The sequence below is a fragment of the Amphibalanus amphitrite genome, unplaced genomic scaffold (genome assembly GCF_019059575.1).
Source record: "Amphibalanus amphitrite isolate SeventyFive unplaced genomic scaffold, NRLGWU_Aamphi_draft 000225F_arrow, whole genome shotgun sequence".
NCBI classification, from domain to species: domain Eukaryota; kingdom Metazoa; phylum Arthropoda; class Thecostraca; order Balanomorpha; family Balanidae; genus Amphibalanus; species Amphibalanus amphitrite.
In genome coordinates this window covers 1-144,179 of record NW_024881720.1, presented here as the reverse complement: position 1 = coordinate 144,179, position 144,179 = coordinate 1, and the positions used below count along the sequence as shown (strand labels likewise).

The 144,179-nt window shown below is 47.7% G+C and overlaps 1 protein-coding gene and 4 long non-coding RNA genes across 7 annotated transcripts; 2 read left to right on the top strand and 3 right to left on the bottom strand.

Annotated features, from left to right (window-relative positions):
* Nucleotides 1–24,044: 24,044 nt before the first annotated feature.
* LOC122385614 lies at nucleotides 24,045–25,220 on the bottom strand. The gene is made up of 4 exons (XR_006257223.1): nucleotides 25,143–25,220; nucleotides 24,766–24,948; nucleotides 24,477–24,650; nucleotides 24,045–24,266 (listed from the first exon to the last, which is right to left on the bottom strand). It is a non-coding gene; the product is annotated as an uncharacterized LOC122385614 (long non-coding RNA).
* Nucleotides 25,221–71,990: 46,770 nt separating this feature from the next.
* LOC122385628 lies at nucleotides 71,991–77,720 on the bottom strand. Its single transcript, XR_006257229.1, has 2 exons — nucleotides 77,482–77,720; nucleotides 71,991–72,237 (listed from the first exon to the last, which is right to left on the bottom strand). It is a non-coding gene; the product is annotated as an uncharacterized LOC122385628 (long non-coding RNA).
* A 20,317-nt stretch (nucleotides 77,721–98,037) lies between these two features.
* On the bottom strand, nucleotides 98,038–104,876 carry LOC122385622. 2 transcript variants are annotated; one of them, XR_006257226.1, is made up of 2 exons: nucleotides 104,826–104,876; nucleotides 98,038–99,407 (listed from the first exon to the last, which is right to left on the bottom strand). It is a non-coding gene; the product is annotated as an uncharacterized LOC122385622 (long non-coding RNA). The 2 variants fall into 2 exon arrangements; XR_006257225.1 differs by lacking the exon at nucleotides 104,826–104,876 and adding an exon at nucleotides 101,803–102,232.
* A 10,254-nt stretch (nucleotides 104,877–115,130) lies between these two features.
* Nucleotides 115,131–130,177, top strand: LOC122385621 (zinc finger CCCH-type antiviral protein 1-like). 2 transcript variants are annotated; one of them, XM_043374002.1, is made up of 6 exons: nucleotides 115,131–115,382; nucleotides 115,974–116,081; nucleotides 116,145–116,442; nucleotides 123,107–123,294; nucleotides 126,743–126,908; nucleotides 127,814–130,177. In XM_043374002.1, the coding sequence occupies exons 1-6, from the start codon at nucleotides 115,297–115,299 to the stop codon at nucleotides 128,153–128,155; spliced, it is 1,188 nt and encodes a 395-aa protein (XP_043229937.1). In that variant the 5' UTR covers nucleotides 115,131–115,296; the 3' UTR covers nucleotides 128,156–130,177. The 2 variants fall into 2 exon arrangements, with proteins under 2 accessions (XP_043229937.1, XP_043229936.1); XM_043374001.1 differs by having other exon boundaries at nucleotides 115,974–116,442.
* A 10,544-nt stretch (nucleotides 130,178–140,721) lies between these two features.
* Nucleotides 140,722–144,179, top strand: LOC122385620. The gene is made up of 4 exons (XR_006257224.1): nucleotides 140,722–141,034; nucleotides 141,774–141,916; nucleotides 142,635–142,943; nucleotides 143,390–144,179. It is a non-coding gene; the product is annotated as an uncharacterized LOC122385620 (long non-coding RNA).

Here is a 144,179-nt window from a genome sequence, read left to right as displayed (position 1 = left end):
AGTCCAAAGAAATTTGAAGAGCTGACAATTGACATTAATTCTTTTCCCGCAAGGTTTCCATAGGAGATCACACCATGAGGAAATATTTTTGATGTTAACAGTTGAAAGGTGATTGATCTTCCAGTTTTGACGAAAGACGCTGCTGACTGTCTTTGGAAAAGGATGTCGGCATGAGGTGCTATTGTGCTTGTGAAGTGGTTATAACTGGTCTTTTCACAGTGTTAAATTAAATGTGCCATTGCAGCCAAGTGTGTTATCATGTAAGGTAAAATCAAAACTACAATGTTGGTTTTACGAGCATTGAGAAGGCTGGTAGGTAACACCTGCCTGTGCTCGTAAATCATGCTGCCAAAGTATTCTAAATTAATTTTATCATACACTTTTGTTGTCCAGAATGGTTGCACTATTGTTTGGTATCATATTATTCCATGTACATATGGTAGTGTTAAGTCCGACCAACATGTTACCAGATTTGAAGCTGTTACGTTACCTAAGTACCTACCTGTTTTTTATTACTGGCGTGGTGAATGTCACCTGGATTTTGTTTTGAGGTGCAGACCTAGTAACTCTGACTACATGGGTTTGAAGCTATTATCTATTCTGTTTTTACTGGCCTGGTGAATGGCGACTGATGTTGTCCGTGGATGGCACTGAAACAAATTTTGAGTGTCAACTGCCATGTACAGTGTTTTAATACAATGCTGAGGGCTGAAAGTTGTCTTGTTGAGTTGTCTTGTTGAGTTGTCTTGAGTGGTGAAAGTTCAGGATATGCCAGCCACCATGGTGGGTCAGAGTTAATGTGTTGCAGTCAGTTCGGCTTCGGCAAGCACACGGATGGGCATACGCATCAAGACCTGCTCTGCCATACTTTCAGCCAATTTTACCTAGGCAAGTCTTTTCTTTTTTCTGCCAAAAGCTATGACATTGTGAATTTCAGTGCTATGGCCTGTGTGTAGCTTTCAGGAAAGCAATTCTAAATAAAGCTCTGATAAAGTGCATGAAATCAGCAATGCAGCCCTCTATTACATTTTCTACAACATCTTACTTGTTCCTTGCATGGAGAGAAAAATGCAATGTTATGAATTCGTTTATTCACATAATTTGACAAGCATGCAGTTACCTGCTACTATCACTGCACAAAACAGAGCAGAAAACATCAGTTGATCAAACACAAGACACAACAGAAGTTTACAACATAGGCCTGCCGAACCTGCTTCCTCCCACCACAGTTGATGCCATTTCCTAGACTGGCTTGATGTGAGCACTGAATAGCTGCTTTGTCTAATAACAGCTCACTACCATTCAACTTAAACTACTCTCTTTAAAGTAAGAGTGAGAGCGTTCAGTGTTCATAGCAGCTCGACAGACGACAGACGACAGACGACAGACATCTTGACAAACCAACCAGTATTTGATTTGGCTAATGATTTATGTGCCTGTTGTATCATGGCCAAACTACTTTAACAGCAATAATCCCTGTTTCATCTTGATCTTGCTTTTAATTCCATTTGAACTCAGATCTTGAAACAATCATCTGAAGTGATATCAGATACTGGCTTCTGTTTCTCTTGAAAGCAAGTTAAAACAACAATGATAAACTAAGGCAGGAGATGTGAGTTGTGACAGTAAATTTTTTGATTCAACATATGTCAACCTTATATTGCTTGAGACCTCTGTGACAGACAAACAAATATTTATAGTTTTTTGATAGTTTGGATTCTTGGCTTGATTTAGCAGATCAGCTGTGAACCTTGACTTTGAAATCACATCATGGTACCCGAACGAATCCTCGCATGACATTTCTTCGTCCGCATTTCTTCGTCTACAAATCTTCGTCGGTGCATTTATTTGTCCATCAATGCTTACTCTTGCATATATTTGCGTTGAAGAAGAAATGCGAGCCGATTTTCATATACCTTGATGCGAGACAAAGTAATGCGATACGAATAAATGCCCTGACGAAGATTTGCAGACGAAGAATTGCGATACGAAAAAATGCCATAAGAAGAATTGTCCTGGAATCCTTTGTTGGCCATCATATATTGACCTTGATGAGATAAACGCATCATTCGCGCAATATTTGTCGCACTTTGATACCAAATTATTGCTTCCAAATGCCGACGTAAAGAAAACCTTTATGTGACGTCATAGAAACAGCGGAGTTCCCAAAAAGTAAACAAAAATAAAAGTCTTATATCTCGAAAACGGTTGAATATTTTCCGGTAAAATTTGGTAATGTTCATTTTCGCTCTTTGTGATTCACGCTACATCACTTTTATGCCAATTCATTAACTTTTTTGAAGGTGGGAGGGTCCCTTTAACTAGAGTGCTGACTCAGGGGGTGTCAAAGAGGGGCGTTGAGCCATGGTCCCGTGTCCCCTCACCCTTTTTAACACGGCGACTATGGCAGTGCATGGAAAGCACTTGACACCCGACCATCGTTGTCCCCTCCCCTTTCAGCCCCGTCTGGAATCAGCAGTAAAAGTCACACTTACTGGCGAACGTCTACGGCGATCATCCTTTGGACACTCGGCTGCAGCGTCGCAAACTCCTCTGGGTGTTCCACGTACGGTTGGAGCAGGTGTTTCGCCTCCACTATGCTGTTTTTGTATACAAAAACGGCGTCATATAGTGGTCTGGGTCGTTTTTGTGGCGCTGCCGGGCTTGTTCGAAGTTCTCGACCACTGAAAATCAAAGCAATAAATTACAGTCAGTCGTTTTTGACAGCCGTCATACGTAGGTACACGCAGTTGTAGCTATCATTCACCGTAGACAGACAGTGTTTGACTTCATCAGACAGTGTCAACGAGTTGCGCAAAAATGAAGTCCCTTCCCAATTTTAACGGAATAGTCTTGTCATGAACGGTCGAGCAAAGCAAGATGTGTTTTTGGAATGCTTGCCTTTCTTGTACTTCCGTTTGACAAACAATCTTTTGTGCCGGGAAGCTCCCATCCCTTCTTCCTTTAACTACTATTGGTGCATATTCTGGGTGACCGTCAAGGTGCGTGGCTTGTGCCAAATTGTCAAATCAGGTGTCAAAACTGTTTCGCGTACGATAACACAGCAATGACGGGGCCGATGGCGCTTGAACTTGCCTTATGGTGGAGCACCCACCGGCCGAGGCCGTTTCATCTCCGACGCGTCATGGTTGGGGTGCTGCACCGCACGTATGGACGTGCAAGGGCCGTTCACACTTAAACCGATTAAGCTCAAAGTTTGTACGCTGTTAGGGACAGGCTTGATGAATAATGTGTGACCCGCGCTATTAGTCAGTTGCCTAGACAGCAAAGAGAATACGAATCTTGTACCCTATGTCAGTTGTCGGCTATCAGTTGCCAGTTGGGGTCTCATTTTGCACGTGCACCCGTGCATGACAGACTTTTCGGGCCCACTTTTGCGCTCTGTAAGTGTTCAACGTGTTGACAATAAAAGATATTTAGATGATATTGAGTTATTATTGAGTTATTGAGTTGTTATATTAATCGTACGGACCTCTCTTGAATGATTTCGTGATGGCCTGCACGCCGTCCCGCATGCCACGGAATCTTCCCAGCAGCACCATGTCAGTGCTGTATTCCGCGCTGGCGCCGGAACAGGCGCGCAGCCACGAACTGAGCGCGGCGCAGAGCAGAGAGGATCTTCTCCCCTCTGAACCCCTCACGGAGCTGGTTGAACACCTGTAAAGCAAACATTTGTCAGCTCCAATAGCTGACATGTGTATTTTTCATGTGTAATTTCCTAAGTTACCGGAGGATTTTCAAAGTTCAAACAGTGTATGATAGGCCTAATTACGATCTACCTGATCCTGTGTCAGAAAACTGTGACCTTTATTTTTTTTTAATTATGATTTTTTTTTTTGCTTCACTTGGCTGGAATATAAATTTTACATGGTCAGTCAACAGCACTAAGGTAGGAGTTATTTATATTTTTAATATTTTAGGAATTGAGGAAAAAATTTCTCGCATAAAAATTTACTAATTTGGTAAGTTTCCGACCAATTTGAAAAACTCAAACAGCTTCTACTGATCTTCAAACTAACTTCAAACGAACATCTTACTACATTACGAGTATGCCTTTCACGCGTACTTTGCTGTCCTACCTTTTTTTCCTATGACATGAATGCGAAAGCAGGGTATATTGAATTAGGGGGTAGGACCAAGTTAAGTAGGCATGATCTCAGCGATTATTTTGTTTTTTGACTTGATTTTTATTGTCACATAATGATTTTTGAAGTAAAGAAGTTTGTATATCTTAGTTTGTCAAACAAATGTTAAAAGAAACATATTTTTTTCCGCGAAATTTCGGTACTAGTCGAAAATAGTATTTCTGGATGAATCTATAGTACTGAATTGAATATGGTGACACTCTGGTAGGCTTCATAAGCTGCGCATCTGATACAAAATAAAGTTGTTTACAGTTTTGCTTCGCGTTGCTACGTGGTTGCTATGGCCCAGGCATATTAGTTTGAAGTAGCGGTAGCCGATTTTCCGCGTGTGATGCAAACTGATGAATTTTTTATCATGGTGAGGTTATAGTTTTTGTAATCTGTTTTATTTTTGCCTGTTGTGATGCTTGAGAGTCTCGTTAAACTTTTGTTATTCATCGTATCGTCCTTGTTTTTTGTTGAAATGCCTGCCTGTGCCGTTCCGGGCTGTGGTAACGGCACAGCTTTACGAAAGCACAGCCCAGGCATAAGGTACTTTTCCTTTCCAAGGGACCGTGCGACTGCTCTCAAGTGGTGGGATGCCATTGGATGTAGTGATTCAGAACTTCAAGATCATGTAGATCGTCGTGTGTGTTCGGCCCATTTCTTTCCCTCGGACTTCACTGATGCACAAACGAAACTTCGCCAAAGAGGCCTACATCTTTGTTAAATAGACAGAATGTAGGTTGCTGGGTAGGGGATGCGAAAATCAATCATCTGATGTACGCAGATGATGTGGTATTGTTATCACCGTCGGTTGCAGGGTTGAGCAAACTGATTTCATTGTGTGGAGAATTCGGAAAAACTTGCAATATTTTGTACAATGCAAAGAAAAGTGTTGTACTGGCTTGTCGCTCTAAACACATGAAAGATTTGATATTGCCAAGGCTGTTCATTGAAGGTGTTCCTCTAAAGGAGGTTGATCATGTAAAGTACTTAGGGCATATCATCAGTAATCATGCTTACTCAGATGACCTTGACATAGATCCGCAGTGTAAACAAATGTACAAACAGGGGAATGTGCTGATTCGTCGTTTTCACATGTGCTCGGTAGCAGCAAAGGCGCGTCTCTTTACAGCGTTTTGTTCATCTATGTACACTGCACACTTGTGGTCAAATTATCGCCAGTGTATGTTGCGCCGGCTGATGGTGGCTTACCATACGGTATTGAAAACTATGCTAGGCATTTCTAGGTACGAGAGTTCTTCTCACACATGTGTCGTGCACCGTGTTCCTCATTGTGCCGTTCTCATCAGACAGCGCATCTATAACTTCATGTGCAGGCTGAGTACATGTGATAGTGAGCTGGTAAAAAAGACTGAAAATTCGAGTGTGAAATACCGTTCTCGCCTGAGGCGCCACTGGCAACAGCAACTGTACGTTCATTTTAGCACATAGCTCTGCGCGAGTGCTGAAACAGGCCCGAATGATTGTTTGTGTGACATTTGGTTGTCTTGCCACTGCACTGACTGAAATCATCAGTATTTAAGAGTATGGACCCAGAGTCTGAAATAAAGCTTATCTATCTATCTATCTCTACCTCCGCAAGCCATTCCCTCGCTCATGGCCATGCCGAAGCCCAGGTGATAAGAAACAAATACCTAGTATATGTTTTTATTTTTACAGTTGTTTTTTATTGTATTTTACAATACCCTATATCATTTGGATAAAGGTTGTCAGGCGAATGAATGAATAAATGAATGAATGAGCCCGCGCCCCACTGGGGCTTATGGATTTCCACGCCCTGCGTGGGGGGGGGGCGTTTGAACACCCCGCACTGATCGAAAGAGCGTCAAAATAATGAAAAATTACTTCAGTCATTTTTTTTTGGATAAGCTCAAAGTTCAGGTCGCCAGAGGTCATTGAAGGAAAAGTTTCGCAAATTTCCAGGTCAAACTTGGGACAGTTTTCAACAAACCTGCGCGTAGCTCAGAAACAAATAGAGCTACAGCACCATGGAAAAGCGCATTTGATAGTCCTATTAACGTTCTTTCGATACCGTACCCTCAGATTTGACCTAAGGTAAACGGTTCAGCCTGTAGGTTGCAAGGGTAAAAACTACCAAAATAAACGTAAACGCATCAAATTAACTATGATTTGACCTCAAAAGGTTAACTTGAAAATTTGACCTTGGGTCAAGGTCATGACCTGACTGGAAAAGCTTGTGTTGCAAATCATTCAGTTTCGTCGAGGTGATCATATCTAAGGTGCTTTCGTCGCTCTAAGCATGTCTATCAAAAGTTGTTAGCGGAAAACTGTTGCATACCTTTAACTCAGTCGCATACCTTTCGTGGCCTCAGATGACCTCAAGGGCATAAGGAGGGGTCATGGGTGCCATTTTCCGGTTCGGTGTGTCATGTTTACTTTTTACTCGGTGCTTGGGGGTGTTCAGAATGATGTTCGTAAAAAAAAAACACCTTTAAAATTTCTCCCATTGACTTATTATAATGGAGAGGCCGCAAAATTAGCATGACCTTAGGTCACCGATACCGAAGTTATGTGACGTTAAGTTTGTACATGCTGTTGTCTTTATCAATTGCTGAAAGTTTCGAAGTGCTCGGTCACTCGGTATGTCTATGACAGACATTGAAGTTTTTATGAGGTGAGGTTACTTGACGTGACCTGGCGACCTGACCTTGAGACCTTGGCTTTGAAATTTTAGACATGTGTAAAAATAGGTATGATAAGGTGTGCCAAAAAACTGCGCTCCGACCCGCCGAGTTTTAAATTATTAGCGGACAACCCCAGGGGGTGTTACAACATCCCCCCAAGCAGGGCGCGGGTCAATGAGTGAAGGAATGAGTCAGTTAATCAACCAATCAACCCTTTAATCCATGGAAGATTACAAATGTAAGATGGGCAATAAATACAATGTCTACTACATATTTACCTTGTTTGAATAACAACGCGATAAATACAATGCAATACTTGCTAGAAATTATGTAGATGGCCTTATCATTGTCTTGTTTACTGTCATTCGATGCTTTTACAACGCTGTTTTTAATCTTATAATGCAGTTTCCATACGTTTGATTCCAGCGTCATGCAATGTGATTGCTGCACAAAGCTGAAGGCTGAGAAGGAGATACTAGAACACGATAAAAAGATCTTGCTGGAGGAGAAGAACAGGTTGGAGCAACAGCTGCTTGCCCTACGAGAGAAGCTGCGCACCCTTACAATGACTCAACAGACTGCTCATGCAGCTGTAAAAAGGGGACTTTTCACGACGCAACAGGTGAGCTTAGGTGTGGGCGAAAATATTGCATCTAAGGCGTGTGGTAGTGTGTACGTGTGTCGTGTGTCAAAGTCTAACGTGTGTATTGGTGCATTTTTGTCGAGATTGACATGTTTCCAGGGTAGTTTTTGGAGCTGATTTCGAATTTACCACCCAATTGAACATTTACGAAGGAGTTTTGGTGCCTTCGTAACGTTAGGCGGCACGGGTGGACATTGATAGCAGCGCCTCTATCGGTCACTAGGGAAAGCTGGGCTGTAGGCGACGAAATACCGGCTGAGTTGTCACACGTTGAATAGGTTTATAAACATCTGTCTTGTGAAAAAGTTGAACTTTTGCCTTCAATATTTCCACAGGCAATTCTAGAAGGGATATTCACATCTTGCAAGGCAGTTAGAATTATTGTATTCACTTCAAGCCTTCCTTATTGTTCTTGACGATGGTGCTGGAACTATTTATAATTAGTGTTTCTAGCTTAGTAAAAGAATATATTGTGCAAACGATGGAAACACTTAAAAGGAAGATTTTAAATGCAATTTTATCTAACAATTCATGGCTCTTGGGGCCAGATGATTTCTTCTTTTCTTACGTCGCCCCAATGGCCGCGAATACACTTGTGATAACGCCTATCGACGTTACGAAACTGTCATTGGTGCTTGACACCTACTATGGGGGGTAGCCGGCAGGTCGTCTACTGATTGACCTGACCTGGTCTGACCCAGGTCCGTTGGTCCGTTGGACCCCCCCCCCCCCCCATACGTTAGACGCTGGCAAAACACCAATAAGGACAAGTGTTAATTCATAGCCGGTTCATAAGGTATGTTATATGGCACTCCTGTTTCTTTTTTTACAGGCGGAACAGCTCATCCTGGGAACAAGACCCTGCCCGTGGACCGCTGACTCTCTACATGAGGCGCTTCGGCAGAGTCAACTTGTCCCGTCGACAATATGAATGGCTCCGTGGCATTGGCTACCCTTTGCCAGCTCTGACAACTTTGCAACGGTACTTGGCCAACTTCATACTCCATCCTGACCGGCCCCCGCCGAAGTTAGTTGGTAGCACTGCTGCTCCACGGCGTACATTTCCTACCAGCCCATAGGGTCTACACGTTAAATGGCCTGTTTTCGGCGAGCGATATCTCGGTCAACCTTTGAAGGAATCAAAGGTTCTTAGTCTCAAATGATAGATCGATGAATTTTCTTTCGACAATTCCTCTACCATTTTTCACGAAACCCAGCCGATCTTCTACGGCGTACAGGGTAAAGATTTCTCTGCACGCCAGCACCCGCGATCCGCCTCTCCGATCGTCGGTGCGCGGTCCTCGGTAGCGCAGTCGGTAGCGTATCGGGCTACGGATCCGAGGGTCGTGAGTTCGAATCCTAGGAGCGCCGTGTGATTTCGGCTAGAATTGAATGATGTAGAATCTTGAATGTTTGCGTAATGAATTATTAATAGCTAATTGAATGTATCTGCGCACTAATCGGCCCCTAAAACCTGTTATTTAAGAAATTTAAGAAATGAATGTCACGTGCGCGTCACGACTGCCAACCATAAGCGCTACCATATTCTAGTTTGAACTAACTTTTTGCTAGTCCCGACCACATATAGTAGGTTTTCTAGTAGTTATACTAGAAATTCCTACCAAAGTTCGTCCTACCCTTCACTCAATATACCCTGATCCTGACAGCCCTGCAACCCAACTAGAGCTGTTGGCCGAAATGGTGAAGAACATGTCGGAGCAGGAGCGACAGTGCGTCATCATGTATGACGAAATGGACATATGAAGAGTAGCCACATATGATCAGCAACTAGACCAGATTCTGGGACCACACCGTCGCTTGCAGCAATTCCTGGTGGCAGGCATTTTCTCTAAGTGGCAGGTGCCCGTACTTTTCCAGTTTGATACTGCAGTGACAGTTGCCACGCTGTTCAGCCTCATCAAGGGCATCGAGACTACAGGTGCTCAAGTAGTGGCCACCGTCAGTGACATGGGTGGCTCCAACCTGGGGGTGTGGAAAGTGTGAAAAGCTCAATTTGACTCAAAATGACCTCGAATGACACAGACGACATCAAATTCGAAATGTTTGGCCTAAATGGACCATAAAACATGTGTCACGTGACCGACGGATGACATAATATTTTCGTGACCTGTGATGACCTGACCTTGACCTGAAAATCAAAGTACAAGTTTGGTACCCTCAGAGTATCTAGAGCATCTGTTCACGAGTGTGTGAACCAAAAATGAGCCTGATCTGACTTGTAAGACGGCGGCCAGAGCCCAAAACGTGAAGAAGCCAAAATGCTAATAATTTTTACTTTGACCTGACCTGTGACGTCATCGGTGACCTCGAGGTCAATGAAATTAGGTTTCGCTCGACAGTTTTTCCGGGGCTATCAGACGCCGTTTGAATTTTGACGATCGGCCCAGTAGTTTCGGAGTTAGGAGGGGGGGCTATGAATAGCCCCCCCCCCCCCAGTAGGGCGTGTTATACGCAGACCCCAGTGGGGCGCGGGTTAATAAATGAATGTCACGTGCGCGTCACGACTGCCAACCATAAGCGCTACCATATTCTAGTTTGAACTTAATTTTTGTTAGTCCCGACCAAATATAGTAGGTTTTCTAGTAGTTATGCTAGAAATTCCTACCAAAGTTCGTCCTACCCTTCACTCAATATACCCTGGGTCAATCCTGGTTCCTGAACCCGGCAGACTCAAGCAGGTAACTGTTTCATTCTCGCACATTATGTTTAGGCTAAGCAATAAGCATGCTATGTGAAAGAGGAATAGCAATTTGCCTGGGGCAGTTATTAGGACACTTGATATTCACAAGAGGCAGTGCATCTGATACTTCTCAGCAGGGCTGCGGAGTCGGAGTCGGTCGGAGCCGACAGTTGTGACCGGAGTCGGAGTCGGAGTCGGAGTCACCGAAAATTTGTCGACTCCGCAGCCCTGCTAGGTCTGCTGAGTCGGAGTCGGGAGTTGGAGTCGGTCGGAGTCGACAATTCTGCCCGGAGTCGGAGTCGGAGCTGGTTTTTGAAAGCCGGAGTCGGAGTCGGAGTCGCCGAAAATCCATCGACTCCGCAGCCCTGCTTCTCAGAGCAATTATCAATACCGATAAGATCATTCACCTGTTTTAGGTGCACAGTAGCGGTGCCGCGCTTGAGCATGAAACCATTCACTTATATGCTGTCATCTGTTATAACCTGGGAGCAAATGTATAAGGATTTTTTAATTTCCAGGCGAGTATGGGTGATCGCAGACCCGCCACACATCATGAAGAGGCTACGGAATAACCTCTTAGATCATGGCATCCGCACCAGTCAAGGAGGGCTCCTCAACAGATCCTTGATGGAAGAGATGGTGGCCATAAATGGCGCGTCAACTGAATATCGCGTCGCTCACAAAGTTCATCTGGCAACGCACGTTCAGGTTAGGAAATATGCGTACTCTAAACTGAAGATTGATGCGGACGACGTAAAATTTTTACCATTTGGCTCACTTTCGCTATAAGGTATATATTTGTCTCGCATGACCTCTCGTAAATGAACTTCAGAAACAGATGATCGCACATTCAGATGATGGTCAGCTGAAGGCAGTGTCAATTTTTTTACTTGACACTCTCAGGAACATTTGCTATATATTGTATGATAAGAAAATAAAAATAATATAGAACGATAGTAATTACGCGTGCAATGGCTAGAACGCGCCAAAGTAGATTTTGATACGCCGCTAAATGAGGTTGCACTTGTCTAAGCATATCGCATTTTTAACCCGTGCCCCGCTGAGGGTCCTGGATTTCTACGCCCTGCTGGGGTGGGGGTGTTTGAAGTTTGAACACCACCACCCCCTTCTAACTCGGCTCCTGGGCCACGTAGCGACACGCCGTTATAGGCGGCGCTCGAAAGAGCGTCAAAAATAATGAAGAAATTACCTCTGTCACTTACCAGGTCAGGTCAATTGTCACGTCACTGGAGGTCACCGAATGCAAAATTCGCCACTCTCCCGGTCACACCGAGCTAATTTTCGACAAACCGGCGCTTAGCTCAGCCATCCCCCCCCCCCCCCCCCAGCAGAGCGCGGGTTTAAATGCGTAACGTTTGAAAGTCAATAAGGAAAATGAACGGAAGAGAAATAAGACTATAGCAATTAACAATTGAAAATTTCATTATATTTTACTTTGGCAGGTGAAGAACATGGCCAGACAGAAGGTGCGCCCGGCCATGGTGCTCCTTAGCGCCACAGTCGCCCTCGCCATCGAAAGGCATCTTGGACGGAAGGAGGAGGTGCGCACCCTGCGCATCTTCGACTCAGGAATGGATGTCCTCAACGCAATTCACCCCAAGGGCGTGAAACCTCTCCGACGAGGCTACCGCGCCACCCCTGATCAAGAAGCAGCCCTTTCTGCCTTGGTGGTCGAAACCAAATCGATGCGTGTGTGTCCGCGGAAGGACGCCCTTCTCCCCATGATCATCCCCAGAAAGGCATGATCATCCCCGTCGCCTCTGTTCGTGGCCTGTTCCAGGACATGAGGGCCAAGTTCGGTGAGGGGACATAATTTCTCACCCGTCGACTCAGCCAAGACCGCCTAGAAGGCTTCTTTGGTATGGTACGCGGCGGCGGCGGCTCCAATATGAATCCCAAGGCCCTAAATACAAGGTTGCACGGACTTATTTCTACTAAACCTACCAGAATATAGTTTCACGGTTGATTATTAAAATAATTATTCAACCAAAATTTCTTTATTGTTATCTCGTGATCATTTATAAGCAATTTTATAAATCAACTTTCAATTTGCTTGCCTTTTACTAGCAAAATAACTTTTCTAGTATTGGGTCAACATAGTGGCGTAGCAGTAGGAACCACATCTGGCAAAACCCCAATACCTACATACAGCAGAAAAGCAGCCACCAGGCGTCGCTACAGTCGCAGCACAGATGTCGCGCGCGTCGCCAATCGCCAAACTACCGATTTCCATAAGGATGCATGTGTACGGATTTGTAACGGAAAGTCGCCCTTAAGGATTACGCTTACATCCTTTGCTTATCAGGTCGATGGTTGGAAATTGGGAGGGTCTCAGCTATTTTCGACCACGGATATGCCTTTATCACATGATGAACATGCTGATAAGCGTTTTGTGTGTCATAACAGCACAAAAGTATTTTTAACCATTTTTCAAAAATAGCCGTTCTGCCGTATCTTTCAGTGCAAGGTGACGTCTGTCATCCCCGACGTGACGTCACGCCGGGGATTTCCAGACGCTGCAGGCTGCGCCTCCTCACGCTCCTGTTTGCTATTCAGCGCGGGGTGCGGCCTCTTACGTGTATAGGATCGTCTACGTCCAACGAGAGTACAGTGACCAGCAGGGAAGACGTGTCCGAGCTAAACTTGCAGGATCAGCTGGAGCCGCTCGAGCAGGAGTACCTAGCCACTCTCGATGATGAAGTGTCCTCTGACCTGCATAAGTTCACCCCCAGCCAGTACGAGACGGTGCCAGGGGACCATAACGCTGACACAAACAAACGACGAGCTGGCGGAGATGAACGACCTTCTCAGGTTGGTGCCCCCGCCAAGAGCCCCACCACCAACTCGTGGACCAGCTGCAGGTGCCTACGACCTGGAGACAGGTGTTTCGGCTGGAGACAGTGCAATGGCGTATGTCGCCGGCTACGTCTCTCGTAATCGTAAGCGGCGAGCCAATGGAAGAGAGAAAACGGCGGATGCCGGAATGGCAGACGGGGACGAGCCACTTGACGCTCTGTGGACGCGGCTTTTGAGCATGGGTGGGCTAACGGTGCCGACTACCGAGTTCCTCTCAATTTTTAAGCAAATGGATATGACCTTCCGCATCCACCACTGGCTGGAACCGGACTTTTTAAGCCGGAAGCCTGGGGTGATCAGGGACTTTCAGTCCGTTCTAGAGACAAAGTTCGGTTCGGTGACATCGCCTGAGATTCGTCGCACATTCGCCCGTGTGCGCACCTTCATTCAGCTGCAGAAGCTGGATACACAGCAGCGGACCTCTGTGGACTCCGAAGCGCAACGGGAGAGCCGGAAGCGAAAACAATACACACCTTGCTAGCGCCACAGCTGAGTGTCTGCCTGGCGTCTCCCCTGGCCACTGCACTGTGCCTTAGCTGTGGGTTTGCGGGGCACGACCTGACAGGCATGCGTGCGAACGCGTAACCAGTTGTTTGAGCTGATTATGTCACCTTCGACCCTGAAGGCTGTTGTTTAATGTGTACCTGCTCCGGTACTGTGAATCGTTCATGTCATGTGATGCATTATGCGACTTGATACTTTCAGCGTTTCTCAAACAATTATGGCGTTGTTTTCCCAAAGTTGGTTGACGCGTCGCATCTGTCGACGTCATCGTGGTTATCGGTTTGGCAGTGGCGCACAATATGAATATATGTATAAAACTATTTCGCTTGGACCAACAGAGACGAGCACTGCACATACGTCATAAAGATGCATGTATTTATATTGCACATTGGTCGTATCAATTGATGAGACGGTGTATTCAATACATTATACCGGATGGCCCAGAAAAAACGTTCCCAACTTTAAAGCAGTATTTCTCAGAAAGTGATAAAGATACAATATTAAAACTTCGAATAGTCGATGCGGCACACATTTTCAGTCAATGGTGTGATTTTCATGGTGTTCGGTAAATTATTTTTTAAACGGTTCGTGTTTCAAGCATGCCATGTAAAATTTACTTTTTTGCACCGATGTTTACTAAATAATGTGAGTGAACGGGTCACTTTCACCCCGCGGCACCGCGGCCTAGAGCCATGACTTCTACTGGCAGCTAGTCTCATTGATGGTTCGAGTCTCAGGATGACACATTCCCTCAGGCAACCACGATGGCTCTGTGCCAGCGGCACCGGAGGAAGTTTCCAATTTTCTAACCATCTTATGGCTAAAATGCTTTCCTGGCTGACATTCCTGGGAAAAGGTAGCCTTTCAAACAGTTTTTTTTTTGTCATCTGCTGGCAATGTTTCATAAGCTATTCTGCGGTATTCTGGCACAGGAACCAGTCTGCTGAAGTTTGTTTTCCTTATCCGGTCGATTTACTGTTTGATCTACTGAAAGGAGGGTAATCAGCAGTAGGTAATCCATGCACCGTGCCACTCCTGCTTTAAACATGATTTGGTGTTCAATGGCATCCATGAGCACCAATTTGGCTCAGTATTTAAATATTTGGCACATAAGTGAGCCAAAAATATTTAAAATAAGAACATACGTGTTGGTTTCGTTCACGTGCTCTATTTTTTTTTTTTTATAACATGGGACGTCTAACCCAATCGTCACTATCGTTTGACCTTGGCAAAAAAAGCCAAAACGTCTTGCTTAATTCAACTCAAGATTACCAGCTTGAAAATGATAGTATAGTGTTATAATTTGGCATGCCAATGCGCAAAGAAATGACGCAAACTTGATGAAAATTTTGGCTCGTTATTTGTACTCGAATTTGATATATAGGCCTCCAAAGTTCGGAACGTTTTTTCTGGGCCACCCGGTATGTTTGCGATGGTTTTCTTTTTGAGAACACCTTGCATAATTAAGACTAAAATGAAAATATATGTCAGTGAAAGTGCGGTACCACTTGGAGACTAACATCTCATTTGTAGTAATACTAGTAACCAGGGCTGCGGAGTCGATGGATTTTCGGCGACTCCGACTCCGACTCCGGCTTTCAAAAACCAGCTCCGACTCCGACTCCGACTCCGGGCAGAATTGTCGACTCCGACCGACTCCAACTCCCGACTCCGACTCCGCAGACCTAGCAGGGCTGCGGAGTCGACAGATTTTCGGTGACTCCGACTCCGACTCCGGCTCGGGTTTCTAAAATCGACTCCGACTTCGACTCCGACTCCGGTCACAACTGTCGACTCCGACCGACTCCGACTCCGACTCCGCAGCCCTGCTAGTAACGATCTTAACTTTTCACCAAAGAAAATTACGTCAATGCCTAAAGGAACGCATTATACAATCAGCACTGCAATGAGTACCTATATGCACATTGCACATATTCGTGTCTCTAATCTCAAACGATTTTTTAACCCTCGCCGGCACAGGCCATTTTGCATCTTTCGACGGCACGAGGGAATCGACCCCCCTCGCGTTTGGCCCCTGACGAGCTAGAGCTTCGCAGAAAAACGAGCGTGTTGCCCGTTGCAAGAGGAAGCCGATGATATCCAATTTTAAGGTCCTAGGTCATCGGGTGACCTTCCAGGTCAGGTCAATGACCCGAAAATCGGGAAAATCGGGACATGTTAGAAAGTCGTAAAGTGTGGCTGCTAAGGGGTTTTCCGGGGTGCTGATCACGAATATCGTGTTAGTTTTGATCAGAGATGATATCGTTAAGCGTTTAGAACAGGTCAGGTCAGGTCAACCGGTAGGGGTCGTGACGGGTAATCGTAATACGTGTCAACCGCCTCTGACAGCTTTGTAACATGTTACGAAGGCACCAAAACTACTTCGTAAATGTTTAAATGGCTGCTAAATTCGAAATCAGCTCCAAAAACTAGCCTAGAAACATGTAAAACTCGAAAAAGTGAACCGATGTCACCAAAGGTCAATGACCTGACCTGACCTTCAGGTGACCTTGACATCCACCCTAATGCATGGGAGCAACATCAAATCACATGTTCGAACGTTTGAAACCACGAAAAGCTTGCAAACGCGCGGCTAATGCGAGCTGACATACGCCGAATCGCTATTCCGGCCAAACATGGTCTCGGAAAGTAGGTCACAGGTCAAAGGTCATTTGAGTCAGGGTCATGAAATTTTCAGGGTAGGGGTAAAATTGATCAATGCGAGGGCACTGAAAGTTTTGTCGCAATCGGCCGCTTTTACGCGAGTTATTCGCGAAAAGCCTTAGGGGGGTTGCATCCCCCCCCTGTGCCGGCGAGGGTTAAATATCACATGGTCAGGTAATTGTGTACATAGTAACCAGTAAAACGCATTTTGGGCGAAGAACGAGCGAGCGAGATAGTGAGCCCTGCACGTGCGCAAGGGCGAGAGAGTACTTCCAACGGGCTTGTGCAAAGCACCCTTCTAACCGGTCTCAGAGGTCAAAAAAACTTATTTTGTGTCGCCTACAAAATTTTTCCACCCCCTTTGTGTCCCCTGCCCCTGGAGGCCGGATAAGTGTTGCACTAGGTTGGTCAATCTAGGATTTATTAGGCCAATGTTAATGTTAGTGTTGTCAATGTTAGTGTGACCCTAAACCTGGATTATGTATTATTACAGTGTCCCAAAATTTGTTGATTTGGGTGGGAAATACTGAGATTCATTTGCCACTCCCACCACCAATTTCTAAGAGCAATTAACCACTCTCAGCCAAGAACACCTTGTTACCTCAAAAGGCAGTTCAGGTGTGGTGGACTTGGACAGGTGGACAGGTGTGGTGGACTGAGTTGTGTGGATACTTGGAGTTGGTTTGTGATCATAGATACTTATGGATAAAAATAAATGCTATTGATCTTTTCTCACTCTTTTTGTATCTTATCTAACCAGCAGTTTCCACCCTCTACCCCTTTTTGGTGGATAATATCCCCCTCTGACACCCCATGCAGGGGAATAAATATTTTTTTTGGTTGCAGCCAAAACTCAACTTTGGGACACTGAATGCATGTGTAACTAATTTTGTGCAGATGCATTTAAGAATTGCTGACATTCTATTTTACATTTTTCCATAATACATTTAGATTTGTGTTCTATATCCCGCGCCCCGCTGGGCTATTCAGCCATACGCGCCCTGCTGGGGGGGGGGGGGGGCAGATTCTGCCCCCCCTGTCTAACTTCCGAACCGATGGTCGTAGAAAGACGGGGAAAACGGCAATCGAAAGCTCTCAACAAGGCGGATCTTAAGAGCCAAATTTTTTTGCTTAAGTAGGTCAGAGGTCAGGTCAAGGTCAGGTCAAGGGTACAAAATGCAAGTTTCTACAGTATCGGCCTTGCACCGTAGTTGCCGAAGAATGGACTGAGACTGATTGCCCAAAACGTGTTCTTAGACTACCAAGACAATATTCGTTGCACACAATGTCATTCAAAGGTCAAGGTCAAGGTCAGGTCAGGTCAGGTCAGGTCACCAAAAACAAAATATAGAAAAGGGCATGTGCGACACATGTTTTATGGGTCATTTTACTCATGGAATGCAATAGGCACACTCAATAAGTGATATGGACCACCTCTGGATGAATTTCAGGTCGAGGTCAGGTCAAGGTCAGGTCAAGTGAGGTCAAATTTTGAAGTTGGTTGTTAAGACCTAAAAAGGTGTCTATCCGATGCAGTTTCTCACGGCGAATCGAATGGTGCTATTTTTGTTTCCGTACGAGGTCTAGAACTTCCAAAAAAATCATTTTTCAAAAAAAATGTGTGTCGTGACGTCATATAATTTTGAATAACTCCCACATTTTTGAACCAATTCTTCTAAAAATTGGTATGTAGGTGCACATAGACCACTTCTTTGACATATATTCCGTTTTTTCGATAAACTCAAAATTTTGGATTTTATAAATATTTTCCCAAAAAAGTCATTTTTTTTGAAAAAATTTGGCCAAAATCCAAAATTTTCAAAAAACCAAGACAGCTATTTGATAGACAAAGTAGAATCACGTATAACCTTTTTTGTTACGTCTTGATTCCTTTAAAAATGAAGACGTTAGCGGCGTTTGAAATTTTGCCGTTTTTGAGGCGAAAATGGCGAACATGACGTCACTAAAACGTCAATTTCTCAAAAATTTTCCGACGGATTTCGCTCAAATTTTCAGGGAACGTGTCAAATTGATGTATGATAAGGTACTGAAAGTTTGACGTCGCTGGCGTAACGCGTTTAGAAGTTATTGGCGAAAAACGGGAGGGGGGGCAGATTCTGCCCCCCCCCCCAGCGGGGCGCGGGATATGGTGAGATTTCACACCTGTTATGACATAACAAATAATATGTGCCTACTGCCTACCTATGTATAATACAATATACCTACCTATGCAACATGTTGCAAAAGATTCCTTTTCTACACCAAGGCCACTAATACTGTTAAACCAAAATTCTAATCATAAGATTTTTGGTACTAGTATATAATAAGTCAAAATAGAATAGGTGTAGGTGCTATGTAGGTGGGTTGTATCATGTATGCTTCGGAGCTTGTCGGTTGGCAGGTTAAGGTAGCGAGGGAAGGGGAAGTTGTAACTTATAGGTACAGGTAGGTAGAAGGTAGATAGGCTGTAGGCTGGTAGGTAATAGGTGGTAGGGTAGAAAGTAAGATTATGTTAGGTACTGATTATGTTTTTCTTTCATTCAGACTTCTTAAACACTTTACGCAAGAGAAGTCGGAATGAAGAAAAAAAAACAATTAGGCCTGAACCAAACTTACATACCTACTTACCTACAACCTACCTACAAATTCTGTATGCCTTTACAGGCAAGTCTAGGATGCTGAAAATTGATATTGTATTGGTTAAAGGGACCCTCCCACCTTCAAAAAAGTTTATGAATTGGCATGAAAGTGATGTCGCTCGGTACAGAAAGAGTGAAAACGAATATCTACTAAATTTCACCGAAAAATATCCACCGGTTTTCAAGAGATTAGACTTACTTTTTACTTTTTGGGATCTCTGCTGTTCCTAGCGACTTTATTTGGAAGCAATAGTTTGGCAGCTGAAAGTGCGGCACTTAAAGCAGCATATACCACCGCGTGCTACAAAACGTTTTAGTCAAACATTTAAAAATCGTTAGAAATCTGCGCTGACGTCACACATTCAGAGGGGTATTCCTATGCATTAACCCATCTGAATCAAAATGCTGCAATTTTGGAATTCAATATTTCCGATTTAAGGCATTTCTCGATGTTGTGAGTGCCGAAACCGGTAATTGTGAGCCAGGGACCCCATTTTGGCTATCTCAACTCAAATCTAATGTTAAGGTGGGAGGGTCCCTTTATGCACAGGGCTCATGATACAAAATGGCATTAAAGGGACTAGCCCAAGATACCTATAAGAAACAGGTAGATCCGATGTTTGAAAGTAAAGCCCCAGTCACAAATTTGACGCACCTGTGACATTTCCTGACACCCACGTGACTATTGTATTAACTTTTGTGTTTTGCGATGTTTTGACCTTATTTAAAGTACTGAAAGCTCAAAATGTATGATTAATGTTGTTTAAAGCAGCATATTAATAATTATGTTTGTAAATTATCGATAAGCTGCTTAAAGCCGGTCACGTGATTGCTACCAGATTATGTGCTCAGGAAGCATCTTTTCAACTTCGATTTTGAACAGTTTTTACCTCCTTTGAGGCCAAATGATGGACGGTTTGAGGCACACGATGAAATGCTGAATCTATTGATGCCAAAATTTGTTCGTTTTTTGCATTTTTAGACTAGTATATCCTGGCTCAAACTTTGACCAGTTTGTGTGTAAACCCTATGGTGAAGGGAAAACTTCACGCCCAGCAGGCGTCCTTACAGTGCTGCCAAATCGTGTTTGGTGGGGGTCGGACTAGCCCACCTAAAAGTACCGTTTAGGATTCGGAAATGCTACTCATGATATAGTGACGAATTCTGCAAGTTTTTACGCGTTTTAATCTTATACTTTTTTAGATATTGCGACTTTTATATTTCATTGTGACGTCATTTAGATCGGATCTGTGACGTAATGAAGGATTTACTTCATGTCAATGTGGAGGGAAATTTGGCAGCTAATATATTTGCTCTCAAATATGACGCGGCTTATACAATAGCAAAAGTATCTCTGATTGGCTTATTCGTAAATCAAGTGATACTTCACTTGATTGCGTGACAGGCGTTCAAAAGGCAAATGACGTCATCAGATTGCCGTTAATGGTTAAGAGATTGGGACTTCTACAGGGAACATTTTCAAATGAAGGGAACGAATTTCTTCAACACCACGAGGCTGCGGGGGTTGCGACCAAGATAGATAGTGGTTTCTGAACCTCGCCGCAAACTTGGCTATCTCAAGTCAAACCAAATGTACAGGTGGGATAGTCCCTTTAACCCGGCAGTTGCTGGGGTATTTCGCCACCCACCGTTTGCTGGGGGGGGGGCGTTAAACGCCCCCAGCCGATAACTCGAGAACCAATAGGCGCAGCGAAACGCACGAGGCGGCAAACGAAAGAACGCGACGAGACGCTTCAGATGAGTACTTTAAAGTTGAATTTTGAGGTCACAGGTCAGGTCAAGGTCAGGTCAAACACCTGAAATCGGGCTTTCAGTAGCATGGACTTCAGGACTTCGCAATGGGCGCCTCTCGTCATAAACTCTGTCAAAACGGTGCACAATCCATCATATAAGGCCTACAAGAGTGTCAGCTCCATGTAGGGGTCAGTCAAGCATAGGTCAGGGTCAAGGTCAGGTCAACCGGGCAGGCACATATTCCCGAAAATCAAAACTAATATTCGCAGCCTGTGACACATGTTCCATGTTATGACTGACTCATTCAGGTCTTATTTAACTTTTGAGTGATGTATGGTCAATTGGTGGCGTCCCTGAGAGCAAGTCTTCTAATTCAGAGATAGGACCTTTCCAATTCCCTAGTTCAATGAAAGGGACCGAATCATAGGCGGCGGAACGGGGAGGGCACCGGGGCACCGTGCCCCCCTTTGATTTTGTTATAGCTGAGCTTGTTGCGTTGACCCTGCCCTCTACCCTCCGATCAAGCAATTCCTGGTTTATGGCAGAATTTGTAGTCCAAATTTTAACGTGTGCACACACTACACAGCGGCGAACGACCAGTCCCCTCACTGACTTCGCCGGGCAGCGGCCTGCCACCAACCATAACCATACCCGTCAGGAAGCTCCAAAGCGTTTCGAACCCGAACTTTTACAACCGGGACGTGCGCTCTCACCACACGGAGTCCAACGCTCTACCGACCAAGCTACCGGAACGGACGTTTACCTTGGGGTTTCGCCTTGTGACATTGACAGACGTCAGACACTTTGGCCGAACTTTAGCCCAAACTTTGAGCAAGCTGCGCTGGGTAGGTGCTCGTAGCGTTGAGGTTGGGTAACCTGTGAGCTGAATGCGATGTCGTGAGTTCGAAGCCCCACTCCCGGGTGTGGTTTTATCTAGACACGAACCAAAACCTTTCCTTCTACTGCAACACAGACAAGCACGACATCTTTCCCCAATATCCTCTAAAAGAAGTAAAAATTATCGCTTATAAATGTTTAGCTAAGTTTCATTTTAAAGAAAATATTTTTGGTCATTTTTTGTGTCGTTTCCACTCTTTTCTTTTCTGATTCTTTCGACCCGATAAAACCCACCAAAACTGAACGTGTCAAATGAAAAAAATATCAAACTCAAATAACAGTTTAGAAAAGCCTTAGGCATCATGCAAATATCGACTGAATAGTTGCATGCTATGAATACGCCCTAGATTTCAATTATCATTGTTCAACATTTTGGCTGAAACTGGCGCTGCCTCTCGCTTGCCCGTTTGTTTGAGGTAATGACTCCCTTCAGTCGCATTCTTGCTCGTACATACAACATGAACAGGATACCACCATACCGGAGTGAACGCACCCGCAACTATCATGCCCCTCCCCTCAGCCTCGACGCAGTGGCGAGCGGCCCACTCCCGGCGCTACGCACGCCCCTTGCGCCGTGATACCGCGACACTCTCCCTCCCTCCTTCCCCCACAATGACCGGTGACCTCACTTCCCTCGGGATTTGGACTCGCCCTACCCCGACCGTAGCGCCACGTGGTGGCTCTGGAGATTATAAATAGACCCACTGTGCCTAAACCACAAGCGACACCTTCGTAGCAAGTTGCATTGGCACCACAACTATACGTACTTCTCAAATGTCTCAACTAATGCTGGATTCGAAATAAGGCTGAAACGGACTCTTTTCGCAGTCAGGAAATCGCATGCGAGAGCCTGTTCAAATATATGAAAGCACGCTCGCATCAATCGCACGCACCTCCCGGATGCGACTGCTGCGGGTAGAATTGTAATGTATTTGAATAGGCTCTCGCATGCGATTTCCTGAATGCGGAAAGAGTCTGTTTCAGCCTAAATAAATTCCCTTTAAATCGTAAAATTGGAAACAGTCACGCAAAGTCACCAAACGTCAATGACCTTGACCTGACCGACAACTGACAAGTCAACTTGAAACCCATCATGATGCATGGGACAACCATCAGTTCACGTGTTGGCACGTTTAGGTATATGTTATCACAATAGAAGTCTGGAAACGCAATTTTATGTGCGCTGACATAAACGGCAAATCATTTCGGTCTGCCATGGTCTCAGAAATCAGATCAAAGGTCAAGGGTCATTGGTTTCAGGATCATGAACTGTACATATAGGGAATGTGTAACCAGTAGCGTAGATAAGTTCGTGAGGACACTCAGTTTCGTCACGATCGGCCGTTCTTAGCGCGAGATAATCGCAAAAAACGAGGGGTTTTATCCGACCTGCACCCCTAAAAGTGTGAGGGATAATCCGCACACGGATAGCGACGGATATCCATCACACCTACCCCAGTAACTATATTTTCTACATGTAAACATATGCTGGCGATATAATGCAGCCAAAATTATCACAGTTACGTGCTTTGTCCCGGGCACCACATATACTCCTGAGCTGAATGTTCAATTTTTGTTCTCCTTTTCTTTTAAACTGAACTAGATTGAGCAGGATTTTTATTGGACAAGATTGTTGACGGCCCTCCTGTGAAACGAGACTCGATGAATTCTTAAACTCCCTAGTTATTTTGTAACAAACCTAGATTCGTTGCATACTAACTAGGGAGGTTGCAACGACCCTAGTTTCGTTACAACGTCCCGGAACGAGCAGTTATTTTGTAACGTCCCTAGGGTCGTTGCAAACAAACTGATCGTTCAGGGAGGTTACATTCACCCTAGGGTCGTTGCAAACTAACTGAAATCGCATACTCCCTGTAACATATACAACGATCAAGGACAACATAACAAACTTAGACGCAAAGAAAAGGCATATTTTAACATAAGAGTTCATAAGATTTAACATAAAATTGGACGCTTCCGCCTGGACAAGGACGACTTCCCGCCCGCCCCGAGTATACGCTACGCACCCGCGGCCACCGACTGAAGGTCCTCAAGCAAAGAAGCCAGCGGCCAGCCGCGTCCGGCGCAACGGGTAATCCTAGTGCCTTCAATGTATAGATCAGGTATAAGATCTGGTCACGGACTTTTGTGTCGCACTTATTTTACATAGCGTCGGCGCATATACTTCGCCTTGTCGTGGATTTGCTGAGGTGTGAAGCGGCCCAGCACTGCACTGACATCTTTTGAGATGTCACGAGCGTCGTAGCGCCGCTTTTCGCCGGTTATGAATTCTCGGCATGCAGACGCTAGGGCTTGCGACTCTGCTGATGACCAAATCGTTCCTTCCTGTCTTGTGCCACCACTTGGGCCCTGTCGCCGTCCACGTGGCGCAGAGGCGGCGGCAGCAGACCACCGGCTGATGTACCGGCGGTGGCGGTGACGCCACCAGCTGATGGAGTGGCTGCGGCGTCCGGAGTGGTGGCGGCAGCAGCATCGTCTTCACCTTCGGTAGAGGGGCCGACGCGGTTTGAGACGCAGTGGAAGAATCAGCGGCAGCGGAGGAATCGGCGGTGGTGGCGTGTTCGGGCTGCTCCCATTCGGAACTCGGAGTCACTGCTGCTGCCGCTGCTGTCTCCAGCGACGAGCCGCTGCCGCTTTCTTATGATGGCGTCGTGCCCTCGCAGCCTCGCAGACACGCCGACCCCGCCGTGCACATCGTACACGTATAGTTGGGTGTCTCGGGAGTGCGCCATCGACGCCGCTACGTACCTACAACAAAAGAGAAATAAGTTAGTATTATCTAACGGCACCAAAGTTTTGATAGTTTTAGACAATTATGTGGTTTTAATTAAATGTAGCTAGTGCACGGGGTTGTATAATAAAGGTCCTCACATTTTAAGGAACGTAAGTTAATAGGAAAGTCGAAAGGACATTTTATTTTGTTAAACGCTTTATTTCGTCAACAAACACTGAGCTTACATACTCCTGGTTCTCTGACGTCGGCGCAAGGCCGATCACAGTTCCGTAGCGGATGCCGCGAGACGTCAGGGCTGGCACGTCGGCATTCTCCCCCATGGCCTCCAGCCACACCGTTCTGAAGATCTTAGCCGCATTGCTCGAGTCAATGGCTGAGCCTCCCTGATTGATGAACAGCTAAAACACACAGGGACGAAAAAAAGGTCAGATGTGCGCCGTCTGCTCTCTGAACGATCATGAAATATATACAATCGAAACCGGACTTAATAATATATATGCACTTTTCACTTACTCGGCCGCTGTCCTCAGAAGGGGCGCCACTGCCGACCGCCAGCAGGAGAGGCCTCTCCTGGTCGCGGTAATAGCGCAGCCGGTGCCAGGCCTTCAGGAGGCATGGCGCTTCGTGGCGGTGTTGTCTGGCCGTCTTGAAAGTCCAGTTTCTGATCAGCTTGTGGCTTTTGCCGAGTTCTGCGTCCTGAAATAAACAAAGGAAAACGCAATTAAACACTTTCATTTCAGTTACGCACAAAGGAGAAGGCATTATAGTCAAAATTGATGTGACGATTAAAAACTAACGATTAAAAACTATTCAAAGGAGAAGGATCATGGTCACAAAGGAGAAGGATCATGGTAAGTACATCATGGTTACTACCAATGCCAAAGGCTTACCCGTCATCAGCAGAATGGTCATCAGACGGTTTCTGGCGGTCCTGGCCGTGTGTAGCGTCGGGAGATCTCCCGGCCCGGGGAGCGTATTCGCCAATTGTATTACACGAATCGGCCCATCAACTAGCGACATCTGTAGTGCGACGTCATAGCCATCCGCCGCGACAATGCATGCATTGAGGCTAGATTTGAGTTGAGACTATTTTTGCATTGTATATGGCTATGAGACATGTATGTGTCGCCGTAGCCGAGTGGTTAGAGTCTCGGTGTGATGGACGACAGGTCGGTGGATCGATTCTTGCTTCAGCGGTTCTTTTCTCTTAAAAAGAAGTCGGTCGTAGACGCGCATTTTTGGCCCCTACGTTCGCACGCCAATATCGTACGCCCAATAAATCTCTGACAAGTGTTCATCTGATTAAGGAATAAGTTGCAAAAGAACTGCAGTTGCAGTCTATACCTGAACTACCAATTTTGTTACGGCACTGTCGATATTCGTCAAAGTCGGAAGAGCTATTATGAAACACACTCGAATGCGGAATGACAACGGATTCCTGTATTATTTCATCGATCAGATAAGACATGTATAGATATAAATTGATGACAGCCCGCCGTGAGCATGCAACTTAAAGGGATTATCAGGGTTTAAAAATTGAAAGGAATCGGCATAAATTTCCAATCAATGAACTCCCCAGACTCTGCCGATTCTAAAGATATGCATAAAATGTAAATCGGTACCGAAATTTGCGAGATATAGCCGTTTCAAAATTGACAAAATTGTACTTACTCACGCAAAACAAGTACTTGGGCGGCCAAGTTGGCCCATCGCTAAAATGTAAACAAAGAGCAGCCTTGGGAAATTTCGCCAAGGCCGCCGCACCGCACTGGCGATTTCCACAAGACTGTTTTGTTTTTGTCTGTTGTTTTTAGGGCCTTGCAACAAGATTTCAGTGCTTGGCATTGGATTTGGATATGAACAAATTGAAGATTTGCTTTTCAATAAGACAGCAAGAGTTATCAACATTGCCAAAGTTATTATATGGGTGTGATTTGAATAGCTTGTTTGCTGATCATCAAAATCTTGATGTTAATATCATTTAAATGTCAACAATTTTCAAGGGTAAATTTGAGTGTTTTATTTCAATAAATTGAAATGTAAGTGCATCAGGCACAAGAGCTAAGTTTCAATCTGATTATTTTGTCAAGAGTGGTGAATCTAATGTAACGTCTTGCGAGAAAGCTTACCTAAGTGACTGAAGAAAGCGCTACAGTTTTTTTTTCAAAATCAATGTTGATCTGTTTTTCGAACAACAGGTTGTACAACATGATGTGACATGACCTTTGTGCCCTGTACGTCACCCCTGCTGCTGCAGCAGAGCCCCGGCTTCAACTATAGTTTGTTATGGGTGGGCTCTCCGTGAACGTCTTGGTGCGTTTCTACATATTGTTGCTGTGAAAGGACGGTACATGAAAAAATATGTAACTTGTATGTTTTTTATTGCCCTGGTACCTACTTAATGTATATTTTTGTTGTTTATGAGTGATAAATGAATATATTTTGAGGAAAATTGAGTTATTTCAGTTTTAGTTTGTGGAACAGAACAGAAGAAGCTGCTGAGTGCGGATCATGCTTCAATTGAGAGAATCATCCTCAGTTATCTACATATAAGCATGCTTGTAAGCTCCTTGCATTTTGCCAGCTTCTACTTGCTAGTCAAAGTTGTAAGAAGGGTTAGGGAGAACAATTGGTACACATGCCACCATGTGCAATCACCAAACGAATGAACGTGAGGGCCAAGTCCTTCACACAGCATGGATACTTATAGGTACTGCACTAATGTATAATGTTCATTATGTTCATATTAGCAACTCACCCAGGCAGCCTGCCTTGTGGTATTTCTGAGAAGATTTTGCAAGACTCACACTAATCAATAAGGTAAATTATATTGATATGTATGGATGAACAATGTGCAAAGGGGTCGCACGTGCCTGCTCAGTGCTCAGCCATGGATGCACGTGCCTTCTCAACAATGGTCGTGCTTGCAGACATCTCCATGGACGAACAATGTGCAAGGGGGGCGGGGGGGGGGGGGCGTGCCTCCGCGGCCGCCTGTTGGCTCAGCCTCTGCTGCTGCTTGGCGCCGCTGCTGAGCGCTGCCGGAGACGCCGCTCGCTGCCGGAGCTGCCGGAACAGTCACCGGAGCTGCCGCCCGCTGCCGGAGCTGCGGGAGCCGGGCCCGCCGCCCATCTGTCAGGACCGCCGACGGCAGCACGCCCGTCTGTCAGGGTCTGTCAGTGCCGGCAGTGGACGCGCGCGGGTGCGGGCCGGGTACGGACGCGCGCGGGTGCGCGCCGGCTATGGACGCGCGCGCGCTTGCGTGCCGACGATGGGCGCGCGCGCGCGCTTGCGTACCGACGATGGGCGCGCGCGCGTGTATGCCGACCATAGCTGCCGCCCGCTGCCGGAGCTGCGGGAGCCGGGCCCGCCGCCCATCTGTCAGGACCGCCGACGGCAGCACGCCCGTCGGTCAGGGTCTGTCAGTGCCGGCTGTGGACGCGCGCGGGTGCGCGCCGGGTACGGACGCGGCGTTCTCGCCGGGTAAGGACGCGGCGCGCGCGCCGGCTATGGACGCGCGCGCGCTTGCGTGCCGACGATGGGCGCGCGCGCGTGCATGCCGGCCATGGCCGCGCGCGTGCGCCCCAGCCATGGACGCGCGCTAATGCGCGCCGGCGATGGGCACGCACGTGCCTGCTCGACAATGGATGAGCGACGAGCGTGCCTTCTCGGAAATGAGTATACATGCAGACATCTTCATGGATGGACGCTTTCAATATGTTCAATGTGTTGAGACGGATCTGAGTAAATTGGAGAGAAACTAGGATAGTTTTAGTCCTGCTCAACTGGTTCTGCCAATAAGTACAAACACCACCTTGCTGCCAACTGCTTACCAAATACCGCATCTGTTGTACCCTTGCATGATGCATATGTACATACAGAAACAATTACAGTCTGTTGAAATCTGAAAACATGCACTGCTGAGCACTGTGGATGAATCTGTATGAACCGTGTGGCCCAGCGAAACCTTCTGGACCAGGTTATAATTGACAGTGAATTAGTAATCAATCCTTGCGAAGAGAAAATAGATGATTGTGCCTTAGATGAGCATAATGAAGAAGCGTTCCTGAAGTTGAGCTAGTGGCTTTCCATCATCCATGCCAGATGGCCAAAACACACCATTTCAATACTGTCCCAAAAATATATTTCAAAACACTTATTGCATGGCTATACGCACCAGCTTACTCGGTCACCACACTCAAACCAAGGCCATATAAGGGTAGTAGTATAGAAGGCGTCACACTCGTTTTTTTTTTGCAACCATGAACGAACGAAGAGAGGCGCTGTAGGTTAGGTTGTAGGTAAGGTTAGGTTTGGTTCGGTAAGGTTGGATGACAAAGCAACTCTGGCTATATAGCGCTTCTCCTTGGTTGCAAAAAGAAGTGTGACGCCTGCTTTATGACTACCCATATAAGTAGACTCAAACACAGTCTACTGATACAAACGTCACTGGTCTCAAGTCTGTGCTCAATGCACCAGTTGTACACTACTCACAATACGTAAGGACTCAACGTCAGCCACCAATTTTCTACATCAAATTCACATCAGGTTTTCAAAGTAACAATGTATGTGCCACTTCTGTACTTTGTGCTACAAACACAGAATAAATGATATCAGTCAGCAATGCATTGCTCATTGTCAGCCAGTCTGCAAAGTCAGTCTGCAGGCTTTGCAAGTAAGTGCAAAGTCTGCGGATATCAGTTGCTTTACACACCACCAATATCATGCTGCAATGTGCTCAAAATATGCCCATACACCAACAACAAAGCACAACCATGAAGTTGTGATAACACTTAACCTCAAAGCACACAACATGATAATTTATTTATTTTGAGTACCTACAGAAACAGAATGTCTCAAGGCCACTCTTGATCACTCCGAAATCTGCCAGTCGCTCAGCCTTGAACATTGACATTATTTCATCTGAAATCTATTTTCTTCACTTAATCAAAGTTGATCTGCGTCATACATCTTACAACGGATGTCTCGAATTATTGGTAACGTTCAGCACTTAGCATTAACATTACAAATGATTGGTAACTTTGATTCAACGTTCCATCCAAGCTTCTTCATTGCTAGAGCTATATCACTTTCAAGTTTAATTGCTTGAACTAAGACATTCTTGAACTACACTCGGGATGAGCTTAGTTTGAAAGCACACAACATAATTTTTTAATTATTTTGATAACCCACAGGATATCCAGAAGCTACACGCACTGGCTACAAAGCCCACATGTCTTGAACATTCAAATATGAATAGGAACAGCTTTGTTTCGCACAGATTTCGCACATGGCGGGATGGCGCCATTCCGTCCAACTCATACAGCCTCAGAAATTACAACAACACACTCAACTTACGGAATATCCGTCAAACAAATCTTATTTACGACGACACGAGCCAATGCTAACAACGCTTGCCAGTTGCGCTAGAGATATTGGAGTGGAGACGTCAGAGAAAAAAAGTCTTTAGATTTCTCCCATTTCCCCACGTAACGTTGAACGGCCGTTGCGGCCTTATCTGGTATGCGACGGCCTTATCTGGCATAAAAAATATCTCTAGAAGTCTCTAGCTCGTGTTAAGCCTATGGACTTATAGGGAAATGTATCCGAGTACTTGGTACTGCCTCCTCCAGGTACTGGCTGGCAGACGGATCAACTTTGGAGGCCCACCATTTGGAAATTAGGCAACTTTGAGACGAATGACTTTGGATTGGGGCCTCAGCCACCTTCTTCTACACGTTTCACTGAGTAACTCCGAAATTTCGGAAAAAACCCTGATAATACCTTTAACAACCAGTCCCAAGTTATCTTCATAAACGTCTTATATAAATCTTTTGACTTTAACTAGATTCCAAGTAAGAGGACTTAGGTATCCTCCTGGCGGCTGAAATGTAAAAGTTATAGTTAGGGCATAGCTCCTATAGATGACGCTCTGACGGCTGGAAACTGATTATCTCGTCCCGTGATTACGCTAACAGCTATGCCGAACTTTTTTTGTGCATGGTGATTCTTACACGAAAAGCTATCTAATAGCCTGCTTACCAGCGTGCGATTTTTACTTTTCATCTTAGGTTTCGCTACTTTTAGGTACTTTACCTTGCCAAGTGCCCACCTACTTTCAAAAGGTCAGCGCCGCCCCTGTCAATGGCGCTGCGTGCTATCACCCATTGGCAGTGAGAAATATTGATCAATGAATGGCCATCGCCCAGCACCATTTGTCTTTCCATTGGCTACGTTCGCATAGTATGCACTATGCATTAGTGATGTCAATCACAGAAAATCAGAACACCGCTACCAAACCAAATACAAACAAAGACCATTGGAAAATACCGAAACCGAACCAATCGGTTGGACTGCAAATATCTATCTTATGCAACATATTCATTAGAAGAATGCCTACGTCTGATTTCTTAGGTGCACGCCGTTACAAATGTATAAAAAACGCACAATGACAGATGACACGAAAATCGAAGTCGCCGAGTGGATTCGAACCACCTACCTCTGAATCACCAGTCCGATACTCTAACCACTTCGCCACAGCGATAATGTACCCCATGAAGCTTAAATGTCAATAAGTTAAAACCTAGCTTCAATAGACGCCACCAGGGCGAGGACCGAAAGTATGACGCCACGCTGACGTCACTCAGGAGGCAAGCTATTGGTTGGCCGATTCGTGTAATACAATTGGCGAATACGCGCCCGGGGATGACCTCCATCGCCTTTGCCAGGTCCGGCTGAAAAGAGAAAAGCATAGCCAAGTTTGCTGAATCTGTAATTTGTTTCCATAACATCAAACCTTGTTCAAAATTTCTCCCATATAACTCTGTTATAGATTTTATCACGAAATTAATGCGATCATATTAAAATAGTTGCAAAGGTAAATGTATTTATTTTATTTTTTACCCTCAGAAAGCGCTCCTGCGCCTCAAGGCTTAAAATGCGTTCCGCTTGGCCCCTGTAGTGTTGCTCTGCGTCTCGCTCGGTTGTTTTCAGTGCTCGGCGCCAGCCACCGAGACGTTCCTTCATGGTCTGTAAATACGGGAAATAGTCGTGTTGTATGTTATCACCAAAAATACCATCCATCTGGAGATTATGTGTACACTCAGCCCTCTGCAAACTGCGTGGTAGGTATTCTTTTTTCGACAAAACCGAGAATAACGCGAATATTATGCCATCGGTCACTCGGAAATCGTAACAGTATGACGCGCGAGACTTCGCACCTTAGATTGGCATTATCATCGTGTTCATTTTCTATCCAGTTTGGCAACAAAATCCAAAAGTTTATTTTTGCCCCCAAAACAGACTTTTGCATTTTGTTGCCACACAAGGCGTATACTTTGTCTAGTGATGGACCTAATCGAAGAAGTGGAGCATGACGCATCTATTTGCAGTGAGTTCCGACCGACTGATAACATAGCCTTTGACAGGGGTGTCGTTTTCCGAAAATGATTGGTAGGGCCCAAAGGCGGCGGCCGGCCATATGTGACGGGGCTTAAAAGGTAGGGTACCCCCCAAATCTGCCTTTCTCATCGGATTTCGGCCACTTATTTTTTCGCCCTGGTCATTGACAAGACAAACCAAAATCTAAAAAAAAAAACATTTTGGAAGTCTAGGTCCTCACCGAGCTCCATGCACAAACGTGCAGTTAAATAGGCAGTTATAATAGTGTCGGAGGAATGCACGCCATTCTGAAAGAGGCCCACGGCACGGCTGTGCTGCAAGGGGCCAGGAACGGTTTTGATGGCCCAAGCCGAATGAAAAAGTCTGCTGCGGGGCCAGGAGCGGCTTTGAAGGCCCGCGCCAATTGCAATTTGCAGGGTTCGACAACTAACGAGGTCTCGAAACACCACGATAGTTAGAAAGGCCTGCTTGCCAAAATAAAAGGATGACAGTACGAGCCGGCATTCAGAAAGTTACCTGCCCGACCATGAAGAAGTAGAGAGATACATCATCGACTTATTAGACCAAAAAGTTCATTTATTCAAATAACCACCGCTAAGACAAACACATTTCGCACAGCGCTTCGGGAGAGCCCTCAAAGTCTCCATAATCAAGTGGGTTTCGGAATTCGGACCCATCCCACGTCCTCACTGATCGTCATCCCGCGCATGTACGCAAGTGCGTGGACGTGGATCAGGTGCACACTTAATCAGCTTCCCTATAGCCTCTCCTCGATGTCTATCGAATGGACGCACGTCATCAATTGTGCGCCCCTGTTTTAGAAAGTTCAAAGTTGACAAGCAGAGCCCCGTCGGCATTCCAAAATGCAACCACTATCACCTTGCCGACTAACTTCAACTCGTAACACTCATTTGGTAGCCGTTACTCGGTGTGCTTCCACTTGCGCAACTCGGCACGGTGTCCCTTAGTGACACCCACGTGACACCCACAATTCCTTTACGGTGACAAGTCAATGACATCTTCTAGATATTCGAAAATGTTTATATTACTTGTATACCGCTGACGAAGTGACAATAATACAGTCACGAAACTGTCCGGAAAAGCCGAGTACTTTAATTCTAGATATTCGATAAAGGGGCCAAAAACACCGCGCTACGCCTCCTTTCGAGCTTGCCTTTTCTCTGCAGAGTCCGCAAACGGGGGATACATCTTGCAGAGATCTTAAACATAACATGATAGATTCCAGTGGCGTAGCCAAGTGAGGGGGGGGCGGGCACAGGGGGCACGTGCCCCTCCCATCGGGTCCAGGGGGCCCTTCGGGTCCCTGCGGCGCCAATCGGCCGCTGAGGGTCCACGCTGGCCATATTTCGTCTCAAAGGGACCCCACAGGGCTCGTCAGAGCTCAGCAGCTCTAAGCGGTCCCACGTGTTGTGTTGTTGTCTCCGACGCCAACAGTCCTCAGACTTGCACTCTCCTTTATTGCGTCCGCTCCCGGTCACCGACTCCAACACACTGACCGCCTCTCGGCGGCGACCCAGCACCGCGCCGGCCGCGCAGGGCCACGCCCCTGACATTCGGGGCCGCGCCATAAACCACGGGCGTCGCGGTTCCTACGCCGCTATAACTAAACTACGCCACACTCCTCCCCCCTAAAGAAATTGCCCCTACAGAATGGTCCTCCTGAGTAACATTAACGGTACACTTTCAAAACAACACAAAACGAGGCAACCACACATCATGTCAACATGAACACTCTCGCTGCGCTGAGCAGTCACCGAACAGCAAACATGACAATGTCTCCCAACGTTACCGCCGCTGCTGCGCTGCTGCTGCCGCTGCTATTGCTGGTGCCGCTACTGCCGCTGATGCCGCTCGTGGAGTGATGCCCCGTATTCTTAACCACTTCCAAGGTATCCCCGTGGGAGCAGGTCACTGATCTTCCGGCAGCCCTCTGGGATCAGATGGACCCCATCTGGGAGGTATACCATGGGATGCTGCCTCCGCCGCCTGTGAGTTAGCCTGTGGCCGGGCTTGCCCTCCTTTAAACAGATTCGCAGAATCGAACAGCTAGCGCCTGGAATCGCTCTGGTGGTCTTACTACCCTGCCCGACCGGGTTTTGTAATAGCTGTTGCCCTCTACCTGCTCTGTCCGCGCAGCTCCACTTTCCTGTGCCCTCGGCTGAAGGAGTTCCCTTTCTTCCACCTCTGCCTCCAGGCTGTCATCATCCCGAGACTCGTAAAATGACAGCTGACTGCTTCGACGCCACGGTGTCCCCCGTTTGGCATGTTCATTCCGTTTACTATTTGCCGATGCTGACCCATCAGCCATCCCCTGAGGTGGTCGAGCGTCCTTCGTCCCAGCTCTTGTTATCTGGCGACCTCGCCTGCGGAAAATCCTGCTCGAGAAGGCTGGTTTCAACCGGTTGTGGTGCACATTCGTCATTCTTCCTCCTGGTCCTTGCACCTTGTGCACCACACTCTGCTCTCCGTACGATTTAACGATGGTGGCCGGCCCCTTGTATGGGAGGCCAAGCTTTGGCTTACCTCCCGCTGCCGCCGTAGGGTCTGTCACCCACACCTTGTCTCCCGCCTTGTAACCAGTAAGGTGCGCTTTCTTATCGCATCGTCCTTTCATCTTCCTGGCTGCTTCTTCTGATTTGGTTCGAGCGTCCTGGAATGCCTTTTGCAGGGTTCGTGATCGGTCTTCCAAGAAACTTTGGACCTGCACCAGTGGTTCAGGTGGACGGAACTTTGCATCCGCGGGAAGACGGGCTTCCTGTCCATGGACCAGGAAGTAAGGAGTGTATTGTGTTGTTTCGTGTTTCGATGAGTTGTACGCCATAGCCGCTGCTCTGACTTTAAATCCCAGTCGGAGCCCTGTGGCTCGATAAACTTTGAGACGACGTCCTTGAGCGTCCTCATAAACCGCTCCACCATCCCATCGCTCTCTGGGTGGTACGGTGTTGTTCTTGTCTTTTCGATACCAAGCCTTCTGCATAGTTCCTGGAAAACGGCCGACTCAAACTGCCGCCCTTGGTCTGAATGAAGCCGCTCCGGAACTCCAAAGTCGTACACCCACAACAGCAGGCAGTCTGCCACCGTCTCAGCCTTTTGGTTTTGCATGGGGTAGACTTTTACCATTTTGGAAAAGTAATCCATTATTACCAGGGCGTAGCGGTTCCCTCTGCTAGAGCAGGGCATTTCAGTGATGTCCATTGCCACACGTTCAAACGGTCGGCTCACAAGTTCAGTTTGTAGCGGTGCTCTCGCTGTGGTAGACGACCGGTTCCTGCGCTGACACAATACGCAGGATTTGCAGTAGTCCCGGACCTCTCCGTACGCACCAGGCCAGTAGAACCTCTCCATCACTCGGTCTAGAGTCCTCCGGAAACCCATGTGGCCCGCTGTTTCATCATCATGCAGACTCTGAAGAACTTCTTCCTTCTTGCTCTGTGGGACCAGGATCCTGAAGCTGGTTTCTTCATTGTGTTTCCTCACGATGCCCAAAACATGGTCTCTGATTTCCAGGTTTTCAAAATTTCTGGCAAAAATCCGTCGCTTCCAAGCTCCTTTTGCCTTCGAATCAAACCGATGCACCTCGCCATCCTGCACCCATCGAATGACCTCAGACAGCACCTCGTCTTCTTCCTGGACCGTCCGCCAGTCTGTTTTCGCGAAGCCCTGTCCGCTGTTGGTAGACCTGGACATCTGGCTCGCCTGGTCCTCGGCTTCTCGACAGACGGCTGTCGTTCCGGTTTGGTGCTGACTCTGTTCTGACGTGTCATCTCCATTGCGATTCAGTGAATTTGGCACCTCACCGCTGTCCTGTTCCTTCGCACCCGCGAACGGAACGGAATGGACCGGGGGTATGAGCGACCCTGCTGTTGACTGGACGTCAGGCGCCACCTCTTGCGTCACCTCGCCTCTTGCAGGTCTTCGTGAGAGTGCATCAGCGTTGCCGTGACTCTCGCCCGGTCTGATCTCGACCTCGAACTCATAGGAGCTGAGCTCGACTGCCCAGCGACCTCTTCTGCCGGTAGCGTCGTTTTCAATCACAATCGACTTTGGTAAATTTCTCAAAGGTTTGTGGTCTGTGCACACCGTAAACGGCGAGCCAACCAGATATTGGCGGAAGTGGCGTATCGACCACACAATTGCCCAAAGCTCCTTGTCGTAAGTTGGCCATCTTTTTTCCGACTTAGACAGCACTTTACTGGCGTAGGCGACCACATGATCCTCACCATCGACTGTCTCGGTGAGGACTGCGCCTATCGACGCGTTGCACGCATCGGTGTCCAGCCTGAATTTGCCTCGGAACGTGGGCAGTCGTAGCACCGGTGCGGAGGTCAGCACGTATTTCATCCTTTCAAAGGCGTTCAACAGCTCGGGTGACCAATCGAGCGGGCCCTTTCGCGCTGCAGCCTCTCGTAACAGTCTAGTTTCCTCGGAATACTCTTTGACGAACTTGCTGTAGTAGCCACACAAGCCCAGGAAGCTCAATAGCTCATCAGCGTTTTGAGGTTGTGGCCACTGAGCCACCTTTTCCACGTTTCTCGGGTCTGGAAGTATTCCTCCCGACATGACCTTGTGTCCCAAGAAGGTCACTTCCTGCCTCCCCAGGAGACACTTGCTCGGCTTCAGCTTCATGCCAGCTCCGCGGATCCTGTTGAACATCTCAGTCAGTGTCTCGAGATGGCCCTTTTCAGTGCCGTTGAAGACAATGATGTCATCAATGTAGACCAGGCACGTTTTGTTGTCCATTCCTGCCAAAATGAGTTCCATGAGCTTCTGGAATGTTGGTCCAGCGTTTTTGAGGCCAAAGGCCATGACCTTGAAGTGATGAAGACCCTTGCCTGTTGTAAAAGCGGTCTTTTCTCTGTCCTCTGGAGCTATTTCGACTTGCCAGTATCCTGACGCCATGTCCAGCGAAGAAAAATATTTCGCTCCTGCCAGTGTGTCCAGTGCATCGTCCACTCGGGGAAGGGGATGGGACATCCCCTGAGTGACGCTGTTCACAGCTCGCAGATCCACACGAAATCGGTAGCTTCCATCTTTTTTCCTTACCATCACAATCGGTGAGCACCACGGACTGGTGCTTTCTTCTATGACGCCGTCTCTGAGCATCTCGACCTTTTGTTGTTCCACTTGATCTCGCAGCTTCAGTGGTATTCGGCGAGGCCTCTGCTTGATCGGAGCGGCATCTCCCGTCTTGATTTCATGTTGAGTGAGATGAGTCCTTCCGATATCATCGGCGCCCTTGCTGAATATGTCAGAGAACTCACGCACCAGCGCTTCTAGCTCTCGTTTACCTTCTTCTGACAAGTCACAATTCTCCAAATCCAGACCTGGAACAGTCGTGACTGAAAGCTGTGCTGCATCGTTTGACGCATCTGCCTGCTCGCAGATATCGTACAAGTCCTTTTCTCCTTCCGAGATGGTGAACAACGTTCCTACGTCTGTGTGCTTCATGATTTTAGCCTCGGTCGTGCCGGTATTGACCACTTTGATCGGGATAACCCGATTGTCTCGGACGATCGCCACTGAGCGTGGCACCCATAGATGTTCCGCGTTCTTCTTCTCACATGGCTCTAAGACTCCCTGGAAGCTCTGGCCTGGGTCCATTTGCGACCCACCGTTCAAAGGTTCGACTTTTGCCAGTACGAACGCTTCTGAACGTGGAGGAATGATCGATGTCTGCAGAATGCGTACCCTTGATCTGCTCAGTTGGACTTCACTGTAAGACGGCAGCGGAATCCTCAATTTCCCAATGCGGCACTCGCCTGCCTCATCGTCCAGAACCGAGCGATACCGACACGCGAAATCTCGCCCCAGTACCAGGTCTACAATGAGGCCTCGTGTCACCGCCACTTTGCAGGTGAATGTTTCCTCTTGGATCCTGAATCCAATCTGTCTACATCCCAGGATGTCAATGTGTTCTCCAGAAGCCCCGAGAACAGAGGAGGCTGACCGTTGATCCATCAACCGGTCGCCCTGCTCCTCCAATGAGTTGGCCAGCTCTTCATTGATCAGTGAGAAGTCCGCTCCAGAGTCCAATAAGGCCCAAATCTGCCTCCCTTCCAACATCACCTTGATCATTGCTGCCGTCTTCCGAGGCTCCTCGCTTTTCCCAGCTGCTTCCCGCCTCCCGGTCGCAGCTGCGCTTAGTTTTCCGACAGATGCTGGCTCTGACGGCTGAGCTCGGGTCGCTTCCGACAGGTAGCCATCCAGTGACCCGCCTTTCCACAGCACAGACAAAATGCTTCCGGTCTCTCGGTCACCTTTTGTCTTCTCGGTGAGGCATGCGGACAGTTTCTTCTAAAGTGACCCGGCTCCCCACAGCCGAAGCACCTTGCTTCTCTTCTCTTTCTTTGGCGGTCCATTTCGTCCTTTGAACTCTGCGCCTCTCCGATCGCAGCGACGACGCCCAGTACCTCGTCCAGCTTCTCCTGCAGCCTATTAACTTTTTGTTCGAGCTGGTCTGCTGAGCTTGGCGCTTTTGCTACAAGCACCTTATCGGACGGCCTTTCCTCTGCGTCGTTCGAGCCACCGATGGCTCCGATCGCGGCCAGAGCATCCCGAGTCCGACGGAGACATCGCACCTCTTTTACGGCCTCGTCTAGAGTGCTCAAGGGCTTGTCCATCAATTTTGTCTGTAGCCAAGGCTCCTTCAACCCACACAAAAATTGACTCACTATAGCCGACTGTAGGTCTGAGAAAGATTTCTCGGGGTAGGCCCTCTTGGCCAACTCCTGGATTCTGTCGCCGAAATCCTCGAATGATTCTCCTGTTTGTCTGATAGCCTGGTTGAGGTCCGAATATGCGTGAATAGTGTTCACGTCTTTCCCAAAGCGTGCGCTTAAAGCTTTCTTGACCTCGGCGTATTGTCTTCGCAGCTCTTCTGGCATTGACGCGCACACGTCCAATGCCTTACCATCTAGGCATATAAATAACGTTTCGAGCCATTCGCTTTTGTCCCCCAGGCCTGCCAATAGCTCAAACCGCTGGATCCAAACATCCCAGCCTTCATCATTACCTCCGTCAAATTTCCTGATCCGGGATGTAAAGCGCAGAAGTTTATCCGACTGGAATTTCTGGCCTGTCTTCTCTTTCTCATCCATTTCTGTTTTGTGCACCGAGTGACAAGCAGAGTACACCTCTCGCTGCCCCCGCCTCCAGGTGAGCTATCGAGTGAGCAGTGGAGTGCACCTCTCACTGACCTCGGCACAAATAAGAATACCAAATAGTCCGGAGCGACGGGTGCCCTAACCGGGATAAGATACTCGGTAGAAGAAGGCAAACGTAGGCTTCTTACCTTCGACCGCGCCAATGTTGTGTTGTTGTCTCCGACGCCAACAGTCCTCAGACTTGCACTCTCCTTTATTGCGTCCGCTCCCGGTCACCGACTCCAACACACTGACCGCCTCTCGGCGGCGACCCAGCACCGCGCCGGCCGCGCAGGGCCACGCCCCTGACATTCGGGGCCGCGCCATAAACCACGGGCGTCGCGGTTCCTACGCCGCTATAACTAAACTACGCCACACACGCATATCTGTGATGGCCATAAACCAGTGTATCTGAGGACCCCGAAACGGCGCTTAAGAGGGCCCTCACCGGCGACTGTGCAGGTCCCACACCGGCGCCTCTGAAAGCCCCACACATGTGCATCTGACGGACACCCACCGGTGACTTTTGCGTGGCCCACACCGGCTATTCTGAGGATCCCACCTGAGTCTGAGAGTACCGTGCCGTTCTCTAAGGACCCCACTGAACTTCTGAAGGTGCTGCCGGCCTCTGAAGACCCTTTGCCGGTCTGAGGAGTGAGGACCCCTTGCCGTTCCCTGAGAACCCCCTGCCGGCTTGCGAAGGGTTCGCGACAGCAGCTCCTACGGCCCAGCAGGTCACACACATCTGTGACGACTGTACAAATATGCTTATTTGCTTATCTGTTTATTTTGATTTTTTGCCAACTGATAAGTGACAAAAGATTGGTAGGGCTCAGCGAACATTGGTAGGGCCCAAATAAACATTGGTAGGGCTCGGGCCCTACCAGGCCTATACAAAACGACGCCCCTGGCCTTTGAGTTATCACCGGTTTTGTCGAAAAAAGAATACCTACCACGCTGTCTGCTGAGGGCTGTACATTGACAGAATATGACACCCCAAGTACAAAGCAAAACAATGACTTACGCCCAGCATAGGCGACCAGCGCCTCGCGTCCACGCCGAGAGCCACGGCGTCCGAGAATGAATGCATAGTCCAGGAAGTCGGCGATGGACCGGACCTGAGCTCTCCACGTGGACGTGCGCAGGTCCCCGTAGCGTTTTTGTGTCAGAAGGTCAGAATCCAGCCGTCGTTCTTTTCACAGTCCAGCATTGGACCGCTGAGGGCCCTGAACAGGTCCTCCGTTGTTTGACGCTCCAGCGGTAGGCTGGTAATGTTAGGCAGCCAAAGGCGAAGCTGCAAACAAGAAAACATTATGGTCAATATAACACCATATCATTGCCATCACATTTAAAGGGACTGTCCCACCTTTGCATTAGTTCTGAGTTGAGATAGCCAAGTTGGCGGCCAGGTTCAGAAACCACTATATATCCTGGTCGCAATATCCTCAGTTTCGTGGCATTAAAGAAATTTGTTCCCTTCATTTAAAAAGTGGGCCTTAGCTAAGGCCCTATCTCTTAACCCTCGCCGGCCGAGGGGGGGGGGGGGCGGGTGCCGCCCCCCCAAAGGGTTTTTTTCGCGATAGCTCCGAACACGCTGGCGATAGAGAGCTGAAACTTTGCATACCTGACCTTTGATCCAAGCCGCATCTTTTGACACCAACCGCATTTTTGGGTCAGGTCAGGTCACTGACCTATGACGTCATAAGCGAACCTCTGCACGGTCTTCAGATGTCGCAACTTCGCAACGCCCTCACTGCCAGAGGAGATGTCACATGGAAATGAAACTTGCAGGATCTAGTATCCATTATGAGTTTCACAACTTGTATACCTCGGATTTTTCATAAAGGTCATATGAGGTCAGGTCATTTTCGTGACCTCACCATTATAAGTCAACGGGGAAAAATGAAAACTGCTATTCTGGCGCCGGGAACGATCTCCAACTATCTTAAGCACACAGAATCGTGATTTGATGCACTCCTTGCAAGGTTAGATGCGTCACTTTTGCAATGTTGACCTTGCGTGACGTCATTTGACGTCATCCAGTCATATTAGTTTTTCGTCAATTACTCCCGATCAAATTTAGCTAGCGAGTCGAGAAAGCCACCAATGGACTCAGGAAGACCTGCCGAATCGAATGATATGCAACATGACCTCTTTCGACCAACTTCGTGACCTGGGGGTGCTGACCTGACCTTGACCTGAGGTCAACACCCTGAGTTGACCTGACCCGAACAAAAAGTATATCATTCGACGCGCCTGAGCGAGGCGAACACGATGCTGCCAAAATCGCGGCTCTGCGGCCGTTTTTTGCGAAGTTATTCATTAAAAACTGAACCGTACCCTGGGGCACTTGACCTGACCTCAGAGGTCACCGGTTGACCTAGGACCTTAAAATCGGGCACCAATCTCTGGGTCTCGTAACGGCGCACACGCTCGTTTTTTCCGCGGCGCGCTAGCTCCACCAGGGGCGAAACGGCGAGGGGGGGGGGGTCGTACCCGCCCCCCCCCCCCCCTCGGCCGGCGCGTATGTAGAAAACCAAGGTCCGGCGAGGGTTAAAGGTAGTGTGCCACCTTTGAAAGATTTCCCATTTTATTTTTCCTAGGATAAGAAGCTTCTGTCTTTACCTAATATCGCAAAAAAAAATCAAAAATGGGCCTGGAATAGTGCCTTTTTCGCCTAAAAGTTTATCGGTTTTTCGATATGTACAGGGTGTCTCAAAAGTTCGGATACACATTTCCCATGCCCATAAAGCATATAAGAACCGGCCATAAATCTAAGGTTTTTGTGTCTGTGTGCACACTAGACAAATATGCATGCTTTGACAACTGATTCGGGAGGTTGGAAATCAAACCATTTGCTGTATCTCCAAAAATATTTGCCCGTACCGATTTTCGTCACTCCGTCACCTGCCGGAGGCTGATAAAAGGTTACCAGCTTTCAAGCTCTTGTAAGGGAATCCCCTGCAGTTTCTGCGTCGGAATTAGGTTTGACGAGCTCCCCGGCAACATCCGCTTCTCCCTGAAAGCCGACAGCGTGCATCGACACCATCCGTGAGTATTTTGTAGGTCTTCTCTGGCGCTAACTCCTTCATGAATGACTGGCGCCGAACTCCCAAGCACCATTTTCCTTTTCAAAGCAACCCCATTCCTGAACAAATGGGAAGTGCCAGGGGAAAAATTTTCGCAGCATATCGTAGAAGAATGTGTCGGCCATCTGTTTCTTAGACACATTGTGCAAATTTTGCAAATCCCAAACGCTCGTCATTCCCCATGCCAAGACCTTCGCTGGGTTGCGGAGTGTTTTCCTCAGGAGAGGTTCTGCTTTGTAAACGGCCAAAACCTGTCCATCGTGTGGTTTTGTCGGGATTTTGTGTCTAAAAGAAGGCTATTCGCTCCAGATCTGCCTCTTGAAACTTCGTAAGATAAAACTTTACATTAATTGACACTTTTGGAGGGTCAGTTGTCCTTGGTATTGATGATTTTCGTGTTATTTTCCCCAAAAATTTAGCGTTCTAGATATTATAAACAATTTCAAATGATACTTTGTCTTTATTTTACGATGACCTGCAATTTTTGAAACTGGGTAACCTCTGTCTGTGAGCTTCTTGTCAGTTTTCAATAGTTATGCCTTCATTTTCAGCTGCTTTCCGGAGCACGAGTCTGCTGCCGTACGAGGGTCGTTCAAAACGCTGTTAGTCTCGCATGGTTTTGTCCTTCAAAAATTTTAGCCACCGTTTTTATTAGATGATCATCATGCTGTACTCATCCTCACCGACACTTTGCCATGTGTTATTTCCGACTTAACCATTCCCATTACTCCTGAAACAGAGAGTTTCTCAGCCGACCCGATTTTCCGACCTCCATTTTCATGCTTGACCCATGGTCAGAGATGAAACCTTTTTGTGGGCTCATGAAGGGTCGAATGCGTTTGAAAACAATGAGACTGCTTGAGGAAGGTTGTTACCAATGCCCATGCAAAATTTCTACTGTTTATTTATTGTTGATTCAGAATTATTGACAAAAAATCATGACTGGTACCTGTCAACGAACTTTTGAGACACCCTGTATAACAACTGTAGTGGGCTCACCTGCAAACAGGCGTCGGCAACAATCGCGAATGCGGCGCACATGTGACAATAAGCAAAGGTCATTATAGTGTTACGACCATACGACGTACGGGAATGAGTTATCAGCTGTCTAATCGTAGACAACACAATGTCGAGCCTTAAACTGTAAGCCTGTATTGGTATTGTTTCTTTTATTTGGCTGTCGAACATTATTTATGGTTTGAAATATGATTTTATGTAAAATAATTGATATGAAAAAGCCGTCTCTTAAAGGGACTATCCCACCTTCTAAAATGTTGTTAATACCAGTTAAATTGTGCCCGACTTTATAGATTGGATGACCAGGAACACGGTTCTGGCATTTACTTTTCATTAAACATCTTAGGCTTCCCATATTCCAAACACAAACTTTCAAATATGTGACGTCACAGCCCAAAATTACCTCCTTCCCCAGGCCACATTACTGTCATAAAGCTGATTCTTTTTACTCTGTAGGCACCACAACAAAGTTCAGACCAAGTTTTAAGCGATTTTTCAACGAACAAACCCATTTAAATCAGAATGACTAAACGAGGTGACGTCACACTAACGGTCGCTCCATGTTGAAGATAGGGCCTTGTACAAGGCCCATTTTCAAATGAAGAGAACGAATTTCTTCAACACCAAGAGGCCGCGGGGGTTGCAACCTAGATAGATAGTGGTTTCTGAACCTCGCCGCAAACTTGGCTATCTCAACTCAAACCCCATGTTTAAGGTGGGATAGTCCCTTTAATTGGTGGTTCTTGCGTCTGATCCTGTTGCTTCATGTTCCATCACATCACATCAAATTTCTAATGGAACAGACACTTCTACCTTTTATTTCACTATCAGTCGACTTGCTTTTACCCCTGTGGCCTGCTCGCCCTTTTATTTCCACGCTGGAATCTATCAATTATTGAAAAAGCCTCGGATAAAAAAGCAAGAAAACTATGTCAAGTTAAATAATTGAGACGGTCCTAGAAAACCAGAAAAAAAATCAAAAAGCCTGTCCATATCACTTCCCTCACTTCATAACAAAAAACAGGCAGCAAAACATGCGAAAGAGTCCTTAGCAACGCCCTAGCAACGCATTTGTCTAAAGTGCGCAATATGTGTCACATCTGGAAAATTTAGTAGCTACTTGACTATTCAACTAGAGTTGGACTATATCAGCTAGGCTTTTATATGAAAAATAAGTGTTTGCTTATCGAATTTATAGCAACTGGCTGCTTAACTTCGAAATAATGATTTATTACAGAAAAAGCTTGTTTGCGACATATTTGTAAAGAAACAACGGGAAAAGCTTTGACTCGTGCGCTATTCTAGTACATTTTTGGTAGAAAACTTCTGTAGCGGGGCTCGGCTGCAAGATATTTTATTTGTTGAGATTTGCGAGGCTGGTCAGTCACTGGGGCACATAGGCCGCTACACTGTACGGTGATGGGTCATTGGGTTATGGGCATTCAAAGAGGATAATTTACTCAGGTTGACTGCCCGAGGCTCTCTCTCAACCCGGTTGGGACCCCCATTAAACATATTTTTTTTAGGTGTGATATCCGAAAACACTTGACATCACGGCAACTGCACGGAGGCGGATAACTCCCACTGGATATAACACATTCATGCTTCCACACGATCATCCTTCACCCATGCGCTCATTCACGTCCCTTGCATACAGATAAAATGTCAGATTTCCAGTCTGATCCCTCCCTATTTTCCTAACTTCCCCCAGTGGTGTACAGAAGCTCGTTAAATGTAAGCATACTAAATGTTTAAGTTTAAAGCCATGACATTGTCGAACAAGATCCTACTTGAAATGACTAATGCGCGCCGATGGCTACGTGGCTGCCAACGACATGGCCAGTGTCGGTTGGCAGCACTCACGTGTTCCGCACGCGTGGTATTTAATGTTACCTGGTCGGCCCCGGAACTCAAGCCGGTTCCCCGCACCCTCATGGCGTTCCCCGCGCCCTCATGGCGTTCCCCGCGCCCTCATGGCGTTCCCCGCGCCCTCATGGCGTTCCCCGCGCCCTCATGGCGTCCCCAGCGCCCTCATGGCGTTCCCCGCGCCCTCATGGCGTCCCCAGCGCCCTCATGGCGTTCCCCGCGCCCTCATGGCGTTCCCCCTCGCCCTCATGGCGTTCCCCGCGCCCTCATGGCGTTCCCTGCGCCCTCATGGCGTTCCCCGCGCCCTCATGGCGTTCCCTGCGCCCTCATGGCGTTCCCCGCGCCTTCATGGCGTTCCCCGCGCCCTCATGGCGTCCCCAGCGCCCTCATGGCGTCCCCAGCGCCCTCATGGCGTTCCCCCGCGCCCTCATGGCGTCCCCAGCGCCCTCATGGCGTTCCCCCTCGCCCTCATGGCGTTCCCCGCGCCCTCATGACGTTCCCTGCGCCCTCATGGCGTTCCCCGAACCGACCTCCATACATGCTTATTTCCCTTGCCACTTATTTACCGCATCAGATCAGTTTCCAGGTCACCAGATCACACATCGCAAGATTCTTCTCTGACCAAACCTATTCAGAAAGCGGTAATTCCTCTGTAACTCAGCCGTTTTAACCTATCATTCCGGAACAAACCAATCGCTAAAATTAAGCAACTCTAAATCACCAACGTTAACCCGCGCGGGGCTGGGGTCTCCAGCCGAACGCGCGGGGCTGGGGGGGGGGGGGTAAATTTTACCCCCCCCCCCTGTTATCTCCCGAACTAATGGTCCGATTTGGAAAATTCAAACGCCAATCGAAAGCTCTCATCACGAACTACTAAAAACATGTACTTAATTTAAAGTTTGAGGTCAAGGTCAAGGTCAGGTCAAGGGTACAAATTGCAAGTTTCTACAGTATCGGCCTTGCACCGCAGTTGCCGAAGAATGGAGTCATGGACTGAGACTGATCGCCCAAAACGTGTTCTTAGGCTACCAAGACAATATTCGTTGCATACAATATCATTCAGAGGTCAAGGTCAAGGTCAGGTCAGGTCAGGTCAGGTCACCAAAAAACAAAATATAGAAAAGGGCATGTGCGACACATGTTTTATGGGTCATTTTACTCATAGAATTCAATAGGCACACTCAATAAGTGATATGGACCACCTCTGGATGAATTTCAGGTCGAGGTCAGGTCAAGGTCAGGTCAAGTGAGGTCAAATTTTGAAGTTGGTTGCTAAGGTCTAAAAAGGTGTCTATCTGATGCAGTGTTTCACGGCGAATCGAATGGTGCTATTTTTGTTTCCGTACGAGGTCTAGAACTTCCAAAAAAGTCATTTTTCAAAAATTTTGTTGGTCGTGACGTCATAAAATTTTGAATAACTCCCACATTTTTGAACCGATTCTTCTAAAATTTGGTATGTAGGTGCACATAGACCACTTCTCTGACATATATTCCGGTTTTTTCGATAGACTCAAAATTTTGGATTTTATAATGATTTTCCCAAAAAAGTCAGTTTTTTTTAAAAAATTTAGGCCAAAATCCAAAATTTTCAAAAAACCGAGAGAGCCATTTGATAGACAACGTAAAATTACGTATAACCTTTTTTGTTACGTCTTGATTCCTTTAAAAATGAAGATGTTAGCGGCGTTTGAACTTTTGCCGTTTTTGAGGCGAAAATGACGAACATGACGTCACTAAAACGTCAATTTCTCAAAAATTTTCCGACGGATTTCGCTCAAATTTTCAGGGAACGTGTCAAATTGATGTAAGAAAAGGTACTGAAAGTTTGGCGGCGCTGCGCGCCGACGTTTTTGAGATATCGCAAAAATTCGCGAGGGGGGGTAAAATTTACCCCCCCCCCAGCCCCGCGCGGGTTAAACGTCCCCTACCATTGATGCCTTAGCCAATAATCCTACTTGCACGTTTAAAATGAGCTTAGACCCGAATACCATCAGATCAAAAATAATTGCATATTCAATCGTGCAACCCAAACCCGTCCCTGTTTCCCATCACCCGCAAGTGTAGACAACCGTGTCGGTGAGCTTATCACACACAGGGGTGTCACATGCATAGACAGCCTCGCAGCCCCTAAAACTTGCGCCAACCATTGTACGCCATATCGGTATCACTCGTTTCATACTCGGCTCGTAATCCATCCTAAAGTAACCTGTCCAAAAAAAAAAAAAAAATTGCGGCCATGTTAGCGCGCACATCGGACGCTGAACCGGATTTTCGAACTGTACCCAATGACGTCATCAAAGGGTCGGGATAAGACTTTAACTATCCTCAGACGCGAGCGCGTACGAATGGTGCACTCTGCGCCGGCATGTCAAGAGTCCTGTGTCTATGACGTCACTTATCGATGGTCAAGGCAGGAGTGGATCCGATGACGTCATCAAATGTTCCGAACGAGTCCTTTTCCTACTCTCCAAGGTAAATGAATATGAATGGCATGACCAGCCCGACGTACCGAGGGCTCCGGGCCTATGACGTCACTCATCTGAGGGCGCTGTTGGCATTAGGCCCATGACGTCACGAGGATGATCACCATGTGTTTCTCAGTCACCCTGAATAGTGGGCGCGGTCCGGGTGAGCCTACGTGGACCGGGGCTATAGCACCCGTCAAGTGCACAATTGGAGCGGCCTGCATGGCCCCGGAGGGCACCGATCGACAAGATCTCCTTTCACATTGCCTGAGGGCAGATGTCACGCCCCTGACAGCGATTGGCCAGTTCTGCAGTGAGCTTTGTAGCCCTTTACTGGGATAGAACCAGTAGCTGCCCATAACCGCCCCTCTGGGACGGGCTCTACTCCCCGCTGGCAGTTAATCCCCCTTAATGACCGCTCGCTGGGGTCGGGCGGCTGCCTTCTGCTTGAGAATGGCGCGGGGCGTCATGCCAGTCTGTAGAGGATGGCCCTCTGGACCGTCTTCAGGAAGGAGTGATGCTCATTACGCCAGGGGTGGCGCGCAGAGCATATTTGGGGACGACCGGTGGTGCCGTGCGCCGTCCAGGCCATGGTGACGTCATGCAGGGGTGACCGTCGCACTGAACCACCCGTCAACTCGGTCGGCCAGCTCGGCAGCGAGCTCGGCAGCGGGCTAACTGGACTGGAGGCACTAGCCGTCCATACGGCACGGCCGTCCGCTGTTCCCCTCTTGGGGTCTCCCCGACCAGACGGCGGTGTACCCTGTCCCGGCGCCGGTCGGCTGGTATGCGCTAATGACCCTGACCCCGCCGCGAACCGAGCGGACGGTGAGGATTATCGGGGCGGGCGCCGGCCCGGCGCGGTTTCTGCTCGACTGCGGGGACCGCTTCCGTCTACTGCGGCGACATGCTATTATGAGTGCGGCGCGCTGGGCACCTATCGTACTGATCGTTTACAATTGTGATTCCTCCCGTGTTATATAAACAATCGACACCACCCGCAATGGGGGAACCTTTCCGGGCAAAATGAATGGGAAGACGAAAGATAAAGGAGAGAGAGAGAGAGAGAGAGAGAGAGAGAGAGAGAGAGAGAGAGAGAGAGAGAGAGAGAGAGAAAGAGAAAGAGAGAGAGAGAGAGAGAGAGAGGAGAGAGAGAGAGAGAGAGAGAGAGAGAGAGAGAGAGAGAGAGAGAGAGAGAGAGAGAGAGAGAGAGAGAGAGATAGAGAGAGAGAAACGAGGGAAGTGGATGATGTGAGCGTTTTTTGGGAAGGGCTAACTACAGGGAAGGGGAGCCAGACAACCAGACATTCCTGGACGGTCGCCAGACGCACCGACCGACATTTTTGACAAATCCACGGACCGACAATCTAACCCATTTGACAGAAGGACGTGCAGACAATTGGACCGACAAACCGACGGAGTGGCTAGCGAGACAGGTCGACTCTCTCACCGACTGGATGGCGTGCAATCTGACGAGTAAACAGACGAACGGGCTGACAGAGAGACAGACAGACAGGCAGACAGACAGACAGGCCGACGACTTATCGATCGACTTGACGAGGACCACAGTTGGGAAGGTGGCGGTGTCGATTATTTACACGCATACTTGAATGCACTGTAAAAATGGATCAACTTTAGTGTCCGTTAAATGCTAGATGACTCGAATGATCCTCGGGTTTAATCGGATCATCCAGACCATTCTCAACTAATATAATGCCCTAATAAGACAACTAACCGCATTGATCTCCTTCTTTACAAACAAAGGTCCATGTTCAATCGTTCTTTGACAGCGTAATTAATTGCTTGTCACTGACCTGGCTCGGCCCAGACACGCTCCCGACGCGCGCCCGGCCGGCCGTCCCGCTCCGACTCGCTAATCCGCTGCTCCGCCCGGCCCGTCTGATCCCTTCCCATGCGGCAGACCGCCCCCCGCATTCCTTCCGAGAGCCCAGCTGACCGACACCGTACGGCCGCGGGGTGAGTGATTAATGGCACGCGATTGTTCCTATTCTTTCCTTGGATAATGTAACAATCAACAGGACAGCTAATGATCTAAATGTGTAGCGTACTACTGCATTTTGCCGTGTCGTAAGGAATCTGAGCGCAAAGCAACTCTGTAAGTCAATTGAGGTGATATCGAGCTATTTATGAATTATAAGAATAAGTTGGATTGCTTCCCATCAAACGTTCTACTTTACTTTGGAGACCGAACTATAATTACAGCTTAAAGTTACCCATAAGCACGTCTTTTTCACTTACATTACTCCATACGACGAAATGACACGGCAAATACCAAGTATAGCGTGATGGCACGTAGAATATTTCAGACTACTTGAAAATAAGGACCTAACACTCAGATGCTGTATAAAAATTATTAGCCGATCAGATAAATCTGAGGTGTGAGCTACCGATTCTAAACCGAAATTAAACTGAGATATCCAAAATGAGGGCCGGTAAATGACGATAATGGACTGACGATATTTCGCAACGAGGTATAGAATTAACTGGAAACCGAACAAAATAAACAGAACAAGAAACATTTTAATGCTGGGAAACTTAGCTACGGAACTACCATCACCAAACTATACGCCATCAGTGATCAGCCGGCCGGCCGGCCGGTTCAGCCGCACCGCTAGCACAGACGCTGATGTGAGACAAATCATTTGCGCCGCCGGCATCCTCGTGATTAGTGGACCCATCGTGACCCACACGATATCCCCCCAGTCTTGTCACCTGCAAAGCCCACTGAAGTGTCCCGGCCCCGCCGTAAACGTGTTTAAACTTCCCGATCGCTCCCCATTTGTGATCTCATTTCCCAACTAACTCTGAAAGAATCGTTCCTCTATCCCCGGTTTATTCACAAAAGCGGAGAGATCAAATTAGCCAAAGACTTTACACCGACCAATTCTAAAAAAAGAAATTGATATCAACTTTAAGATAACAGCGCTAATAACCTATTTCCCCTAAGAGCTAGTGGCACGAATGGCAAACCAAGGTAACAAAGTGCAATCAAACCCGGAAGCCGGACGATAGGCCAGTCAGATAATTAACATGCGCAGGCAGAAAGCATTCTTCCCCCCCCCCCCTCAGAGATTAACCCGGGGAGCACCTCTGATGAGCGGAGCAGAGCCCGACCACGACGCCACGCCACAGTGCCAGGTGTCAGGGCACGCCTCCCCTGTGACTCTGCTAATGACCCCATCGTTTATCCCCACACACCACACTCACATACACCCACAACTATTCTACTGTCCCCTCTAATCAGATCCATCAGTAACCAATAAGGCCGGATTAATCACCTCAGGGAGAGAGAGAGACCAGGGCGGCAAACAGGGCACATGATAAGGAAAAGATGGGCTGAGCAGACTTGTGCCACCAGTGCTAACCTTTTGGTGCTGGGTGCCAAATCTGATACAATGGCTGGCTGGGTGGCGCTGAGCTGACCGTTGAATGACGAGAGATTGAGACGAGCAGACGAGGCGTGGTACCGGCGCAGACTGCGAATGTAACCGGCGAGCAGGTCTTGGCTCCCGTGCAGTGACTTACTTGTTTACTGGCGTCAGCCCTCTGGGTCGTCGAGCCGGCGGCGGGAAGCTGGCCATGACCGGAGAGATAGAGATGAGGGCAGGCGCCAGACGGCGCCGACCCGTCCACCTCTTGCGTCACCACCGACTGGACTGTCCTCCACTGTCTCTGTCCGTCCTTCTCGTGAGTCCTCCTCTCTCTTTTCTGCCCTTTTTGTGTCCCTCTCGCCGCCTCCTCGGGCCATCTTCTGAATCCTCAACTTCGCTCCGCCCCTCTTCTTCCGATATTGGTTGTATTCCTTGCCAAAAAGGTTCATGTTTCCATCAGTTTGACCCTGGATTTGAGCTCTGAATCGTCCAACTTTTGCAGCGTGCCCTCCGGCGGGCCGTAGTCATGGTGATATTTTGTCTTCGATGGTGCTCCTCCTATTTCGAATTTCCCTTGCTCTGATAGGTGGGAACTCATAAGCTCCCACCCCTTCCCACGAAAATGTAACCTCAGGGCCAGCTGCCATGGTGTCGTGGCTCCGCCCACATTTCCATCTTCCATTCGAGCCTCAGACGCACTCCTGATGCCGGTCGCTGAGGATGGGGAGAGGCGGAGCGGCGGTCCAGCTGCATATGGGTCACCGTATAATGGTGCTCCATGTCCCGGAATTCGGCGAAGTCCTTGATCAATTCCGAGCTGCCTGAAATAGCAATATTTTTCTTCCCTTACCTCCCCCTTTCCCCCGATGTCCGCCCTGCCAGACGTGCCCTCCACGCCGATGGTGATGGCAGGCTGACGCCGGCCGTCTGGTGGGGGGGGGGGGGGGGAGGTGTGGGAGCCGAGAGATGACCCATTTCGCACGGCGGCCGGTGCCGAAAACAGCTGCGCCCTGCTTGCCCGGTGAAGGTTCCTGGTGTTATGCTCCTGCCACTGCGTGCCTTCCAGGTGATCGCGTGTTTTTGAATGGCACGCGTGTCCGGGTCAACTGAAGCCGACGCCGGCCGTCTGGTGGGGTGCGGGTAGGCACTGGCGGATCCAGGGGGGGGGGGCCACCGGGGCCATGCCCCCCCCCAAAAGCCTGAAAGGGGGGGCCAACATATCTTTTGGCCCCCCCCAAACGCTTGGAGAAAAATTAATGTGAGAAGGTTGCGTAGTAGATACCTACTAGAATCAGCAGCGTGATTCAATAGCGTAGAGAAAGTCAGGGGCGCGGGAACTACTTTCAGACTGGGGGAGCACACCATAATAGAGATCAACCTAGGGTCCCCCCAAATCTAGTTTTCTCACCGGTTTTAGGCCACTTATTTTTCATCCCTTGGCTTTTTCAACAAAAAAAGAAACAGTTGCAAAAAAGGACGGTATTCCGTTTGAAAGTTGTGGGGGCACCGCCCCCACTGGCGGATTCAAGGGGGCCACCGGGGCCATGGGCCCAAAAAGGGGGCCAACATATCTTTTGGCCCCCCAAAACGCTCGAAGAAAAATTAATGTGAGAAGGTTGTGTAGTAGATACTTACTAGAATCAGCAGCGTGATTCAATAGCGTAGAGAAACCCAGGGGCGCGGGAACTACTTTTAGACGGGGGGGGGGGGGGGGGAGGTCACACCATGATAGAGATCAACCTAGGATCCCCCAAATATAGTTTTCTCGCCGGTTTTAGGCCACTTATTTTTCATCCCTTGGCTTTTTCAACAAAAAAAGAAAACATTTGCAAAAAGGAGCGGTATTCTGTCTGAAAGTTGTGGGGGCACCGCCCGCACGGCCCCAGAGTTGGGGGGGGGGCAAGCTGCCACCACTGCCCCCTCCCCCCGGTTCCCGCGCCTATGGAGAAACTACCGGGTTTACTAGCTTCCTTCATAAAGTGTCGTCATGTCTTATCGTCACCCGAGAAGGTCTTATTGCATAAATATCGATTGAGCTGTCAAGTTAACAAACTTGCTGTGGCAGCCTGACCTGACATGACCCGGCAACTTTTCATTCACGGAATATGCGCAATAGGGTGGCACTTAGCAATAGGGTGAATTTTATGTCATCCGATTTTTATGCGTGCGGGTAGTTTTCTGGTTCCATTCCCGTAAAAAATAATGTGTGGCAAATGATTTGGAAAAATATTGATATTTAGGGGTCGCGAATTGAGGTCAAAGTTGATATTTTTGGGGAAAAATCCAACTTTTTGGAAACTACTTTAAACCTTTTTGGAATGACATATGTGGTCATTAAGCGTCATTTCCGACGTATTTTGACCTGTAGTTATTTGTTTAACAATTGTTTATCCCATCACTTCCGGCCGATCGTAGCCAGTCCAGGTCAGGCCAAGACGGGTCTGATCTGGGCTGATTTACCCATGTCAGGCCTGTTTTGGCCTGCGACCGGTGCCTTCTCACAGTGGAGGTCATATCCTCTGAATAGTGTGAGGAGTGACCGGTCTCTCCTGTTCCAAAGGGAGGACGAGCCCCACGGTTCTATCGGTTCTTGAGACATGCTTCTTTCTTCTGTCAAAGAGAATGTTAAGAAGTCGGAGTCAGTCTATCGCCGGCGGGCGAAAGCAGAGGCGAGAGTGTGCATTGAGCTGCACTGGTTTATTGTGCTTTCGGGATGTTCTTCCGTGGGCGCTTCTTCCGACTTTAGTGCCAGTGCCAGCAACAGACTTACCTGGACGCTGCGGCGCGCACACGGAGGGAACGTCTTTGACGATGGCGACCATGAGAGAAACGTCGTCTCACACTCCCAAGCGCATGTGGGCGAGCGGACGTCCCCAACAGTGAACTGGCCTCGACCGGGCCAAACTGCCCAACCGTAATGTGTGAAGAACACGTGAGCCTGTTATCAACTGCAGCATGGAACTTAGGATACGACTCCGGCTGAACCGCGAATCCTGAATCGCGAGAGAAGGAGCGTCGACCGATTCTAGGTCCTGGTGATGGGGAGGGGGAGGGATTGGGGTGGCCAAGCTCCTCGCCGTTCCCAACCTCCCCTCCATCCAAGCACAGGAGGCCATGCTCACAGCGCTGGGGGACTAAGAACTGGAGAAGCGGAACTGCGGCCTTTTCCTTCGACGCCACGACGGCAAACAGCATGCTGGTGAACGGTACTTTAGCCCTTATCGAGCAGAAGCTGGATCGGCCCGTCCTCCAGCTGGCCTGCCGGCACCACGTGTAAGAACTGGTCCTAGAGAAGGCCCACCTGCCCTAGAATCTCGAGCGGCCTCTACATCCGGCTGTTTAAGAGGTTCAAAGGCGGGTGGGAGTTCATATTTCATTGACAGGATCACACCGATGGCGTTCGCCGTCGACGACCTTCCGGAGTGGGACGAGCTGCTGGTCGGCTTCCATCGCTTCCATCGCTGGACTATGCCTAGCTCCGGGAACTGGGGAGACTACCGAAAACTTCTGGAGCTCTCCGTAATTGCTCTCGATGGAGTTGTTCCAAGCACGGCATCCGTTTCTCCGCCTCAGAGTACTCCACTGAGTTACCTAGGTGGATGGGAAAGACCATCCGCACTGTGGATGCCTTCCTCTTCAGGGAGCGGCTCCGGCTGACGGCGGCCGAGGCCCAGGTCATCAGACGCTGTGCGCTGTCCGTCGCCTGCAAGTTTGCCGCCGCCGCCGCCGCCTGGTTTGGGACTCTACTGCCACTGCGCCGGCTCTGGACCTGACCTTCGTGAACTCGTTCTGCACCTACCCCGACAAGGAGCTGTCGAAGGCGACAGTCCCGGTCTTCGACCGTCACCTGTAGTACTTGAGCGATCGGCTGGTGACTCTGGAGCTTTTAGACCCCGACCCTCGGGCTCAATCAAGACATGGTGCGGGCAATAGACTTGTAGGAAAGGGAGGACGAGGACCCGCCCCATAAGTCCTTAGTGGACACTATGAACGCCGCTCTCGCGACCGAGACGTTGGCGAGCTTCCTCACACCATCGTTCAAAAAGCTCTCAAGGATCTACAACCTGGACGTGGGGCTAATAATCAATGACCAAGGCCACTGGGAGGACAGCAGCTACCAAACCGCAGCTCGTGTAGTCCGGGAGCTGCGGGTGGTGAATGACTTCACCAGGCGCGGTATGGCGCTGATGTAGGACTGGCACTCATGAAAGACAAAGATTAGCGCCAGTTCTTCCTCCATGTCGTTTAAAAAATCACAGAAAACGCTAACCTGACACCCGAAGATCGACTGCAAATTGCTAACCAGGCTACACACAAAGTGATCTGGGTGCCCGTTGCTCATGATACCCCTCCCTTCAATGAGGCGCCAATAATCTATCTACTAAAGAGGAGGAACTAGAGTAGTGGAGCACTTAGACGAGCGTTTTGGTGTGACCGAAGCTGCATGAAATATCAATAAACAATATGAAAATTACTAAGAAATGCCTTATTATCATCCGATTACAGCGTAATAGGAAAGTCAGAAACGATTTTAATGATATTGAAATATGCTACCAAAATCTCAATTTTGACCTTGATTCGCGACCTCTAAACATCAATATTTTTCAATAAAAATTTGCATCCCTTATTTTTTACGGGAATGGAACCGGAAAACCACCCGCACGCATTAAAAATCAAAAATTGATTTTTAAGTGCCACCCTAATGCGCAATAAATTTTTTAGGAAAACTCACTGAGTTTTCGTTGAAAAAAAACTTGTTTTGTTTCGTAATTGTACAAGAAGCATATGAGGGACCTTTTTGTCCCTTCCTGCGAAACGGTAAAAGACTTATTTCGGTCACAGCTCAGGCCAATCTCTAAGGGTCAGTCGGGTCACTTATTTCTTAAAAGGGTCCTTACGGCATCCAAGGACCAATTCCGACTTTTGAGTGCGCCACATCAGCATTTGATGCTACGACAGATGTCGAAATCTGAATATATGTTACAGGCCGTATGAAAATTGGTCCGTTTGCAAACGGCCTGGCCCAGTCAGGCCATATGAAACTACCTGAAAACACCGGCCGTTTGCAAACTATGACCTGAAATATCAGACCGTTTGAAAACGACCTAGTTAGTTTCGGCCTAGCGGATCCAGGGGGGCCACGGGGTCATGCCCCCAAGCCTGAAAGGGGAACAGAAAATACCGTATCATTAAAAATCTTTCAACAAAGTTTGGCAGTGCATCAGGTCAGTGGTAGCCGCGAAGAAGGACGGCCCAGACGTCCAGCCCGATCTATCTGCCGATGATTTAAATTCATTTTTTGTATCTGTCGGTCCTCGTGTCGCTGACGAGATCCGAGCCCAAAACACTCCCACCGATTTGGATGTGCGTCTCACCCGTGTCGGCGCATGCAGTTTTCAACTTCGTGAGATAACACTGGGGGAGCTCGAGCGGATTATTTTCAGCATGCGTAACTCGAGTGCCTGCGGCTCCGATAACGTCTGTGTCCGCATGCTGAAATTCGGATTCCCCGCTATTGGTGGTGTCATCCTGCATATTATCAATACCTGCTTAATCCAATCTGACATCCCCAATTCATGGAAACATTCCATAGTTCACCCTCTGTTCAAGTCTGGTAACCCTTCAGACCCCGCAAACTTCCGACCCATTTCCCTAGTTCCTGTAATCATGAAAGTAGTTGAACGCATTGTCCATCAGCAGCTCTACGCCTACCTCTCCCATAATCACCTTCTGGCATCCTCCCAGCACGGCTTCCGCCCCCGGCACTCCACGGAAACCGCGTTGCTGTCTGTCACTGAACACATCCTGGCCGCCACTGATAGGGGGGATTTGTCAATGCTATGCCTTCTCGATCTCAGTAAATGTTTCGACGTGATTGACCACGATCTTCTGATGCAAAAACTGATGTTACACGGCATTGAAATTTCCTGGTTCGCCGCGTATCTACATGGACACACTCAGAGCGTGTCTTTGAAAGATGTATCCGGACGTAGAGTGCTGTCTAGTAGGGTGTGTCACTAATCGCAATGCAAGGTGCTCCATCGATTTTATTGTGCTCCACTCATGTGGAAAGGGCGTGGCATTGTTAATTTCCCGCAAATTTTAACCCCCAGGCGGCGCCGAGCGAGAGAAGTTTGCCCTATCTCACAACATAGGCGACCCTAGCGCCCCTGGCGGCTGTTTACGAAACTAACAGGCCGTTGACTGTATGGGCTTATCCCTGCTCTCTGTAAGCGCGTCTAGGGACAAATAATAGTATGGGCAGATTGCAGAGAGTGCAAGCTAATGACGAATACCTATAATGAATACAATATATTGTCACAGGGGCCCAGGAACATTCTTCAAGTTGGGGTGCAAGCCCAAAATACCTGACATGACGCATATGAAATAGTAGCGTAGTCAGGGGATCCCAGGAGGCACGTGCCATCTATTCCCCCCCCCCTATCGCATTCAGAGGACCCCTCGGGTCGGAGGGGCTCTGTGGCACCAGTTTACCGCTCAAGGTCTATGCTGGCCATATTTCGATTCAGAGAGAATAGGGCTCGTAACAGCACCCCGTGAGTCCAAAGAAGCCTCACTAAATTGTCCATGAGGGTTACACGCCGGCTTCTGAAGGCTACTGGCGGCCTCTGAGGGCCCTTTACCGGCCTCTTATGGCCGCTAGCGTGCCTCTGAGAGTCCTTGCCAGCCCAAGAGGGGCCATATCTAGGGCCTTACGCCAACCTGTAATCAGTAATGGCCTCACACCAATGTCTCTGACGGCCCCATTACGACGACTGTGAGACTGAGGGCCCTCACTGGTGCTTCTGAGAGCTCACCCGGCCATAAAGACCCCTGCGGTACCAACTGACCTCTGAGGGTCCACGCTGACTATATTTCAGCTGAGAAAGACCTCACAGGTCTCGTAAGAGCACCTCATGAGCCCCTAAGTAGCCACACTAAGATCTCAGTCAGGGTCTACGCCGGCTTCTGAGGATCCCATAACGGAGACCGTGGCAGGGCCTCTGAGGGTTCACAACCAGCACCTCCGAGAGACCCACACCAGTGGTTCTAAGGGCCCATAAGGACACCACTGAGGGTCCCCCAAGCCAGTGCCACACCATTTATGCAACCCTATATTGGTGGCTCTGAGGTACCCACACCTGCGCCTGTGAGGGTTCGGCAAAAGCATATCTGACGGCCACCTACCTGCAACTCTGAGGGCCCTACACCAGAGACTGAGGGCCGCACTGGCGTCTCAGAGTACCTTGTCGGTATCTAAGGACCCCACAGGGCTTCTGAAAATGCCGCCGGCCTCTGTGGGCCCCTTGCCGGTCTGAGGTCCCCCTCCCCGGTCGTTGAGGGCCCCCTGCCGACTTTTAAAAGGTTCGCACCAGCAGCTCTAAGGGCCACACACCCACATGTAACGGACCCACACCAGTGTCTCTGAGGGTCCACAACGGCGTCTGTATTCTGTGAGGACCCTCACCGGCGCTTATGAGGGATTCACACTAGCACCTCTGAGGGGCCACACGGGCGTCTGTGAGGACCCCACACCAGTGCCTCTAAAGGCCCCTAATTGGAGGCTCTGAAGGCCCTGCATCGGTGATACTGAGGGTCCTACCAAAGGCACAACACAAGCCATAAGTCTCCTTCTGAGTCCCACACGCCGCCCTCCCACCATAGGCGGCGGAACGGGGAGGGCACCGGGGCACCGTGCCCCCTCTGATTTGGGCATTTTAACATTAGCCCTATGGGCGTTGCATGGAAAGAATGGGACCAAAAGTCGGCAGTGTCCCCCCCCCCCCTCCACTTAATTGAAGGTGTTCCGCCGCTACTGCCTCCCACCGGAGCGAGTAAACCTGTATCAATCAACGACTTTACCACCGTTGTACCTCATAATGTTCTCATCACGCCAAATCAAATACCATCCGGAACCAAAATGGTCCAGTATAAAATCTGACCTACCAAAGTTATGATCAAGTTCAGATAAAATCAAAGTGGGATGACAATAGCAGGTGTTCTTAAATCGATGCCGAATCAGCAGAAACCATTCACATGCAAGAGAAATACCTTGTGCTGATGTTTATATAAAAACAGACATGTAGGTCCATAAAAGGGAGCAGAGATCCTCCATCGTTGCATCAATGTTGAGGGGGCGGCGCCCACTCGGCTCTCAAGTTGGAGGGGGGGGGGGGTAAGCGCCCCCACTGCCCCCCTGTTCCCCGGGGTCTATGCAGTGAACGACGCTACAAAAAAAAAACATGTGACACCTAATAGCAGGCACTATAAACATGCGCTCGTACGTATCCCGTCAGACCAGGACGGGGATCTGGGGTAGTACTATGCAATATACATTAACACAGAACTATTTCGTGCTTTAAGATGCATAACATCACATTTTCACCAACATTCTGAGTGCCAGACAAGCCAACAGCAAGGCGTCATTTCGGTAAAATGCATTTAATGATGATCGTAAGCTCACAAAGCATAGCGAGCGTGTTAGTTCAAAACATTGCCGCTAGGGGCGCTGAGGTCGCTAATGCTGAGAGATAGGCCAAAGTGTCGGCGGTCGGCGCCGCATGGGTGTTAATATTTGGGGGAAATAAAAAATGTCACACGGTTTCTACGTGTCTGGGGCACGATAAAATCAGTGGAGCACCATGTTTTGCGAAAAAAGTGCCCAAAATGACACACCCTACTGTCTAGGCCTCTTTCTAATGCCATGGGTGTCTTCCAGGGCTCTGCGTTAGGGCCGCTTCTTTTCACCATTTTCTCTAACAACTTATCGCTATACGCGGGCGACGCAAAAGTGTTTCAGTATGCCGATGACACTCAAGTATTGGTTAGCGGTCCAGCTCGGGACCTCGAAGTTCTCATCTCGCGCATGGAGGACTCGCTCGCGTCTCTCAACGACTGGTTTTGCGCTAACGTCCTCAAAGTGAACGCAAGTAAAACACAGCTTATTGTATTTGGCACTCGTCAAAATCTTCGTAAATTACCAGACTTTAGAGTACCATTCCGCAACGCAGCGTTGCAACCGTGCGCACAAGTCGGGAACCTTGGCGTCACTTTTGACAGCACTATGTCATGGGACGCACACGTCTCTGAACTCTGCCGCCGGTGTACGGGACTGTTGATTAGTCTTTCACATGCGCGCCACTGTCTCCCAGATGGCATCATTCGAACGCTCGTGACGGCACTCGTTGTATCGCGTATCCAGTACTGCCTTTCAGTTTATGGTAATGGGTCCCAAAAAAATTTCGATCGACTCCAAAAAATTCTTAACTTCGCCGCTAGAGTTATTTTCGGCCGCCGTAAATTTGACCATGTCTCCGACCTGCGAACAAAACTCGGGTGGTTGTCCCCGCGCGGTATGTCCGATTTCCACACCCTTGTCATCGCACACAAGGTCATACAGCGCCGTGAACCTGAGCAACTAGCAGCCCTGTTCGTCGCTAATAGCGCTATCCGCGAGAGACCATCCAGACAAGATCACTTCTTCCATCTTCCCCGTCCACGGCTGGAAACGGGCAAGCGGCGGTTTGGCTATCGAGCTGCAGCTCTGCTGAACAGCCTGCCACCTCACCTGTCGCAGCTGCCTCCCGCCCGCGCTGTTAAAGCCGCAATCGTGGACGATGAATCAGCACATCGTCGCTGACCAATAGGATAGGGGTGGGTAAAAGCGATGAGGCTGTCCTGAGAGTGTTTTATCCTTGTTTTGACGTGAGTGAATGTGCAACTGTTTTGAATGATTAGATTAGCAACCGCGGATACGGATTCTGAGCAGTAATCGCCACGCACTTTGTATGTGGATCGCTCTTAAATGTAAATACAATACAATACAATACAATCTGTGAGCTTGATAAAAGTGTTGGTCTTGTCTTCACCCAAGAAGTTCTTATTGCACACTTTAACCATGGATGAAAGAACCTTCATCCCCTGGTTCTCCTTCATCCATGCTTTAAAGGGACTATCCCACCTTCTAAAATGTTGTTAAAACCAGTTAAATTGTGCCCGACTTTATAGATTGGATGACCAGGAACACGGTTCTGGCATTTATTTTTCATTAAACATCTTAAGCTTCCCATATTCCAAACACAAACTTTCAAATATGTGACGTCACAGCCCAAAATTACCTCCTTCCCCAGGCCACATTACTGTCATAAAGCTGATTCTTTTTACTCTGTAGGCACCACAACAAAGTTCAGACCAGGTTTTAAGCGATTTGTCAACGAACAAACCCATTTAAATCAGAATGACTAAACGAGGTGACGTCACACTAACGGTCGCTCCATGTTGAAGATAGGGCCTTGTACAAGGCCCATTTTCAAATGAAGGGAACGAATTTCTTCAACACCAAGAGGCCGCGGGGGTTGCAACCTAGATAGATAGTGGTTTCTGAACCTCGCCGCAAACTTGGCTATCTCAACCCAAACCCCATGTTAAAGGTGGGATAGTCCCTTTAACTCTCGATCGACGTGTGAAGTTATCGTGTAAGGTATCATGAAGCCGATCGCGACGAAACTTTAGTACCCTCATGGTGACAAAGTCTGAAAATTTCATGACCCTGACCCAAGTGAACTTTGACTTGTGGCCTATTTCTCGAGACTGTTTGGCCATGTTGGAGGCCATGTTTGGCCGGAATAGCGATTCGGCGTATGTCGGCTCACATTATCCGCGCTTTTATAGTCTTTTCGTGGTTTAAAACGCTCAAACATGTGATATGATGTTGCTCCCACACATTAGGGCGGATGCCAATGTCACCTTACGGTCAAGTCAGGTCATTGACCTTTGATGACCTCGGTGCACTTTTCCGAGTTTAACATGTTTCTAGGATAGTTTCGTTTAGCTGATTTTGAATTTAGCATTTTGCAACCATTTTAACATTTACGAAGTAGTTTTGATGCCTTCGTATCATGTTACGTAGCTGCCAGTGGTAGTGGACACCTGCTATACGGACGCCCATAAGTACTCCTACTGGTTGATCTGACCTGACCTGCCCCGACATGGTCTAAACGCATGAAGACATTATCTATGATCCAAACTAACATGAAATTTGTGATCAGCACAAAAAAAACGTATTACAGCCTTACTTTAGGAGGTTCTGACAGGTCCTGATTTTCCCGTCTTTTGGGTCTGTGACCTGACCTGGGCGGTGTTTCACGGCACGCTGCCAGCCGCTGCCAGCGCTGATGGCACTTTTGGTTTCAATGGAGACATCAACAAGCCTATACCCACAACACTACCGAAGGCTGACCTTAGCTCGCGGAATGCGCTGTCAGCGGCTGTCAGCACGACCGTGAAACACCGCCCTGGAAGGTCAACCAATGACCAAGGACCTTAAAATCGGGTATCATCGGCTTCGTCTCGTCACTCACGGGCAACACGCCTGTTTTTTTTTCCGCGAGCTCTAGCTTAATCAGGGGCCGAACGGCAGGGGGTCCAACCGACACCTCCCAGCCCGCGAAGGCTGCGCCACGCACCGACCCGGAGCGGGCTAATTGGTCGACAAAAGCAATTTGAAGTGTTTTCAAAGTAATATTTAGGCTCGGGTTGGGTGGGCTACCATTTCTATTTTTTTATTTTTAGTTAAAAAAAATATCGTTTCAGGGCTGTGACGAAAAAATAAGTGGCCTAAATCCGATGAGAAAACAGGATTTGGGGGTACCCTAGGTTTGGTTACTTGCAGGAGTTGGCCCCCCCCCCCCCAGTGGCGCGGGAACCGGGGGGGCTAGGGGGGGCTGAGCCCCCCCAGCTTTTCGGCTGGGGGGGCTCGTAATGTATTTGAGCCCCCCCAGCTGGAGGAATCGAAATCGGAAATCTACCAACATAATTTCATAGATTCATACATAGGCGTGGGAACCGGGGGAGGGGGCAGTGGGGGAAGCTTGCCCCCACAACTCTGCGGCCGTGGGGGCGGTGCCCCACAACGTTTCATGAGGCCAGGAACCGTCGGGCAGCTTGTCCTCCCCAAATTAGGGGTTGTGGGTCACAAAGGAAGAAAGCATGTAAGTAAAAAATCCACCTATTTCACTGGCTCGGCAACTCATTTGGCAGATTAAAACCTTTACTCCAGGTTGCCAAAACGGTAGTTTCTTCACTCAGCTGAGACGGAATACCTCACTTTTTGAAAATATTTTCGTTTTTTTTTTTTTTTGTTGTTGAAAAGGCCAAGGTCTGAAAAATAAGTGGCCTAAAACCGGTGAGAAAACTAGATTTGGGGGTACCCTAGGTTGATTTCTATTATGGTTCAGCCCCCCCAGTCTGGAAGAAGTTCCCGCGCCACTGGCCCCCCCCCCCAAAACGCAAGTCTGGATCCGCCAGTGCGGGTAGGGGGCCGAAAGATGACCTCTTTCCCATGGCGAGCGTCGTCTAAGCAGGTCTCCCTTCTTTCAGTGATGGCCCGGCGGATCAATTGAACGTAGCGCTGTCGTGTGCTACCCTTTCAGAATGTTGTTCTGTTGAGTCCGGTCGGAATTTTCTCATGATCGTCGGACGGTCATCGGTGGAATTGCCAGTTATTTTTGGATGTCAGCTGCCGTGAGCGAGCCGGGCCTGGACAGATGCTGATCCTCTGTGCACTGTGTGCGCGTCGTGCGGCGCACGCAGGTGGCTGGGGTCGGCCGCCGGACGACTGATGATCCTGTTTATGAAAAGGGTCAGGCGCCAGACGGCATGGCCGGCCGCTCACGCTTCGGAGATTAGAGTGGGAGCAGTGGCCCGCTCCCCTTCCATGGCCTAAATAGTTGTGTCTTTGCAGCTGCCCTCCTTTGCGCCTGGCCCCGTCCCCGGCTGAAATTGTTGGTCGGAGAGGAGCCGTCCTCGCTGCTAGTGTATATCTTGGTTTGGCCATCTTTGGGTTGATGTGCCGCGGCCGGAAGCCGGTGCTCGCTTGGAAAATAAACGCTTCAGCGTTACACTTCGTCCAACCTTATGTTTTAGGGCCTTGACTCAGACGTATAAAGAGTTACATCCGTTCTACCACGGGGCAAGGCCGGCTGAATGCCGCCATGCTGTGCGCGACACACAGGCAGCGCGTGGATGAACTGAACGTCGACTTGATCGCAACTGAGTTCTTTGGTGCAAACGATCGGCGCCGGTCGTTCTTCGGACGCTAAGGCACAGGGCACAGACCAAGACTAGTAGAACGTAGGGTTAGGCTGAGGCAGATCATCTTTGGTGACAGCTCACCGCCTGAGAGTTAACAGACATGTGATGGGGGCTGCCACATCGCACAGACGACGACCGTAGAGTTGTGGCAGCGTCAGCACCTCGCTGATCATCCTTGTGAAGTGAGTAGTGGTGATCAACTTCCAGTTCTGTTACCGCCCCAGTCAAAGATGTGTGGTACAGGTCTCGCGGGTTTTAGCGGTAGGTGGCTCGGCGAGCGGGAGGGCAACCAGTTCCGCCTCTGTATCGGTGACCATTTGCTCCGCCCAGTTACTCGCGAGTGCGTACTACGGCACATAGTAAAGTGGGGAGGGGAGGGTTAGAGTGGCAGCCTGCGTTGAGGCTAGAACCGGTTTCTATCGTCTGGGCCGGCGACACGGCATGCGGTCAGGGGACGGGGAAAGGTCAGAGGTCACTCACAATGTGCAGTACCGCGTCCCGTCCTCTCTGCGTGCTGACCAGCGCATGACCTCGGCCGTTGGCCAATCGGCATTGAACGGTCAAGGCCACCAGTAGCCAGTGGGCGGGGTGATCCGGCAGCGTGCCGATCCATAGTCGTCCAAAGTTTTAGCCGCTTACCATGGAGGTTGGGAGACGACTGTAATGCTATTGCCTATTTCATGGGAACAGTTCTGTCATTTAAACGTGATCTGCTGAGGCTGGAGGTCGTTTCACACCTCCAGCTGCTTGTTTTCTGATGCACTGTATTTCCAAAACTTTGTCACAAAATTGACCAAGAAATATGTTGCATGAATGAAATTACATCACTTTCAAAAGGAAACTAGGCGTAAAAGTTTGAGTCAGCACATCACCGTTATCTGTTGTTTTTTTTTTCGTTATTTTTAGAATAAAATCAATGTGAGCCGCTATAAAAGCAAAAAATAAAATGGTATGTATAGCAATATTCCATAACTCGCACTCATATCGGTGTTTTCGCAGGCGCTAACGTATGGACGGGGTGGATCAGACCTCACAGTTGATCGGCATCTGATCAAACTAGAGCTTCTTGAAAAGAAGGAACAAGTTGCACATGAGGACAGGAAGCCGATGATACCCAATTTTTAGATGATACGTCAATCGTTACCCATAGGTCATACGTTGACCTTCCAATTCAGGTTAATGACCCAAAAGTCGGAAGGATCGAGACCTGCCTAGAAGTTTTTGTTGTGAGCTTTAATGGTGCTTTCGGTATAAGAGAGAGAGAGAGAGAGAGAGAGAGAGAGAGAGAGAGAGAGAGAGAGAGAGAGAGAGAGAGAGAGAGAGAGAGAGCGAGAGAGAGAGAGGGCTATCACATATATTCCGTTTTTTCGAAAATCGAAAACTTTTTGGATTTTTTGGCAATTATATTCAAAGAAATATTGTTTTGATTGGGGGGGGGTGCAACGTTCACAAATCAAAATTCCGAAATAACAGTTTTGTAGCCCTGCTAGTTCTACACCTTTTATGTTTTAAACGTTTTTCTGTATCTTCAAAGCGATAGGCCTGACAGCTCTTCCCGCGAAACCTTTTTTTTTGTTGGAAACGGCAGAACATGACGTTACTCTGACGTCATTTGCGGCCAACCTACCATGGCCTTTGGAAAAAAAATGATCACAATGTGTAAAATTGATGCCCGGGAGGGTATTGAAAGTTTGGTGACGATTGGCGCAGCGGTTCTGGAGATATATCGAAAAGTTTGGAGGGGGGGGGCAAAAAATAGCTCCCCCCCACCACCAGGGCGCGGGTTGATGTTTATTAGGTAAAACATAATTTATGTTGACCATGGCACGACATTTCCAATCTGTTTTAAACGTAAACCACCATCCCGTTCGTTCTAGCCCCTCCCGTCTGCCCCCCCCCCCGCTACCACCACCACCACACCGGCTGAGTTACAAGGCTGAGGCGAGCGCCTCCCCTTCATGTGCGCCAAATAGCGCCGGGCTCTCGTGACCTCTGTCCTCACCGCCCGAGGGCTCGGCCGCTGTCCAAGGACGCCTTGCGCGGCGGGCCGCAGTGACAGCCTCTGCCGAGTCCCGTCTCTATCCACCGTTCACCACGCGCTGGATTCATTCATGCCTCTATGTTTCAGCGTCCTTCTCGTTGGGTGGCACCACTGTAGTCATAGGCGACTGCAGGGAAGCCGCGGTCAGAATGCCCCAAACGGTAGATTTTGATGTTTTCTTTAAATTTCTCCGAAACTAGCCGGCATATGATCAAACCTTTTTCCGTGATCATGGTAGGGAGCTATACGAATAAATCAGTTTACGATAGTTTATGAAGGCCAAAGGGACCACCTGGCAACCGCTGTTGTTCAAATCCAGTCATTTGCCCGTGTTATACGCGGAATCCGGCCTCCAAAATAGTGGGTCAAATACGCATATTTTTAGTTTTGGGTCCCATGACGTATCTGCCCCCCCCCCCACTCTTGAAAACGTTCCTACGCCTATGGTTTGAGATATTCGCTTCACAAGAGTTGTTCTCATATACCTGCCGCACCCTGTATAGTCAATTTAGCGAAGTTGAGATTGTAGCTCTGGTAGAAGTTGACCAATCCGAAAAAAAACTCAACTCGATGCTCGAAAAACTCACTCGGTTTGAAATACAAAGTAGCTTTCAAAGTGTGCCTTCCGTAGACTGATAAGATATTTCCTGACCTGGCCCACCTTACCTTGCCCTGTAATGCCGTGTACGGATCACCACTGCTCGTGTTAATTAATTCATCCTTCTTTTTAGGCGATGCTGAGGCCACGGCACAGGACGTGCAGAGCTCTATATACATCAGCAGAACTGGTAAACGGAACAGCTGTCTATACTGCATGAAAAAGGTAGCCGTTCTGTGGCGCCATATCAAAGTGGCTCACATCGACGAAAGCGAAGTACAGGAGATCATGCAGTGTACAGATGATAAGGAAAAGGCGAAGAAACTCAAAATGCTTCGCTACCGGGGCAACTACAAAAACAACATGAAAGTCCGCAAACGGGGCCACGGTGAGCTTATCGTGGGCAGGAGGCCGCCTAGTGGATGTTACCGAACAGCAGACTTTGTACCGTGCCCTCACTGCCTGGTATTCGTGTTGAGGTCCGATCTAAAGCAGCACCGAATCAGGAGCTGTGTCGCTCCAGGCGCGAAGGACGGTGATGTTGGTACAAAAGACTTGGTGTATGACAGTATGCTGATGATGGGGGAGGTGGGGCAGTCGCCTTACGCAGAGTTTGAGTCAGAAGTTTTGGCAAGGATGACGGACGGGGAAGTTAAGGATATAATATCAAGGGATCCTCTGATCATGAAATTTGGAGCTATTCAGCATGAAAAACTGGGAAAAAGAGGGTTCAGCAACATCAGCCAGCGTCTTCGTGCGATCGCATCCTTCCTTCAAGCGTCCAAACATGCCAGCATGCTGGAGTTTATCGCTCCGGAGAATATTGACGAGGCCATACGCTGTGGCAAACTCATGGGCGGACTGGACGACACAAAAAAGAACTCCCACACTGAGTTGCCTGAGTATGCAAAGCCCAGCAAAGCCATGCGGCTTGGCGGAGAGCTCCGCCAGCTCGCCCTCCTCAAGAAAGGCATGTCACTGGAACGCAGAGACGTAAACGCGGCCAAAGATGCCGAAGACTTCCTGGCGCTGGTCGACCTATACTGGAACCCACGCGTCGCTCATGTAGCCTTGAAAACAAGAGATGCGAAAAAGTATTATGATAAAGTAAATGTACTGCCCCTGACCGACGACCTGAAGAAGTTCACCGAAGAAACGAAGGCTATCCTTCAAGCGAAAGGTGAAAGATAAATCACAACCAGAGAGGATTATGTGGCTGTCACAAGGACCGTCCTTGCTCGACTGCTCGTCTTTAACAAACGTAGGCCGACGGAAGTCTCCAGGGTCTTGTTGGCTTCCTGGGAGCACAAAGATCGCTACAAGACTGAGACCATCACCGAGATCAAAGAAAACATGGGGACACTAGAGCGGCAGCTTTATGACAAGCTAGATGTTCTAATGGCCCGTGGCAAACGCGGCAACAAAGTGCCGGTGCTGGTACCGCAGGATGCGGCGCAGGCTATAATGGGGTTGCTGCGGGTCCGTGATAAGTACATCCCAGCTGGGAACAGGTATCTATTGGCCTCGCCGAGCAATAAGAGTGGGCACTACAACGGAGGCCTAGTCCTCAAGGCTGTTGTTGAGGCATTGCACCTTGATCAGCCCAAGCTCTTCACGGCCACGCGCCTCAGAAAATACTGTGGCACAACATCGCAGATGCTGGCTCTGTCGGACTCAGACTTTGAAGTTTTGACGAAGCACATGGGTCATGATAAAAACGTGCATAGAGGATACTACCGCTTGCCAGACACGACACTGGAGCTCACCAAAGCTGCAGTTTTGATGATGACCCTGGACTCGGGCAAGGTGTCTAAGTATTCTGGAAAGGACCTGGGAACTATCCTCGAGCTGGATGCCAAAGATGATGATGATGATGACGAAGAAGAAGGCGGAGAAGACGAAGAAGCATCCGGGCTCGGGAATGATGAGCGGCAGCCAGAGCCAGAAGGAGAAGGGCAAAAGAAACGACCTCACCGTCGATTCACATTGAGTCAGACGAACCTCCTTGTCCGCCTGCTGGAGGCGCGCCAGGGGGTCCCGAAGGCGAGCGAGCTTCGTGCGTGGGTGGCTCGGCAGGAAGGGGCATTCGGGGACAGAAAAATCAGTCAGATAAGGGCGAAACTGCATAACATGGCGCGCGCGCGTAGCCTGAAGGCCCCGTGAACACTGCCTGTCTCGGCCCCCGCCGAAGTTAGTTGGTAGCACTGCTGCTCCACGGCGTACATTTCCTACCAGCCCATAGGGTTTACATGTTAAATGGCCTGTTTTCGGCGAGCGATATCTCGGTCAACCTTTGAAGGAATCAATGGTTCTTAGTCTCAAATGATAGATCGATGAATTTTCTTTCGACAATTCCTCTACCATTTTTCACGAAACCCAGCCGATCTTCTACGGCGTACAGGGTAAAGATTTCTCTGCACGCCAGCACCCGCGATCCGGCTCTCCGATCGTCGGCGCGCGGTCCTTGGTAGCGCAGTCGGTAGCGTATCGGGCTACGGATCCGAGGGTCGTGAGTTCGAATCCTGGGAGCGCCGCGTGATTTCGGCTAGAATTGAATGATGTAGATTCTTGAATGTTTGCATAATCAATTATTAATAGCTAATTGAATGTATCTGCCCACTTATCGGCCCCTAAAACCTGTTATTTAAGAAATTTAATAAATGAATGTCACGTGCGCGTCACGACTGCCAACCATAAGCGCTACCATATTCTATGAACTAAGTTTTTGCTAGTGCCGACCACATATAGTAGGTTTTCTAGTAGTTATACTAGAAATTCCTACCAAAGTTTGTCCTACCCTTCACTCAATATACCCTGGCCTGTCTCCTGTCAATGTCTCCCGAGTCTGTCTGTCAGAGATTCTTTGTTTGTTATGGAATTCCAAGAGTGAAAAGAGAATTCCAAGAGAACAACATCTAACATGGCGCGCGATCGTAGCCTGAAGGCCCGTGAACACTGTCTGTCTCCTGTCCATGTCTCCCGAGTCTATCGTCAGAGATTCTTTGTTAAGGAATTAATTCCAAGAGTGAAAAGGGAATTCCAAGAGAATGCCAGAGTGTTTGGAGTGTTCCATTAAAATAAATGGTGCCAACCGTTTCATTATGTTTAACCGATTAAAAACGGTGGGTATATTGTTGAGCGGATGGTTTATCCATACCGAAGCTGTTGTAGTGTGTGTGGGAGAGGGGAGGGGGTCAGCTATTGGACTTGTGTTAATCGACTCATGCCGTTCTAGTCTCTCAGATTTCCCGCCACCCACTTACACATTTTCCCATCTTTTTTTTTTACTGAAAAGCGGCAATGTCAAACCATTTGACAACTTAATAGGTGGAAGTGTTTTGCGAAGAACAGACATTTCCGCCAGTGCGCCATTTTTACGTTTATGGATTCTGCAACATAAATGCTTTACCGATGTTTAGATCGTTTCACTGAACGCACACATTCTAGGTATTAGAGGTTCTTTTTCAGAAATTGGCATGTGGACCTGCGAACTTCCCCAACTCATCTCAACACAACTCGCCCTGGTTTCACCAAATCATCATCATCATCATCATAACCAAGTTTATTAAACAAAAAATACGGGCTGAACTTGTACAAAATATAAGACAGGCGCAAAAGCAAAAGCTTAACTCAAAGCGCCTTGTCTGAATGTCATACATAAACAAATGTAAAACACGGCTGCGGCCGCCGCCACGGCACAGCTCACCAGCAGTTGAAGTCGCCGCTCGCCCGCCGTTCCTCTCCGGAGATCGAAACAGAAGCTACAGGCCGAGGAAAAGGTGAAAGGTGAAAATGGTAAAAGGGTGAAAAAAGAAAAAGGTGAAAAATTTACACTGGAGTGAATCTCTTTGATGCAATTAAGGAGTTTTGAAAATTTAGGGCCACTGCCATACCGTCACTGCTGTTGAGATCGCTGCCGTAAATTATAATGTCATGTTGCTGCTTTGCGGAGAGTCGTCTAAAGTCTGTTTTTAATGTTTGTGATAGATTGTTAAAAAGATCGTTACGTTCGGATGTGTATTTTGAGCAATGGAAGATGAAATGATCGGTGTTTTCATTGTCATTCCCGCAATCACATTTTGGTGAGTCCACTTTTTGAATTGTGAAGAGATGGGCATTTAAGTGAGACATATTCATACGAAGCCTGGAGTGGAGAGTGTTGCCTGCTTTGGAACCAATTCTGTAAAATTTCGGTGGATCTGGAGCCCCCAGCTGCTGACGTATGTCCTTTTTGAAGTGGTTGTGTGAGAGTTGCTGGATGTCATGTCTTAATATGTTCCATTGTCTAGTTGTGGTTGGCAAAAATGACCTTTTACAGGATGAAGTGTGGATGGGAGATGTGGTGTGCGCAGTTGCGTTTCTGAGACTTCTGTCCGTGTCTTGAGCTCTGGTGTTTGGAAGTAAAGCTGCAATGTAGTCCGGAAGGTTTTCTGTTGTGCTGATTTTGTGGTAGAGTGTGTGTATCTGTCGTCTTGTTGTCAGTCTGTCCCATCCTAATTCTCCCAAGAGTTTGTCGTTTGGTGTTCTAAAAAGTCCTCCTGTAACAAGTCTGGCAGCCCTATTCTGTAGCGTCTCTAATTTTGTCGAGTCCTGTATAGTAATGTGTCCATCGTAAATCGTGTCGCAATAGTCAAAGTGCGGTCGTATGTAGGTTTTGTATATTTTGTCCAATATTGTTCTTGGTATGAATTTTGCAATCGGGTACAGGGGACTGTGGGCCGGCCATTTCGGCCGCCCTCGTCGGAGCCGGGGTCCGCGGATGGTGTTGGCGTCACAGTCGGTAGAGGAGAAGTGAGTGAGTGTATTTAGAGAACATAGGTTTTATGGTGGGTGTCGGGACGCAAGCACGTGAACGGACGGGCAGCCGGCCAGCGAGCCGGCTGTCCCGTGTCGCTATGCGCCCCAGACACCCAGACAGGTACAAAAAATAGGGACAGACATTTGGGGCCTCCATCGGGAGTGGGAGGTATGATTTCCTTCTCCACATATCTTTCCTCCCCCAACAAGCCGACAAAAGGAGGCGACCAATAAGCAATCACGATCCTAACTGCATAGATCCACGTATGGCACCGCGCATGGAACGCCAGGTACGACTGCTGCTGCTGCTGCAGGTACGGCTGCTGCTGCTACTGGTACGACTGCTGTTGCTACTACTGCTGCTGCTGTTGTCGCTGCTCTCCGAGTTGGTTGTCTCGTCATTGTAGTCGTCGCTGTTATCGTCGCCGCGATGGCGTTCCGTTGTCGATGCGTGGGACCAGACACCTCTGCTTGTTGGGTGCTGACGTCTGAGCTGGTTGTGAAGGGGCAGCGGCCATGGTGCGCCGTCACGGTGTGGCCTTTACCGTTCACGGGGCGTTGGCTGCCGCCGCACAGCACTGATACCGGAAGACATCAGCATACCAGAACTTGGTGTTGTTAGCGAGGGTGCCGGTAGCCGTGTTGTTCATCGACAGCGGGCGGGCGACGAGTTGTGCTCAGCCATGGTGATGGCGACTGGCACGGGCGACGAGAGTGCCGGACGAACGGACGGAGAACAGCGAAGCACGATGAGCAGATGAGGTAGCAGCGACGGCAGGCGGCCATGTGGGTCAGCCAGGCGTTGGCTTTGGACCTAGGCCACCTGCTGGTTGCAGTTGCAGCCGTTGCAGTCGGTGATGGCGTCCGCAGTTGCAGTGTGTGATTCGTGGACCAGATGCAGAGCGACTGAGACAGCCAGACGGGTCGGCGATGAGCGTCCGATCCCATCATGACTATGATCAGCCAGCTTTTGCAGACCGTGTTGCGTATCGGCGTTTCTCCGTAGTCGATGCTCGGGGAGTCAGATAGTGGCCACTCCCAGATGGGTAACAGAAACGCAAGGTCTGTAATAGAAAAAGAACCGAATTAAAATGTGCCGAAACAATGCCCCAACATATACATCATACACTATACAAAACAGTCATTCATATTTACAGCTGTACAGTACAACATTTGTACAAAAGGCACGTAGCACTGGGCGACACAAGTGTCGTAATGCTTCCCCAGGCGTGCCACGGAACCCATGGACTTTCAAAGGCCAAAACATTCGGGTCCGTAGGACATTCGAATTTGTTTCCGTGTCCAAGTATTCAAACATGCATCCACATACACTTTTGGTTATAATGTTGTGCTATCGCTGTGCCGGTCAGTGATACATTTTCCCTGGTGTGTGATAACAATTGTGTGATAAAACGGCAGTATGAACTTTGTGAAGGCTGAACATTCATTGGAAGACATCATTATATAAATGACACGGAAGACATGTTTTTGACACAGCGGATAGCAAAACATTGAATGATTGTTAAAAACGGGCAGTACCGCCGGTCAGTCGATCGAGAGATCGTTTACGTCGCAAAGTGAGTAGTAAGGAGAACAAAAAATGGGGCTAATGAGCCAATGATCAGCAAAAGACCGGTTTTAATAGTACTGCCAAGTGACTTACTTTAACGAATAAATTGAAGAGGCCAATGTGTTTAGTGGGTTAAAGTGTTATTGGAATATCTAACTATTGTGTTAGAACTTACTTAGTTGTTTAATAAAAAAAATATACGGTTGAAAAAAATGAAGTCCTTTTAAAGAGTGGCGTCTTCTGAACGAGTGCATCTATGTGTATTACGTCATACCCGTGAAATCGTTTGGGAAGGCATGCAAACAGCAATACTTCTAATGTAGTTATATCGCTGGTAAATTGTTGAATTGGCAAACTTTCTGTGGACAATTTTTATTGCCACTTATTACTTTCGCTGGTGTAAATTGGTCATAATAGCCAAAAGTTATTGGTCAATGTTATAGAAGTCGTTTTTTTTTACCAGATGACCAAATTTAAAGCTAATCAGTAGTTAGTTCGATAAAGTTAAATGTTAATTAATTGGGAATATCGAGAAGCATGCATGTCCTTTGGGTATTATTGGACGCTGCACTCGTTCCGCCACAAGAAGCACGAACCTGAAAAAGAAACAGGGCTAATGTGTCAGTATCAAGACATTTTTGACATTGCAACATATGTAAAGAAATGAAAGATGGCAACAGCAAGCGACAACATAGGTTTTGGCAATCATACAAATGAGAATCATTCACCTCTCATACTAGCATATATATCGTGGATGCTTTATTTACAATGAATTGAGCTCAATGAAATTGCAATTGCTCTCTTCCGTTTACATTGAGTAAACCTTTTGCTCAGCCTTTGGCTGGCGGTGTGCGCGAGGGACGTAATCATCAACCTTCGTTCGCATCACGTGAAATGGGATCTCTGTCACCATTTTTGGCCGTACGTCGGCTATTTACATGCGCGGGAGGGACCTCGTCGACCTCATTGTAACGCAGCATGTCTTCTGCAGGCAAATAATATATTTGAGCGCTAAATGGGCGCTATGTGAGCGCTATGTTCCTTCTTGACAGTCTGGGGGGCGTATATTTTTGCGAGACCAGAGGTTATACCGCAGGTGATCAGCCTGACTAACCTCTCGGCCTGCTCGACAATTTCGCCAATCTTCCTCCAGCCGTGTAAGATCACTCTGGTCGATCCCATTCTCTTCAGAAGGAGTCACCAACGTCCCTGGCTTTGCCGGCAGTGTAACAGGTGAACGTGCACCGTTGTTGCTGCTCTCTGAGGCATTACCCACGGAACGAATGGTAGAGTCATTGCTGAGAGACTGTGAATCGACGCAGGTGTCGATTTGATCGTCTTCTTGACGATTGATATTACGGTGCTCTTGTGTACTTGTGCACTGCCTTGGTGCACATTTCCAAAATCTGTGAGCACTTTGGTTCATGTGAAAACGACAGGAGTCTACATACCTTTTGACATCGGAGTATATGTTCCTCCAGTAAAATTGAACTCGAATTTTGGAAAGAATGTTTCTAAATAACTTTTTTCCTGACGAAAAAGTGTCATGGACTTTCTCAAGCATCAGTTTTTTCATTGAATTTGGAACTACAAGTTGTTTCATAAACTGACGAATCTTCGAATTTTGTTTGGCTACATGGTAAAGTAAGCCATCTGAACCTAAGAAAAAATTGGAAAGAGATTCACTCAGCTTCAGATCAGGGCCTTTAGCTTTCGGTTTCACGAGGCGATCAATGATTGGCATCAAATCTGGGTCTTTTCGCTGTTCAGCTTTGATTTTCTCTTTTGTCCATCCTGCGGTTTCTGCACAGACATGGCCAAGAAAGTCTGCTTTGTTTTGTGTATCTAATTCGGCACTAGACGAATGATCAGTTGTAACATTCAAAATACCTGGTAGATAAGTGACATCAAAATCATACTCTGACAGTTTTACTAACCATTTCTTTAAACGACCGCTAAGATGAGTTGACTTGAAGATACATTTTAATGGTGAATGATCTGTCACGACGTGAGTGACATGACCTAAAAGATAAGATCGCAAATGATCAAAAGACCATGAAATTGCAAGGCATTTCTTTTCTGAAGTAGAATAATTTCGTTCAGCTTTGCTAAGCTGTCGACTAATAAAAGCGATTGGGTGAAATTCATCACCATATTTTTGTTCAAGTACGCCACTAATGGCGAAATCACTTGTATGTGTAAATAGGTAGAAGTCTTTTTCGAAATTTGGAAATTTTAATAAAGCGCATTTTCGAAGTGACCTTTTTATCGATGAGAATGCTTTTTCGCACTCTTTTGACCAAATAAAATCAACATTTTTCTTTGTCAATTGAATTAACGAAGCAGTAAGCTCAGCCAGTTTTGGAATGTGTCTGCGATAATAGTTCGCAAACCGAAGGAAAATACGAACATCTTTCGCTGTTTCTGGTACAGGAAAATCTTGTACCGCTTGTAATTTGGATGCATCTGGACGAATTCCATGTTTGTCAAGTATGAAACCCAGATACTTTACCTGAGATTTCATAAATTCACACTTTTCGGGGTTGATCACAAGATGAATTTCTTCTAAACGAGAACATATATTGTCGAGTTTTTCTAAATGCTCGTCGTATGTTTTGCTACCGATAAGAATATTGTCAATATATAGAAATGCATCTATGCCTTGTAGACTACTGAGTACAATTTGCAACCCTCTGTTGAGAACGGAGGAACTTGAACGAAGACCCATTGGTTTATCGTTCATAAGATATTTGTCGTCATCATTTGCAAAATCCGTAGAATGACTTGAAGCTTCATTCAAAGAAATTTGGTGGAATGAACTAAGCAAATCCAAGGTAGAGAAAACTTCACAGTCAGAAAGTTGATCTTTGACCTGTGATGTAAATGAACGAGAAAACTTGTCATCCTTGATTTTGGAGTTGAGAAGTCGCAAATCTGAAACGAGGCGATATTGACCATTTGATTTCTTGATAAGAATGATTGGAGAGTTATATGGTGAAACTAATTGTTTGATAACTCTGGCTGTTACCATGCGTTTTATATCTTCCTTAGTTATCTCCCGATTAGCAAATGGGGGACTTGTTCGTTGATCAGCCGGAGTGTGGTCTGTGAATCCATTGTGATTTTTGTAAACATCTGTCTGTTGTATGTCAGAAATATCATTTCCAAAGACATGTCGATGTTTGTCTAAGAATTCACGGAGTTTAAAACGAAAGTGTATTGGGATGTGTTTCAAATCAATGTCACTGACAGACCTGTGCCCTGACGTCCTCGGGATAGAGGTCGTCGGTCTGTTTGTTTCTGTCATGCGTCCGGTGTCTGACGCAGCCAAGTCCGGCCCAGCGACCGTTTTTTGTTGTGGCGAGACGCTGGCGGAATTGGGAACAGACGGCGCTGTTTGACAGGCACTGACTGACCCATGGTACTGAGCAAGGTCAGCGTCCTGTCTGATGGGATGGGGTCGGTCTGTGACCTGACTGAAGGGGTACTTTTTGGTCGGATGGGCTTGTGCGATTCTCTGATTTTTTCTCAAAATGACTGGGCTACTTGAAGCATTAATCACGCGTACAAGCGTGCCTGAATTTTCCAAGAAATTGATAGAACGGGCTACCTGAATGTCTCGAATACTTTGATCACAATGCGTTTGAATTAGGTATGGAAATTCATTTGGTTGTAGGAATTGTGGTAATTTTACGCGTACAAATTTTTCGCCGTAACCAAAAATTTCTACTGTTTGTTTCACGAATAATGGATATGACTTTTCGTCATCAATAGTCAATGCATGTTTTTCTGCAGTTGTGAACATGTCTACCGTTTTATCAGGATAAACGATTTGATCGACACATTTTTCATTGTCCTTTGTTGATAAAAGAAAACGTACTCTTTTACGTCTTTTGGGACTCAGACGTTTTGAGCGTCTTTCGACTACATTGGAAGAAAGAATTGGTTTTAGAAAGTGCACCGTACGACTCGATGGATTGAAAATCAATTTGTGAGCAATGATAAAATCGATTCCGAGAATGATATCGCATTTGAATGGCAAACTTTTTGCTGTAATGAAAAATTTGTGTTGAACTGTTTGACCAAGAATGCTAATGTTCAGATTGACTTCACCTACAACGTCAATAGGGTTTCCAGTAACATCAAGAATAGAGACACTGGGAGGTTCGTAAGCTATTTTCAAACCAGATTTTTGCAGACATTTTTCTGAAACTAAAGAGACACTACTTCCACTATCATAAAGAGCTGAACAAGCTTGACCCGAAATTTTGACGTCACGTAAAACCGGGGGATGTGCTGAACGGTCCCTGTCATCTGAAGCGACGCTCACGCACTCATCCCCTAGTGCAGTGAGCGGATCCCGTTTGGGCTCTGATAACGAGAGTGTCTAAATGGCGAAAAGTTCCGGTGACAACATGTCGAAAAACATTTTGTTTGATTTTGTTTGGGACGAGATTGACGATCACGTCCTCGGCTCTGAGATTTTGATGGATTTTGATCTTGTTGAGCAATAAGCTCTTCTGCTACAGCTAATTCTAAATGAGCAATTCGCCTTAAAATATCGTTCATCTGGGTATTGTACTCAATACTAAAATTTCTGGTAGCATCTTCCATGGTAAGTCTAGCAAATAATAAAAAATCACATGTAGATAAACGAATGGAACTAAATATCAAATCTCAAATCTCAAATTTCAAACATTACAAAAAGCAAATAAAATTAATTTAAAAGAGAACTCACCTGAAGCCAAAAATCCTCCACCGACAACCAACCACCACCGCTGGCACCAATTGTGGGCCGGCCATTTCGGCCGCCCTCGTCGGAGCCGGGGTCCGCGGATGGTGTTGGCGTCACAGTCGGTAGAGGAGAAGTGAGTGAGTGTATTTAGAGAACATAGGTTTTATGGTGGGTGTCGGGACGCAAGCACGTGACCGGACGGGCAGCCGGCCAGCGAGCCGGCTGTCCCGTGTCGCTATGCGCCCCAGACACCCAAACAGGTACAAAAAATAGGGACAGACATTTGGGGCCTCCATCGGGAGTGGGAGGCATGATTTCCTTCTCCACAGGACTAAGAGAAACATTTACCTTGCGACAGATCGTTTTAATGTGTTGTTTGAACCGGAGATCTTTTGATAAGGTTATTCCAAGGTGTGTGTGACTATCGTGGACAGGGATAGGGTCGTCTCCAAATTTGAGGATGGGTTGCTGGTAATTGGATATGTGAGAGAAAGTTTGCTGGACCGTTTTTGTAGTGTTGAAAGTTATTGCCCATTTATTACCATATTCGAAAACCTTATTTAAGTCGTTTTGAAGTGAAAGTTGCGCTGCCTGAAAATTATCATTTTTGTATGATGCGTATATAGAGGTATCATCTGCAAAAAGTAATATGTTTTGTTGAGTTTGAGTTGATAATTGATTTAGATACATGAGCGCAAGCAATGGCCCCAAAACGGATCCCTGAGGGCAGCCGGAATTGATTGTCGAAGTGGTCGAAAATGTATTGCCTATCTTAACGCGTTGCTTCCTGTCTTTTAAATATGATGTAAACCATTCCAAAAGTGTTCCCGTGATACCGAATTCATGTTTACATTTGAAAAGTAGTCCTTTATGCCAAATTTTATCGAAATACTTTGATATGTCAAGATATATTGCAGTAAAGTCTTCTTTTTGGTCTAATGCTTTGTACAGGTTATGTGTCAGGTAAAGAAGTTGATGTTGAGTGCTGTGGTGTTGTCTGTAGCCGCTTTGTTTGTCTGATAGCATTGCGTTTTCTGTGATGTGTTTATATACGTTTTTGTGCACGATTTTTTTCGAACACTTTAGAAAGAACCGAAAGTATGCTAATTGGCCGGTAACATTTATAGTCTGAAGGTGTGCCCTTGTTTTTGAAAATTGGCTTTATATTGGCTTCTTTAAATTTACTTGGGTAACGTCCTTCCACTAGAGATTTATTGAAGAGGTCTGCCAATGGTTTGGCGATCAATAATGCGATAAGTTTAATTAATTTTACCGGGATTTCATCTGGGCCTGTCGATTTGTTTTCATTGAGTGAGTTCAAAATTTTCAGCACTTCTTGTTCTGACGTGACTATGTTTTCTAGTGTTGGCCTCGGGACATTCGATGGCTCATATTGTGGAGGTTCCTGTGTGTCGGGAATGTCAAGTGTCGATTGTGTGGCAAAGTATTTATTTAACAGTGTTGCTTTTTCCTTGTCGTCGTTTACTATTTCTCCGTGTCCTGATTCTATTGGCGGAATTTCGTCGTCGCGAGTTCGTCCTAATGTGCTGCGTAGTATTGAATGGTATTTATGAGGGTTCAGCTGATGAGTCAACAGTTTATTCAGCTGATTTTGTAAGTGTTCGTTTTTAAGCTTTCTGTTTAATGATGTAACCAGGTTTCTTTGGTACTTCCATCTGTCCCAATTGAATGTTGTCTGTGTGGTTTTTGCAACCTTGAAAAGTCTGTTCCGTTTTCTTATGTTTTGTTTTAGTGCTGAGGTCATCCATGGTTTTTCTCGTTGATAGATTGTTTTGTGCTTTTTCGGGATCGAGGCGTTGGCAGCATTTTGTATTGTTGATATGAACAAATTTGTCGCCGTGTCAATGTCATTACTGAGGATTGCCTCCCAGTCGGTGTCCAATAGGAGTCTTGTGAGAAGTGGGGCATCTAATTTCGAGTAATCCCAGATAAGTGTTTGTAAAGGTTTTTTTGTCTACGGATGGTGGTGCTGTGTCAATTCTTACATATATTGGAAAGTGATCGAGATTTGAGAAAGACGATAATATGCCACTTTTTATGATTGAATTACTATTTGTGAAGATTAAGTCCCGCAAATTTTCCCGTCTGTCCATTATTCTGGTAGGTTCGGTGATCAATTGTCTTAGATTTGTCATGTCTGCAACGTCTTTGAGTGTTTGGTCGAAGGGTGTAACGCCACTGTGATTGATTAATTTTGAATCAAGAAAGATATTACCTGTGTTGAAATCCCCTAAGATAAAGGTCTCTGCCGCATTTATAGAACTAGCTTGGCATATCGATTCAGTGAAGTTGCTTGAAAATGATCGTTATCTGTCAGCGGTCAAATTCGGTGGCAAGTATATACAACCGGCCTCCGGTCGACAGACATGGTAGCCCAAATCTAGTCGGATATGAAGATTCTTCCAAATCCATAGACTTTAATGTTAAATTGACTATATTTGAGAGGGTTTTATGAAGATACCTGACCAGATACAGGAAAACCCACCATTTTGTTAGGGTTTTCATGGGATTTCATATAATACCCATATTGGGGGGATGCGTGCGATACTCTTGCCAGAAATGCGTGGGTAAAACTTTACAAGGGCGTTTTTACCCCATAGATTTCAATGCCCATAGGGGTTTCTTCAGCCAGATTGGTCATCTGGGCCTGTAGTATCACCATGCCGATTTTGAAGAAAATCGTAGGGGCCGCCCCATTGACCGAAAATTTTCATCTTGGGTAAACTTTACCCTGGATGGGGTAATGGGTAAATTTTACCCCACCATTTTGTTTGGGTTTTCATGGGCTTTCATATGATAACCATATTGGGGGGATGCGTGCGATAGTCTTGCCAGAAATGCGTGGGTAAATTTTTCCATGGGCGTTTTTACCCCATAGATTTCAATGCCCATAGGGGTTTCTTCAGCCAGATTGGTCATCTGGGCCTGTAGTATCACCATGCCGATTTTAAAGAAAATCGTAGGGGCCGCCCCATTGACCGAAAATTTTCATCTTGGGTAACTTTTTGGGTAACAAACTTTACCCTGGATGGGGTAATGGGTAAATTTTACCCCACCATTTTGTTTGGGTTTTCATGGGCTTTCATATGATACTCATATTGGAAGGATGCGTGCGATAGTCTTATCAGAAATGCGTGAGTAAAACTTTCCAAGGGCGTTTTTACCCCATAGATTTCAATGCCCATAGGGGTTTCTTCAGCCAGATTAGTCATCTTGGCCTGTAGTATCACCATGCCGATTTTGAAGAAAATCGTAGGGGCCGCCCTTTTGACCGAAAATGTTCATCTTGGGTAAACTTTACGCTGGATGGGGTAATGGGTAAATTTTACCCCACCATTTTGTTTGGGTTTTCATGGGCTTTAATATGATACCCATATTGGGGGATGCGTGCGATAGTCTTGCCAGAAATGCGTGGGTAAAACTTTCGAAGGGCGTTTTTACCCCATAGATTTCAATGCCCATAGGGGTTTCTTCAGCCAGATTGGTCATCTGGGCCTGTAGTATCACCATGCCGATTTTGAAGAAAATCGTAGGGGCCGCCCCATTGAGCGAAAATTTTCATCCTGGTTAAATCATGCTGTTGGTTAAATTGATCCGGTATTTAACCATATCATTAGGTCCGGGGTGAAGAGATCTTTCAAATGGTGGTCTTATTTTTCAGTTTCGTCCAGCCGTTTAGGCGTAAAACGGTTTTTAGATTTTTCCCTAGATTTTTAGATTTTTCCCTAGATTTGGCAGCCCCAATCTGGGCTGGGCCGAATGTGGGCTGAATGTGGGCTAACTTCCGTTACATGTCAATCATACATGAGCCGATCGGGCCGCCGTATACGGGTTCGGTCCCGCAGACGATATCGCGGCGACACGACGACGGCGCGGCTGGGGTCCCGGCTCACCGACGAATCACCGCAGCCGGCCCCAGACGGCCGGCTCGGCAGATCAGCAGCCGGCAGCGGAACGACTGGTGACCGGCTAGCGTCATGCGCCTCCTGGTCATGACCCGCACACACTATGTCGTCTAAAAACAGGCCGACCCCGGGAATGCCAGCCAACACTGACTCTATGGTGCGTTGGAACAAAGACACAGCGCTAGCATATCCAAAACCCAACCGACAAGGTCGCAGCAAGCATGGGCTCGCCACCGGGGGACGTGCCCCCCAAATATTTTACATTTTTAACATTATGCCTGTGGGTGCTGCATGGAAAGAATCGACTTCAAGCGGCCTTCGCCCAACCCCCCCCCCCCCCCCCTCCAACCATCGGGTCGTACTCGTGACGGAACCCTTGGCAGCAAGCCCTTCGGTGTGTTCACCGTGAGGTATTCATGTGAGCGTTGGTTGAGCACCAGCTGGTTATACCTATGCACTTTTCAAGTCTTACTTAGAAAAAAAAAAACTGTGCAGCCTGCCATTTTAGAACACAGCTCCTCGATACGGGGCGGGTAGGGGGGGGGGAGGGTTCTGCTAAACTTCTGCTTTGTTTATTGTGAGACGATATTCGCCACAAATCCGCACAGATTTCCCCCCATCCTTGGGCACTACTACTAGAGGTGCCGCCCACTTACTGTGTCGAACAGGTTCCCAGAGACCGTCTCTGATCCCCTGCTCCAGCTGGGCGTCGACCTCATCCCGGTAGGCCAGAGGAACGGTGCGCGGCTTAACCCTCGCCCGCACATGCCATTTTACCATCCTGGAACGCACATGGGGGGGGGGGGGTTGCCACCCCCCCCGCGCCATTTCGTTCCTGTTGAAGATAGAGCTTAGCGGTAAAGACCAAAAAGATTCTTTGGGAAGAGACGAATCCAATGATACCCAGTTTTACCTTCTCAGGTCAGTCATTGACCTTCCAGGTCAGGTCAAACTAAAAAATGTTGCTGTTTTGTTTGGGTCACCGTTGGATATCAAGTGCGCTGCTTATCATATACCGATGACGATGCCTTTTTCTGGACCCAAGCCAGCTAGAACCTCTTTGTCACACTATCCGACCAGGTTTTTGCTGCTGAGGTCATTTCAGGTCAAGTTAGGTCAAGGTCAGTGATGTGTTTGTATGTCTGTGTGTGTCTGTTTGTATACTGATGTGTGCACCGATTGTTTATGTGTCCATACCTATTACATGAAATCATGATCTGAGAAGCTTTTACCAAAAATGCAGTAAAAAAAAAAACAAAGTAAATTCAGCTTGCCTAACACGCAATTATCTTAGATGACCTAGGTTGACCTTGACCCTGACCTTGACATCTGTACATCGTCGAACAACATGTTCCATGATAGGTGGGAGGTTCAGGTAAGACTGGCAAAAAAGGCCGAAATCAAGGTGTCAAAAGCTCACAAGGCCCATAGCCAACGCAAGATGTTGAGAATTGGCCATTTGGGTTATGACATGACCTGAAAAAACAAGGTCATATCTCCGAAACCAAAAATCACAGAAATTTGAAATTTTCAGTGGACATCAAATAAGGATAGAGGAACAGCTATACGAAAAATCAGCCTTCTAGCTTTAAAAATGTAGAGTGCAGAGCAGACAGACTACCTGGGGGGGGGGGCAACTCCCTCCCCCCCATGTGCGGGCGAGGATTAAAGAAGCGCGGCTGGACGTCAGGGTCGACCTCGATGTTGACCTCGCCTCCGGTGTAGCACCCCAGTACATCTTGGAAAACTTCCGGGAACTCCTCCTAGGGGCCCCCCTTCGCTACGCCACTGCCCCCTTGGCGAAATCCTAGGTACGTGCCAGTGTAAAATCAACTCATTTCGTTAAAGTCATTGCAAGAAATAATTTCGATTTATACGACCACCATATCCCCACTCTCTGTCATGGCGAAGTGGCTTCCCGGTCAAGCTACCCACTTACTGCGTCCTAGCCAACCTAGGCGTCAGGTCCGCGCCGGCGCAGTAAACATAAGTTTGGCGCGCGTCGGCCGTGCCTGAAGTGTTCCTTTCCCTTTTCCCCTGCCAACCATGAAAGAAACGCCGTTTTCCCGTCATGTCAGGATGTGCTGGCATAAGCTGACACGTTAATTAAACGATCGAAAATGTCAGCTTAAAAATGTCACCCTTAAATAGACGCCGTTTATTTGTGTCAGCCTATGCTGGAAATTCGACTATGGATGTTTTGCAACCCACCGGACGCCACATGAGCCGGTCTAACGTAAAGTTTGTCTTTGCTTTGCCTCTTGGGCCGGAATAAAATAGCCGGCAATTAACTTAACGTAAAACAAAAGATCTGGCTAATTGCCAGCAAGTAACTTCCCTCCCCCTGCTATAGCCTTGTGCTAGCGGGGATGCTAAATTAAAAAAAAAATGATAGGCGTCCCTTTCGTGTATGGCTGCTGCCGAGGACGCTACGTTGCAGCACTACCGCTCCTTGACAGCTGAGTCGTTTCACGACCGGTTAGTTTTTATCGCTTTGTCGTTTAGCGTTTGTTTAACCCGCGCCCCACTGGGGTCTGTGTATAACACGCCCTACTGGGGGGGGGGGGGGGCTATTCATAGCCCCCCCTCCTAACTCCGAAACTACTGGGCCGATCGTCAAAATTCAAACGGCGTCTGATAGCCCCGGAAAAACTGTCGAGCGAAACCTAATTTCATTGACCTCGAGGTCACCGATGACGTCACAGGTCAGGTCAAAGTAAAAATTATTAGCACTTTGGCTTGTTCACATTTTGGGCTCTGGCCGCCGTCTTACAAGTCAGATCAGGCTCATTTTTGGTTTGCACACTCGTGAACATGTGCTCTAGATACCTTGAGGGTACCAAACTTGTACTTTGATTTTCAGGTCAGGGTCAGGTCATCACAGGTCACGAAAATATTATGTCATGCGTCGGTCAGGTGACACATGTTTTATGGTCCATTTAGGCCATAGATTTCGAATTTGATGTCGTCTGTGCCATTCAAGGTCATTTTGAGTCGAAATTAGCTTAGGTCAGGTCACTTCAGGTCAAAAAAGGTCAAATTTTGAAGTTGACATTTTTCAACAAAAAAGGTGTCTATTGGATGCAGTTTGAGCTCAGGAACACGATGGTGCCATTTATATTGGTGTACGATGCCAAATACGTACTGAAAAATTGATTTGAAAAATTAATAATTGTGAATTTTTTGCAATAATGCGTATAACTTGGCCATTTTTGAAGATATTTAGCTAAAACTTGCTAGAGTTAGTCATAATCATGCGTTCTGTCACATATATTCCGGTTTTTTCGAAAAGTCAAAAACTTTTTGAAAAAAATATAAAAATATAAATTTTGAACATTATTATATAACATTTTCGAAATTTTCAAAAATTTGAAAATCCGAGATAGCAGTTTGATAGCGCGGTCAATTCTGAGTCCTTTCATGCAAAGAAATTGGATCTAGCTTAAAAACTGAGCTCTTGGGAGCGATTGCCGTGGTTCAATGTTTTGCGTCGAAATCGGACGAACATGACGTCACTCTGACGTCATTTCCGGCCGACCTATGGTAGCTACGAAGTTCAAATTTTGACACAAGGTGTCAAATTGATGCAGCCGAAGGTACTGAAAGTTTGGCGTCGATTCGTCAAGCGGTTTGGAAGTTATTGCAGAAAAACGGGAGGGGGGCTATAAATAGCCCCCCCCAGTGGGGCGCGGGTTATATATCACGTATTGAACGCGCTTTTGTGACGTTCATTAATTTGTACATTTCTGTGCCTTGTATAGTTAACTTTTGAACTGAAGAAGGAACGTTTCCGAAATATATTTATTCATTTTAGGCTAATTTTGGATTGTTAAAAGATAGTGAGCATACGGTTATTCTTCTACGATATTCAATCATGCTGCTCATTCTAGTACTTCGCCACCTTTTTACGATATCACGTCTCAGTTAAATCGTTTTTTTTCGCTTTAGTTTCACCTTAATCGTAAAGGCCTGGCTACACTATGTGTTTTCTGCGTGTTTTTGTTTTTGGGGGTTCGCGGGTTTTGTGTTATCTCGTTCTAGAAATATAAGCGATATTATGTTTTTGTGATGTTTTGTACCTTAAATTTAAGTTAAAATAAGAGTTATATTAACCCTCGCCCATGTAGCGGTTGGTGCAACCTTCCCCCCCCCCCCCTGAGGTTTTTCTTAGCTACACGCCGAACCGTTTCAGATAGCGTGCTCAAATTTCAAGTACCCTCTGGGCCATCCTTTGCGCAACTTTTGGTATTTTTTTCAAGGTCATGTCAGGTCACGGAGTTATGACGTCATAAAGGGAACAGCCTCCGGCCAGATTTACGCTAAATTGGAGATTGCTTCACATTGGTATAAATGCCGACTGACCTAACACACTGATGGATTGTTTTAGAATCACAACTGGCTGATTTGACATTGGCACAATGTCCGTTGACATTTTGAAGGTTATTTAAGGTCAAAGTAAGGTCAGTGACCTCGGTTGACCTGTAATGACTTCTTGCACTTGTATACCTTTTCGGGGTATTTTGATGCCCTGAATTCGAATTTGCTATCCATTTCAGGCATCGTCGGTTGTTTCTTGTAGTTTATTTTGGGTCAGGGTCAGGTCATTGACGTCACACGCCTGACGTAACCCAATGCACAAATGACCTTGCAGACTTCCGATGCTCCCAACGCATCATTTTTAGAGTTATGACATCGAAATACTCACCAAACGATAGAGAATTGATCAAGGATCACGATAGTGAAGGTTTAAAGTCGATATCTCTTACCGTTGTGCTGCAATCGGCGCGGAAATATGAAAAGTTAGATTTTTTTCCCGAAAATTTGACCTTTGACCGGTCATAAGTAGGTCAAATGTTGACCTAGGACCAAAAATATACCACCAATCGCGAGATATCGTTGAGAGCAATCCGTTGGTCTTTTCCGCTAAGCTCTACGACGCTCCGTTTTCAAACGCCAGGGGGGTCGCACCAACCCCCCTCCTGCATGGGCGAAGGTGGCAAAACACCGTTTACGGGCGAGGGTTAAGTTTTGCATTAAACTTATGCAAAAATTGTACAATTTAAACCTTTTTTCTAGAACGATATTACGCAAAAAACGCAAAACCGCAAAAAACGCACGCCGAAAACGCATAGTGTAGCCAGGCCTTAAGTCGTTTCTCGTTTCTTTTCTTCCAGTGAGATAGCAACATGTCCCGACTCGCTTCTTTCTACGGTGATCCCCCCCAAGGGCGATCCAGAAGTGGAGCATGACACCGAACATGACAACAGCCCACACAGAGAGTCCACGAATTCCATACAACACGACGCGTACTTCTCCGTCCAAGACTCCACCGATTCTTCCATTGACATGGCACCGAAAAAAGCGTCCCCCTGGTTGATAATTCCGAGAGTGACGAAGAGGCGGCAGAGCCCTGGTTGGCGGGCTCCGGCTCCGCTGACTCGGCGGTGGCCGGCGCCTCCGCCTCTGTGTCTGAAAATGCCTCCTTGCTGTCACATTTTCTGGAGGAGATGGCGGACTTCACCCCCACCCAGACCTGCCACCTGGCCTACTACAGGCGGCACTCCTCACAGGTCGCCGAAAAGTGCTACGAACAGCGAAGTCGGCGCCAACTTGACAGCACCTCCCAGCTGCTCGCTCTGGCTGCGAAGCACATCCGTTCCCCCCTGGAGGAGTCGCCAGCCGCGGAGGAGCCGGTGATCACGTCCGTCTCTAAGCGGTAAGTTAAAAACCACCTTATGGTCTGTTTTGTTTGATTTAATTGTTGCTTCCCAACGACGCCAGCTTAATTCTCCAATTAACGTCCCTGTTGTTTTACAGACCCCTTTCTGCCGGTGACAAGGACGATGAGGGTGGTAAAGGCCTCTGCGGCTTCTCGCGGCTGCGGTAAGTCAACAGGCATCGGATAGTTATCTGTTGATTTATACTGTCATAGTGTTTCACCAATTAATTCATTCTGACCTTGATTTTTCTTGCTTTGTTTCTTTATTCTTATCGCATTTTAACCTTGCATATTTTTTCACAGACGCTGCGGCGCTCTCTCGAGCGTATCCGACACAGATACCGAGGCCGACCCGGTACCGTCCGGACCTGCCACCGAAGAGTACGATTTTGACTTGATCTTGTCCGCGACCGGGACTGACCTGGAGCCCTCCAGTGCTGGCGATGACGGCGTCGGCGTCTCCGAGCCCGAGACCGCCGCCGGACCGACTGCCGAGTCCTCGAGCTCTGACGAGCTGCCGTGAGCATTTAATTTATTCAACTCATTAAATGATTTGTTGTTTTTTAATGTGATGCTTGCTACAAATGTTTGTAACATTTTTTCTTTTTTTGACATAATCGTTCTGGTCTTTTTCAGCAACTTGATCTTGTCCGCGACCGGGACTGACCCGGAGCCCTCCAGTGCTGGCGATGACGGCGTCGGCGTCTCCGAGCCCGAGACCGCCGCCGGACCGACTGCCGAGTCCTCGAGCTCTGACGAGCTGCCGTGAGTATAACTGTTTAACATGACCGGTGTAGAACTGGAGCCGCACCTGGCTGCAGTGTTAGAAAAGGGCCCGAAATTTGCGATCACCCAACGTATCACCAAGCAAACTCTCAAAGATGTAGAGGTGGGTGTTGAGAGGGCGATGTATGCTTTCCGCTGGAAAGTGGACATTGATCGGAGGCGGGCCAGCGCTCCTCATGTCGGTAGTGATCGTCCTCTAAGGCCTCACTTCGCTGATAATGATGCTTCCGTTCCACGCCTTGCCCCTATAGAGACAGAGCGAGCTATGGCCAAACTGAAACGTAAAGTCATGGGCTTATATCGTAACCACCGACTCCCAGCAGTTAATGTAACGCCTGAAGAAGAAGAAGCTGTTAGTAACTTAGAAGTTAGTAACTTAGAAGCCAGCGACCGCAGCATCATTGTCAAACCATCAGACAGATGCAAAGGCCTCGTTTTGATGAACAAAGACACTTACATGGCAAAGGCGAGGGATATACTTGATCAGTACGATCAGGTACCTAGTAACCCTACTCCTAGATTAGAAGCCTCAACCAAAAGAACTATTAAATCGGTTATGGACAACAAGGTAGATCCAGGGGGGCGACACGGCTATTCGCGCAATGTATTAGTTGGAAATGTTGGTTAATCACACCGCACAGCAGTGCGCAAGGAATCGAAATCCGAGTTTTTTAAATAAATTCCGAGAAACCTTTTTGGGGTAAGCCCCCGCAGTGTCCAATACCGCTTCCTGGATCCGCCAGTTGTGAATAAGTCACGGTCGATATCGAGCTTCGGCGCGACCAGGCGCTGTACACGTTGTTCTTTCAATGAAGAGGTGGACAGACACCTAGCCCCACATCCTACTGCTATGCCCGTGCTTCTGTGGGCAGGGGCCCGGGAACGATTTTCAAATTGGGAGGGCGAGCCTAAAATATCTGATATGATGCATATGAAACAGTGGCGTAGCTAGGGGCCTAAGGGGACACGTACCCCCCCCCCCCCATCGGGTTCAAAGGGACCCTCGGGTCTGAGAAGCCCTGCGGCGCCATTTGACCGCTGAGGGTTAACGATGGCCATATTTCTACTCAGAAGGGCCCCATGGGGCTCGTTAGAGCACCTCATGGGCCCCAAATAGCCACACTAAGGTCTCCATAAGGGCCCCACGCCGGCTTCTGAGGGCCTCTTGCGGCTTTTAAGGACACCTGGGTGGTCTCCAAAGGCCCGTTACTGGCCTCTGAGAGGTCTTACCGGCCTGAGGGGACAGTTCTAGGGGCATTTCCGGCCTGTGATGGTCCCACACTTATTTTTCTGAGGGCCCCATAACGGCAACTATGGGGCCCTCGTCGGCGCCTATGAGGGCCCACACCGGTGTCTCTGAGGATTTCACACCCCCAACTCCGAGAACCTACACCAGTACCTATTAAAGCCCTATATCGGCGGCTCTGAGGACCCATCCAACACCTGCGCATCTAAAGGCCACCCAATGGTGACTTTTGAGGGCCCCGCACCGGTGACTCTGAGGGCCCCACCGGCGTCTGACAGTACTATGCCAGTCTTTATGTAAGGACCCCGCAGGACTTCTTCTGCCGGCCTAAGGACCCCTTGCCGGTCACTGAGACCCCCTGCCGGCTTGTAGACAGTTCGCGTCAGCAGCTCTAAAGGCCCCACACCCGTCTGTAACGGCTCTACACCAGCGTCTATGAGGGCCCGGAGCAACGCCTGTAAGGACCCTCATCGGCGCCTCTGAGAGAATCACACTAGCACCTCTGATCGCCCACACCGGCACGGTGTGGCTGCCCCACACCGGTGCCTCTAAAGGCCCCTTACCGGCGGCTCTGAGGGCCCTACGCCGGTGATTCTGAGGGTGCCACCGATAACTGAAGGCACCACACAAGCCCTTAGTGTCGCTGAGCTTAAATCCCATACCGGCCCTCCGAGGGCGCCACGTCAGTGCACTCATTGCCCCACACCCCTCCCTCACACCCGGAGCGGGTAAACTGTGTTATACCTATAGGCTATAGCAACGATTTTACCACCGTTGTACGTTATGTATTTCTCAAAGTTGACTCAAAATGGTCCAGAACAAAATCTGACCTGCTAAACTTATGGCCAAGGTCAGGCCCAAATCAAAGCGGGATGACAATAGCAGATGTTGTCAAATCGATACTGTACCAGCAGAAACCATTCAGATGGCAAGGAAAATGCCGCGTGTTGATGTTTAGACTTTAGATGTATGAAGGAAACAAGAAGGAACGAAGTAACGGCGGTAAACAAACGACTAAGACAAACCCACATACAAAGCCAAGTTCAGAAACTCTTAGAGCACAAACAAGACCCGCACAAGTACCACCAAACACTTCGCAAATTAACAGGCAGGACAGTTGACAACATCATTCCACCGCTAGAAACGACTGACGGAAAAGTACTGACAGACGACTACGAAAAGGCGACATTGTTAAACGACTACTTTGCCAGTCAGGCAAAGCTCGACATTCCAAATTCGCACACCGTACCAATGGACAACATAAGACACACGCCGATTCCTACCCTCGGTACAATTGAGACAACTGAGAGAGAAGTCCTACGAATCTTAAACTCCCTTGACTCTAATAAATCCACGGGCCCGGACAAAATGCCAGTAAGAATATTAAAACAAAACTATCTGCACTCATCATAGCAGGTCCACTTTCGAAATTGTTTAACAAGTCTCTCGCTTCTGGAATTTATCCTTCAACGTTTAAACAGGCTAATGTAAAACCTATATATAAAAATAATTGATCACCATCTGATTATACCTGCTACCGACCCATCAGTCTTTTATCTTCACTCTCAAAAGTTTTTGAAAAAATTGTCCACAAACGCATTTATGATCATTTAACAGAACATTCCTTATTGACTGACAAACAGAGTGGATACCGGAGAAAGCATAGCACAGAACAACAGTTACTTTATTTGACCCATAACATGCACAAATCACTCGACTCAGGACATGACTTCACAGTAATTTATCTGGACATATCAAAATATTTCGACAAGATCTGGCATCGAGGACTATTACACAAATGCAAACACGACTTTGGCATAACTGACTCACTGTTAAATTGGTTGACTTCCTACCTAAGTGACAGACGACAACGGGTACAAATAAATAACACCTTTTCGAACCAACAAATTGTTAATGCTGGCTGTCCTCAAGGTTCTGTACTCGGACCCCTCTTAGCCTTAATGTATCTTGACGGACTTCAACAAAACATTGACAATGACATTCTACTCTTTGCAGACGACACATCTCTTCACGCACCGCACTCAACGACAGACATTCACGATGTAGAACTTTCACTTCAACGCGATCTTAACAAAATATATGAATATGGTCGAGAATGGGCAATCACATTCAACACAACAAAAACAGTCCAGCAAACATTTTCACGTAAAAATAATTTCATAACACCACGTCTCACATTTGGTGGGAATCCCATACCCATTCATGAAAATCACACCCACCTGGGATTGACATTCTCCAACGACCTACATTTTCACCATCACATCAACAAAATTTGCAAAAAGGTCAACAAAGCATTAAGCCCACTATATCCAATGGCACAATACGTACCCAGGCCCATTCTCGACCAAATTTATAAGACATATATCAGACCACACTTCGACTATTGCGACACAGTATACGACGGACATATCACGACACACGACGCCATGCGACTCGAGAGACTACAAAACAGAGCGGCAAGACTTGTGACAGCAACCTTATTTAGGACACCAACGGACAAGCTTTTACTCGACTTAGGGTGGGATAGACTATCGACAAGAAGACGCATGCATAAAATAACACTTTATCACACATTTAACGGTCACGACGAGCATATACCACACTATATAAAAATGATAATGCCACACACACGCGCTGAAAATACCGGACGAATCTTAAGAAACGCCAGTGCACACACAACGACGCCTAGCCGCACCACTTCTTACTACAGTTCATTTTTTCCATCGACAGCTAAATACTGGAATGATCTCCCTGAGTCCATCCGATCCCTGACACGAACATCCTTCAAAAAGACGATTTCTGAGCGGCTGGGGGTGACCAAGCCTCCAAAATTTTACATAACTGGGTCTAAATTAGGAAATACTCTGCACACAAGACTAAGAACCGGAATGAGTCGCCTTAACTCCCATCTCTTCCAAATTCAAAAAAGTGAAACGTCTGTGTGTGCTTGTGGCTTTCCAAACGAGAACGTTCGGCATTACATTCTAGACTGTCCATTATTTGAACCACTAAGGCTTGATTTGTTTCAAACTATATACGATCAATTAGGTATTGAGTTCAATGTAATTTCTCCAAAACAAAAACTTGACATTCTGATTTACGGTGAGACTCTGGACGATGAGAGCGGCAGCGTAGTCGCACATCTCTTTCAAAAATTCATTTTAAAATCGAACCGATTTACAGCTCACTGAACAGTACGACATTGACCTAGGGGATCAGGCCGCGGTTGGTCGTGGCGCTCCGGGCTGACCGTGCTGTGGCTCGCGCACGCTGCTCTACTGCTCGGTGTCTGTCGTGGCGGCGACAGCCAACTCGTATTTTTTATGTTACGCCTGTCAATGTTTTTCTTTAGCTCATGCTTAGAATCTCATCTGGCTGGAGTTTTTTTCGTTTGTTTGCATTTTCTTTCAGAGTGATGCTTAAACTCAAGCGCTCTGCGCTTTTGCATCCCTCTGCCTCATTCTTCCGGAATCTTTCTGTCTCTGCTAATAAACATTGTGTGTGTGTGTGTGTGTGTGTGTGTGTGTGTGTGTGTGTGTGTGTGTGTGTGTGTGTGTGTGTGTGTGTGTGTGTGTGTGTGAAGTCCGGAAATGGGAGGAAAGATCTTTTCTCGCTGCATCAATGTTGAGGGGGCGCCGCCCCCTCGGCTCTCAAGTTGGGGGGGGGGGCAAGCGCCCCCGCTGCCCCCCCCCCCCGTTCCCGGGTCTATGTCTGTGGGTGAAGCACTAAAGCATCAAGGAATCCCAGAGGACCTGCGAGTCGACGAGGTGGCCGCTTTGGCCGCCAGGTACTGCAGCTTCCTGGAGTTGCCTGGGACCGATGGCAAAACAACAGCTCCGGCGGTGCCCCTATGGGCCGTAGTAATTAGTGAATTCCCGTAATGTGTAGAGATCATATCCTCAATGATCTCCATTACCATTTTATATTCCTAAACAATATGACAGACCAATTATGCTTGCCTACGCTCAGGCATTACCTCTGATGGTCATATGCCCAGTACAACATGTGTTGTCTGGCAAACAACAATCGACGACGGGATCCCTTCTCATCATCTCTTAAGCCATCGGTTGTCAATTCACCCACCCAGTTTCCCTAAAAATAGACGGTCAGATTCGGCCTGGGTCCTTACGACCCCTCTAGATTCGCCAGAGATGGGATTGGATCGCCGTTATTGCACCCATCTTAGTGTCTTAAATACTATGACAGCTTCGACCACGGACGTCGGACGGGGTGATCGTTCCACGAATGTACGCACCATCCAGGCCTTGGATGCATCGAGGTTTAAAAGGATGCAGTCTGTAGATCAATCAACAAACAATGGTGGTATGCAACCACTTTAAAATATCTCCCTGGCTCCTGCAACGTTCCAACGCCCCTCCGTTATGCATTCGCCCTGTGTGTCCGCCGAGCCGGCTTGCCTCCGATGACGTCATCGGCCGGCCGGCGGCGTTTAAGGTCAAACGGCTGGTGTCCTTACCTGGAGTTCTATAGCCTTGGGTAGATCAGTCACTTATGCAAGCCCTCCTGCCACAGGGGTCGCGCGCTGCGGAATTCTACGGTCTCCCTAAGAATCACAAACCATCCGTCCCGCTCCGCCCCATCGTGTCAGCGTGTGGGGACCCCCTTGACAAGGTTACGTGGTTCTTAGATCAGATCATCTCTCAGCTACTACAATACGTACCTGCCCACCTGCCAAACACCGACACGTATCTTCATCGGCTGAGCCAAACGCATCCGAACGGCTTTCCCCCAGGTACGATCGTCTTCAGCCTAGATGTAACTAACCTATATGGGAATATACCTGTAGACGAGGCTGTACCAACGGTGATGAATCTGTTACAGGAACACAGAGAGACCATCAATTTGTTTGACCTGTCTTGGACAGACGTAGAGCCTCTTCTAAGGCACTGTCTCACCAACAGCTACCTAAAATTCGGGCAATCATTTTACAAACAAACCCTCGGGTTACCCATGGGAAACCGTATAGCCCCGTCCACCGCTATCATCTTCATGGGAGCGCTGGAAGACATTTATTTGTCTGCAAACCGCGCTCAACCAGAACTGTACCTGCGCTACATCGATGACTGTTTCTGTGTCTGGTCACATGGTTCGGAGGAGCTCTCAGCTTACTTCGAATATGTCAACTCGGTTCACCCCACGATCAAATTCACCATCGAACGTTCCAACACAGCCAGTCCTCGGGGACAAATAGCATTTTTAGACACGCAGATCAGCGTGCACCAGAGCGGGCACTACAAAACGCAGCTTTATATCAAACCTGAAGCTGCATCCATTATCCTTCCTTTTGACTCGGCCCAGCCGTTCAAAACTAAAAAGTCGGTCGCTAAGTCCCAATTTCTACGAGCCCTGAAGGTTTCGTCAGACCCACAGAGCGCTAAGCGCAGCACTGACATGATATTTGACTTGTTCGTGTCCAACGGCTACCCTCCACGCTGGCTGCACGGGATAGCGCGTCAGGCTCTGAAACAATACAACAGACAAAAGTATCCGACAGCTGACCGCACAAGTGCCCGTAGTCACACAGGAGCCCATCCCAAACGTAGGGATAGGATATATGACATATGTGTCACTGCCTTTCATCAGTGACAGCCTGACCCGGAAAGTAGATGCGGCCCTGAAATCTGTTAATCCCAGCTTAACAGCATCGTGGAAAAATGGCAACACCCTCGCCAAACGCCTGGTACATTCGGCTTTAGAGCCCCCACCCTGTCGCGCAGGTAAACAGTTCTGCCGTACGTGTAACAATGGACTACATGGGCGATGCACAACGAAAAATGTCGTCTATCAGATCACATGTATGATGTGCGCAGCTGCCGACGGGCCTCCTCAGACATACATGGGAGAAACAAAGCGCTGTGTCAGATACAGGTTTGATGAACATTTTAGAGACGGCACCAATCGTACGAGGCAGACTCCCTTTGGAGAACATATGAGGGAGAGCCATCCGAATGAGTCAGAGCCTCGGCTATCTGTCACCATTCTTCGCAGATGCAAAGACGCAGCTGACCGGAAGATAGCCGAGGCTCAGGCTATCCGGGATAGGCAGCCCTCTCTGAACGGCCAGATCGACACGTGGCCACTGCTCCACTGAACGATTACGTTTTGTCAACCATCGATCGATGTGTTTTGTATATGTACATGTTGCACGTATGTAATGTATTCGGTGTGATGTGTTGATACCTTTGAGTACGAGGTGTAGGACCCAATTACTTGTAATTATTAAATTTCGGTACCGGTGTCAAATGTGTAATTGTGTAGGGATCGTGTGTGTTCTTATTTAGGCCAACATGCGTCATTTTATTTCTGTATACCTATGCTGCCAGTCTGGGAGAAGATCATGATCGTAAATTATGCCTTTTTTATTTTAGGTGTCATTGACTTCGATGTATTTAGGATTAGTACTGAGGGTAAAGTGTTAAAATTGGATTATTGTTATTTATGGTAGCAACAACTTGTGATCGGTGGTGCAAAGAATGTTTTCCGCACGTTCGCCATCTCTGCTTCAAATATGAATGGTTTAAATGTTCACTCTGAAGAAGCCACAAGGGCGAAATATCAGTCACTTTATATATGTTGCAGGCACTTTAGAAAATCAGTCATTTTGTAAAATGCCTAGGCATTTTGCAAAATGCCTGATTTTCCAGGCTTTTTGCAAAAAGCCTAGGTATTTTACAAAATGACTGACTCTCCAGTCATTTTGCAAAATGCCTAGGCATTTTACAAAATACCTAGCCATTTTACAAAATGACTGAGCAGCGTGTTGTAGATACGAGTACCTAATTATATACGTTTTGGTAGCGTGTAGGTGAACCGAGGAGTCCAGCATTATGACCAGAGGAGTCCAGCAGTGGGAAGTCCATACCTACCTCTATTTTGAGAAGTGCAGGCCCGCGACATTTCCAACCCCCACGTCAGCGACGCTGCTGGATTTAAAATGATCGATCTGGAGCGTCAACAAACGACTGGCCCTATGCCGGCCTGTATCTGTAAAACTATTAGAGCTCGCGAGGATTCGATCCCACACACTTAGGCGTTAGTGTCTTCTGAAACCAACGCTCTCGTCCTACGCCAAGCGACCTGATGATTCTCCCGATGTGGAGCTTGATATTTTTAACTGGGACCATGCAAGTAGGTACTCAAAGCTGTTGCCACAGAACAAAATTAATCGTGTTTTGTTAATTATTGCTTTAATATTCATTGTGATCAGAGAGCGTTTACAGCGTTAACTAAACAATGCTTTATGCTACAGCCGAGTCTGCAACTCAACCTGGTCGTTACTCAGCATTGTCGTCATCACAGAGCTTCAAATCGATCAGCTACAGGCTGAACACGTACCTATAGGGTGTAGGAAGACGTCCATAAACTGTTGGCCATGGTATCTGTAGTGGGATCTACGTTCCATGCTGGTCAGGCATTTTGCAAAATGCCTAGTCATTTTGTAAAATGGCTAGCCATTTTGAAAAAAGCCTGGTTGCGTTCAGTCATTTTTCAAAGAGCCGTCTTTTTGTAAAATGCCTGATTTTCTAAAGTGCCTGCAACATATATATTTTGTTTTTTCGTCATTTTTCGATTAAGTATGAGCAAAGGCTATTTCATCATCACTTTCCCCATTGATTTATAATGGTGAGGTCACGAAAATGACCTGACCTCATGTGACCTTTAGGAAAAATCCGAGATATACAAGTTGTGAGACTCATAATGGATACTAGATCCTGCAAGTTTCATTTCCCTGTGACATCTCCTCTGGCAGTGAGGGCGTTGTGAAGTTGCGACATCTGAAGACCGTGCAGAGGTTCACTTATGACGTCATAGGTCAGTGACCTGACCTGACCCAAAAATGCGGTTGGTGTCAAAAGATGCGGCTTGGATCAAAGGTCAGGTATGCCAAGTTTCAGCTCTCTATCGCCAGCGTGTTCGGAGGTATCGCGAAAAAAAAACCCTATGGGGGGCGGCACCTTCCCCCCCCCCCTCGGCCGGCGAGGGTTAAAGATAGTGTGCCACCTTTGAAAGATTTCCCATTTTATTTTTCCTAGGGTAAGAAACTTCTGTTTTTACCTAATATTGCAAAAAAAAATGGGCCTGGAATAGTGCTTTTTTGCCTAAAAGTTTACCGGTTTTTCGATATGTATAACAACTATAGTGGGCTGACGTGCAAACAGGCGTCGGCAACAATCGCGAATGCGGCGCACATGTGACAATAAGCAAAGGTCATTATAGAGTTACGACGTACGGAAATGAGTTATCAGCTGTCTAATCGTAGACAACACAATGTCGAACTTAAACTGTAAGCCTGTATTGGTATTGTTTCTTTAATTTGGCTGTCGAACATTATTTATGGTTTGAAATATGATTTAATGTAAAATAATTGATATGAAAAAGCCGTCTCTTAAGTGATGACCCCATTTCACCACACGCAAGTGGCAGAAATGACAATGATCAGCTGACGCATTTTTCTTGGCCGGAGTCAGAGCGCGCGGCCCGACGCACCACCACCGCACCACAAAGTATGAGCAGAAGCCGCGCCCAAAGCCAGGGCCCCGGTAACCAAGGCCGTATAGAGAAGGTAAAACCGTCCCGGGGTTTTTGCCGCCCGAAAACTTTAGCATTACGTGACGTCACTGGAGACTTCGGCGCTCCGACGGTCGGCGGCGCTGCATAGTTATGTATGAGGGTTAGGCATCCCGGCGAGGCGTCGTAAATGAAGGAGTTTCGAGTACCTATTACACATTCATTATGTTTAATGGATTTACAGGAACGGCTACCCCTCTGCCAGCCCCACCTAACTGTAATGTAGCTCGCGGCCTCGGACCGGTAGCCTGCTCCTCCCCGAACGCCATTCCTTTTTTTTCCGTTCCGTTCCGTTTATTGATTATAATTTGGGATCACACATTGAACAATTCATAATTTATGGCACTGTCAAACGGGATTGGTCGGAAAGGATTCACATGTTAGTTTTGTTAGAATACGGACAGTTAGTGTTAAAGGTTATATTGGGGAGTTTGACAGTGCCTAACCAGACGGTAACACAAAGACGAGATCAAAAAGACGAGTCAGCGGTCATTCCAGAGAGCGGCGACCCAGCACCGCCGCCGAGCGCAGCGGCCATCCGGCACCCGGCGCCAAGCACCAGCCGGGCCTTGGTCGATGGGGATGGTGCCCGGAGAGCGGCGACTCAGTATCGCCGTCCAGCACACAGTCATCGGGCGTTCGACGCCGTCATCCCGCCGGTCCAAGGTCGGCAGTAGCGCCACAGAGGTGGCGCCTGCTCCACCAGTGGCGCTCGTCCCACCAGTGGCGCCACCCCATGGCAGCATGAAGATGTAGCCCGTTGTCAAGTCAGGAGAGGGGGCACCGCTGCCGCTCACCGCAGCGGTCGCAAGGTGCCGGTCATCATACATCCAACGGGCCGCGGCCGAGAATGAAGTCTAGTCGGCTGCCCCGTAGTCATGTCCAACAAGCTCACTGGGACTTCGACAGTTCGAGAGCGGCGACTCAGTATCGCCGCTCAGCGCAGCATTCATCAGGCGCTCGACGCCGTTAGCCAGCCGGTCGGCTGTACCGCCTCAGAGATGGCGCCTGCTCCACCAGTGGCGCTCGTCCGACCAGTGGCGCCACCCCATGGCAGCATGAAGATGTAGCCCGTTGTCAAGTCAGGAGAGGGGGCACCGCTGCCGGTCACCGCAGCGGTCGCAAGGTGCCGGTCATCGCACATCCAACGGGCCGCGGCCGAGGATGTAGTCTAGTCGGCTGCCCCGTAGTCATGTCCAACAAGCTCAGTGGGACGTCGACAGTTCGAGAGCGGCGACTCAGTATCGCCGCTCAGCGCAGCATTCATCAGGCGCTCGACGCCGTTAGCCAGCCGGTCGGCTGTACCGCCTCAGAGATGGCGCCTGCTCCACCAGTGGCGCTCGTCCCACCAGTGGCGCCACCCCATGGCAGCACGAAGATGTAGTCCGTTGTCAAGTCAGGAGAGCGGGCACCGCTGCCGGTCACCGCAGCGGTCGCAAGGTGCCGGTCGTCGCACATCCAACGGGCCGCGTCCCGAGAATGAAGCCATCGGGCTGCAACCGTGGGTAGCCGCCCTGTGCGCCACAAGGACGGCATCTCCTCAGGGAGCGGAAGCAACAGCCGCCATCCGTCGCAGGCCGCAGCAGCCCCCAGCAGCATGGCACCGGGCTTCGACCGGACCCTGTCCAGCCGTGTAGCTCAGCTGTAGGGGCAGATGGTCGGAGAGGAACGTTAGGCCGGGGTCAATCACATTATCGTTCAGGGGTCGGGAACGTAGGCAGGTACAAACTGTTACGATGCTGGGGTATTTAAAGAATTGGAAAGAAAACTTGAGTAGCGTAGTGTTGAATGGCCATTGTAAATCTGTATATGAATTCATGTATGAATAAATAATAAATATGTATACCTATATCGATGAACTAACAATACATACATGCTAAACGGAGTGCAATGCTAATCCCGTTTATGATTAACACTAGACATAATGTGTTTGGCTAAGTGCAGCGGGATATAGGTTGTTTAACTTCCTGAGGTCCCGCTGCACGCCAATAAGTCAAGGAAGCAACGGATGTGGTGGTGGTGGATCAGAACTATCAGGGAAAAAAGTAAATATGGAAAAAAAGCAGGGATGCGGAGCCGTGGAAATTTCAGACGGCTCCGGCTCCGGCTCCGGCTCCGGAGAAAAAAATCGGCTCCGGCTCCGGCTCCGGCTCCGGGTGAAACGTTATGGCGGCTCCGGCTCCGGCTCCGGCTCCGAGTAAAATGATCCGGCTCCGGCGGCTCCGGCTCCGACTCGGTACATCCCCTATGCAATCAATTAAATACGGGTGGAAGAAAAATTGGATTGGTTATACGCGTTACTCTTTGCCATGACCGGCTCACCGCGTCCCCGCGCAAACGCACCTCGGAGAGAACTGGCAGAACAAAGGACTAGGAAGCGATGGCATTGGAAACGCAGTCGCCACGAATCGGAGTTCACTGAACCATCGTAAGCTGACACCCGTCTAGGCTGCATTGGGGGTGGGGGAGGGAAGAGACGGTGCTGGGAGTCGCAGTCCACTGCACTGGCTTCAAAACAATGGCCGTCACCTGATGACCGGTCCTCATGTTCTGGGGATGCAGTAGACGTGGAGGGGGGGGGGGGGGGGAGGAGCAGACAGGAAGTTGATTGCGTACTCAGTGGGATACTGGGGATATTCGGCTTTTTTTCATTCACTTGATGGCCCATGACGTACTATTGGTCTCAAGATAAGGGCCATTGCGGTGAATACCCTTACGCTCGCCACAACTCGGGCCTAGTGCACCCCTCCTCCCAGCCAGCGCCACCCCCACTCGAGTTGTGGCGAGGGTGAGGGTATTCACCGCATCAAAACTACAGGTCGCCTGGGCCCTTATCTTAAGACCAATAGTACCATATGTTTTACTGCCTTGTACTGTCAAACCGAACTAGGTCAATTATTTTTTCCTCTTCAAAAAATAAAAAGGAGCCGGAGTCGCCCCCTTTTTTGGCGGCTCCGACTCCGGCTCCGGCTCCGGGCTATATTGTTTCACGGCTCCGGCTCCGGCTCCGGCTCCGGGCAAAATATGCCGGCTCCGGCGGCTCCGGCTCCAACTCCGGCTCCGGCTCCGCATCCCTGAAAAAAAGGGTAAATAGAAAGAAGACAAGAGCAAGTAATACAGCTGAGTTATTGGAAAATCTAATAGTCATCAATGAAGATATGCATAAGACATTTCTTAAAAAGGGATTTACTGGAGGGGATATCACGAAGGTTAGGTATACGCGAGGCAATTACTTGGTTCCAGATTACTGGTGCTCTACAAAATGGTGAAAATAAACGATAATTGCGTAACCGATAATTAGGCACCCCATCCCCGTTGTCCGCAGAGACCAGCTCATTGAAGTGCCTGGGATTACGAACTGGACGAGAATGATTACTTATGTACAAGGAGAACCTAACCGAAATAGCATCAGGTAACCGGTCAAAGAGGAAGTCATGTAAAACAAGAAGCAGCTGTTTGTTTAAGACATCACAAAGCTTAAGAAGTTTAAGTTCACGGAAGAGTGGGGAGGTATGGGACAGGCGACTCACACCAGCTATGAGCCTGATCGCTCGCTTTTGCGCAGTGATGATAGGAATTAGGTTACATTCATAATTCGAGCCCCATACAATCAGGCAATAACTAAGGTAGGGAAGGACAAGGGAGTTATACAAGAGGATCATGAGTCTCTTATTAAGGAGATATTTGGCTCGGCCCATTATGCCAATATTTCTACTAATGACGCAAGATACTTTACTAATGTGAGACTTGAATTTAAGATTTTCATCTACTAGGATACCCAAATACTTTACTGTAGAGGCTCGCATTAAGTTAACACCTTTAGCAGGTATGGAAAGGCCTTCCATCTCATTACTACTAGGGGAGTAAAGCTGGTAAACTGTTTTGGAGGTCGAAAGAGACAACCGATTTGCGTGGAGCCACATAAGTACTCTTGGAAACGACCGTGAAACTGCACGTTGGAGCTCAGCACGCGATTTTGCAGAGTAGAGGATGGCTGTATCGTCGGCGAACAAAAGAAATTTGGCTTCATCACATACTTTAGGAAGGTCGTTTATATAGAGAAGGAATAAGATTGGCCCCAAGATTGAGCCCTGGGGCACACCACACGTAACGTCAATAGTACGCGAAATAGTATCATTAAATTTTAGACATTGCTTTCTACCAGTAAGATAAGATGAAAAAAGAGACAGGGCATTACCCGTAATGCCATATTTTGACAGCTTTTTAAGAAGAATATTTGTATTTACTGTATCAAAGGCACGAGCCAAATCAAGGTAGATACCCACAGTGGAGTGGCCAGCAACAAGTTTGGCAGTAATAATGTCGTGCAAAAGGCAAATGGGCATATACGTTGAGTGATTGGCTCTAAATCCAAATTGTTGCCCAAAAAGTATGTTATGTTCAGTGATAAAACTAAGGAGTTGAAAATGTATCACTGATTCAAGAACTTTAGAAATGGCAGGTAACACTGAGATAGGCCTATCATATCATCATATCATATATTTAGGAATACATCCATAAAATGGGTTTTCAGCGTTCCACGTCATGTAGCACAAGTAAAAGCATTTTCCTATCAATCCACATTTGCATCACCCTTTAAAAGGCATCTGCGATACACTTTTTAAAGACAGGAAGAGAAGACGCGTTTCTCGCACTCAGCGGTAGCCTATTCCACGCTCTCACCGCCCGATTGAAGAACGACCGACGGGCAAACTCTGTGCGGGCCCGCGGCACCTCCAGCTCGCCGTCACGTGTCGCTCTCGTTTCACGCACAGACACATCAGAGCGGTGGGTGATGCGTGAGCGGAGAAGCTCAGGGGCGCTCTCGACATGGTTCAGGTTGTACATGACGCACAGGTCACGCTCAGTTATCATGTCCTCGATCACCCGCCATCCAAGCTCTCGCAGTGTCCCGGAAATGTGTTCACGATAGCCAAGACCAGTGACAATGCGGGCGCCAAAATTCATACATCTCTGAAGTCTGTGCTTTTGGGTCTTTGTGCAGCTTCCCCACACGCACATGCAGTACTGCAGATGAGGGAATACCAGGGCCTCGACCAACAGCTGCTTTGTCTCACGCGGCACACGACGCTGCATTCTGGCCAGCCCTATCAGAATGCAGTAACATCGGCGAGTGATCGCAGCCACATGCTGCTCCCACGTCAGGCACGAGTCGATGTTGACGCCTAAGACCCTCGCCGACTGCACAGGCACGACTTGCGACTCGCCGAATTTGACGGTGAAGTTGACATTATCATTTTGGCGTGAGGATCTCAAGATAAGCAGTTCGGTCTTCGAAGGGTTTATCTTTAGCCTATTTTGCGTGAACCAGCAGAGAGCTACAGACAGGGTTTGTTCTACGCGGCATTTAAGCTCTGACAGGTTTCTTGGCGAGTCTGAATCTATAAACTGGGCATCGTCGGCGTACATAACAAGCCTCCCATGCGGCACGTGTTGTGACAAGTCATTGGAGAACACCAGGAACAACACTGGGCCCATTATGCTGCCCTGCACCACCCCATGCGTCACCGGCAGCTCAGCACCCGATCCACCTCTTACTGACTGCGTGCGGTCGGAAAGCCATGCACGGAACCACCGGTCATCAATACCGTACCACCCCAGCTTCTCCAAGAGGCGACCATGCTCGACGCTGTCAAACGCCTTGGAGGTGTCAGCGGTGACGAGTGAAGTCACGCGCCCTCCGTCGATGCTATCGGTGATGTGACCGACAGCATCGAGCAGGGCCGCCTCCGTGGATTGGCTATAATTCGAAAATAACGATTGCGAGCCTGATTTATATATTGGAGTAATCAGAGCAGTTTTCAGCACAGCTGGAAATTTGCTCTTAGTGATGCAGGTGTTAACTAAATGAGTTACGTGTGGAACAATCACTGGGATCAGATGTTTTAAAAGTTTACTGTTGATGCCGTCCAAGCCAGCACCAGAATCCTTTAGCCCTTCAACAATGTTTAAAACAACTGCTTGGTTAACTGGCTGAAAAGCTAATTCATTTGGAACCGCAACATCATTCAGGTATGTTAGAGGATCAACCGTGCAGGGGCCAAGAGCTGCATCCAAAGTTGGGGCTACTTGAGCGTAATAGTCGTTAAACATGCATGCCAGCCTATCAGGCGCTGTGACTGTACCGCTTTCAGTCTCGAATCTGCTGGGCAGATCCCTTTGTGTTTTTCGTTTATTAATAGCCTCTAGCAAATCAGCCCAGAGCCTCTTGGGATTGCCAGCATTCTTTTCAAATTGTGAACGGTAGTAATTTTGTTTGGCATGTCTCAAAGTAAGTCTCAGAGCATTACGGTACTTCTTGTACTTATTCAGTTTATCATTGGAGCGATCCTTTAGAAATGCCTTCAGAAGAGCGCTCCTCGTGTTCATAGAGCGTAGGAGCCCTGGTGTTACCCAGGGTTGTACGGGGATGCTTTTCCTGGAGGTTTTGATTGAGGAGAGTTCTGAGACTTTGGTCTGTATTACAGATATTAGCTTACTAGCACAGTCGTCTGGATCATCCAGTTCCAAAAAGCCCTCCAGACTGTTGAGAACATTTACTTTGAGTTCATCAATTCGATTATAGTTAAATTTAGGTCTGGATGCAGCTCCTTTGACAGTTGGGCTTTGTTTGACCAGGTCGGTAGTGCAGCAAACAGCTTGATGGTCAGCGATCCCCGCACAGATAGCCCCACTAAATGTGATGGCATCTAGGACATTTGTGAAAATATTATCAATGAGAGTTGCTGGGAAGGGTGGAGTGGTTGATATTCTCGTAGGAACAGTGATAGTAGGATAAAAGCCATGAGAGCTCATACAATCTAAAAATTGCTTAGAATCATGATTATCATTGTATTTGAATAGATTCACATTAAAGTCTCCACCCCAAAAGCATGGCTTCTTCAGTTGAACTACTTTATCAAGGGTATCTTCAAGAAATGGCATCAAAAGGGAAAGTGGGTATGACGGTGACCTATATAGAGTACACACAACAAATGGGACTCCATGTGGAAAAGTAATAAGAATGCTAATACATTGAAACTCAGTTTGGCATACAGACATCTCATCGATCACTGCACAGTATGGAAAGATTTCACTCTTGATATACATGGCACAGCCCTTGCCAGTGACATTATCATCATCATCATCATGTATTCGTATGGCATCCGTTAAAACACGGCTTTTCAGCACAAGAGTCATTCCATATATGCACTGTCCTTAAGGCTAATGATCTAAAAACCTACTAAAATACTACGAATAAGCCATTTATACTCATTTTCTAAGAGATGCTGTTAAAATCCAAGTTACCTACAAGCGTATTTTAAAATAAGCGGCGGATGAGATCTATTCTATCTGGGTAAGACCAGCTCGACATTTCCGCATCCCCGCGCGGAACGCTACGACCGTGCTGGCGTGGCGAACCTCGTTCGGCGTCTCGTTCCAGCTCGCTGCTGCCCGAAACCCGAAAGAACGTCTGGCGAGCTCCGTGCGGACCCGCGGAAGTTGCAGCATTCCCGCCATTGATCCTCGCGTTTCCCTCTCGGTTACACAATCGCGACGCTGCAGCAGGTCTCGCAAGTGCGATGGTGCATGGACAGAGTTGAGGAGGCGGTGCACCATGGCGAGGTCACGTTCTGTGATGAGTTGTTCTACTCTCGGCCACTCAAGTTCAGTAAGGTGAGGCGTGATATGCTGATGACGTCGGCAGCATTTAACTATTCGTGCACCATGATTAATTATTTTTTGAACGCGTTTTCGCTGTGTAGCGTTGCATGCTGCCCACACTGTCGCGCAATACATTATGTGTGGGAACACCAGGGCCTCAATAATCAATTTCTTGACTTCCTGTGGCAGCCGACGGGAGAATTTGGAGAGACCTATCAGAATAGTGTAAGAACGTTTTACTATATTCGAAATATGTTTTTCAAACGTGAGGTTTTCATCCAAAATAAGCCCAAGAATTTTAGCGTTTGAAGTGGGGCGGAGCATTGTTTCTCCAAATTGAACTTTCAGCTCATTTCCTATTCTTCTTTGACGTGTGGAGAATAGAACGATCTCTGTCTTTTTTTTATTAATTTTTAGTGAATTTTCTGTAAACCACCGCTGAGCGTCGCTCAGCGTTTGTCCAATTTCAAGCTCCAACTGATGAATATGCTTGGGGTGACCACTGTGAATGAATTGAACGTCATCAGCATATAAAACCATCTTAGTGTCACTTAAAAATGAGGTCAGGTCATTTGTGAATAACAAAAACAGCACTGGCCCCAAAATCGATCCTTGGACCACGCCATGCGTTATTGGAGCGGTCTCCGCAGATCCCCCGCGTACTCTCTGGTGGCGGCCTCTGAGCCAGTCACTGAACCAATGAGTGTCCACGCCGTACCAGCCAAGTTTGTCCAGGAGCCGGCCATGCTGAACGCTATCAAAAGCCTTGGAGGTGTCGATCGCTGTCAGACAACCGATCTTACCCTCGTCTATGACTCGAGTGATGTAGCTGACCGCGTCCAACATCGCCGACTCCGTGGACCTCCCCGGCCGAAAGCCGTGCTGCTCCTCACACAGCACACCGTGGGACAACAGGTAATGCAATAGTTGATCACAAACGACTCTCTCAGTGAGCTTCGCCACAGTAGAAATGATCGACACTGGCCTGTAATTGTTAACATCACTTGTGCATCCCGCCTTGTGGATTGGGACCACAGTTGCGACTTTCCACTCGCTCGGGAGCTCTCCAGTAACGATTGAGGCATTTATCACGTTTAACAAATGCGGAGCTATCACCGGAAAGGTTAGTCGCAACATGCTCACTGTGATCCCATCCTCACCGCACGCATTCGATGATGACAAGCGCTGCAGTGCCGAGTGAAGCTCGGGCAGAGTAACTGGATGCACCCTAAATGTCCCGCTCACCACACGAGAGGGACAGGGTGGCAGCGGTGGTGCAGTCGTTCTTTGGGCCACGAGTTCAGCAGACACGCGGGAGCCCACCGCGGCAAAGTGACGATTTAATCGGTCAGCCCACTCCACCGTGCCCCCCGGCGGCTCACAGCCTCCTCTAACACTCTTTGGTCGTATTAAAAACCGCTGAAGGTCCCTCCATGTCGTTTTACGCGAATAAGTGTACGAAGATAAAAAGAATGATGACCTAGCCCGACACAGTGCACTTTTCACCGCGTTTCGTTTGGCCACATATGCCTGGCGAGTCTCTGAGCACGGATCAGCGTCACGATCAGCTCGTGCCACGTCACGTTCCCTCATCATTTCACGCAATTCCTCATTTTCAGTGAGCCACGGCGCCGGCTGATGTCTGACCCGTATCTTGGTCAGCGGCATGTGTCTGTCCAGGACAGGCGACCAGGCTGCTCTCCATGCCGCCCACTTGTCCCCCACTGCATCCGACTGGTACACCTCAGACCAATCAGTGAGCAGGAGCTCCAGACGAAGCGCGTCCGGCACCAGGTTCCTGGTAGAGCGGATGGTGACCTCCACCGGGTGTCGCCGCTCGCGACCCACTGACGCCTTGGCGACGATTAGATCGTGGTCGCTCCAGGTGCACGGCTTGACGCTGGCTGTCGTGGTGCAGTCGGAGGAGCGGACGATGACGTGATCCAGCAGAGCCTCTGATTCGGGCCGGGTTTGGCCAGCCACCAGCTGTTTCAGGCTCAAGTCGTTGAGAGTCTGTCTGTACCGCTGGATGTCGGACGAGACGTCATTCAGTAAATCGAAGTTCGTGTCACCCAGAACATACAGCGGCTTTCCAGTTCCCAGCACCCAGAGGAGCTGCTCCCGCAAATCCTCCAGCACCGGTGAGATGGCGCCACTGGGCGGCCGGTAGATGGCTCCCAGAACGAACGCGGCGGCACCGCTGACGGTCACCCAGAGCGTCTCAAGGGATGAATCATCAGAGGGTACGGCCAACCGTTCGACTCGAAGCGTTTCCCGGTGAAAAATTGCGACTCCTCCTCCTCGGCGTTGACGTCCGGCTCGAAGGGGTCGGTCATGTCGCATCACCTGATACCCTGGGACGGCGATAAATCGGCTATCGACCGTCTCCTGAAGCCACGTTTCGCTCACGCAGAGGATATCCAGTCGATGCGTGCTGATCATGTCAATCACGTCATCCAGCGATGGCATCAGCGATCTTGCGTTGATGTGTCCTATTCTGAGAGGCTCCGGCGGCCGCAGGCCCGCCTCGCCGCTCTCGCTCTCTCCGCCCGTGCTCTGACCGCTGGGCGGGTGCGCATCGGCGGCTCCAGGCCCCCGTCTCAGCGCGGCCCGCCTGGGATAGGTCAGCACCCGGGGCGCCCAGTCGGGTACACCAGGCGTCAGGTTTGCGGGCGTCCGCACCTCCCGGTGTCTCCGACGCTGCTGTCGTCGGCCGGCTCGGCATCCTCTTCGTCTCTGGCTCCGGGTGTGATCCGTCGACGTCTTCACCACGCCCGCTCCCTCCGACCACGGCCTGACACCGGGCCTGGCTCGCCAGGCTGGCTGCAGGGTCGGTGGCTTGACCGGCGGTTCGATCGGGCACCGACACCACCGCGGGTTTCGGTAGATGCGAATGAGGGTCGATGATTGGTGTTCCGTACTTCGGTAGCTCCCCGAAAACCGGTAGAACGCCGGCCCATCGGGCGTGACCCGTTCCATATCCGGGCATGGTCAAAAATCAAGGGTGAAATACTAGAAATAAGTGGTCGATCACGTCTCGGGAACGATAACACTGTGAGTCACACATCGAGAAGTGTCAGGTGAGTACACTCTCCTGGTACTGGAGGACTGTGTTCCTCCGAAAAACGTAAACAAAACACGGAGCGCGCGTGTCGCGGCTGCCCTACTCAGGCGCCAGCTGACGACCAGTGGGTATGGAGTGGATCATTTCATACCCATCAATCCTGTAACAGTCAGTGATGTCAGATTTAAGCCAAGTTTCAGAGATCAACAGTATATCGACTTTAATATTTTGCTTGGAAACAAAAGCAACAATAAAATCAAAGTTTTGGTGGAGTGAGCGAGCATTAATGTGAACCATTGATAAGTCCGCTTTGTCTAGTACATGGGACATGGATGAGGGCAGGATTGTTTTGCATTTAGAGGAAACAGATTGTAAATGGGGTATACTTATAGGAATATTGTGTAGGATAGGAGAGTCATCAGGAACAAGTTTGGGAAACCCATCCTCAAGTTTTACATGGTAAGTACCATTGTAGGAAATGGTAGAAGACTAGAGAGTACTATTCGTAGAGAAGATTACAGATGCCAATCAGTAAACACAAATGATTGAAGAAAAAAAAACAAACAATTACCTAAATCTGGAACTGAAATAATAATATATAATAAATAAATAAACTGAGGGGTTTCAGCAACCACAATCAGAGACAGGATACACTACTTAAGAAAACAAGTTCAGGTACTCGGGGTACATGCAGTGGGGTTGGTGAACCCGAAGCAAAGGAAATCAATCAGTTTCGTGACCAGCTAGCCTCAATCAGGACTACTGATCTGGTGGGACAGGACCAATGGGCAGCCCAACCTCAGAATCTGTGGCAGCAGCTGCAGACGCTGCCTGCGATGGCATACCAGGGGTGGCACGTGGCTCTGACGGTTGGGAGTCAGTGGGTGCAGAAGCTACAGGTGCATTGCCAGCACCATCACCCACACCAGCCGACCATGGTGCTCTCCGGGATCCCCCAGCAGGAGCCTGTCCCCCTGCCAAGGGTCCAGGAGGTCGGCGAGTGCTAGCACCCTCCACAGGAGCCGGGGCAGCCCTTGGTCTGCGGGGTTTGACCAGAGTCCAGTGGTTACTCTTTGAGCTTGAAGCTTTCTGGATGGGGTTGGAGACTGAATTCACTGACCGAAATTGGTCACAGACAGCTACAGCAGTTGGGGTTAGGCGTTCACCCCCACACAAAGCCTTAATCTGGTCCTTATTCAGGCCAAAAGGGATCTCGACTGGTCTGACACTCTTGTCATCAGATGTCCGAACAAGGATTTTCCCTCCCTGGGTGTAGTAGGAGAGGACATGGGGATCACCTTCCTCTTTCAGGGCCTTGATCATGTCGATCACTGAGAGACGTTCAGCAGTGAGTGACTCGAAGACCAACAGGCCTCTTGCCTTTGGCTTGGTTCTTGCTCGGTATACCTTTTCGCTATGGTCAAGGCTAGTGAATCTAACAATGAATCTCCTTCAGCCCTGGCGTGTTACAACCCCCCCCCCCTCACGTTTGGCCCCTGATTGAGCTAGAGCTTCGCGGAAAAAACGAGCGTGTTGCCCGTAAAGAGAGCAAGCCGATGATGCCCAAGTTAAAGGTCCTAGGTCATCGGATGACCTTCCAGGTCAGATCAATGACCCAAAAGTCGGGAAAATCGGGACCTGTTAGAACGTCGTAAAGGGTGGCTGCTATGGGCGCTGATCACGAATATCACGTTAGTTTTGATCACAGATGATGTCTATGCATTTAGGCCAGGTCGGGTCAGGTCAAGTCAGGTCAACCAGTACCTAGGGGTCCTGCCGAGCCGGACACTAGAGGTGCTGTGGGATCTGAGTGCCAGCGGTCGGCCTATAGGCCGCACTATAGTGCGGCAGCTACTAATGGGTCGGGCCGAGGCTATACGTGGAAACACGTGCCACATATGCGGGGCTGAATCACACCACGTGGATGACCGATGTACCCTAGCAGTAGCACCCCCAGATTCGGTAACGCCTTCGGTAAAAGCGGCGGGGGCCGTGGTCAGTGACACTAACACCGCCGCTGGCGTGCGGTTTTGAGTTACGGCTGGTGAGCTGGAAAGACACGACCATAGACCCGGGAACAGGGGGGGGGGGGCAGCGGGGGCGCTTGCCCCCCCCCCCCAACTTGGGAGCCGAGGGGGCGGCGCCCCCTCAACATTGAGGCAGCGAGAAAAGGTCTTTCCTCCCTTTTCCGGACTTCTTTCCTTCTTGTTTCCTTTATACATCTAAGCATCAAAACACGGCATTTTCCTTGCCATCTGAATGGTTTCTGCTGATACAGTATCGATTTGACAACATCTGCCATTGTCATCCCGCTTTGATTTGGGCCTGACCTTGGCCATAAGCTTGGCAGGCCAGTTTTATGCTGGATCATTTTGAGTCAACTTTGAGAAATGCATAACGTACAACGGTGGTAAAAATCGTTGCTATAGGTATAACACAGTTTACCCGCTCCGGGTGTGAGGGAGGGGTATGGGGCAATGAGTGCACTGACGTGGCGCCCTCGGTATGGGATGGGATGTATGGGATGCATTAGAGGGCCGGTATGGGATTAAAGCTCAGCGACACTAAGGGCTTATGTGGTGCCTTCGGTTATCGGTAGCACCCTCAGAATCACCGGCGTAGGGCCCTCAGAGCCGCCGGTAAGGGCCTTTATAGGCACCGGTGTGGGGCCGTCATGCAGGTGCCGGTGTGGGCGCTCGGAGGTGCTAGTGTGATTCTCTCAGAGGCGCCGATGAGGGTCCTTACAGGCCGTTGCTGTGGGCCCTCATAGACGCTGGTGTGGAGCCCTTTCAGACGGGTGTGGGGCCTTTAGAGCTGCTGACGCGAACTCTCTATAAACCGGCAGGGGGTCTCATTGACCGGCAAGGGGTCCTTAGGCCGGCAGAAGAAGTCCCATGTGGGGTCCTTCTTAGAGACCGGCATGGTACTGTCAGACGCCGGTGGGGCCCTCCGAGACTCACCGGTGTGGGACCCTCAAAGTCACCAGTGGGTGGCCTTTAAGCCTGAAACAGACTCTTTCCGCAGTCAGGAAATCGCATGCGAGAGCCTATTCAAATACACATGGAAGCACGCTCGCATCAATCGAACGCACCTCCCGCAAGCGATTGATGCGAGAAGAATTACAATGTATTTGAATAGGCTCTCGCATGCGATTTCCTGAACGCGGAAAGAGTCTGTTTCAGCCTTTAGATGCGCAGGTGTTGGTTGGGTCCTCAGAGCCGCCGATATAGGGCTTAATTTTTATAGGTACTGGTGTAAGCACCCAGAGTTGGTGGTGTGAAACCCTCAGAGACATCGGTGTGGGCAATCATAGGCGCGGATGAGGGCCCCATAGTTGCCGTTACGGGGCCCTCAGAAAAATAAGTGTGGAACCATCACAGGCGGGAAATGCCCCTAGAACTGGCCCCTCATGAGCCGGTAAGAACTCTCAGAGGCCAGTAACGAGCCTTTGGAGACCACCGAGGTGCCCTGAAAAGCCGCAAGAGACCCTAAGAAGCCGGCGTGGGGTCCTTATGGAGATCTTAGTGTGGCTATTTAGGGCCCATGAGGTGCTCTAACGAGACCCATGGGGCCCTTCTGAGTAGAACTATGGCCACGGTTAACCTTCAGCAGTCAAATGGCGCCGCAGGGCCCCTCGGACCCCAGAGTCCCTTTGAACCCGATAGGGGGGGGGGGGGATAGGTACGTTTTCGCTTAGACCCCTAGCTACGCCACTGTTTCATATGTATCATGTCAGGTATTTTAGGCTCGCCCCCCCCCCAACTTGAAAATCGTTCCCGGGCCCCTGGACACGACGCTGAACTGCGGGCATGCAGAGGCTGTGAGGGAGGTGGAGTTATGTTACACGGCGCGCAGCTTATAGGAGGCCCAAGAGCAGTCGGGCTGGAGGGGGCGACCGGGGCGACAAGCAGCGACAAGCCTTTTTGTCTTGCTTTCCCTGAACCTTTGAAGTGCTGCCAAATAAAAATAATTGTCGGCCGGTGCTTAACTTCATGAACCCTAACTTCGTGATGAAAAAAGTAATGCAATCATTTCCTGAACAGCCACCCCAACCCAGGTTCTGACAATTCCTTTTCCTAACAGATATATCCTTTCCATATCCAGATATTCACTTTGTGCTGCCCACTGTGAGTTTATGCTTAACCATGGGCAAGGACGGCAATCATCAGTTATTGTCTGAAGACAACATGCGAGATGCGCTGAGTGCTGACGGCAGGCCCATGTCGTCCCCTATCTCTCTGCGTGTCCACTAACACGAATGACGTCACGCATGTGGGCGGAGCTATGGGCGGAGCCTAACGCACGCGGCAGTCCAAGCCGCCATATTTGAATTTATATTTTAATAGAATCTTGCCGATATTTTGGGTGAAGTCAATTTATATGGATAGCTTGGTGACAGTTTAGCTATACGAATAATAATTTATTATGGATGTGCGTATATTCAGCTTGGAATTGCAATTAAAGTTCCGCACCGCATAGATTCGAACTCGGGACCTTTGGAATACTGCGCGGGCACGCTAACCACTACACTACCGCGACCGCGCGGCGGCCGGCGGCAGGGAGGCTGCGGAGACATGGGGGGACATTTTACGCTTTTGTGAAAAAAGCAAAAGATTTAGCGAAAAACACGTAATAGATAACTTGCAGAAAATTGTCTGCTCTTTTAGATAAGATACTTAAGTTTGATATATCTTGTGCAGACTTCATTCTACAGTGCTTCGAAAATCGCTCATTTACATGGGGATTGAACGGGGCTTCGAGACTTGACTCCAAATGACGTCACGAGCTGACGTCACGAAAAGGTAGAATCGCCGGACGACCCTACCTGGTATATAGGGCCTTGGCTGACGGCTGTTGAAAGAGGTTAAAATCAGCAAACTTCGCTCTTACGAGTTACGGCATCCCAAGACAAACGCTTGTTTATTATCATCGAAATATACATGAATAAGAAACTATTGACACTACATTTTACTTTCCCCAGTAGACATAAATAGCAGAAAATACAGCAAATAACGATAACGATCCAATCTCAATTTCAAATCAAACCAAAACAAATTCACTTAGGTGGCCTTGAAACGAATAAGCAGAAGCTCTTTTCAAACCACACTGTTAATTTGCAGCCTAATGGCCGTTGCAGCGTTTTAAGCACCGACCAATCAGAGCCGTTGGAGAGCAGGTCTCCAGTGACGTAATCGCGCCGGGTAATGCAATTGGCCCCTGGGCGGCTCCAAATGCCGGGACGGCACCCCCCTGCCGGTAACGTGAGGTAGCCGAGTCGGGGCAGCGTGCGCTGACCCAAGCCTGGGCCGCAGCTTTGGGCGCGGTCTACCGCATCCCCGCGGGCAGCCCCGGGCTATCACATGACACCGGGAGGACGCGCGGCCCCGGCTTGGGTCAGCACACGCTGCCCCGACTCGGCTACCTCACGTTACCGGGGCCCTGGCTTTGGGCGCGGTCTACCGCACCACCTAACAGGCGTGTTCGCAACCGCAGGAGATGATGATGAACGGGTTTATCGAAACTTGATTGGATGAGCCTATCGGTAATTGCGATTTCAGTGTGTGCATTTATTGTTCATAGTGGTGTGAAATGTGGTTGGGGTACGACCGACAACCCGTCGGGGCGAATTTCGCACTGGGGTACTCAAAATTTGAAGAATTTAAGACGTTTCCACGAGTTTTGAAGGTATGGATAAGTTCTAAAAATCTGGTTCTCCTTATCTGGGCCATTAACTCCATACGGTCCAGGAAAGCTGGCACACTACCTTTAAGTATGAATGAGGGTGACCAATTAATAATTATGCAGGCTAATGTTTCCACATTTGTTTTGTTTGCAAGAAAAGTTTGCTCATAGAATGGAATGATATACCTACATGTAGTGCCTAGTTTCGGTCGGAGGTGAGAGGCCAGGGATTGGTGATGGTAAATAGTAAATAGTGTACTGGTGCTTTTGAATTGGTTTCTAGAAGGAATAACAATCAGAACTGAAATCAGGAGGCCTTAGAATATCTTGTGAATGGCTTTTATTTATCCGTCTGTGTTGCGGACCTAAAGTAAATAAATACCGGCCCCCCCTTTCAGACCCAAAGGGGCCATGGCCCTTATGCCCCCCCCCCCTCGGATCCGCCCTTGCCGCAAACGGCATACAATCTCAAAGAAACCCCTCCAAAATCCAAATCCCTATTCGGATCCACAGATAATAATTGCGGTCCCCCTCCTTTTCGTCACGAGCACCGGACCAATTAGCGCCGAGTATTGCCGAGCGCTGATTGGTCGATTTCCCGCTAGCGCGTAAATGCTACTCACGGAACAGATTTCGTCGACAATCCTCCACAAACGTCTGTCACACTTTTTGTAGTGCTATTAAAGCCGGAGGGCTATACAACGTCCCCGTGTGAGGGCCGGAAGCATCTCCTGGTCACGGTGTAGGTGTACGGAGCCGCGGCCGCCCGGGTGCCGGATGGCGCGGCGGTCTGTCTCGGCCGGGTCATCTGACCGCCGCGCCGGGGCCCTTATCTGCACTGGACAGGTCGGTGCACGTCCCCCTGCTGCGCCGCAGTCCAGCCGCCTATCACTGTCCGGCGGCACTGTGGCTGCACCCTTCCAGGCCGGGAGCGGCGCGGGGGCACTGCAGAGGCCGTCCGGGGCCCGGCACGAGCGGACGTGGCCCATCGGTCGTGATCCTGTCTCCGCTGTGCTCTGCAGACTGTTCCCCCGGCCGGCCTGTTTCAGTCGGAGCTCTGTGACGGGACCCAGGCGGCTCACTGAAGGAGGACGGCTGGGTCGGCGACACCACGGCAATAATGGGGAGCCGGCTATCGTCACGCCGCTCTGGGGGCCCGGCCCGGCCCACAGAGCCCGGCTCCAGCTCGCCGGGTGATTTGGCGTGGTGAGTTCCGGCGCCACTGTCCATCCATCCTCTCACACTGGTGCTAATTAGGGCGAGAGATGCCAGAACCTTGGCCAGAACAACGGGAACGATTCTGGTGATGCAGGTTTGTAACACTCGGTTTTCGTACACCGGCTCGTCACTCAGGATCAATATCAGTTAGTCGCAGGCGTGATTTGCATGCATTTTTATTACCTTTGCACATGATTGGTAAAGCTAGTGAGATGGCACCTGTCTGAAAGATAGATTATTGCGTCATTAGCCTGTCTTTATCGCCGTATCATGCACCATTTCGAGGTATCTGCCCCGCGCTGCCCGCTAGTGAGTAGTAATGCCAGCAGACCTCCATCGGTGCCCATGTGTAACTCGTGTGACCTCCAGCAGTGACCCCTTGTGGCCTGTGTAACTTCATGTGACCTCTATCAACGGCCCCTTGTGACCTAAGCAAAGAAGTCCGCGTGACATCCACCAATGCCCGGGTGGCCCATTGTGACCTTCACCACCTCGTGTGCTCTCGTGTGACCCTACCAAGTGATCCTGAATGTCGTGTGTGACCCCTTGTGGCCCCGTATAACCTCCCTGACCCACCAGTGAACCGGTCAGCGGCTGGGAGGAGAGCTGTAAGAAGTACGGTTACCGACCCAGCGGGCCGCGACAGGACACAAAGCGCAGCGCCGCAGAGAAACAGCGCGGCGCCGGGGACAAACAGCTCTACGTCGGGGACAAACAGCTCTACGCTGCAGAGAGACAGCGCAGCGCCGCGGACAAACAGCGCAGCGCCGCGGACAAACAGCAGTTGGCCGGGGAGCAGGTGCGCTCCGGCCGGGCACAGCCGGCCCAGAAGGTGTCGGCGCCGTGCGAGGGTGCCGGGGAGCGCGCCCGGGCCGTGCCGCCGCTGCGCCTCTCACTGCCAGGGGTGTGCCGCGGCTACAGCTCCCGGGAGGGCTGCGAGGAGGCCGACTGCCGCGGACTGCACGTCTGCCGGCAGTTCCTGGCCGACATCTGCAACTACGGCGCCGACTGTCGCTACAGCCACTCCCTGACGACCGTGCACAACCAGGTGAGCGTATAAATGGGACTGTCGCTACAGTCACTCCCTGACGACCGTGCACAACCAGGTGAGCGTATAAATGGGACTGTCGCTACAGCCACTCCCTGACGACCGTTGAGGTTAGTGTGTTTGGGACAGTCGTTACGGCCACACCCTAACAACTTTCACAACCAAGTGTGGATTGCTGTTACAGCCGTACCTAGACGACTGTTTACAATCAGATTACAGGTGTCTGATATAAAACAACAAATTCATGGGACTTTTCTTCGAAATATAGAAAAACAAAAGACCGATTAATATTTTCAGAATTCTTTCTTACAAAATCTTACAGAATTACAGAATTAGTTCGGCCAATATCCTCGGTTAACCCGCGCCCCAGTGGCGGTCTCAGCCAACTTCGCCCTAGTGGGGGGGGGGGGGGGCATATGTTACCACCCACCTCTAACTCAAAAACTAAGAGGGCTAGAAAGACGCGGTAAAAAGCAGTCGATAACTCTCAATGCGTACGTTTGAAAGTAGTTCGGTCATTTTTCATCTTAGAGCAATATTGGGGTCACTGGAGGTCATTTAAGGTCAAATTTGCCAAATGTCATATTTTTCAGAAAACATTTCAGAAGTAACACATGACCTTGGCCAGCTCCTGCCAGCTCCTGAACTGCTCCTACGCTTAGATCATTTAATAACTGCTTTTTCCTTTTATTCCCACTTTTGGAGGCCTAGCTTAGCATTGAATTTGTTCATGCAAGTTTTCAAGTGTCAGAACATTTTTGAAACTGACATAAAATGGTAAAGGGTCTTGCATCGCGTGAGACCCCTGCGTCACAATTGTCTCAAGGCCAGGAAAGCGAACATGAAAGTGGCGGGAATGAAAGTGCTGAGGAGGGGTTTGTGACTGTGCAAAGCAAAAAGAAATCAAAGAAAGGTAAGGCATTCCAGTGCAGAGGAAGTACTGGGAAACCATGTGGCAAAACTATCGGGAAGAAACAAGATTCTATAGAATGCGAAGGCTGTAATGACTGGTTCCACCCGAGCTGTCAGGGCCTAAGTGTTGAGGCTTTTAAAGCCATCGACCTACACGACCTCTTCTGGGTGTGCGAAACATGCAGAATGAAATTCAAGGACTCGGTTTCACTGCAACAAGTGATCTCTAGAGTAGAGCAGGTAGAAAAGAATGTCATAGAAGCAATTGGCAAAGACAAGGATGAGAAAACTGTAGAGAAAGGGATCGAGAAAAAAATAAATGAAATGGAGAAGAAAGTAGTAGAAAAACTAAGCGAACAGAAAAAGGTTATCCTACAGAGCTCGGACACGATAAAGAAAGCTGTTCAAACGAGCAACGAGAAAAGGGACATGAACCTGATCATTCACAACCTGCCAGAGTCAGAGTCAAGCGAGACAGAGGTAAGGAAGGAATATGACAAGGAAAGGATCCAAGAGATGTCTAGGGCCCTGCGAGGCAACGACACTCATATAGATTTGCTAGACGTGGTCCGTCTTGGCAGAAGAGACACTTCATCCGACAAACCGAGATTGCTTTTGGTGAAACTTAAAGACAAAGAGCAACTAGAGGACTTGTACAAAAAGAGGTTCAGACTAACAGATGTAGGGTTCAAGAACAGGTACATCACCAAGGATCTGTCACCAGAAGAAAGATCAAAGCAAAAAGAACTGAGGGACGAACTCAAAAGAAAAGGCAAGGAGACACACAGGATCTTTCAGAACAAGGTGGTCCCAAGAGAACAGTAGTGTGACTCTCAACAAAGTTTTGTCATGCTTCTACTCTAATGTCAATAGCTTAGGAAACAAGATGGAAGAGTTTGTGAACAGGGTGGACATTCATAAGCCAGACATTATAGGACTGACAGAAGTGTGGCAGAAGGATGAGATTCACATTCAAGGCTATCAAGTAGCAGCCAGTAAGTCCCGACCTGATGGTTGTAAAGGTGGAGGTGTTCTACTTCTTGTGGCAGATCATTTAAGGGTCAGCGAGTGTGATATTTTGAACAATTCAAACTTTGAAGAAGCAGCATGGTGTAGAATTCACGCAAGGCCTGGGAACACAATAGTAGTGGGCATCTGCTACAGACCACCAAACAGCGATCGGGAAAATAATCAAGAACTGCTGAAGTTGCTAGAGAAAATGAAAACAATTAGTGCTACAGACTACCTGGTTATGGGAGACTTTAATTACAGAGAAATTGATTGGGACACTGGTGCAATTTCAGGACCACCAAACTCTGATGCCACTCAGTTTTACAACATAGTACAAGACTGTTACTTAACCCAGCATGTGAAATCCAGCACCAGGCACAGAGCAGGTACAGCCCCCTCTACCCTGGACCTCATCCTCACTAATCAGGAAAACAATGTTGAGGAAGTCAAATATGAAGCTCCAATAGGAAAAAGTGATCACTGTGTGATAATATGGGACTACAGAATACACTCTGAAAACAGGGAGGCCAAGGAACAACTCAGATACAATTACAGAGCTGGTAACTATGATTCTATCCGTCATGAGCTAGCACAGGTGCAGTGGGATGTGATAGAAAACATGGATGTTGAAGCAGCATGGACATTCTTTGTTGATAAGTTACACGATTGCAGAAAGAAGTATGTTCCTCTATTCAAAGGCAGAAGAAAAACAAAACTGTCACCACCGTGGTGGAATAAAGCACTAGATAAGCAAGTGAAACGTAAATATAAAGCCTACAAGCAGTACAGAAAAGAACAAACAGCAGAGAATCTGAAGAAGTTTACCAGGATCAGAAACGAGACCACGAGTCACATCCGGCAGACAAGAAGGTTGTATGAGGAAGAGCTGGCAAGGTCAGCTAAGATAATGCCAAAGAAGATAGCCAAATATGTAAGACTGCAAAGCAAAACAAGAGACAAAGTGATGGAACTAGTCAAACCTGATGGCACTGTGATAGCAACAAAGAAAGAGATTGCAGATGAACTACAAACATTCTTTTGCTCAGTTTTTGTAAAAGAACAAGGTGGTGTTTTGCCAGCTTTTGAAAGTCAGGTGGAAGAAGGAGAATCACTCGAGGATATTAACATTACTTTTCAGGAAGTACTCCATGAACTTCAAACGTTGACTGAAGACAAGGCATCAGGACCGGATGATGTTTCCCCCTTTCTCTTGAAAAACTGTGCACCTGAGCTAGCATACCCACTCATGCAGATATTCCAAAAGTCCATGACAAGCGGACAGCTACCAACAGCTTGGAAGAGAGCAGCAGTGGTACCACTCTTCAAGGGAGGCTCCAAAAAACTGGCAAGTAACTACAGGCCTGTGAGTCTGACTAGTCATGCATGTAAGGTCATGGAAAGAATTATCAAAAGGCACCTGCTCAACCATCTATTAGAGAAAGATCTCATCTGCAAAGAACAGCATGGCTTTGTACCCAGAAAATCATGTTTGACCAATCTTCTAGAGGCTCTGGAGGATTGGACACATACTGGACAGCAGCACTGGACTGGACATCATCTATTGTGACTTTAAAAAGGCCTTTGATTCTGTGCCCCACCGAAGACTTGTTAAGAAGCTGGCTGCCTATGGTGTCAAAGCAGGAGTGCTTCAATGGATCACAAACTTTCTTCAGGACAGGACTCAGAAGGTAGTAGTTCATGACCAAGAATCTAGAGAAGAGGCTGTGACCAGCGGAGTTCCGCAGGGCTCAGTATTGGGACCCATCCTGTTTGTGATATATGTCAACGAATTGCCCACATTGGTCCAGTGCGACGCAAAACTGTTTGCAGATGACATGAAGATTTATCGCAAGGTCAGAAATTCAGAGGACTCAGAACAACTTCAGGCAGACCTAGATAGACTCTCGCAATGGACTGAACAATGGCTTCTTGAATTCAACCCCCAAAAGTGTAAAGTGATGCACTGTGGACCACAAAACCCAAAAAGATCTTACAGTATTAGAGGAGTCAAACTAGAAGTCACAGATAAGGAGCGAGACCTGGGGGTGACTATAACAAACGACCTTCGACCTACTAGTCACTGTCAAAGAGCTGCGAGCAAAGCAATGGTAGCTCTCCGAATGATAAAGAGGTCCTTTGACCAAATCACAGCAACAAACTTCACCAGCCTCTTCAACTCATATGTGAGACCACACCTAGACTACTGTATACAAGCTGTGGGTCCCCAAGCTGTTCAAGATATCAGTCTCCTCGAAAACATCCAGCGCAGAGCTACAAGATTGGTGAGGGGGTTAAAGCACAGGCCATACCAAGAAAGACTAAAAGTCCTGAAGACCGTATCTATTAAAGACAGGATAAAAAGAGGCGACTTGATTGAGACGTATAAAATCATGTCAGGGAAGCTCAATGTGAGGAGAGAGAAGTTTTTCAAACTGAGGACGACAAACACAAGAGGTCACCATATGAAATTACACAAGGAGCAGTCAGTCCATCAAGCCAGACAAAGGTTCTTCTCACAGAGGGTGGCTAATGACTGGAACAAGCTACCAGATGATGTTGTGTCTGCTGACACCACTGCTACATTTAAAGCTAAGCTAGATAAGCACCTCCAGCTCAAAGCCAACTGTGACCTGTGACCTCCAACCTCAATGAGTACCCTGACATGTTTCCTTGCCAACAATGACATGGACAACAAATAGCATACTGCTACCCCAAGTCCATTATCTATATACCTATACCTATACCTATCTCAAGAACTATGATAGCTAGAAAAACGCATGTAAGAGCAATTGATAGTTTTTGAACTCTTCTTTCGATAAGGTCATTTTCAAAATTGACCTCGGGTCAACGGTTTAGCCTCTAGAGGGCTAGCTCCAAAAATAGTTGTTTTTACGAAAAGTGTTTTTCGACAATAACTTTTGTGTGTTATCCATGACAGATATATATATATATATAAACGACAATATATCGCTATATTGTCGTTATATATAACGACAATATATTCAATCGTGTATTTGAATATATTGTCGTTTTGTATACAATAACTTTTGACTAAAAAAACAACCAAGACATTTCTATTGCCAGAATCGTGTTCTTCTTGCCGAGACGCGTCGAATGAACAAAAATTTGACCTTGAAAGGTCAACTTAAATTTGCCTCAGGTCAAGGCCATGACCTGACCGGAAAAGGTCATGTTGCATAACGGTCGATGCTTCTCGGCAAGACAAACACAATGAGACCATCCCCAGCGTTCCATCTCTTTCCAATCGAGAATTATTGGCCAAAATATGTTTGTAGCCTCAAATGACCTCGGATGACCTTTCAAGAGGCTATCAGCAAAAAAGACACCTTGGTCGTCACGGGTGGTCCAAATAATTGTGATTCTGAAATATTTGGACTGTTCCTATGCGTACACACGGATCTAGAGGCATTTTCATTTTTCTCCGTTGACTTATAATGGTAAGGTCACGCCACTGGCCTGACCTTAGGTCACCGATATAAAAAATCCGAGATATACAACGTATAGGCGCCCATAACATCATGCAATCCACCAAGTTTAAAACCTTTCTGACAAACACTGCAGGCTGGACATGATTGCAAACTTTTTTTTAGGCTTGGTCAGTGAACTTGACCTGGTGACCTGACCTGACGTGACCTGGGGTCAAAAATTTCACACATTGTCCAAAATTGATGCACAAAAAGCTATCCAAGCGGCGCAGCGCTACGCGCCGCGGTTTTTTATTTACACGCTAAAAATGCGACAGGGTGGTAACATATGCCCCCCCCCCCCCACTAGGGCGAAGGTTAAGCCAAGCTTTTAAAGGCAATATATCACTTTAAACATAAGGCTTAGGGCCTTGCATGGGCTATGAAGTGAAATAGCAGTAGCTCGAGCTTAGACTAGCCCAAATTTGGAGCTTTTATTCCTACCCCAGCGATCACATTAGGCAAATAAATTCCATTTCTCGTTCTGAAGATTCCCTTGTAGAAGAATGCCAGGAATGCAGCCACCTGTCATAGAGGCTAAACTTGCAGCCAATCAGCTTGCAGATATGTTGTATCAAATGTGCTGTTTATGTCTACACACTTTGTGCGAGCCTATGCAGCTTTAATTTGATTGGCCAATGCATCGTTACCTTCCACTGCAAAAAAAAAAAAAATACCTAGGTAGCCTCTACTATAGTTCTTCCTACATTAAAATACAGAAAATAATCCTATTTATAAAAGGGTGTTATTTTCCTATATGATTATTTTGAGCATAAAAAATCAAAAATCCATTGTAAAAAAAAAACATCAGGAAAGTGAACTATTCCTTTAAGCGTCTGCATAAGGTTAGTATCTATACATTGGTTGTTATTCACCATCTGGCAAGTGATTCAATTTCAAATGACTTCAAAATTTTAAGGAATATGTCCCGAATAAGTGGTTACAGCTGATCAGAATGCGGTTGTTTTGAGGCTCGGAGCCGGTATGCCCATCGACCGGCGCGGTCGACGTTCTGACCCCATATTCCGCTCAACGACTCAGCATTTCAGCAATTCAGCAGCTGTCTGGGTGGCTCAGCGCGCGCAGCTATCTCCCTTTTCCGGGCGCATAGCTCATTTTTGAAATGTTTTAATTGTAGAATAACTTTTAGTTAAGATAGTTGATGTATTTTGTCCCTGGTATTATAGCACTGCCGCAGTGTTGATGCTGAGGCTCCTGCACCAGTCAGTAAGATGTCACCTCGGACTCGCCCACAGGACATCTGCCGCCTGTTCAGCATGGACACCATGCAGGAGAACGTGCTGCTCCTGCAGATACGACGTGCCTTCAGTGACAGCGACCAACTGACTGAGGCGTTCTTCGTCCAAAACCTGACCAGGTGTTTCAGATTCCGAACGAAAACACCCTGCAAATTGCACGAATGCAACAGACTGCACCTCTGCAGGTATTCCAACGGTGTGCGTGCTCCTTTGCTGTGCGATACCGAATTTGACTTCAAATCTCTTAATTTTGGGTGCAAATATGAATGCGAAAACGTAGTTTTGTGTTATCAAAGACATTCCAATTTGGTAGGCACGCATAGCTAACATCAGCACAATGGCAAATTTTAATGTACTAGGGGGGTAGCCAGAAAGTTTAAAAATTGATGACGTCACAGCTAAAAATCAAAATCATTTTTTTGAAAATCCGAGATGGCCAATTAATTGCCCATTTCACCACGATCACAACGATGCAAAGGTTTAATGCATTTTCTTCATTCCTTTAGGAGATATAGCACTTCAAAAATCACTCTGCAGAGTGACCTCGTCAAAATGCCCGGGGCTATATCTCCTAAACCGCTGACCGTAGGGGTCTGGCGTTGTCACCATTGACTTCAGGGCATAAGAGAACCCTGTAGACAAGATTTCATCAAAATCAAAAATGGTCGGGTGTAAATCTGATAAAATTTTGGTCGATCTATCGTGGAATGCCCCATTATTTTTGCTCAGAAATAAAGTTCCGTCAATTTCCTTTCGACTGGGAAAAAACAAAAATGGTAATCTTTCTACAAATATTTTATTTTATTTTTTGAAAATCGCACTACAAACTCTGATTTACAGAATCGGGTTATTAAGCAATATAAGACACATCTGCGAGGACCAGTTACTTCCAAAAAGAGGTTATCTGGGTTTCGGCATATAATATTCTTCTCTTTAACCCGCGCCCGGCTGGGGGTCCTGGATTTCCACGCCCTGCTGGGGGGGGGGGGGGTGTTTGAACACCCCTCCCTTCTAACTCGGCTCCTGGGCCACGTAGCGATACGCGGAAGACGGCGTTCGAAAGAGCGTCAAAAATAATGAGGAAATCACTTCGGTCAATTTTTTGGTCAGGTCAAAGGTCAGGTCACCAGAGGTCATTGAAGGCAAAATTTCGCCGATTTCCAGGTCGAATGTCGACAATTTCCAAGAAGCCAACGCATAACTCGGGAACCAATAGAGCTACAGCGCCGCGAAAAAGCGCATTCGATAGCCCTATTAACGCCCTTTCTGAGTAATTTTCTCAGATTTGACCTAACGTCAACGGTTTTGCCTGCAGGGGCCAAAAACTGCAAAAATAACCGATTTTTCGGAAACAGTTTTTCTGCAATAACTTTTGACCCAAGCCTTGTACGAGCTTACTTTTACCGGCATCGTGTTCCTCTCGTCAAGACGCATCGAATGAACTATAACTTGACCTTGAAAGGTCAACTTGAAAATTTGACCTCAGGTCAAGGTCATGACCTGACCGGAAAGGGTCATGTTGCATATCAGTCGATCCGTATCGTCGAGCTGAACACATCTAAGGCGTTTTCATCGCTCTAGCATGCCTCTATCAAAAGTTATTTGCGAAAAACTGTTAGATACCATTCGTGACCTAAGATGACCTCAGGGCATAAACAGGGGTCACGGACACCATTTTCATGTTCAGTGTGTCTAAACCACTTGTAATTCAGTATTTGGGAGTGTTTATAATGTCTTTCGTCCAAAAGAGGCGCATTTCAGTTTTCTCCCATTGACTTATAATGGGGAGGTCGCAAAATTGACCTGACCTTAGGTCATCGATATCAAAATTCTGAGATATACATTTTGTACATGCTATTGCTCTTAGCAATCGCTGAAAGTTTCAAAGCAATCGGTCACTCGGTGTAGCTATGCCAGACATCGAAACTTTTTATGAGGTGAGGTCACTTCAAGTGACCTGGTGACCTGACCTTGAATGACCTTGGTCTGAAATTTTTACAACATGTGTAGAATTGATGTATGATAAGGTGTACCAAAAACGGAGGCGCTCCGCGCCGCCGTTTTTGAGATATTCGCGAAAAACCACAAGGGGGGTGTTCAAACACCCCCCCCCCAGCAGGGCGCGGGTTAACTTCACTTTTGATAACAAAAAAAAAAGAACTTTAATATTACTTGCACAGGAGTCAATATAATGGCAAAATTATACATACTTTTGAGCTGCCACAGCTGCCTTGTTTATCAACGTAGCTCAAATGACCAACCGACAGTCGATTTGCAAAGCATATTTACGAACCGACTAATTATAAACGAACAAAATAATTGGTAGTTTCAGGAAGGCAAAAGGTGGTGTAATGTGACTAGGTATTTCATCAGCGAATCATCATTTTCAACGCTGGATGCAATGAAAGCCATAAACAACGGAGTGCATTTCTATTGCAGTTGCAATAACAGACGGCAAAGCACCAAGACAGGAACGAGATCACGGCCACACAAACACACTTTTTACTTGGAACGTTTCGTCTAGTGATGTCAGTTACAGAAAATCGAAATACCGATACCAAACCAAATACCAACCAACACCGTGGGGAAATACCGAAACCAAACCAACTTGAGAACATGAGGGAAATACCAACTTTTTACCAATTTCTTAGCCTCTTACACATTAATGAGGGTTCATGATACCAACAATATACCAAACTTATTAGGATTGAAATACCAAATACCAAATTGGTATCGGTTTGGTATCGGTTTACCAAAAAATTGGTATCCGATTGACATCTCTAGTTTCGTCCGAGCATGCATGCTCACGACACGACCCTCATCCGTTGAGAGTTCGTGAACTCTAAGAGATGATACAGTCACAGGTGTGCAAGTAATATTAAAGTTCTTTTTTTTTGTTATCAAAAGTGAAGTTTAAGAGAAGAATATTATATGCCGAAACCCAGATAACCTCTTTTTGGAAGTAACTGGTCCTCGCAGATGTGTCTTATATTGCTTAATAACCCGATTCTGTAAATCAGAGTTTGTAGTGCGATTTTCAAAAAATAAAATAAAATATTTGTAGAAAGATTACCATTTTTGTTTTTTCCCAGTCGAAAGGAAATTGACGGAACTTTATTTCTGAGCAAAAATAATGGCAAATTTTAATGTACTAGGGGGTAGCCAGAAAGTTTAAAAATTGATGACGTCACAGCTAAAAATCAAAATCATTTTTTTTTTAAATCCGAGATGGCCAATTAATTGCCCATTTCACCGCCATCGCAACGATGTACAGGTTTAATGCATTTCCTTCATTACTTTAGGAGATATAGCACCTCAAAAATCACTCTGCAGAGTGACCTCGTCAAAATGCCCGGGGCTATATCTCCTAAACCGCTGACCGTAGGGGCCTGGCGTTGTCACCATTGACTTCAGGGCATAAGAGAACCCTATAGACAAGATTTCATCAAAATCAAAAATGGTCGGGTGTTAGGCCTTGGTCGATCTATCGTGGAATGCCCCACCTAGCGCCTACCGTAAAAAAGTCGAGGACACCTTTCTGCGCAACTGAAGCAAATGACGAAGTGACACCCGTTAGCAGTATGTCCGTTCAGCGCTGCCCTGTGCCCAGACTGTCGGCGCCGCTGTTTTCAGACAGTTTGTGCTGGACGGGTGTCGGCGCGCCGACTGCCGAATGGGCCACGACCTGCGCACGGCGCACAATAGGGACGTGCTGCGCCGACACCGGCTGGGCGACGCCAGCGACGGCCGCGTGCTGGCCATCCTGCGGCAGAAGGAGGCCGACCTGCGAGCCAGCCAGGTGGGCGGCGCTCCACACCGCGCGCACTGCGCAGCCGGCCGGGCCGGCCACCACACAGCTCCTAATGGCTGACCGTACTCACTAACAGACAAAATAGAAATGTGTTATTTTCCTGTAACCACCCAGTAAAAATAGAAAGACAACAAATAGATGTCGCAACGGTGCGTTACTTCTATTACTAGCAGACCGACAGCTGCAGGCGCGGTAGTGGCCCTGAAGGTGACCGGTCACTTCATCGGCTTCGCGGGTGCAGTGCCGGAACAGCTCCGGCGGGGATCCCCCACCCGGATGTGTCCTATCTGCACGGAGACGGACTGTGTCGCTCAGTGGTGAATCAGGCACTCGTGACCAAATGCACAGCATATGCGCAGTAGCCTATTGGAAAAAATATCGACTGCTATTGGCTTTGTAAAAACAGAAACCTCTACGATAGTTAAAGCTGACTTGGTCACTGGTCAGTTACGGTCATGTTTGTGCATTTCCAGTGATAGGATTTGAATCATTTGAATCGAATACTGTACTTAGGCAAGTGTAGGCTGATGAGGTACTTTGCTTGTTTTTTGTACTTTTAATTTATCTGACAAGCGGTGTAGTTACATTGAATGCTAAGCGCATCCTCCAAAAAGTTTTCAAAAATAGGTACATATGAAAAGTTGGACAGATTAAGAAGACATTTGTGTACCTTTGCATTCACCCTTTGAGCTTCTAATTTTGGTTTCCTATAGGGTTAGGTTTCATGCACTGACATAAAAAACAGTTATCGAGTTATCATGTCATAGATGCTGTTCGGCCGAAATAGACCAAATTCGTGATAATGCGCCAAGGAATGTGAGCCAAAATGTTTATCATTTAGTTGGAATTTACTACAATTTAGGTGTTTGAGATGAATTACCTACTTGTTTCAGTTGAAAAGAAAAGCCGCAAAAGGCGACGGTGATGTCAAGAAGGAATGTCCCCACAAGCCAGGGGTGTCCGGGGCTGAGCGGGCCGGCGCCGGACCAGCCCGAGCGGGACCGCCCTCCTCCGGCGGCGGCCGTCTGTCAGAGGAGCTGCGCTGCCCCGTCTGTCTGGAGCTGTTCCGCAGGGCCACCACCCTCGGCTGTGGCCACACCTTCTGCGCCGGCTGCCTGGCCGAGACCCGGGACCGGGGCGCCGACCGGTGCCCGCTCTGCGCCGCCCCCATCTGCTCCACCATCCGCTCCGTGGCCCTGGACGGCGTCGTCAGGAGCGTGGCGGCGCAGCAGTGAGCTGAGCGTGGCGGCGCAGCAGTGAGCTGAGCGTGGCGGCGCAGAAGCAAGCTGAGCGTGGCGGCGCAGCAGTGAGCTGAGCGCCGGCCGGGGGCGCGCCGCCCCCCCCCCCCCCCCGGCGGAATGGGCCGCAGGTGCTCGGCACTCGCTTAACTTTAATCATATTCAATCAAGGGTCAGGGTTCAGCGTTTGCTTGCGAAACTATAAGCTACATATTCGTAGAAGGCCCTTGAAAAGGTTTGTGTGTCATGTGTGTGTTTTTAGGCACGCCTTGACGCATGTGAGTGCGTACGAAGCCCTTCTCGTAATCAAGGAGTGATTAGGTCACTCAAAGGTTTTTTTTGTTCTACATAGTCTTAACCCGCGCCGGGCCGGTGCTCTGAAATTCCGCGCCGGGCCGCGGGGGTGTTTGAACACCCCCCCTTCTAACTCGGCTCCTGGGCCACGTAGCGACACGCGGTAAGCGGCAATCGAAAGAACGTCAAAAATAAGGACGAAAACACTTCGGTCATTTTTTGGGTCAGGTCAAAGGTCAGGTCACCAGAGGTCACCAAAGGTAAAATGTTGACTATTTCAACATTTTGGAAATTGCCAACGACTATCTCGGGAACCGATAGAGCTACAGCGCCGCAAAAAAGCGCATTCGATAGCCCTTTTACAGACCTTTCTGGGTAATGTTCTCAGATTTGACCTCAGGTCAACGGTTTAGCCTCCAGAGGGCAAAAACTCCAAAAATAGCCGTTTTTACGAAAAACGTTTTTTTCGGCAATAACTTTTGACTCAAAAGAGCTATGACATTACTTTTGCCAGCATCGTGTTCCTCTCGTCGAGACGCGTCGAATGAACTATAATTTGACCTTGAAAGGTCAACTTGAAAATTTGACCTCAGGTCAAGGTCATGACCCGACCGGAAAAGGTCATGTTGCATATCAGTCGATCCGCAACGTCGAGCCGAACACATCTAAGGCGTTTTCAGCGCTCTAGCACGCCTCTATCAGAAGCTGTCATCGAAAAACTGTTAGATTCTGTTCGTGACCTGAGATGACCTCGGGGACATAACGAGGGGTCACAGTTGCCATTTTCTGGTTCAGTGTGTCTATTTTACCTACATATCGATGTTTGAGAGTGTCTAGAATAGCGTTCGTGCAAAACAGGCGTTTTTCAACTTTCTCCCATTGACTTATAATGGAGAGGCCGCAAAATTGACCTGACCTTAGGTCACCGGTATCAAAATTCCGAGATATACATTTTATAGATAGTGTTGCTCTAATCAATCGCTGAAAGTTTCAAGGCAATCGTTCAGTCGGTGTAGCTATGACGAGCATTCTTTTTTTTCTGAGGTGAGGTCACTTGGCGTGACCTGGTGACCTGACCTAAGGTGACTTGGGTCTGAAATTTTCACAACATGTGCGGAAAAGATGCACAAACAGGTGTGCCAAAAACGGCGGCGCTCCGCGCCGCCGTTTTTGAGATATCTGCGAAAAACCGCAAGGGGGGGGTGTTCAAACACCCCCCCCCGGCCCGGCGCGGGTTAAATGACATTTAGCAATTAACATCCATCACAGGCGCCAATTCAAGAGGTCGGAGCACGGAGGCCTGAAACAATATCTTAGTATTTTAGGCATATTATATTGATTACTGAGCATCGCATCTAATTGTGGATTGTTTGCCAGAGAAAGCGATTTGACGTAAGCATGAACAGTTTATTCGCATATGTTTATAACTAGAGCACTTCGTTTTGGCCGGCTATTTTCAACATCATACGCTAAATATTTGTTCCAATGTACCTACTTTCATTTCAGTTCGTGATGGATCTTTTGCTTCTCTATCCGTGCAGGATAGACAGGAGTTGTAAACAACACCTTTGCTTCGCTATGCGCTCAGTGTATTCAGCATTGCTGCGCCATGACTGTTTATTCCATGGTTATTGCACTGATTGGATGTACGGGCTTGTCATCCAAGAGCCACCTTATTACATGCTTGCTGCTGTTAATGTGATAAATACACATTGCTTAAAGGGACATGTTCATGTCTAACACGGGGAATGGAGTTGAGATAGCAGTTTTGCTCGTTATATGCTAAAACCACATAATCCGGAGCCACTCGTCTCAAAAATACAAATTGACAGCGCTAGAGAGCATCTTGTTTTCTCTGTGATTATGTCATGCTGATGAAGATTTAATAATCGAAACGCGTCCATGCACTATTTGTTCCGTGTTTTTCTAATTTCGGTGGTCTTTACCAGATCGCCAAGGTCTTTACCAGATATGACCAGAGGTATATGACGTCAGCAAGAAAAGGCCTAGATTTCAAGCTAACGGGAACAGAATCGCCTAACAGATTGGTCTTTTTAAAAATTGTGTTCAAGATTGTCCGCAAGCAGCATGTTGAGACGACACGGGCAGATGGAGCGCGAATCGTCGTAAAGCTCTTCAGAATGCTTGTTTCTGATTGGGTAATATTCTTAGACGTTTCAAGCTGGAGAACTCAATAAGGCTCTCCTCATAATTTTGCGCGTTTTTGTTTGCTGGTTGTCAAGGCAAACAAACAAAAACCAAGATACCAATAAGAAACCAAAAAGAAAAACCCTTTTGCGCGTTTGTTTTTATTTTTCCAGTAGCTTTGCTGTCAAGCAAAGCCGTTCAACCGAAGCCGTTGTTGATGAAGCAAAGCTGTTTTCTAGTGAAATTGTAAGTTACCAGTGAGTATTCGCAATGCTGGGATTTTTCAAAAGTTAATTGACTGAAAGGGATAAAAATTATTTCTGAAATAAACCACCAGTTCAGGTCTAGGTTATTTTGTCAACAAAGCAAAGCAAAACAAAGCAAAGCAAAGCAAAGACAAAAGCAAAGGCAAAGGCAAAGGTAAAGCAAAGGCAAAGGCAAAGCAAAGCAAAGCAACTACCTGCCTTGCGTTGCTGCGTTGCAGGCAGGCAGGCAGGCAGGCAGGCAGGCAGGCAGCGTATTTACAAATTGCAACCGAGCTCCGCCGTAGGGTATTTTATTTCCGCCGTAGTGTATTTCACTTGGGGGATTTTCTACCATAAATCTGCCTGAGCTTAGGGTAATTACAATTTGTCGGCGACGTTCAAAAATGATGCACCTTTTTTCGCAGTATAGGATATCGCATGTGCATATTTCTGCCTTTTTGGGTGCGCTTTTCCCTCCATCGGTTTTTCGTGAGTAACTCGCTTGAAAGCCGTCCGATCGCGACGAAACTTTCAATACCCCCGATTTTATCAATTTTACACCTACCCTGAAAATTTCATGACCCTGACCCAAATGACCTTTGAGTGACCTATTTCTCGAGACCATGTTTGGCCCGAATCGCGATTCGGCGTATGTCGGCGCGCATTAGCCGCGCGGTTGCTGTCTTCACGTGGTTTCAAGCGTTGAAACATGTGATATGATGCTGGTCCCATGCATTAGGGTGGGTGTCAAGGTCACCTGAAGGTCAGGTCAGCTCAATGACCTTTGATGACCTCGGTTCACTTTTTCGAGTTTTACATGTTTCTAGGCTAGTTTTTGGGGCTGATTTCGAATTTAGCAATCATTTGAACATTACAGGGGGTGTAACGAAATTATCCGGACACCTTTCTTCCCGCTGTAATTAAAAAGCAAAACAATCTGATACTTTTTCTTTTAACTGAGCATGTAGCATGTAGAGGGAACTTCATGTCAGAATTGAAGATGGATCATTAAATTTTCAACGCAGTTTACAAACAAGCATTTGGTCTTTCTCGTATAAAAGCAGTGGCTAAGAAAAGGTTGATCAATCCTGAAGTTCAGTCATCGTACCTCAACTTGGCAGCAAGATCCCCCAAGGACAGAGGATATATTGTATACATGTCCTGTAAATCAAAACAAACAAGCATTTGGTCTTTCTCAATTCTCATATATAACAATAAGCAGAGGCTAAGAAAAGGTTGATCAATCCTGAAGTTCAGTCATCGTACCTCAACTTGGCAGCAAGATCCCACAAGGATAGAGGATATATTGTATACCTGTCCTGTTAAAACATTTTTGTGCCTGCAAAGACCTAAGTTATCTGTGGTGTGTTCGGAGTTAGGCTATGTGGCCGTTTTTGTTGTATGTTTATGTGGAGATTGAATATAACTGTGACCCTGTGCTTGTTTGTATACTTACTATGGTCAAACAGGGAACACCGAACAGCACATTCACATAACATACTCACCTAGCATCTAACTCATAGCTGTACCCTGCAGGATCTGTACTTGTTCATGTCTCAAGCATTAACAAAGCACTATAGTAGCTTAGTAATCATTTCCCACATTTTCTGAACATCTAAAATGACATACAGCAGAGCAGAGCAGCTTCAGATAAGAAACACTTTAAATGCACAGACTCACACCAGCCACCCAATGAGCCAGTTCCTCAGTTCACTGTTTCCCTGGATGCAGCTTGGCAATGTGAGCTAACTTTTGGCAAGTTGAAGGTGAGCAGGTAAGATTGAGTTAGGGTGAGTACCTACCTATAACTGGGTGCTACTGCTATGCTGGTCTTGGGTAGGCTACAAATATGTGTGATGATTGCGGCTAGGTCAGCTGTCAGGTTAGTCAGGTATGCTCATTGCTAAGGTCACATTTTTATGGACACTTGGCAAATTAAAAAACTAACAATCTAATCTAAGCTAACCCGACTTAAAGGTAGACTGCCACCTTTTTTACACAAAACGGTTTTCACTAGAGCTGAGCCACCTATGTCCCAGACTGAAGTCGGTTTTCCGAAATTCGAACCCGTTTGCGAGAAATCGGAGACCAAAGTTCAGTTTGATGCCATTTTTTTAGTTCAAGAAAACGGACATCTCTACGTTTATCGATAACTTTGAAACATTAGTTTTCTTATCTTTTGGCAAAAATATGTCGAAACTTTGATTGTTTCGAGATCAGAGAAGAATTTTGGAGTGTCAAAATAAAATTTAAACTAATATATTCAGTAGTTCATTTTTTCCAAAAAAAAAGTGGGAAATGGGGTTTAACATGGGCCAGACCCATTCCAAATGAGCCATGATTTTTAAATGTTTTACGAAGTTAAACATTACGGAAAGTCTAGATAAACATAAGATATAAGATCTAGAAACATAAGATTTCCATATCTAGAAACATAAGATATGGAAGCGACAAAACCCGCTTCCATATCTTATGACCTTGAAGTCTAGTGATGTGTCAACATTGTCGCTAGACATTAACCGATTGATAATTTATGATAATCGATAATTTTTTACGCGATATACGTGATGACAGCTTGCCAGGTGAATTCTAAAATTTCGTTTTATCCAGGGAAAAAATCATGGGCCGATCTGAGAAAACTTTTTGAAGGTGGCAGTCTTCCTTTAAAGGGACTATCCCACCTTCTAAAATGTTGTTAAAACCAGTTAAATTGTGCCCGACTTTATAGATTGGATGACCAGGAACACGGTTCTGGCATTTATTTTTCATTAAACATCTTAGGCTTCCCATATTCCAAACACAAACTTTCAAATATGTGACGTCACAGCCCAAAATTACCTCCTTCCCCAGGCCACATTACTGTCATAAAGCTGATTCTTTTTACTCTGAAGGCACCACAACAAAGTTCAGACCAAGTTTTAAGCGATTTTTCAACGAACAAACCCATTTAAATCAGAATGACTAAACGAGGTGACGTCACACTAACGGTCGCTCCATGTTGAAGATAGGGCCTTGTACAAGGCCCATTTTCAAATGAAGGGAACGAATTTCTTCAACACCAAGAGGCCGCGGGGGTTGCAACCTAGATAGATAGTGGTTTCTGAACCTTGCCGCAAACTTGGCTATCTCAACTCAAACCCCATGTTAAAGGTGGGATAGTCCCTTTAACATACACAACTACTGACTATAGGAACTAAGCACCTACCTACTTGTGCCTACATCTCATACCATGTCAAAGTAGAGTTCCTTGGTGGAAGATTACCCTCAGTACTTTTTATCCCAGCCCTGTGAAGAAGACTAATACTTCTAAGCTCTGAGTCACTGCTGGCCATCCACAGGAAGAAACGCTGAGACTGAGAGCTTTGCCATTGTATATTGGACCAATAATCACCATCACGAATGACTATGAACACATTATATGATCACATTGTGCATGGATTGTCACATTGACAATTTTACTACAATCCTTTTTTCAAGAAATACAGTGATGATTAACATCAAAATCAACATAAAGTGGATTTAGTGATCCAAGCTTTGTCCTCCAGTAGCAATGGAATGATCTCATGTTTCATTTGCCAGACACTGAGTACCTCATACCTGATGCACATATTACAATCTGCATAGCATCTAAGCATAGTAAAACTGCCCAAGTCCATTCATTCTAGATTTTTAACTTGATAGTTAGCACTAATTTATCTTGCTGTTGTAAGTTATCATTCAATATTCATACCAATACATCAATATGCGCTCATCAGTCAACATTTTCTGGCATGATCCTGCTCAGCGTGCTCTTCAGTATTGCTCCAAGGTCTGCAATATTATAGCTTGTTTTTGGCCAATAATCTCTTTTAATTTTACTTTTTCTTGCTGATATATGAGCCCGATCAACAAGCGTCTATCAACCAAAATTTCAAAACTTGTTCAACTTGATATTGATATTGCTCAGGAGTCAGGACCTCTGTCAGCCTCCTGGACCTACTTCAGATTGTTTTCAGTCAACATGCTTATTAAATATGATTTAAGTCAATCTTGGGATTCAAAACATCCAACACAACGACGTACAAGAGTAAGAAAACCACCTGATAAACTAAAAAATGGCCTTGGAACAGAGCCAAGTGGTGCTCCACTTGTTTGCTTACAATGATTGTAGTGCTGATGTATTTTTAGGACTCTGAACGTCGGCTTATAAAAAATGAAATGTTTTTAAAAAATTGTAAGGCAAGTAATATTTATCTGAAAGAACTAAAATATTCAAAAGCCAAACACTATGAAATACATGAATTGGAACGAAAAAGCAACCCAAAAATCCAGCCTAATCACCGGCTCCTAAAACTGCAACAAAATCAGCACTTTTCCCCGCAACTCGTTGTCCAGACGTAAATATGCGGCAGGCAGGCAGGCGGGCAGGCAGGCGGGCAGGCGGGCAGGCGGGCGGGCGGGCGGGCGGGCCAGGGGTAGCCAGTAACAGTTGGTAGCATTAGGCCAAATGGGCGCTCAAAAACTACTACCCCATAGGGTTTCCATGTTAAATCGACCTTTTTCAAGCGAGCCCCATACGTGAGTTAAAAGAAAAAGTGCCAATATTATTGTGGGGAAAGGTAGCCTCAAGCTTCCTCTACAACCTTTCTATCTAGTGTTTTTCGATGCGGAGGCCATAACAGGTCCAAAAAGCATTGGGCGCTGCCCGAGGTTCCAAAAGACCCTCCATGAGAGCACAAGTTCCTGCGCATGCGCACTTTGCCTCAACCCTGTACTAGCGTAAATTAGTGATACTGCTCACGGACTCGATCGGCCAATCAGCATCTCCGATTGCATTCATAGATGTCGCTAGCATCACGTAAATCCTGCTTGCGAACGTTTTAAGAATGAAACAGCTGCGCCATTTCTGCCTTCCATTGATTCCTTCCATCTTAGTATCAACTATACGCTTTTCGACTAACTTTAGACTAAGTTTTAAACTATAGTTGGTATGTTATTTCTGGTACATATAATTAAAAAAATAACTGCTTTATGAATTTGGCTTTGCTCGTCAGAATGGAATACTCTATTTTTTCCATATTCAAAAAATATATCACCTACCATGTAACTTATCCAGGTAAAATGGGCGCTTTCCGCGTCGTTGGTGTACCCGTTGTTCTATATACCCTGGGGCGGGCGGCCGCACCGCGCCGCGCCTGCCTTGCCTTGCCTAATCTAGGCTTTTTCTTGCTGACGTCATACACCTCTGGTCATATCTGGTAAAGACTTTGGCGATCTGGTAAAGACCACCGAAATTGCTCTGTAGCGCTGTCAATTTATATTTTTGAGACGAATGGCTCCGGATTATGTGGTTTTGGCATATAACGAGCAAAACTGCTATCTCAACTTCATTCCCCATGTTAGACATGAACATGTCCCTTTAAGTCTTTAAGAGCCCAATTTTTTTTTTGCTCAAGTAGGTCAGAGGTCAGGTCAAGGTCAGGTCAAGGGTACGAAATGCAAGTTTCTACAGTATCGGTCTTGCACCGTAGTTGCCGAAGAATGGACTGAGACTGATTGCCCAAAACGTGTTCTTAGACTACCAAGACAATATTCGTTGCATACAATGTCATTCAAAGGTCAAGGTCAAGGAAAACAAAATATAGAAAAGGGCATGTGCGACACATGTTTTATGGGTCATTTTACTCATAGAATTCATTAGACACACTCAATAAGTGATATGGACCACCTCTGGATGAATTTCAGATCGAGGTCAGGTCAAGGTCAGGTCAAATGAGGCTAAATTTTGAAGTTGTTTGTTAAGGCCTAAAAAGGAGTCTATCTGATGCAGTTTTTCACGACAAATCGAATGGTGCTATTTTTGTTTTCGTACGAGTTCTAAAACTTTAAAAAAAAATCATTTTTCAAAATTTTTGTGTGTCGTGACGTCATAAAATTTTGAATCTCACATTTTCGAACCGATTCTTCTAAAAATTGGTATGTAGGTGCACATTGACCACTTCTCTGACCGGTTTTTCGATACACTCAAAATTTTGGATTTTATAACTATTTTCCCAAAAGCCAGTTTTTTAAGAAAAACAAAATTGGGCTATAATCCAAAATTTTCAAAAAACCGAGACAGCCATTTGATAGACAAAGTAGAATCACGTATAACCTTTTTGTCACGCCTTGATTCCTTTAACCCGCGCACCGACGGGGGGGGGGCGGATATCCGCCCCCCCCTGAGGTTTTTCGCTGATAGCGGGAAAACCGCGGCGCGTAGCGCCGCGAAATTTGGTATGACTATTCTCTCATCAATTTTACACATGGTGTGCAAGTTTGAACCTCCTAACTTTTAAGGTCAGGTCACCAGGTCACTTTGAATGACCCAACCTCAAGTCACTTTTTTGCAACTTTGTCACCGTGCCAGAGCTACAGTAGATGTCGGAGGCCTTTGAAAGTCGCAGGATGTTATTAGGTCATTAGTAGCTACAATTTGTATATCTCGGAATTTTGATGTCGGTGACCTAAGGTCAGGTCAATTTCGCGACCTCCCCATTATAAGTCAATGGGGGAAAAATCAACTCCCTGTTTTTACCACTAAAACGGGTCGGAATGGCCCCATATACCATACATGACTTCACATACGATCAACCTTCACTGCCTTGAGGTCTGTTTTGCTGTTGGGCAGCTGTAAGGTCATGTGACGTCATCAAAGGTCACCAAAGGTTTTTTGCCAATAACTCCTTACAGGAACAAGATACAGCCGCGCGGATGGTCTCATTGTGTTCAGCTCGTCAAGACGCATCGAATGATATACATGATGACCTCGAGGTCACGTGACCTGAGGTCAACCTTTGACCTTGACCTTTCGAGGTCAACATATATGTCATTCGATGCGGATTGACGAGAGGATCACGATGATGCCCTTAGTTTGTTCCTATCTCGACTACTTCGAAAGTTATTCGAGAAAAACCCTCTCCATATCTAGCGCCGCCATTTTGACTTTTTCGACCCCTGTGACGTCATCTTTGACCTGACCTGAAAATGACCTTAGTAAAAATTGTAGACCTTGTCCGTGCGTATCCGATGCCGTTTACCGCTTGTCGCTATCTTGCTTCGTTCTCGAGATCTCAGGGGGGGGGCGGTCATCCGCCCCCCCCCCCGTCGGTACTAAGTTGGCGCAGACCCCCGTCGGTGCGCGGGTTAAAAATGAAGATGTTAGCGGCGTTTGAAATTTTGCCGTTTTTGAGGCGAAAATGGCGAACATGACGTCACTAAAACGTCAATTTCTCAAAAAAAATTCCGATAGATTTCGCTCAAATTTACAGGGAACGTGTCAAATTGATGTATGATAAGCTACTGAAAGTTTGACGTCGCTGGCGTAACGCGTTTAGAAGTTATTGGCGAAAAACGGGAGGGGGCAGATTCTGCCCCCCCCCCCAGCGGGGCGCGGGTTAAAGAGGAGGGCGCGGACAGGTGAGGAAGGCGATGTACGGTCAGGAGGCCGCCTACAGCTCAGGAGGGCCCTCTACGGTGAAAAGGGCACCGACTTGTCAGGAGGGCGCTAAACGCAGAGGGCGCCGGTCCGGAGGGCGTTGTACGGTTAGGAGGCCGCTATACAGGGTGTCCCGAAATTGATGTCCTCTCCCGTTCGTTACGTTTCCTCAGAGCAATACCGGTATACCAATGGCGCTTTACCGAGACCCGACCCTGGGGCACGGTCACGTGTTTGTTGGTCACGTGACCTAGCCAGGTGAGCCGACCCAGGACCCGGCGGGGCGGCAGAGGTCATTTACCGAGAGGGTCGCGAGGCGCGCGGACTGCATATCAGCCATGGCGAAGGAGTACCCTTTGTCGACTCGCTATCGCGCTGTCGGCATGGTCAACGGCGGCACGCCCCAGGTACAGGTAGCCAAGGAGCTAAGGATAGAGCTCAGGACCCTCAGACGCTGGATGGCCCTCGACCGCAAGGGAGAGGCACTGGAGAACCACGGGGGAAGAGGGCGGAAGACAGCGATGAGCCGGGTGGCCAAAATCGTGGTGGCGAAATCCGTTACGAAACGGCACCAGTCGACACGGAAACTGGCGCGGAAACTCAGTGCAAAAAATCATCCGGCCTCCAAGTCAGCTGTCCACCGGTATCTGCGGCAGTGCCTCCGTCTGAAGCCGCTGAAACCGCGCGTGGAGCCCAAGCTGACGGCAGCACAACGACGAAAACGGCTGGACTTCGCTAAAAGTCGGATCAACTGGTCCATACAGGACTGCAGAGGCGGGTCCTGTTCAGCGACGAGTCTCCTTTTGAGCTGTTTCATCCTCCCAACCGCCAGAACGACCGTGTTTGGGCTCAGAACAGCTCAGAAGTGCCTGTCATCGAGACCGTCAAGCAGCCGGGCAAGGTCCTGGTGTGGGGCATGATGAGTTTCCGTGGCCTGTCAGACCTTCACATCGTGCCCCGCGGCCAAACCGTGACCGGGGACTTCTACGTAGAGGAGGTGATGAAGGGAACGACGGCATCAGCGATGAGACGACGGAAGGAGAACGGACCACCAACGGCCATCAAACTTCTGCCGGACATCACGGTATATAGAGAACTAGGTAAAACCGGTTCGCCGCCACAACACTAAGGTATTTTGACCACTATTTTCAGCTGGCCTTTTCATTCCAAAAAAGGGAACTGGGCCTCATATTTTCATATGTTTTATTATTTACATATATATTATCCATAAATGTTTTCAGGGCAGGAATGGTGTATTTCTGTAAAGCATTTGCGAAGATAATTTTGAAGCCGGCCACGCCATTTCGAAAATAATAAATCTTAGGTTGTAGGGATTTTTTAGTACCGAAAATATGTTTTCATCCTTAAAAATAAAAATTAATGGTGAAAAACTATTATCATAGCCTAATATTGCTTCTTTGAATTTCGAAACCACCATGCTCCCAAAGTTGTCATCCCACCGGACCTGCCAAAGTTGTACAACGAATTCTCGAATAATACCAGTGGTATGGGTTTCAAATCAGTAGCAATCAATATTAAAATTGAATTATATCTCATATTTTATGTGTGTTTTGCATTTACTAATGCTCAAAACTAGAATTAATCCATGTTGAATGCATCACCACCATTGGTGTTCTTTGTCATCCTGTTCCACTAAATGTAATATTGTTAAAAAACAAGACCGAGTCGGCATCTAAATAAACCACCAAAATGTGCAAAAATGCACAGACTATAACATATAAAAGTATTAAAGCTCATCTAATTGGGGCTCATTGTCAATTTTCCTTCCAAAGTTGAAATTTAAAGTTTTGGGTACAAAACAGTCTTGAACAAAAACATTCATAGTTGGTAAACCTACCGCAGATGGGCTCATAAAAGGTGTTCATCATAATACAAATTGAATTTTCTTCCCAAATAAGCATGTTTTATTGCAGTTTCGGTGTCATAAGATATATTTTTTTGGTCTAGAATGTGAGAGGTTCCTTGCTACCAAAAGTCACACTGTAACAATCAATGGAGTATTACTAAGAAATAAAACCGAGTCGGCATCTATTTATGGTACAATATTATACAAAATTAAATTTTCTATCTGCTGGTGTAAGGTTTTATACAAAATAAATTGGGGCTCAGTACGAAATTTGATGTTGAAAACTGCAAACCATGATTATCACATGCAGCTGCGCACAGTTTCCTGTACTGCTATCGCTAGCGAACGCCAGCGCTCTCATTTGATTGGTTTAAGGGCGTGTTCGCTGCTGACGGAGAACATCTCTGATTTTCGAATTTGTTTTGATTAGGCCGATTAGGCACATTGGAATTCGGTCAAAATTCAATTTAAAATTGTGCAGCTTGTTGATGGTAGAAGTTGTGAAGCGCATAACACAAAAGAGTTGTGTAGATTGTATGGGGTGTTGGCGTTTGTTTCCTTTTTCTGGTGCTCTTTTGGTTTTGAGGTTTTGAGATCTTTGCATGGGTTCAGGTTGGAAATTTGCAATGCCACCAGGAAACAGTGTTTTTTTGTATTCATGCCACAATTATGGGCAACACGGCAGGGCAAAGTTTGCCTCAAGTCCTGGCTCGTTTGTACCCTTGATTTGCATTCAAGAAAGCAAGTCTGTGCCCGAATGGATGCAGCACATTTTTAATATTCTGCAAAGTAATCGAGGTTCATTTGCCGAGGCTGCATGGAGTATGCGAAGCAAAGCAGTGTCATGCTGACGCGAAGACGACGACGTGAGTATGAAACAGACTACAATGCTTGGCAAAAAGGCAAGCAAAATGCATCACTTAGTTTGACTAATCCGTATCATTCTATATCAACCAAGCTGGAAATGTGTACCCACCAGTGTACCAGTATGCCCTGCATAAATGTGGAAAAATTGAGCCAGAGCCCATGCTAAGCATAAATTGCTAGGCAGACCTACAAACCCTGCCATGCACCAGGGCTGTGTTGCACGGGACGCTGCTACCACGCTGCTATCAAATTGCGCGAGCTGACGTCACACTTGTGGTAGTGTTGGAACAATGGGCCTGTTGCTGTTTCCATGGAAACCCAATTTGACACGTGTAAAAGCAACGTGCTGCTATCACCGGTGAAACAGGGCCCAGGCATCCTTGAGTATGTGCTGTGTTGTGCAGGTGATTGTGCATTGGTGTTCATGTGCTCCTGGGTGCCTTTTTGGGGGGTTGGGGGGGGGAGCTCAAGCTGGTTTTAGACTAGCAACATTATTTCTAGACAAGTTATTTGTTGATTTTTTACATTTACTTAAGTTACATTTGGAAAGTCTTACATTCAGAGTACAGCTAGGCACATCAGCCCACCATGGGAGTCTGACTAGCAAAATATAGTGTTTGCAACCTGTGGTGACATTGAATAAGCCAAATGATACAAGATCATCATTATGCGCTGCTGTCGCCTTTGTTGTCTTCATTGTGTGTTGTGTGGTTCTTGAGTTATCATCCTATCCACCAGGTTGTATCTGGCGGTGGTTCTTGAGACAGCGCGGTTCGATCCAGCTGTGGGCCGGACGTCACCCAGCAGAAATGGCAGTGTGTTATCACCAGCTACGAGGCGCGCATACGGACATTGTCCAGAAACAATCACGTCATCTCCAGGTCAGTTGTGCATCCCACCGACTCTGTAGGGCAGTGATATAATGCCAATTGTGTTACCTGCCCCCTGATAGGTGATAATGGCGTCCCCCCGTCCTCGGTGAGTGGCGTGATGACTGTGACCGGTCACCGGTCGACCACAGGTCGATCGGGGCCGGTTGTCGCTGTGGTCCGAGAGCCGAGGCGGGTCCAGGGGCGACCTCCTTGGCCGCCTGATGGAGGCGTGGTCCCATACTTGCATTTCCCATCAATATGTGAATTTATCAATTTATAGGTAAATGGTTATGACCAATCACTGTTCAACATCTGCCAATATAACCCGACCTGCGTCCTCCTCTGCCCTCCACCCTCAGGCAGTCAGCTGAGTCGGATCCAATTCCAGGACCAGCTCCGGAGCCTGAACCTGTCATTGAAGGCCGACAGGCACCACCTATCCTTCACTGTACAATCCTTCGGTGTTGCAAGCTACAACCAGATTAATTGCTTTATGCTCCACTCAGTCTGCTGTTTGACCAAAATGGGCTGTTTGAATGGCATGGCATATTGTGTCATAAGGAAAAAATATAGCATTGCAGTTAAAGGCCTACTTGCATGATTATGCTTCCAGTGAATGCTCTGAATATTTCTTGGTGAGTTAAATAGATTACCTTAGGGATATTCAGCATCGGACTTGAAAATAATATGGTCCCTAATGAGTCATTAACTCCTTACTGTGTTTCAGAGCGCCACGCGACCACGATGGGACTGCCAACGATGGCCTGCTCACCGACAGCTCCCCGCCAGCCGGCGACGTTCCGCCAGCCAACGGGCTTCCGCCAGCCAACGGCGTTCTGCCCGCCGATGGTGGCCCGACGACCGACGGTCGCTCGCAGGCCGAAGGTGATCCGGTAGCCGAACGAGGCTCGCCGACCTACGCCGATCGACGCCGGCCCGCCCGCCGACGGCGCCCTGCCAGCCGACCGCGTCCCGCTCGCCGACGGCGTCGATACGCCGGCGCGCGTATCGACAGAAACGATCACATTATGTCCAGGTCAGTAATTGTGTCAACCAACGCATCCACAGGTCAGCTGTGTCCTGCTTCGTTACTAGGTCAGTGACCCTAGGTGGGTTGCTTGGGGGAACTTTGTGTGTTGCCGGGATGGGATGTCTGCTAATGTAGGTGCCGTTGCAAGTGTCGTGGCGCTCGATGGGTCTCAGGCTCGAGCTTCGAGTGAGTGAGAAATGCTGAGTGAGGAATGTGTAATGTGTATACAGGTGAATGTACTGTTATTATGGACGAGTGTGCGACAGGAAACGTTATGAGGTATGATTCGTGGTCGCCGTGGCTGGTAGTGGCATTTCACGCGATCGTCGTGACCTGTGACGGCAGCCGTGACTGCTATATGACAGTCGGCGTGACTGTTCTATAACGGCCTTCGTGACTGAAACGTGACGGTCGTCACTCGTCGTGACGTGCCGCGACTCGCTGTTTTGCAGGTCACTGGTCGCGTGCGCTCGAGCTGACGGTGTCGTCTGACGGCTCCACGGTGACCAGCGCCGCCTCCGCCGAGAACATCAGACTCCTGAAATGCTAATGGCCGTACACGAACAAGAGGCTCTATGCATCCAGGTGCAGGATAAGCGCCATGCTCAGAGGCGTCATCTGGAGAAGGCCGCACAGTGCACTTAAGGCTGAGCTCGGGTGTAGTGCGCGCAGACAGATATGATCAACTGACGGGCCGGCCATCAGATTTCTGTACGGAACTCAAGATGATTGGAGCCGACATGGTTCGATTGATGTGTGTCAGGGTTGATTGAGAGTGGAGGCGACACCCGGATCTGTGAAGGATGCGCCGATACGGTCTCGACGTGTCTCGCAATTTGTGCTAATATATGAAGGCTATGCCGTGGTAATCATTCAGTCGATGCGATAATAAATAATAAATAGGACAGAGACTGGAATAAGATTATTATATTTGGATGTAAGGGGTAGGTTTTGGCCAGCGCTATATTAGAAATCGTGAGCGGCTAGTTGCAATCAATCGCGCGCTTCTTGCTGAGCATCTGTGAGCGAGAAAATACTTTCTCTGGAACGTTTCGTCGTAAAATATGTGTATCTTTGGAATAAGTTGCCAGAACATGAATGCATTTTGGTGTCACTGTATGCTGTTCTGGAACAGAACATGCCGAGATCGGCTGTGTATGTCTATGTGCGCTGGTGGCAAATCAAGCAGCCGTACCATGAATCAAAGCGATATGTGAATTAAAGTGAATATATTTCACTATT

Coding starts and splice junctions, on each gene's coding strand:
- LOC122385621 (XM_043374001.1), top strand. CDS start 115,297: ATGGGGAGCCGGCTATCGTCACGCCGCTCTGGGGGCCCGGCCCGGCCC. Junction 115,383..115,973: donor TCGCCGGGTGATTTGGCGTG/GTGAGTTCCGGC, acceptor CTGACCCACCAG/TGAACCGGTCAGCGGCTGGG. Junction 126,909..127,813: donor CCGACCTGCGAGCCAGCCAG/GTGGGCGGCGCT, acceptor TACTTGTTTCAG/TTGAAAAGAAAAGCCGCAAA.